Here is a 114,633-nt window from a genome sequence, read left to right on the forward strand (position 1 = left end):
ATCAGAAGGCATTGGTCAGTATTAAAGACAGACCCGATTCTGGGTAAACATCTGTCCGATCAACCCCTGATGACTGCACGGCAGGGTAGCAACATATTTAATATGTTGGTACATAGCCACTATGTGGCTAAAACCCCTGACTTTTTTGGTGCGGGCCAACAAAGAAAAGGTTTTTTCCATGCGGGGGGTGTCTAGCATGCAAAAATCTGGTAAGGGCCACATCCTTCACGTCCTCAGACGGCAAAAAACAGTATCAAATAAGAGAACATATTACGTGCAGCACAACATTTGTAGTATATTATGCTGTATGCACGTGCAACTTGATTTATATTGGGCTAACATCACGGGAATTGCGCGTGCGGGAGAACGTGAAGGATGTGGCTAACCTGAAACCAATACCAAAACACTTCCGTTTACACCATCAATGTAATCCAAAGATCTGGGGTATTGATAAGGTCCGTGCAGGCATCAGGGGAGGTGATTTAAAAGAAAATTAGCACAATCTGAATGTCTTGGATAACCCTGTTAAATACCATCTCCCCACACGGGTTAAACGAACAATTGAGCTTTAGTTCCTTTTTATAGTGAGGCAGTTCTGGATGTTTTTAATGCTTTTTTATTTTTGTGTTTGTTTTTGTGTGTCTATTAATTTGTTTTTTCTCCCCCTGATTATTCTTTTAGTGTTCTTTAAGATGAACCCCATGTTATCCTAAAGATGGGTGCTGATGTTGAGCGATTCCCCTCCCTATGGCCCCGTTTGACGCCATAAAGATGACCATCAGAAGCTTCTACACGTGCACTGTGCACTTTTGTATATTCATATTGTATAGATATATATGGACTTTATTATAGCATATATGTTCACGATGTCTACACTATTTTTGCGTTGATGTATGGAGTAATCCATTCATGTCTGTGCTATGTACTTGTCACTTTATGTCTTTTGATGTAGTAGGTTGTTCCCCTTTTTTTGGGGTCATAGTAACATAGTAACATAGTTAGTAAGGCCGAAAAAAGACATTTGTCCATCCAGTTCAGCCTATATTCCATCATAATAAATCCCTAGATCTACGTCCTTCTACAGAACCTAATTGTATGATACAATATTGTTCTGCTCCAGGAAGACATCCAGGCCTCTCTTGAACCCCTCGACTGAGTTCGCCATCACCACCTCCTCAGGCAAGCAATTCCAGATTCTCACTGCCCTAACAGTAAAGAATCCTCTTCTATGTTGGTGGAAAAACCTTCTCTCCTCCAGACGCAAAGAATGCCCCCTTGTGCCCGTCACCTTCCTTGGTATAAACAGATCCTCAGCAAGATATTTGTATTGTCCCCTTATATACTTATACATGGTTATTAGATTGCCCCTCAGTCGTCTTTTTTCTAGACTAAATAATCCTAATTTCGCTAATCTATCTGGGTATTGTAGTTCTCCCATCCCCTTTATTAATTTTGTTGCCCTCCTTTGTACTCTCTCTAGTTCCATTATATCCTTCCTGAGCACCGGTGACCAAAACTGGACACAGTACTCCATGTGCGGTCTAACTAGGGATTTGTACAGAGGCAGTATCATGCTCTCATCATCTTTATGTTATGTTTTCACTTCAAGTATTTTGATTTATTTTTTGTATGTTGTATGGGTGCGATGTAATATGGACGGTTTGTACGCACCTGTCGCATCCCTTAGGCCTTTTTGGGTTTTAGGATTTGTGGGGTACGATGGTGTCTTTATTATTCTTATTCTCTGACGCGATGTCCTATGGGCGGGGTTTTGGTGGTGTCCACTGTGCGCATGTCCTTTGTGGTCCGAATTCCGGGACATCGCTGGGGGTGCCCGTTAGTGACGTTTGCGTTCCACTGGCGTCGTTACGATGCTTTGGTGGAACGCGGCGTCATGGAGTGCGCCGCTGCGTTGTAATTCCTGGCGCACTGACGTCGGACATGCGCCATGACGAGTGGCACCTCATCTGATGGGCGGGGATTTGGTGGGTTCCGCGGTGCGCATGTCTTGTGTGGTCCGAATTCCGGGACTTTGCTGGGGGCGCCCAGTAGTGACGTTTGCGCTCCACTGGCGTCGTTACGGCGCTTGAATGGAACGCAGTGTCATGGAGTGCGCCGCAGCGTTGTATTTCCTGGCGCACTGACGTCGGACATGCGCCGTGATAAGTGGCACCTGATGGGGTTTACTGACCGCTTAAATACCGGGTTGACACAATACAGCACTGCCCCCTGACGATTCCGACGCGAAATGCGCGTTGGGGCTCCGGTGGAAACTCCTGGTGGTCCGGCAAATGTGTAAGATCTTGACAGGGATTGTGGGCATTGAGTGCACTGTATCGGATGGTAACCCCTGATTTGGGTCATATTATTTAGCGCAGTATGCTGATTTTCTCCAAGTAAGTTCTTGCTTACCCATTTTTGTGATATGCACTAGTGGCACTTTATTTGATAATACGGACATTTCCAGGGGCTTCTCCCTGGGTGTTTTTTCAGTGTTGTTCCAGTCTTTCCCTCATGATCACTATGTAGTACTGGTTTTGTTATGTGACGTGTTTTGTATATATTTGATGTAATAAAATTTGAAGATAATTTTATATGCAAAAATCTTGGACGTATACTCCTATTTTATCTTCTAGTTCCTAGTCAGAATGTGGTCAGAAGTATACAAATCGCATGCTTGTGCTGACATGACTGTTCAACAGCAAGGGAGAATCCTAAAAGTGTGCAGTGCATTAGTTGTGAAAATTCAGAAGCTGCAATGTCAGGATTCAGCTCTACAGGTTCCAGTAGTCGTCACATGGACACTTCACTCATGTGATTTTCATACTTATGGTCCTGTGACAACGAGCTTCTCTTCCTTCTTCTCTCAGTTTTTCACTGAATATTGATAGCATTAGGGAGAGGAGCTCGTCAGTACATGACTAAGTGTGCAAATCGCATGTGTGCTGGGGGGAGGTGGGGGCGCCAAAATGAATTCTTGCCCCGGGTGCCAGAAACCCTAGATACGCCTCTGTTAAGTGGGCTTTCATTACTAAATAAATGCCAAACATGGAGACGCTACAGCGCCTTGCGAAAATATTCGGCCCCCTGGAACTTTTCAACCTTTTCCCACATATCTTGCTTAAAAAGAAAAGAATCAACAAGTGGAACACAATTGTGAAGTTGAACGAAATTTATTGGTTATAATAAACTTTTGTGGAAAATCAAAGACTGAAAAGTGGGGCGTGCAATATTATTTGCCCCCTTTACTTTCAGTGCAGCAAACTCACTCCAGAAGTTCATTGGGGATCTCTGAAAGATTCAAGGTTGTCCGAAATGCCTAATGATGATAAATATAATCCACCTGTGTGTAATCAAGTCTCCGTATAAATGCACCTGCTCTGTGACAGTCTCAGGGTTCTGTTTGAAGCACAGAGAGCATCATGAAGACCAGGGAACACAACAGGCAGGTCCATGATACTGTTGGGTTGAAGTTTAAAGCCAGATTTGGATACAAAATGATTTCCAAAATGTTAAACATCCCAAGGAGCACTGTGCAAGTGATCATATTGAAATGGAAGGAGTATCATACCACTGCAAATCTACCAAGACCCGGTCGTCCCTCTAAACTTTCATCTCAAACAAGGAGAAGACTGATCAGAGATGCAGCCAAGAGGCCCTTGATCACTCTGGATGAACTGCAGAGATCTATAGCTGAGGTGGGACACTGTCAATAGGACAACAATCAGTCGTACACTGCACAAATCTGGCCTTTACGGAAGAGTGGCAAGAAGAAAGCAATTTCTTGAAGATATCCATAAAAAGTGTATTTTAAAGTTTGCAACAAGCCACCTGGGAGACACACCAAATATGTGGAAGAAGGTGCTCTGGTCACATGAAACCAAAATCGAACTTTTTTGCAACAATGCCAAACAATATGTTTGGCGTAAAGGCAACACAGCTCATCACCCTGAACACACCATCCCCACTGTCAAACATGGTGGTGGCAGAATCATGGTTTGGGCCTGCTTTTCTTCAACAGGTACAGGGAAGATAGTTAAAATTGATGGGAAGATGGATGGAGCCAAATACAGGACCATTCTTGAAGAAAACCTGTTGGAATCTGCAAAAGACCTGAGACTGGGACAAGACAATGATCCCAAACATAAAGCAAAATCTACAATGCAATGAAATGGTTCACAAAGAAACGTATCCAGGTGTTTGAATGGCCAAGTCAAAGTGCAGACCTCAATCCAATGGAGAATCTGTGGAAAGAGCTGAAAACTCCTGTTCACAAACGATCTCCATCAAATCTTACTGAGCTCGAGCTGTTTGCCAAGGAAACATCTCTCGATGTACAAAACTGAAAGAGACATACCCAAAGCGACTTGCAGCTGTAATCGCAGCAAAAGGTGGCGCAACAAAGTATTAAGTTAAAGGGGCCGAATAATATTGCACACCCCACTTTTCAGTTTTTGAATTTCCACAAAAATGTAAAATAACCAATAAATTCCGTTCAAATTCACAAAGCGTGAATGTTTTGTTGATTCTTCACCAAAAATGTACATTTGTTATCTTTATTTTTGAAGCATGATATGTGGGAAAAGGTTGAAAAGTTCCAGGGGCCAAATGCTTTCGCAAGGCACTGTAAATGTGGTTTAGGAACACTGTGGGGCTAAGAAGGGAGGTGGTGCACTTAGGTTTTGGAGTACAGAATTCGGTGAATTTCTTTTGCAGGTGAGGATCCATAGTGCTTTTTCAGAGCCTTTGTACTAACAGGAACATGGAAGCACACTATATTTCCGATAACAGATGACGGAACTGAGTGGGGACATGCTTTTTTTTTGTGGATTGAGTTGAAGCTCTTATTGGAAACATTTTGCACAACATTTTGGATCACATTTAACTGGTGGTCTACCCTGAGAACTTTCTTCAGGGTTTCCATCTAAATCTCATAATGATGTGATTCAGATGAAACCACTGAGGGATCCATTTACTATAATGAGGCAGCAGTTACTCTGGACTCTGTCTGGCCTTTTTTTTTATGTACGTCTAAAAAGACAAACACAGCCGGAGCATAGGCCAGACGGCATCCAGTGTCTCCATCTGCCTCATAGGGAATCTTCCACCGGGGGTTCTGTCTGAATTACGTATTTCATAGATTTACATGGAAACCCCGATGCAAGTGCTCAGCAGATTGTTCTGGCACCCTCAACTTTGTGCTTAAGAAAAGCGAGTTGACAGACAGCTAAACTCTTTCCTATCGATGCATTGAGGTAGACGCAGGGGGTCCTTTACAACTTTTATTAATAGGATAGTGTAAAACTATAAGAAAAAATGAAAGTACTCAGTACAAGGCATACAACATATCTAAATACATAGCATTATGTATGGTACAGGACATTCACAGCGTAATTGCACAACATGGTGGTAATATAAACATCTGTAATATCAAAAGACTACTTTGAGCTAAAACATATGGAACAGAGTAGCTATATAATATAACATGGTGAGCTCTAACAAGGGGAAAATAAGGCTACTTTCACACTAGCGTCGGAATCTCCCCTTCGCAATGCGTCGGGGAGAGATTCCGATGCTAGCGTTTAGCGCATTGCACAATGGAGGCAGCGGATGCATTTCTCCGGCGCATCCGCTGCCCCATTGTAAGGTGCGGGGAGGTGGGGGCGGAGTTCCGGCCGCGCATGCGCGGTCGGAAAAAGCGGTCCGTCAGGAGCAAAAAACGTTACATGTAGCGTTTTTTGCTCCCGACGGTCCGCAGAAGCATGACGCATCCATCGCTCGATGGATGCGACGTGTGGCAATCCGTCGCAAATGCATCAATACAAGTCTATGGGGAAAAAACGCATCCTGCAAGCACTTTTGCAGGATGCGTTTTTTCTGCAAAACGACGCATTGTGACGGATTGCAGAAAACTCTAGTGTGAAAGTAGCCTAACTCACTGACTGTGCTGTGTAGAGGTAAACAACCAGATGAGCTGAAAATCAGGGAGAAATAATCAGCATGTCAGTATCCATGAGGCCAAAATGGCTGCTGGAGAAGAAGGGGGCAATACTAATGCAGAGACTGATGGGAAACTACGGACGACTTGATGAGCCTTAAGGTACCGTCACACTTAGCGACGCTGCAGCGATACCGACAACGATCCGGATCGCTGCAGCGTCGCTGTTTGGTCGCTGGAGAGCTGTCACACAGACAGCTCTCCAGCGACCAACGATCCCGAGGTCCCCGGTAACCAGGGTAAACATCGGGTAACTAAGCGCAGGGCCGCGCTTAGTAACCCGATGTTTACCCTGGTTACCAGCGTAAAAAAACAAACAGTACATACTTACATTCAGCTGTCTGTCCCTTGCCGTCTGGTTCCTGCACTGACTGCTGGCCGTAAAGTGAAAGTGAAAGCACAGCACAGCGGTGAGTCACACAGCGGTGACTCACCGCTGTGGTTGTGCTCTGCTTTCACTTTACGGCCAGCAGTCAGTGCAGGAACCAGACGGCAAGGGACAGACAGCTGAATGTAAGTATGTACTGTTTGTTTTTTTACGCTGGTAACCAGGGTAAACATCGGGTTACTAAGCGCGGCCCTGCGCTTAGTTACCCGATGTTTACCCTGGTTACCAGTGAAGACATCGCTGAATCGGTGTCACACACGCCGATTCAGCGATGTCTGCGGGGAGTCCAGCGACGAAATAAAGTTCTGGACTTTCTTCCCCGACCAGCGATCTCCCAGCAGGGGCCTGATCGCTGCTGCCTGTCACACTGGACGATATCGCTAGCGAGGACGCTGCAACGTCACGGATCGCTAGCGATATCGTCTAGTGTGACAGTACCTTTAAAGATTAAATTGCACAGTAAGCAATGAAACAGAAAGTAAACTGTAATGAGAACATTGTCAATAGATGGCATTGTTGGATAAGTTATCACAATACACCACAGTTCAATACAAAGCATAGCAAAAAAGATTATATGCATTTGCATAAAGGCACGACAGATAACAGGATAAATGTGAGCCAAGCCTTACTTTGGGTGAGAAAATGAACAAATCAACAGCTGGTGAAGAATTGGTTTTATTTATTTTTTTACTTCATTCCTAGTGTGCTATAAGTAATTAGACAACTTTATTCTTTAAGTCAGTGCGATAATAACAGCGATACCAGATTTATATTGGGTTTTTATGCTAGGCAGCCGTCACACCCTAAAACTAGTTTTTGCATCGCCATATTTTGAGAGCTATAATTTTTTCATATTTCTGTCAACTCAGTCATGTTGCAGGTTTTTTTTTTTTTTTTTTCAGGACGAGTTAATGTTTTTATTGGTACCATCTTCCGGCACATGACTTTTTGATTTTTGAATGATTCTGGAATTGTGTTTTTTGCGTTTTTTTTTTGCCGTTCCACATGTGGTAAAATTGATAAGGCAACTTTATTCTTTGGGTCAGTACGATTACAGTGATACCTCATTTATATCGTTTGCTATGTTTTGGCGCTTTTACACAATAAAAACTATTTTATAGAAAAAATATTTTTTTGCATTGCTTTATTCTGAGAGCTATAACTTTCGTATTTTTCTGCTGATGGAGCTGTATGGCAGCTTGTTTTTTTTGCAGGACAAGAGGACATTTTCAGCTATATTTTTATTTATATTTGTCTTTTTCGTTGCATTTTACTCCACTTTTTGATAGGAAGTATGATAAAAAAAGCATTGTTTTTTTCAGTATGGCTTTATGAGCCATCACAGGTCAATTTCGTCAGCAGAGACAAGAAAATACCGGATTTAACGTGATTGCGTGATTAGAAAACATCATTTTAGAGACATTGAAAATACTATTCCTGATCATGGGCACGAAGCGTTAATCTAACATTTAGGTTCTAGGCCGGAGTATTAGGTCTGTTTTCTTTTAATACCGAAAAGTTTTCAAAGAGACCAAAATAAATTAAAAAGAAAAGACGACCTGAATGGATTTGTTAATGTGAATAGAATATTGTTCCAATCTATTTTACAAAGTTACGGCCCATGCAAAATGAAAGCCATAAGCATGATGTTGCATAACAGCACCAATCAACTGATATTAAAAAGCCATTGAGAGTTTATAATTGCTTTGAGCATTAGGAGAAGCAATTGTTTAGTATAAATAATATTAGACTGTATCCTCCATTGACTCATAAGGGAGTGAGTGGAGAGCTGAAGCATCACTTGTAGCTGCCAAATAATTTACATTATACCTGTTAGAGGTTTATAATTACCCAAATGTTTATATGCTGAGTTCAAAGATTATTGTAACATGTGGCACCCATCATACATATTATTTAGTCTATATTGGCAGCAGTAATTTTCAATAATCTTTGCCAAATCCATTCTGATGCTTAAGATAATTGCTAAAATATTCAAAAGTAATTACAGAATAGCCCTCCACTGCTTCTACCAGCATCGTATAACGGGAAAGAGCCTTCATAGTGATAACATTGTGGCTTTCTCGGAGTCCAGGTGTAATCCACCATTTTATGATATTATATGTTTCACAGCACTTAGGATGTTTTGCAGAAAAGCTCGTAAGAGTTTGGACATATTTTTCTATTGATACATTTGGGTGTTTTGGTCAATAGAATCAACAGTTCTAAGTGTGCTCAAAAGTGTTTAGCATTCATCTGGATCTTATAAGTTCCACAAAATACTATAAAATTAAGTAAATGTTGACATATAACATTTTGCCGGTGGTTTCACACATTTTTGCGTCACCTTTCTCATTTATTTACTAGCTGAAGAGCACAGCGTTGCCCGGGCATAGTAACTAACTGGTTAGTTATAACAAATTATAATGATTATCCTCCATCCCATAGTCCCTTACCCACATACCCATCATATACATCCTCCATCCCATAGTCTCGTGCTTCAAAGTTCTTCCTCTAAGTTTTTTCATGGCCAGAATGTCCTTAACCTCAAAGACATCATCCGCGGAAATAGGCGAAGGAGAACCGAGAGTGGAAGCATTAAACTGATTAAAAACCATAGGCTTAAGGAGAGACACATGAAAAGAACTGGGGATACGAAGAGAGACGGGTAACTTAAGCTTGTAGGAGACATCATTAATGCGAGTCAAAACCTCAAAAGGACTTATATAGCGGGGACCCAGCTTATGCAAAGGGATTATAAGATGGATACATTTTGAAGACACCCAGACCTTATCCCCAGGATGAAATATGGGAGAATCGAGACGACTTTTATCCGCATGTCTCTTCATCCTAAGTTGAGCAAGTTCGAGAGTGGACTTGGTCTCCTGCCAGACCCTGGAGAACTCTCTAGACAGAAGATCAGTCACTGGTACAGTAGAGACAAGAGGAACCGGTAGAGGAAGACCAGGATGCTGACCATAGACGTAAAAAATGGAGACTTGATAGAAGCTTTGCTGGAATGGTTATTATAAAAAAATTCGGCCCAAGGTAGTAAATCAGTCCAAATCATTCTGAAGGGCATTGGAGCAATGACTAAGATAGGTCACCAAAGTCTGATTAGTACGTTCCACTTAGCCGTTGGACTGTGGATGGTAGGCCGAAGAAAAGTCAAGCAACTTTCATCGACTTACAGAGGGATCTCCAGAATCGGGCGGTGAACTGGACTCCTCGGTCAGAAACAATATGTTGGGGTAGACCATGGAGACAAAAAATATGGTGGACAAAAATTTTCGCCAATTCAGGAGCTGAAGGTAAACCAGGAAGAGCAATGAAATGAGCCATTTTAGAAAAAGGGTCCATGACTACAAAGATAACGGTGCAACCAGAAGAACGAGGCAGGTAAGTGATGAAATCCATTGCCAAATGCTGCCACGAAATAGAAGGTACCGGAAGAGGATGTAGAAGCCCAGAAGGTAAGTGCCTAGGAATTTTATACTTAGCCCAGGAAGGACAAGAGGCGACAAAACCTCGGACATCTTTAGACAGAGTTGACCACCAGTAGTAGCGAGAGATTAGAATAGTTTTCTTGAAACTGACATGTCCCGCTAGTTTGGAGGCATGACCCCAAAGTAGGACACGTCTCCTGTTCCCTTCAGAAACAAAAGTCTTACCCGATGGCAAAGACGTGATAGAGACTGGAGCAACCGTGATGACTCTGGCAGGATCAATGATGTGTGTAGGCTCCTCCTCAATTTCCACCAACTGGAATGACCTGGACATAGCGTCGGCTTTGAAGTTTTTATTACCAGGCTGAAAGCGATGCTCGAAGTCGAACCGGGCGAAGAACAAGGCCCACCTGGCCTGCCGGGGATTTAGTCTATGCGCAGAACAATTATAAGCCAAATTCTTGTGATCCGTGTAGATTACAAAACGATGTAAGGTTCCCTCTAACATATACGGCCACTCTTCCAGTGCCAACTTGATGGCCAAAAGTTCCTTGTCTCCGATGGAATAATTCTTTTCGGAAGAAGAGAAGATCTTGGAGAAAAAGCCAGAGGGCACAAGTCAACCAGAAGAGGACTTTTGAGAAAGCACAGCTCCGATAGCAGAAGCATCAACTTCAAGGACGAAGGGTTTATTGACTTCAGGACGGTGAAGTATTGGAGCAGAGGCAAAAGCCTCTTTGGCCTCTGCAGGCCAATGGTGAGGGTTAGCACCCTTATGTATCATAGAGGAGATGGGAGCAGATAAAAGAGGAAAAGTGAGTAATAAACTGCCGATAATAATTTGCGAATCCCAGAAATCGCTGAATTGCTTTAACACCAAGTGGACCCGGCCAGTTGAGCACAGCAGAGACTTTTCCTGGATCCATACGCAGGCCAGCATCGGAAATGATGAAACCCAAGAAAGTTAGAGAGGATTGTTCAAAAATGCAGTTTTCAAGTTTTGCGTACAGCCGATTCTCTCTCAAACGCAGAAGTACTTGCCGAACATCTCTTCTATGAGAAGACAGGTCTGGTGAAAAACACAAGACTATCATCCAAGTACACTACCACACAGATGTAAAGTAGATCCTGGAAAGCATCATTCACTAACTCCTGGAAGATTGCAGGTGTATAGCATAAGCCAAAGGGCATAACCAAATATTCATAATGGCCATCTCTGGTGTTAAACGCAGTCTTCCACTCGTCTCCTGAGCAGATAAGGATCAAATTATAAGCTTCTCTGAGATCCAGTTTAGTGAAGATTCGTGCTCCACACAGGCGATCAAAGAGTTCCGAAATGAGAGGAACTGGGTACTTGTTTTTAATCGTGATACTATTGAGACCCCGGTAGTCAATGCAGGGACGAAGAGAACCAGCCTTCTTCTTAACGAAGAAAAAAAAACAGCTCCTGCAGGAGAGGAAGACTTCCGAATAAAGCCCCTTGCCAGATTCTCTTGGACATATTCGGACATGGCTTGAGACTCGGTAGGAGACCGAGGATAAATACGACCTCTGGGAGGAGTAGAACCAGAAACTAGGTTTCCCGTCCTGCCAGCTCATCCTTAGACTGGGAAGACAAACCTCGCCAAAACGCAACAACCAAAGCTTCATTGTTCCAACCTAAATCTGAGGACAGCGTCCGGAAATGGATGGCGTACTGGGCTACGGAAAGAGTACCCTGGTGAAGGTTGAAGAGGGACTCAGTGGTAGAGACCAGATGACCAGGTTCATCAAATACCTTGCGTAAGGTATCCAAGAAGGGAATGAGTTGGGTGACCAGAGCGTCGTCTCGCTCCCACGCCAAAGCCTCAACTTCCAAATGGGAAACTACAAAAGCTACCTTAGCTCGGTCAGTGGCAACTGCCAGTAGCGGTGGCAACTCGAAATGTAGTTGACACTGATTAAGAAAACCGCGATATAACTTAGGATCCCCACCATACCAAGGAGGCCTGGCCAGACGGGGCAAGGGTTGTGGAGCGGAGGCCTGGACCGGAACAGAAGCGACATTTTGGAGAGAGAGAAGCCGATTATCCACAGAGGCCATAAAATTCAAAATATGGCACTGAGTGTCCCGTTGTTGGCTAAGCTCTTGCTGAAGAGTAGCAAATTGTGATGCATTACCAGGATCAGAGGACTGTAAGGCCGCTAGGCGAGACTCCATATTCTTTAAAAAAGACATGATCATAGTCTGTTCTCCTGCAAAAAAGTAATTCTTTATGAGTGGCAAAAACACCAATGGGGTCCATGGCCTGATGCTACTGTGATGATTATGTAGTAGAAAAAAGTGGACCCACTGGACCGTGACGACGATCCCCTCACAGACGAGTTGACCAGATAGACCAACTCCCTATACAGGGAGAGTTAGGGGCAGGCCAGTGAGGAACTGGCCCGTGAGGGACTATCGCCACGGAAGCTGGGGGACCTGGACGGGAGAAAAGGAGAGATCAGCGGAGACTCAGGATCAGAGAGGCGGAGGAGACACTATACTGGCGGGAGCGACCAGGACTAGAGACAGAAAGATACTGCAGAGACACAGAGCTGCAGAAACAAACAGAGACTGCAGAGACACTGGACCTGACGAGGGTGCTGCAGGGACAGGCGAGGGTACTGCAGAGATGAACAGAGACTGACGAGACACAGGAACTGACGAGACACAGGAACTGATGAGACACAGGAACTGACGAGACACAGGAACTGACGAGAGTGCTGCTGAATCACAGGACTGCAACTAGGAGAAACAAAAGAGACCCAAAATCAGAGAGCAAAGGAATGCGCAGAGATCACGGACGGCCTAGAGCACTCGGATACACAAATGAGCATCAGGCGCAGGAGGTAAGAAGAGGAAGGTAAATAGTAGCGCTGCGCATTACTTCCGGGTAAGAGTCCTCCAAGATGATAGAGAGGACCGGATAGGAAGTGCAAGCAGAGAGAGATTAGAAATGCACGTGCGCAGAATGGAACCTGGCGTGCGCGCGCACCCAACGAGAAAGAAATGGGTTTGGTTAGGGGGGATGGTTAGGAATGTGACCAAAAATTTGCAATTGAGTTTGTTCTCTTCTGTAAAACTTTTCAGGTATGTATTAAAGGGCCTATTATAATTTGTTTTGAGCCTACACTTCTATAATATAATGTAATGAATGATATTTTCATATTAAAGGGGACCCGACAGGTCCACTATGCCCCTTAAATCAGCAGAATTTCTATATTCATTTATAAATTCCCTGTCTAACAGTGCCTTTATAGTGTTTGACACTAACAGATATTAAGAAAATGTATTTCTAAAGTCTGTATTTAATATGCAAATTAACCTTTTGACTTATCAATGGAGCATTGAATCCCCCAGACTAGTCGTCCCCAGCTGGATGCCATAGTTATAGCAATATGCATCCTCTGCTGGAAGCCATGGTTATAGCAATATGTGCCCTCTGCTGGACACTCTGGTTATAGTAACGTGCGCCCTCAGCTGGACGCCATAATTATAGCAATATATGCCCTCTGCTGAATGCTGTAGGTATAGCAATATGTGCCATCTGCTGGACACGGTGGTTATAGCAATATGTGCCCTCTGCTGGACACCGTGGTTATAGGAATATGTGCCATCTGCTAGACACCGTAGTCCCAGCAATATGCATCCTCTGCTGGGAGCCATAGTTCTAGCAATATTCATCCTCTGCTGGATGCTGTGGTTACAGTAACATACGCCCTAAGGCTACTTTCACACTTCCGTTTTCTGGGGTCCGTCGTGGTGCAGCAAAATCACGTATCGACGGATGTCATGAAAATAGGTAAAAACGTGTCCGACGGATCCGTCGTATAGAAATTCCGGGAAAGAAAGAAAGAAAGAGAAAAAGAAAAGAAAAGAAAGAAAAAAAGAAGAAAAGAAAGAAAGAAAAAAAAAAGAAAAGGAAAGAAAAAAAAGAAAAAAGAAAACTTTTTCCCGGACTAGAAAATCCTTCTGGGCATGCTCAGCAGGGAAAAACTGGATCCGTCGCTGGATTCCAGTGTGTGACGGTCAGCAACGGATCCTGCGTCCATAGGCTTCCATTGTAGCCGATGACGGGCAGCGCAGGATGTGCTGACCGATTTTCCGATGTACACAAAAAACGTTACAATGAACGTTTTCTCTGTACGACGGACCACTATTTTACAATGGTCTATGGGAAAATGCAGGATCCTGCAAATTTTTTTTTCAGGATCCTGCATTCTCAAAAAAAAAAAAACGACGGATTGTGACAGATCTGAAAAGACGGAAGTGTGAAAGTAGCCTAAGCTGGATGCTGTGGTTATAGCAATAAGTGCCCTCTACTGGACACCATGGTTATAGCAATAAGTGCCCTCTACTGGACACCATGGTTATAGCAATAGGCGCCCTCTACTGGACACCATAGTTATAGCAATATACAAGCTCTGCTGGGAGCCATGGTTGGGCCAGAGTCACACATGAATCGGTCCGAGTCTCCCTAACGAGAGTCACACGGGTGTCATGCGAGTACGAGTTTTCACACCTAGCATTTCATTTACATTCTACTGCCATGCGATTTTAACATGAGCTTTACATACAGCAGTTCTCTATGTATTTACACATCGTTTTCAAAGGAAATATTTGTCAAAACACACACACATATATAAATGCTTCTGCAGTCAGGTGCCGGCCGTGGCTCCTGCTCTGCAGCATCATCACCTTTAGTGTCGCAATAATACATTTTCTTGATGTTATCCAGTTAGGGAAAAAAACTATTTGAAAATGGCGCCCGCGCAGTAGCAGCTATAAGTGTTTAGCTGTGATTCCATAGCTGCTACTGCTCATTCGCTGGCGGCGGCATCTTACTGGAGAAGAAAAAAAAAATCCTCCATGAATGCGCAGCTGGCACATGCACAGGAGCAACTGTCGGACCACAGCTAAACACCGATAAACACCGATAGCTGCTACTGCACAGATGCGGTGGGCACAATTTTCTATTTTTTTCCCCTAGCTGGATAACATCGAAAAATGTATTCTTGCCACACTATGTGACTATGCTGCAGAGCAGGAGCCACGGCCAGCACCTGACTGCAGGAGTGTTTTCTGTCTCTTTCTTCAGTATGTTAGGTATTCATTATGTAAACTTATCGGGCGAGACCAGCGTCGGACTGGAGCACCTTGGGCCCACCAGAGAAAATCATTCTTGGGGCCCACTATGTAGTTACATAGAAATAGATACAAGACCACCAATTGTGCAGTAAAAAGCGCTAATATCAGGGTACAATATAAGGTAGTTCACGTCTTAATAATGTAGCAAGGGTTGTGGTAGCCCCCTCACAGAATATAATTTAGCCCCCTCACAGAATATAATGTAGCCCCCTCACAGAATATAATGCGGTCCCCTCTCATAGAATATAATGCAGCACCCCACCAGGGGTGGATTAAGGGTAGCCAGGGCCCCGGGCTGTTCACACACTGTGGGCCCCCCCGGTCATGTGACGGAGGTCATGTGACGGGGGTCATGTGACGGGGGTCATGATATACCCGAACCAGATTATTCCAGAAAAAGGGCCGGGCCCTACTCTACTGTAACCTATTAAATATTTGTTAAAATCTGCAATACAATTTAGGTATATCTTGACCAATAAGATCACATACAAGGAACAAATACCACCGCACCGTGACCAGACTACAAATTACAACCACAGTGATCGAATAATATCACATACAAGGAACAAATACCACCGCACCATGACCAGACCACAAATTACAACCACAGTGATCGAATAATATCACATACAAGGAACAAATACCACCGCACCGTGTCAAGACCACATATTACCACTTGGTGACCAAATAGCACATACAAGGGACAAATACCACAACACCATTTCCAGACCACATATTACCACCACATAGTGACTGAATACTACAATACTGATCAGTAATAAAAACAAAACAAAACACAATACTATCACCATAAGTGCCAGTATTCACAGGAGATCTGTACTTAGTATGCAGTGTCTGTGTAGAGGTAATACAGTGATCACTGGTGACATTGTACACAGGACCTCTGTATATAGTATACAGTGTATAGTGTCAGTGTATAAGTAACACTGACTCACCAGTGACGTCTCTAGGTGAAGTCCTTCATCTTTCATCCAGCACAGACCGCCATCATTTCTTCCAGCCAGGACTCGTTTCTGCAGGAAATAACACAGTTATCTCGAGCTCCGCTGCAGAACACATTACTTAATTTTTCACAACTTCTAAATTACACCACATGAAGAAAAAAAGGCGATATAGTGTCACTCTGCACAGCAACAGGACCGCCCCCCATTTAAAACAGTATACTCAAAAAATAAAATAAATACATCACTGCAGTAATAATATCCCTTAATTAGCCCCTATGGTAATAATATTCCCCATCCTGGCCCCGTGTGTCTCATTCCTGGCTCCAACCATATGTTCTCCCATCCTGCCCTCATGAGTATCCATTCTACACCATATGATCTCCCCATCCTGCCCCATCTGTCTCCATCGTATCCATCCTGCCCAATGATCCAATCCTGCCCCATGTCTTTCATTCTACCCCGTGTCTCCATTCTGCCCATGCCTCCAGTCCTGCCCCCAGTGTGTCCAGCATATTACCCCCAGTGTGTCCAGCATATTGCCCCCAGTGTGTCCAGCAATCTGCCCCAGTATGTCCAGCATATTGCCCCCAGTGTCCAGCAATCTGCCCCAGTGTGTCCAGCATATTACCCCCAGTGTCTCCAGCAATCTGCCCCAGTGTCTCCAGCAATCTGCCCCAGTGTCTCCAGCATTGCCCCCAGTGTGTCCTCCAGCAATCTGCCCCAGTGTCTCCAGCATTGCCCCCCAGTGTGTCCTCCAGCATTGCCCCCCAGTGTGTCCTCCAGCAATCTGCACCACTGTCTCCAGCATTGCCCCACTGTCTCCAGCAATCTGCCCCACTGTCTCCAGCAATCTGCCCCACTGTCTTCAGCAATCTGCCCCACTGTCTCCAGCAATCTGCCCCACTGTCTCCAGCAATCTGCCCCACTGTCTCCAGCATTGCCCCCAGTGTCTTCCAGCAATCTGCCCCACTGTCTCCAGCATTGCCCCAGTGTGTCCTCCAGCATTGCCCCACTGTCTCCAGCATTGCCCCACTGTCTCCAGCATTGCCCCACTGTCTCCAGCATTGCCCCACTGTCTCCAGCAATCTGCCCCAGTGTCTCCAGCAATCTGCCCCAGTGTCTCCAGCATTGCCCCCAGTGTGTCCTCCAGCAATCTGCCCCACTGTCTCCAGCATTGCCCCACTGTCTCCAGCAATCTGCCCCACTGTCTCCAGCAATCTGCCCCACTGTCTCCAGCATTGCCCCCAGTGTGTCCTCCAGCAATCTGCCCCACTGTCTCCAGCATTGCCCCACTGTCTCCAGCAATCTGCCCCACTGTCTCCAGCATTGCCCCACTGTCTCCAGCAATCTGCCCCAGTGTCTCCAGCAATCTGCCCCAGTGTCTCCAGCATTGCCCCCAGTGTGTCCTCCAGCAATCTGCCCCACTGTCTCCAGCATTGCCCCACTGTCTCCAGCATTGCCCCACTGTCTCCAGCAATCTGCCCCACTGTCTCCAGCAATCTGCCCCACTGTCTCCAGCAATCTGCCCCACTGTCTCCAGCAATCTGCCCCACTGTCTCCAGCAATCTGCCCCCAGTGTGTCCTCCAGCAATCTGCCCCACAGTCTCCAGCATTGCCCCACTGTCTCCAGCATTGCCCCACTGTCTCCAGCAATCTGCCCCACTGTCTCCAGCATTGCCCCACTGTCTCCAGCAATCTGCCCCAGTGTCTCCAGCATTGCCCCCAGTGTGTCCTCCAGCAATCTGCCCCAGTGTCTCCAGCATTGCCCCCCAGTGTGTCCTCCAGCAATCTGCCCGTGTCTCCAGCATTGCCCCCAGTGTGTCCTCCAGCAATCTGCCCCACTGTCTCCAGCATTGCCCCACTGTCTCCAGCATTGCCCCACTGTCTCCAACAATCTGCCCCTGTCTCCAGCATTGCCCCAGTGTGTCCTCCAGCATTGCCCACCAGTATGTCCTCCAGCATTCCCCCCAGTGTGTCCACCGTTAACTGATAAAAAAACCAAAAAAAAACAACAGTCTCCTCACCTGTCCGCGCTCCAGGCGGTGAGCTCCCTTCAGCAGCGCACACTCCCCGGCGACTGACAATGACGTCAGACGCCGGCGACGTGTGCGCTGCGCCGACTTCAGCTGCCAGCCTCCAATTGGCTGGCAGCTGTTGTTGTTAACTATTGATGTGCGGGCGCGCGCGTGCCCGCACGTCAATAGGAAAACGCCGCAGCGCCGGAAAGGTTCCGGTGAGCAGATGAGAAGGGGCCCAATCCGGGCCCCCTCTCTCTGCCCACCGGGTCCGGTAGGGCACACAAATGCCGGCGGGCATTCAGACAATTAGCGGAGGGTCAATCTGTGCGGTAGCCCAGGGCCCCCCCAGACCACTGGGCCCTGGGCTACCGCCCATATTGACCCTCTGATAATCCGCCCCTGCACCCCATAAAATATAATGCAACCCCTTCAGGTATGACACAGTCCCCACCATAGAATATAATGTAGCACCCCCATAGGGTATAATGCAGCCCCCCTCATATACTATAATGCAACCCACCACAGAATATAATGTAGTCCCCTGAGAATGCAGTTCCACCACAGATAATGCAGCCCCCCCATAGAGTATACTGTAGCCCCCTCATATAGTATGATGTAGCCCCCCATAATATAATGTAGTCCCGAGAGAATAGTGCAGCCCCACAACAGAATATAATGCAGCCCCCATAGAGTATACTGTAACCCCTCATATAGTATGATGTAGCCCCCCATAATATAATGTAGTACCCTGAGTATAATGCAGTCCCCCCACAGAATATAATGTAGCCCCCAAGGGCCGTATTTAGAGTTTCTGCTGCCCTAGGCACTTTTAGTGCTGCCTCCCCCTTTGGTGAGTATGACACTATCGGCAGTGACTTTGGCAAGAATCGCTGATGTGAAAGTCGCCTTTTGCAGCAGATCTGGCAGTTTTTCTGCATCTGCCGCATACCGGATCACTTACAGCAACACTGCGTTCGGCCTCATTCATTCCCTATGGGATTTGCGGCACTTGCCATGATCTGGCAAATGCGGTACAATACCTCCCAACTTTTGAAGAAGAGAAGGAGGTATAAAGTTTGCGGCACGAATAGCGGCAAATTTTAGGCCACGCCTCTGACCACACCCATTTCACAACTAGTCACACCCATATCCACGTCCCAACCACAGCCATTTAGCACTGCTGATCACACTGTTTTATATACAATAATTATAAACAAAAAAAAAAAACATGGCCACACATAATGCTCAATACTGTATAATGGCCACACACATGATGCTCCATACTGTATAATGGCCACCCATGATGCTCAATACTGTATAATGGCCACACATGCTCCATAATGTATAATGGCCACACATAGCGCTCCATACTGTATAATGGCCACACATAGCGCTCCATACTGTATAATGGCCACACATAGCGCTCCATACTGTATAATGGCCACACATAGCGCTCCATACTGTATAACGGCCACACACAGTTCTCCATATTGTATAATGATCCCACATGATGCTCAATACTGTATAATGGCCACAAATGATGCTCCATACTGTATAATGGCCACAAATGATGCTCCATACTGTATTACGGCCACACATGATGCTCCATACTGTATAACGGCCACACATGATGCTCCATACTGTATAATGTCCATTGGCCACACATGATGCTCAATACTGTATAATGGCCACACATGATGCTCATTACTGTATAATGGCCACACATGATGCTCAATACTGTATAATGGCCACACACCGTTCTCCATACTGTATAATGATCCCACATGATGCTCAATACTGTATAATGACCCCCCCCCTCCTCTATGCATGGCTCATATCCCCTCCTGTATGCATGGCTCATATTCCCCCCCCCCAGAATGCATGGCTCATATTCCCCCTCCCCCCTGAATGCATGGCTCATATTCCCCCCTCTATGCTTGGCTCATATTCCCCCCCTGAATGCATGGATCTTATCCCCCACTGTATGCATGGCTTATCTCTCCACCCCCCCGCTCCCATCTTGCATGGCGCGCCGGCTTATGTCCTCCTTCAGACCCCCCGTGTGTGACAGCACCCCCTCCTTCCCCACAGACCCCCCCATGTGTGTGACAGCACCCCCTCCTTCCCCACAGACCCCCACATGACAGCACTCCCTCCTTCCCCAGACTGCCACGTGACAGCACCCCCTCCCTCCCCACAGACCCCCACGTGACAGCACCCCCTCCTTCCCCAAAGACCCCAACGTGACAGCACCCCCTCCCTCCCCACAGACCCCCACGTGACAGCACCCCCTCCCCCCACATTCAAAAGTCACCCTGCTCTCTGTACAGCCCCCATGTAGGAACGTCCGCTTATCTGTGCCCCCACAACCCTCAGATCAGCCCCATGGAGTACTCCTGTGTACAGAGCCCCCACCATTGCGCCGCTCCTCAGCCTCTCTCCACAGCACAGGAGGTCTCCTGCTGCCATCAGCGCTGCACTGGAGGACGCCCCGCCCCCGTCCCTCATTCTCACCTGACCTGACCCGTCCCTCAGACTCACCTGTCCTAGCCCCATACACCGCGCGGCCGCGTCGACATGGCTCCAGGCTCTGTCCCGACTTCTGGCGCAGCACCTTCTACCTGCTTGAGCGGTCATGTGATACCGCTAATTAAGGTCATGAATATGCGCATATTCATTACCTTAATAAGCGGTACCACGTGACCGCTCTTTCAGGAGCTGAGCTGCAGACGCCGAGACCAGCCATCGCTGGAGCAGGGTATCGTCTTCAAGGAGGGAGGGAGGGAGGCGGGGGGGCCCTGGAGCAGTGGGGGCCCACACAGCAGGTGTCAGTGCCTGGGCCCACCAGAGAATCCTCCGGTGGGCCAGTCCGAGCCTGGGCGAGACAGTGAGGGATCAGCAACCTGTCAGCAGGTTGCATTATGGATAACTAATCAGAGCATCACATACACCAGCCCCGCCTCAGGACACGAGCTTATCAGTACCACAAAACCAAAAATAAGGATTAAAGGGACACTGTCACCTGAATTTGGAGGGAACAATCTTCAGCCATGGAGGCGGGGTTTTTCATTCACCCTTTCCTTACCCCCTGGCTGCATGCTGGCTGCAATATTGGATTGAAGTTCATTCTCTGTCCTCCATAGGACACGCCTGTGCAAGGCAAGATTGCCTTGTGCAGGCATGTACTACGGAGGACAGAGAATGAACTTCAATCCAATATTACAGCCAGCATGCAGCCAGCGGGTAAGGAAAGGGTGAATCAAACACCCAAAAACCCTGCCTCCATGGCTGAAGATTGTTCCCTCCAAATTCAGGTGACAGTGTCCCTTTAAGAAACAATTGCAAGATGGATTTAATCACCAGGTATCATTGTAATCAGTATAACAGCACCGACCTGACACTGTCTGTAGGTTACTGGGCACAATCCTGCTGAAAGGTTCCCTTTAAAGGGGCTGTGCAATGAAATACTCAAGCTACTTACCGGTAGCGGTGTTTTTCAGGAGCCATGACAGCACAGACAAGAGAAACCTACAGACATAAAAGAGCGGTACCTCTCTCCCGCCTCAGTTGGATTACAGAGCATGAGGGGCCCACCCCGGTTAGTTAGCACATAAATAATTTATACATTTCACCCATGTGACTAAACTAAAGAAAAATTTCTATATAAACAAGTGGAGATAAGCCATATTAGCATAAAGGGAGGGAATATAAAAGGTGCTGTCATGGCTCCTGAAAATCACCGCTACCGGTAAGTAGCTTGAGTATTTATTCAGTCGCCATGACAGCACAGACGAGAGATTTACAGAGAAAGAGACTCTTGGGGGGGGGACTACTGCTTCCAGCACCCTTCTACCAAACGTGAGATCGGAGGAGCCTTTCAGGTCTAGTCTATAATGCTTAAAGAAAGTAGATGGAGATGACCATGTGGCCGCCTTACATATGTCCTCAATCGACACCTCCGACCTTTCCGCCCAGGATGTCACCATGGCTCAAGTTGAATGAGCTCTTATACCTTCCGGAACCTCTAGGCCACCTGCTGAATAAGCCAAAGATATCCCTTCCCTAATCCATCTACCTAAGGTGTTTTTAGACACCCTAAATCCTTTTCGGACTCCCTGAAAAGACAAGAATAAAGAACTATCCTTTTTCCAAGGGTCTGTTAATGTAATATATCTAAGCAGACATCTTTTAACATCTAATGAAGTTTAAGTTATTTCTGATTTGTGGGATTAGGACAAAAGGTGGGGAGATTTATCTCCTGCAGCCTGTGGAATTTCGACGCTATCTTTGGAAGATACAGGGGATCAGTCTTTAACCCCTTAGCGACCGCCGATACGCCTTTTAATGGAGGCCGCTAAGGGTACTTAAACCACAGCGCCGTTAATTATTTAATTATTATTATTATTAATTATTGTTTTGCGATCGCCGGTAATTAACTGTTTACCGGCGACCGCAAAAAAAAATAAAAAAATAAAAGTAAAGTGTAATTCTCTGTCCTCTGATGTGATTGCACATCAGAGGACAGAGAAATAGGGGGATTCGGGGACCCTAGCATACTCACCTAGGTCCCTAGATCCTCTTGCTGCTCCTCCTGGCCGCCGGCAGAAGAAAATGGCGGGCACATGCCCAGTGAGCCCGCCATCTGTCTCCATCTGCCGGCCGGCAGGAGAACAGCAGTTGGGGCTAAAATTAGGGTTAGGGGTAGGGTTAGGGGTAGGGTTAGGGCTAAATTTAGGGTTAGGGTTGGGGCTAAATTTAGGGTTAGGCTTCTTTCACACTTACGTCGGTACGGGGCAGTCGCAATGCGTCAGCCCGACATACCGACGCACGTTGTGAAAATTGTGCACAACGTGGGCAGCAGCTGTAGTTTTTCAAAGCATCCGCTGCCCAATCTATGTCCTGGGGAGGAGGGGGCGGAGTTACGGCCACGCATGCGCGGTCAGAAATGGCCGATGCGACGTACAAAAAACCGTTTCATTGAACGTTTTTTTGTGCCGACGCTCCGCCAAAACACAACTGATCCAGTGCACGACGGACGCGACGTGTGGCCATCCGTCACGATCCATCGGCAATACAAGTCTATGGGCAAAAAACGCATCCTGCGGGCACATTTGCAGGATCCGTTTCTTGTCCAAAACGACGGATTGCGACGGAATGCCAAACGACGCAAGTGTGAAAGTAGCCTTAGGGCTAGGGTTAGGGTTGGGGCTAAAGTTAGGGCTAGGGTTGGGGCTAAAGTTAGGGTTAGAGCTGGGATTAGGGTTAGGGTTTGGATTAGGGTTGGTATTAGGGTTAGGGTTGGCATTAGGGTTACGCTTGGGATTAGGGTTAGGTTTGGGATTAGGGTTAAGGTTAGGGTTGTGATTAGGGGTGTATTGGGATTAGGGTTAGGTTTGAGGTTAGGGTTGAGATTAGGATTAGGGGTGTGTTGGATTTAGGGTTTTGATTAGGGTTATGGTTAGGGTTGACATTAGGGTTGTTTTGGGGTAAGGGTTGTGATTATGGTTAGGGTTAGTGATTAGGATTATGGATCAGGTTGGGATTAGGGTTAGGGGTGTGTTGGGGTTAGGGTTGGAGCTAGAATTGGGGGGTTTCCACTGTTTAGTTACATCAGGGGGTCTCCAAACACGACAGCCAATTTTGCGCTCAAAAAGTCAAATGGTGCTCCCTCCCTTCTGAGCTCTGCCGTGCGCCCAAATTTCTCTTGTTACCCTTGTGAAAATAAAAACTTGGGGGCTACAATATCTTTTTTGTGGAAAAAAAAATATTTTTTATTTTCACGACTCTGCATTCTAAACTTCTGTGAAGCACTTGGGCATTCAAAGTTCTCACCACACATCTAGATAAGTTCCTTGGGGGGTCTAGTTTCCAAAATGGGGTCACTTGTGGGGGGTTACTACAGTTTAGGTACATCAGGGGCTCTGCAATCGCAACATAATGCCCACAGACCATTCTATCAAAGTCTGCATTCCAAAAAGGCGCTCCTTCCCTTCCGAGCTCTGCCGTGCGCCCAAACAGTGGTTTACCCCCACATATGGGGTACCAGCATACTCAGGACAAATTGGACAACAACTTCTGGGGTCCAATTTCTCTTGTTACCCTTGTGAAAATAAAAACTTGGGGGCTAAAAAATCTTTTTTGTGGAAAAAAAAAATATTTTTTATTTTCACGGCTCTGCATTATAAACTTCTGTGAAGCACTTGGGCATTCAAGGTTCTCACCACACATCTAGATAAGTTCCATGGGGGGTCTAGTTTCCAAAATGGGGTCACTTGTGGGGGATTTCTACTGTTTAGGCACATCAGGGGCTCTCCAAACGCGACATGGCGTCCGATCTCAATTCCAGCCAATTCTACATTGAAAAAGTAAAACGGCACTCTTTCTCTTCCAAGCTCTGCGGTGCGCCCAAACAGTGGTTTACCCCCACATATTGGGTATCGACGTACTCAGGAGAAATTGCACAACAACTTTAGTGGTCTAATTTCTCCTGTTACCCTTGTGAAAATAAAAGTTTGTGGGCAAAATGATCATTTTTGTAGAAAAACTGCAATTTTTTTTTTTCACGGCTCTACGTTATAAACTTCTGTGAAGCACATGGGGGCTCAAAGTGCTCGCCACACATCTAGATAAGTTCCTTAAGGGGTCTAGTTTCCAAAATGGTGTCACTTGTGGGGGGTTTCCACTGTTTAGGCACATCAGGGGCTCTCCAAACGCGACATGGTGTCCAATCTCAATTCCAGCCAATTCTACATAGAAAAAGTAAAACGGCACTCCTTCACTTCCAAGCTCTGCGGTGCGCCCAAACAGTAGTTTACCCCCACATATGGGGTATTGGCGTATTCAGGAGAAATTGCATAACAAAATTTATAAATTTATGGTTACATTTCTGTTTTTACACTTGTGAAAATAAAAAAAATGGTTCTGAATTAATAGGTTTGCAAAAAAAAGTTAAAAGTTCATTTTTTCCTTCCACATTGTTTCAGTTCCTGTGAAGCACGTAAAGGGTTAATAAACTTCTTGAATGTGGTTTTGAGAACATTGAGGGGTGCAGCTTTTAGAATGGTGTCACACTTCATTATTTTCTATCATATAGACCCCTCAAAATGACTTCAAATGTGATGTGGTCCCTAAAAAAAAAATGGTGTTGTAAAAATGAGAAATTGCTGGTCAACTTTTAACCCTTATAACTCCCTAACAAAAAAAAATTTTGTTTCCAAAATTGTGCTGATGTAAAGTAGACATGTGGGAAATGTTATTTATTAACTATTTTTCGTGACATATCTCTCAGATTTAAGGGCATAAAAATACAAAGTTTGAAAATTGCAAAATTTTAAAAATTTTCGCCATATTTCCGTTTTTTTCATAAATAATCGCAAGTAATATCGAAGAAATGTTACCACTAACATGAAGTACAATATGTCACGAAAAAATCTCAGAATCAGCGGGATCCGTTGAAGCGTTCCAGAGTTATAACCTCATAAAGTGACAGTGGTCAGAATTGCAAAAATTGGCCTGGTCATTAAGTACCAAATTGGCTCTGTCACTAAGGGGTTAATACTACTCTATCGTCTCTAAACTGAATGTATGGAGGTTGTCTGTTTTAAAGGACAGGACTTTCATAGGAGCCGAGTCCATCGGCTCAAATGGGGCTTCAGTTAAAGCCGTAAGTACCAAGTTTAAATCCCACGGGGCTAGTTTTTTCCTAACCATGGGTCTCGACCTAGCCACTGCCTTGATGAATCTAGCGATCCAATAATTGCTAAATTACGATTGTATAGCGCCCCCAAGGCCGACAAATGGACCTTAAGGGTGCTTGTAGCAAGACCCATTTCTAGACCTCTCTGCAGGAACTCCAGAATCTTAGTAATACAGATTTTTTTGACCAATCTCTGATCCTGAAATTGTCAAGAATCTTTTCCATATTTTAACATAAATCTTTGTTGTAGAAGCCTTCCTGCTTTTCAGTAAGGTATTAAGCAGTTCATGTGAAAAAACTCTCCTTTTTAGTAATGCCCCTTCAAATTCCACGCCACCAGATGCAAATTGGGCACTCGTGGATGGAGGATTGGACCTTGGGAGAGAAGGTCTGGAAGTTCTGGGAGAATCCAAGGCTGAGAAATGGACATCTTCCTCAGGCAAGGAAACCACGGCCTTCTGGGCCAGAATGGCGCTATCAAGACTACCCGAGCTTTGTCCTCCCGTATCTTCCTCAGAACTAACGGGATCAAGTTCAATGGAGGAAACGCATAGGCTAGATTGAAATGCTATGGGATTAAGAGTGCGTCCACTGCATATGGGTTTTCTCTGGGGTTTAGGGAGCAAAACCGGTGAGTCTTGTTTTCTTTGCTGGCGAAGAGGTCTATGTCTGGACACCCCCATAGAAGTCTGATCTAATTGAAGACTGTCTGATTGATAACCCAATCCCGTTGTCTGAGCTTTCTGTAACTTAGATAATCGGCCATGACGTTGTGTTTTCCTTTTATATGAAGAGATGTGAGTGACAGTAGATGAGTCTCTGCTATCTGAAAGATACAACCCGCCACTTCCATTAACCCCTATCTGACCTCGGACGGGATAGTACGTCCGAGGTCAGATCCCCTGCTTTGATGCAGGGCTCCGCGGTGAGCCCGCATCAAAGCCGGGACACGTCAGCTGTTTTGAACAGCTGACATGTGCCCGTAATAGGCGCGGGCAGAATCGCGATCTGCCCGCACCTATTAACTAGTTAAATGCCGCAGTTAAACGCAGACAGCGGCATTTAACTACCGCTTCCGGCCGGGCGGCCGGAAATTACGTCATCGCCGACCCCCGTCACATGATCGGGGGTCGGCGATGCGTCAGGATGGTAACCATAGAGGTCCTAGAGACCTCTATGGTTACTGATCACCGGTGGCTGTGAGCGCCACCCTGTGGGCGGCGCTCACAGCACACCTCCATTTCTGCTACATAGCAGTGATCAGCAGATCGCTGCTATGTAGCAGAGGCGATCGAGTTGTGCCTGCTTCTAGCCTCCCATGGAGGCTATTAAAGCATGGCAAAAGTAAAAGTAAAAAAAAATGTGAAAAAAATAAAAAAATATAAAAGTTTAAATCACCCCCCTTTCGCCCCAAATCAATAAAAAAAAAAAATCAAATCTACACATATTTGGTATCGCCGCGCTCAGAATCGCCCGATCTATCAATTAAAAAAAAGCATTAACCTGATCGCTAAACGGCGTAGCGAGAAAAAAATTTGAAACGCCAGAATTACGTTTTTTAGGTCGCCGCGACATTGCATTAAAATGCAATAACGAGCGATCAAAAAAACGTATCTGCACCAAAATGCTATCATTAAAAACGCCAGCTCGGCAGGCAAAAAATAAGCCCTCAACCGACCCCAGATCACGAAAAATGGAGACGCTACGAGTATCAGAAAATGGCGCAATTTTTTTTTTCTTTAGCAAAGTTTGGAATTTTTTTTCACCACTTAGATAAAAAATAACCTAGACATGTTAGGTGTCTATGAACTCGTACTGACCTGGAGAATCATAATGACAAGTCAGTTTTAGCATTTAGTGAACCTAGCAAAAAAGCCAAACAAAAAAAAAGTGTGGGATTGCACTTTTTTTGCAATTTCACCGCACTTGGAATTTTTTTCCCGTTTTCTAGTACACGACATGCTAAAACCAATGATGTCGTTCAAAAGTACAACTCATCCCGCAAAAAATAAGCCCTCACATGGCCAAATTGACGGAAAAATAAAAAAGTTATGGCTCTGGGAAGGAGGGGAGTGAAAAACGAACACGGAAAAACGAAAAATCCCAAGGTCATGAAGGGGTTAAATACCTGGACCGAGTTCCCCCCTGATGATTAATGTAAGCTACCGTTACCTGGTTGTCTGAAAATAGCGTGCCATGTCGGCCCTGTAAGGACATGAGGAACTGACTTAGAGCTCGTTCTACCGCTAATATCTCCTTAAGGTTGGAAGATAAGTTTTGCTCGGAATGTGACCAAACCCCCTGGACCCACATATCACCCATATGTGCCCCCCAGCCCTTAGGGCTGGCATCTGTCGTCACTACTCGAGATATATGATTTATCCAGGGGACACCTGTACGCAGGTTTGGTATGTGTAACCACCAACGTAGGTGTTGTATGGAAGTCTCAGACAGGAAAAATTTATCATCAAGGTGGCCTTCTAACCGACGAGTATTGTACAGTATATCCCACTGTAGGACTCTGGTGTGGTACTGGGCCCAAAGCACCGCTGGGATGCAAGACGTGAGTGAGCACGTGTCAAGGGTATACCATGATAGAGTGGGGTCAGGCGATCTCAGCAGCTGGTGACACATACACCTGTGGTAGTTAGAACAGCTCCATCATCCTATTAGTAGTTCTGGCTTTCTTTGCTCTGGAGCTGCAAGGGTTAAAGTGAACCTGTCACCAGATTTGACCGATATGAGCTATGGCCACCGCCTTTCAGGCCAGATATCCAATAAGATTTGCGTAAATGGTGGCGCAAAATGTTAATAACTATCAATCCTTGCTGCGATACCAAACCAACTTCCACACCCAGTTGGTAAACGGATATATAACACAGTAAAATTATGTACCTAAATACATATGGGTACGCGCTTGATAATAGCCAGTAAAATCTTTACAGTAGAAAAAGGAGTGGAATGACCAATATAGATAATGAATGATAGTGCAGCTTCTCAACATATTCGCCAATATCTCCCCTTTTAACACCAATGATCGGTAGGATAAATGGTATTCGTGAGTTTTCCTACCTCCAGTGACAAGTCCTCGGTGAATAGGGGAGCTGCGATGCTGCCGCTGTATTTCCAAGGGATTCCAAGTAAAAGATGCTGGTAAAAATCCAAACTGGTGGCTGCCCTGGCCGGTAGCAGCCACCTAAAACTAACCTTCGGGTTGGAACAGGGTCCTGTGGTGCCGGACGCCGCGTGGAGTGAGGGCGGTAAGTCCGGGTGAAGCGCAGGACGTGTGTGACGTCACTGGTCACGTGACCGTTACCGGGACCCGGGAGTGAGTACGGAACGCAATGAGGGTCAATCAACCGACGCGTTTCGGAGACTGCTGTCTCCTTCCTCAGGGTCACGAATACCATTTATCCTACCGCTCATTGGTGTTAAAAGGGGAGATATTGGCGAATATATTGAGAAGCTGCACTATCATTCATTATCTATATTGGTCATTCCACTCCTTTTCCTACTGTAAAGATTTTACTGGCTATTATCAAGCGCGTACCCATATGTACTTAGGTACATAATTTTACAGAATTCTGTATATATCTGTCCACAAACCAACCTGTAAGACAAGAAAAATACCTTTTATTATTCTCACCTGCAGGACGGTCTGCGGGATGACATTGGTCTTGCTCCTATGCTTCCCTTCTTCTTTCAATGCCGTTCTCCTTCTTGCTTCATGTGGATGATGCGTCCTTATGTCACCCAGAGTCCCCGACATCGTGCTCCAAGTACTACAGTGTGCGTGCACCAGGATTCTTTCTCCCACCTCCTGCGCACTGCGGTACTTTACTAAAACTAAGTATTTTTAGTATACATCGGAGGGGAAAATAGAAAGGTATTTTTGATAGTATACAGGGGGAGTTAGGAGATGATGTACACATTTATGTAATGTGTACGGCGCTCAGAAAGGTGGTGGCATTGGATCACACACTAAACAACTGGTCACAGGTTCCCTTTAATAAAAATTCATAAAACTTTGTTTTGTTCCTTAAGACTTCTACAACAGATCAAGCTGTATGGGCCTCAGGGAATGATAAGTGGCCACAGAAGGCACCGAGAGGCACGGCTCGGACCTAATAAATGGTCAAGTGAGGATGAGAGAGGAGTGAAAGGGGTTGTCCACTACTTTTAATTAACCCCCCAATATATCCCCCGGGCCCCTAATAAATTGTGCAAATACCTTATGTTGCCGTTTTCGCCTGTGAGCGGCGCTATTCCGGCAACTGAGTCCGGGTCACGTGACCCCCCAGGCTGCAGCCGCCGCTCATTTCCGCCGACGTCACGTCAATTTCCAGACTCTGGAAATTGACGTGACGTCAGGAGCAGGCGTGACCAGCCCCCACAGACAGCAGTCACTCATCAAGAGTGACTGGGCTGTGGGCGGGGACGGGCACTTGGGATGATCGTTGTGCGGACGCCAGGGGTCTGCGAGCCGGCGCCGGTGTGTGCAGGCATCGTCCGATGGGACTACAAGTCCCATCGGGCTCTGCCTGCTACACTGACAGTGAGTGACACATTAGCCAATGATGGGAGAGTAGTAGTCCCATCATCTGGCTAATGTGTTGAATGTAAAAAAAAAAAAAAAAAAAAAAAAATACACAGTACATACATACAACACACACCATGCGACGACATGCACCATGCGACGACGTGCACCATGCGACATGTGACATGCACCATGCAACGACATGCACCATGCGACAACATGCGACATGCACCATGCGACGACATGCAGTACTAACATACGACATACATAGACATACACTACATATAACAGAGTACATACTCACCATCACTTGTCACTTTGTTCCCCGAAGCCATTGTCACCTGTAAAAAAATATTAAAATAATAAACAAACACTAAAGTCCCTGATCCGCAGAAATCCAATTAAAACGAGTGTCCCACGACGATCTCCCGTGGAGAGCAGGAGCATCAGCTGATGCGACCGCTCTCCAGGAACACAATGATGGAAGGTATCCTTCCATAATGTATTCAGAAAATTTTTTTGGGATTGAACACTCAAGGCTCAAAATCAAGAAAACCAAACCAAAAAACCTTGTACTTAATCGATACTGGATAAAACTACATTTTTATTTCTTCACTTACAATACTGAACACACTCACCATACAGACAACCGTGCTTAGCTAAAACATAACCCTCACACTATAAATGTTCTAAATTTCCCTGCCTATGCAGCGGAGGTTGGCACCCTAAGATTATTCGAGATTGGCGCCCCCGCTCAACGGTAGCTGTCCCTCTTACTCCTGTCCAGCCCCTAATAATAATGTGACACAGTTGAACTCCAATCTAACATGACAGGAAAAATTGAGAAAGGGACAGTAATTGCCTTTAAACATTGGTCATCTATGGCAATCATATAGACAGTGTGAGGTAGAGTGAATGACAAACTTAATTAAGGTGTAAAACAAGTGCATAACATACATAGAGTACCTCTCTATAACTGTTCCCTGCTCTGGCAGCCTACCTAACTGTGGAGGTTGGCACCCTACTGTACAGCGGAAACGGCACCCCCACTCCTCGACGGCTCACCCTGACAGTGGCCCTATAGATAAACTGTATGTTAGATAACCAGATGCAGCATCTGGTTATCTAAGCCTCCTGATGATCCAATCGGTGAAACGCGATGAGGCATGAGGAACTCATCCTCAGAATATCACAAAACGATGAGTACCCTATTTGGTTTAACTGGCATCTTTTTTATGATATAATATGAGTGCACAGTGCATTGGAGTTCAACTGTGTCACATTATTATTAGGGGCTGGACAGGAGTAAGAGGGACAGCCACCGTTGAGCGGGGGCGCCAATCTCGAATAATCTTAGGGTGCCAACCTCCGCTGCATAGGCAGGGAAATTTAGAACATTTATAGTGTGAGGGTTATGTTTTAGCTAAGCACGGTTGTCTGTATGGTGAGTGTGTTCAGTATTTTAAGTGAAGAAATAAAAATGTAGTTTTATCCAGTATCGATTAAGTACAAGGTTTTTTGGTTTGGTTTCTATAATGTATTCCTCACAATGTATTCTTACGCCCCTGTGAGAAAATAGTCCCTAGTCTCACTTGTGGCATTGCTGGGTGAGACATTTTCCCACGCAGCAAATACCATAAAGTGAGACCAGTGAACTATAGTAACCTCAGTGATGCACTGCAGGAGCCATTGTCTCCTGTCAGTGTGTCACTGAGGGTCCTATAGAGCAGTGACATCACCCGATGTCACTGTTCTATAGGGGAGATCGTCGTGGGACACTCGTTATTAATTGGACTACGGCGGACAGGTAGTATACGGCTTATTATTTTACGTTTTTTTTGCAGGCGCTGAAGTATGGCAAGTATGGTTAAATGAAGAATATTAAAATTTTTTTCCGAATGTGTGCGTGTTTTATTAACCCTTTCTTACTATTGGATTAATGGATATGCGTCTTATTGACGCCACTCCATTATTAACCCGGCTTAATGTCACCTTACAATAGCAAGGTGACATTATCCCCTTATTACCCCATATCCCACTGCTACACGGGAGTGGGAAGAGAGGGGCTAAGTGCCGGAATTGGCGCATCTTACAGATCCGCCATTTCTGGGGCGGCTGCGGACTGCTATTTGTAGCCGGGGAAGGGGGGCAATATCCATGGCCCCTCTCTAGGCTATGAATATCAGCCCGCAGCTGTCTGCGTAGCCTTTCTGGATATAAAATATAGGGGGACCCCACGTCATTTTTTTTTGGGGGGGTCCCCCTTTTTTAATAGCCAGTAAAGGCTACGCAGACACCTGCGGGCTGATATTCATAGCAGGCTACAAATATTGGCCCCCGGCCGTCGGCTTTCCCCCTCTGGCGCAGAAAATTGCGCGGGAGCCCACGCCGTTTTTTTTCGGGTTAATAACGGAGAGGCGTCAATAAGACGCCTATCCATTACTAATCCAATAGTAATAAAGGGTTAATTAAAAAAAAACACATTAGGAAAAAAGTATTTTAATATTCTTCATTTAACCATACTTCAGCGCCTGCAAAAAAACGTAAAATAAACTGTATACTACCTGTCCGCCGTAGTCCAATTAATAACGAGTGTCCCCTATAGAACAGTGACATCGGGTGATGTCACTGCTCTATAGGACCCTCAGTGACACACTGACAGGAGACAATGGCTCCTGCAGTGCATCACTGAGGTTACTAAAGTTCAAGTCTTACTTTATGGCAATTGCTGCGTGGGAAAATTTCTCATGCAGCAATGCCATAAGTGAGGCTAGGGACTATTTTTTTTCACAGCGGCAGAGGAATCCCTTCCTCCTGTCATTGTGTTTCTGCGGCCCCTGGAGAGCGGTTGCAACACTCGTGGATTTCTGCAGACTGGGAGTATATTGGTTGTTTGTTATTTTCATATTTTTTTTTTTTCTTTACAGAGGACACTGGCTTCGGGGATCAAAATGACAAGTAATGGTGAGTATGAACTCTATGTTTAATGTACTGTATGTCATGTATGTACTGTATGGAGTACGTATGGAGTATTTTTTTCATTCAACACATTAGCCGGATGATGAGACTACTACTGTCCCATCATTAGCTAATGTGTCAATCACTGTCAGTGTAGTAGGCATCGTCCGATGGGACTTGTAGTCCCATCGGACGATGCCCGCACTGAGACACCCCGCACAGAGACACGCCGCACAGACCCCGCCCGCCGCACAGAGACCACGCCCACCGCAGAGACACCCTGCCTGCCGCAAAGAGACCACGCCCACCGCACAAAGACCACACCCGCCGCACAGAGACCCCGCACGCCGGATAGAGCACTGCAGAGCCCCCGCCTGCCACACAGATCACGCCCACCGCACAGAGACCATGCCCGCCGCAGAGACACCCCGCAAGCCGCACAGAGACGCCGCACGCCGCATAGAGCCCCAGCACACACGCAGAGAGCCCCACGGTCACGCACAGACACCGCCCGCACACACACACCCAGTCTCCGCCCACACTTCATTATACTGCATAATTGCACTATAGGAACTTCTGATTTCCGATATCGCAAAAATATCGGAACTCGGTATTGGAATTCCGATACAGCGAATATCGGCCGATATTTGCAGTATCGGAATGCTCAACACTAGTGATGACACAACAATCTGAAGCAGCAGTACACAAGTCTCACAAAGAAGCAAATATTGCGAAACGTGCGTTGGAGCTACGTACTCAGCGGGTACCATACCCACATGAGTAAGCACTATATGTATCACCTTATTAGCACTATGCACTTTATCACAGCGTTAACACGTTTCTGCCTAGTATTTTGCCATTTTGTTTTCAACTGAGAAACGCTGCTTGAATAAGATTTACTAGATGTTGGCCAGATTGTAATGCAACGAGTACTCTAGAATATGTATGTAGTATATAATACAGCCCATGTAGTATATTGCAATGTGGGCACCATATCCCTGTTAAAAAAAAAGATATAAAATAAAAAAGTTATATACTCACCTTCCTGCGTCCCCCGCATCCAGGCCATGTCGTGACGTTCTGTTGCCAGTAATGCCTTGCGGCCATAGCACGTAATGATGTAGCGGTCTCGCGAGAACGCTACGTCATGTTCGGGCATTGCCGCCATGCATTATTTGGACCGGATCGTCGCGAGTAGTGTGAAAGGCTGGCGCGGAAGGTGAGAATATAATGTAATTTTTTTTTTGTATTACTTTTAACATCATATGTTTTTATTATTGACTAGATGGTGGCTCGATTCTAACGCATCGGGTATTCTAGAATATGCATGTCCACATAGTATATTTCCCAGCCACGTAGTATATTGCCCAGCCACGTAGTATATTGCGCAGCCACGTAGTATATTGCAGTGACGTAGTATACAGCACAGAGCCACGTAGTATATTGCCCAGTTACGTAGTATATTGCCTAGTGATGTAGTATATTGCGCAGCCACGTAGTATATTGCACAGTGACGTAGTATACAGCACAGAGCCACGTAATATATTGCCCAGTGACGTAGTATACAGCAAAGAGCCACGTAGTATATTGCACAGCGTAGTATACAGCACAGAGCCACGTAGTATATTGCTCAGCTACGTAGTATATTGCCCAGCCAGGTTTGTCACAGATGAAAAAATAAACTATACTCACCTTTCCGAAGACCCCTTGTAGTCCACAGCAGCTTCCGGTCCCAGGGTTGGTATTAGCGCAGGACCTGTGATGACGTCGCGGTCACATGACCGTGACGTCATGGCAGGTTTTTGTAGCGCAGGGCCTGTGATGACGTCGCGGTCACATGACCGTGACGTCATGGCAGGTCCTTCTGCCACCAGAACCTGCAACGGAAGATGCCGGGCGGCACGAGCTGCTACGGAGGGTGAGTATAGCAGGTTTTTTTTTTGTTATTATTATTATTTTTAACATTACATTTTATACTAGTGATGCCGCATAGGCAGTGTCAATAGTAAAAAGTTGGGGACACACAGGGTTAATAGCGGTGGTAACGGAGTGCGTTACCCGCGGCATAACGCGGTCCGTTACCGCCAGCATTAACCCTGTGTTAGCGGTGACCGGAGGGGAGTATGCGGGCGACAGGCACTGACTGCGGGGAGTAAGGAGCGGTCATTTTATCCGGACTGTGCCCGTCGCTGATTGGTCGCGGCAGCCATGACAGGCAGCTGGCAAGACCAATCAGCGAATAAATAACCGTGACAGAAGGACAGACAGACGGAAGTGACCCTTAAACAATTATATATATAGATGCTGCATAGACAGCATCAATAGTAAAAAATTGGACACACTTAGACGATTAATGACAGCGTTAAAGGACTGCGTTACACCACGTTATGCCGCGGAGAAACACAGTCCTAAAACGCTATGTGGGAGCTGACTGGAGGGGAGTATGGAGGGGGTAGTGACTGGACGGAAGTAGTGACTGGACGGAAGAAGTGAGGGGCCAATTTGCGGCTGGACTGTGCCTGTATATGAGCACAAATAGTGTAAAATAAGAACACACATACTATACACATGCACACAAGTGTATGTAGATGGACATATATACCCACACATGTACTGTGTAATTTACATATCTAAGACATATACGCAGTGAGATCTCTTTACAGTATATCATATATGTATATTAAACTATGCTATGAAATAGATGAGAAAAAAAAACGCTCAAAGCTTGATCACCATGGTTGTGCAGTTTTTGGTGCTGCTTTCAGCTTGTGACCAAGATGTGACCCCTCCTCATCAGCCTGAACAGAGAGGAGGGAGGGGTTTGGGTGTGCCAGGTGCAGAGTTAGGCTTCTTTCACACTTGCGTAGTGTGACGTCCGTCGCAATGCGTCATTTTGGGGGAAAAAACGGATCCTACAAATGTGCCCGCAGGATGCATTTTTTGCCCATACACTTGTATTGCCGATGGATCGCGACATATGGCCATACGTCGCGTCCTTCGTGCACTGGATGGTGTCATGTTTTGGCGGACCGTCGGCACGAAAAAATGTTCAAGGGAACGTTTTTTTGTACGTCGCGTCCATTTTCTACCGCGCATGCGTGGCCGGAACTCCGCCCCCTCCTCCCCGGACTTTAGAATGGGCAGTGGATGTGTTGAAAAACTGCATCCGCTGCCCACGTCGTGCCAAATTTTCACAACGTGCGTTGGTACGTCGCGCCGACGCTTAGCGACGGACCCGTACCAACGCAAGTGTGAAAGAAGCCTTACAGGTGAGTGCAATGCATCATGGAACTTGTAGTATTAGACCACAGTAACTCAGGAGAAAGGAAGTTGTTGATTAACCCCATGAGAGCTGGATCCAGCACTAAAGATGTGCTGCTACAGCATGATAACAGGTAACTTCTTGAATTTGCTCGGGTTCCCTCTTATTCGACAAGCTAGAGCGCTTGCCGAATAAGCTGCAGAGAAAACCCGGCTTCCTGGATCACGCAGGCCGATCAGCGCCGCAGCTGCATATGTCCCAGCTGTGTGAGTCATGACACATGCATGGAGAGCCCCTCTTCTCCGCACAGCCCCATAATAATTATCATCCCCCTACGCAAAGCCCATCATCATCTCACCTTCTTCTCACAGCCCCTCATCATCTCCCCATCATTTTCATACCCCTCTACACAGCCACTCATTATCATCCCTTTTCCGTACAGCCCCTAACCATTATCATGCCCCCATCATGATCATCCATCCTCCTCACAGCCCCTCAGCATCACCTCTTCTCCACACAGCCCGAAATCATTATCTCACCTTCTCCGCACAGCCCCTCATAATTATCATCCCCCTCCACAGTCTCTCATCCCCACCTCTGCACATCTCATTATCATCCTCCCTTCTCCGCACAGCTCCTCATTATCATCCTCCCTTTCTGCACAGCCCCTCATTATAATCTCCCAGCACAGCCACTCATCATCCCACCTTCTCAGCACAGTCCCTCATCATCATACCTCCTTCTCCGCACAGCCCTTCAACATTATTATCCCCCATCACCCCCTTGTCCGCACAGCCCCTCATTATCACCCCCTTGTCCGCACAGCGCCTCCTCTATCACCCCCTTGTCCGCACAGCCCCTCATCATTATCACCCCCTTGTCCGCACAGCCCCTCATTATCACCCCCTTGTCCGCACAGCCCCTCCTCATCATCACCCCCTTGTCCGCACAGCGCCTCATTATCACCCCCTTGTCCGCACAGCCCCTCCTCATTATCACCCCCTTGTCCGCACAGCCCCTCATTATCACCCTTGTCCGCACAGCCCCTCCTCATTATCACCCCCTTGTCCGCACAGCCCCTCCTCATCATCACCCCCTTGTCCGCACAGCCCCTCCTCATTATCACCCCCTTGTCCGCACAGCCCCTCCTCATTATCACCCCCTTGTCCGCACAGCCCCTCCTCATTATCACCCCCTTGTCCGCACAGCCCCTCCTCATCATCACCCCCTTGTCCGCACAGCCCCTCCTCATTATCACCCCCTTGTCCGCACAGCCCCTCCTCATTATCACCCCCTTGTCCGCACAGCCCCTCCTCATCATCACCCCCTTGTCCGCACAGCCCCTCCTCATCATCACCCCCTTGTCCGCACAGCCCCTCCTCATTATCACCCCCTTGTCCGCACAGCCCCTCCTCATCATCACCCCCTTGTCCTCACAGAGCTACGTGATGTTGAGCTCAGTTCTCGCCACTCCAGCAGCCTCAGCACAAAGCTTCTTCCTGCTCTCAGGTTGGCCCCGGAATGGCGGAGGTCCCGCACCTTGCAGAGACTGTGGCATCATCCCCTCACACGGGGAGCCTAAAGGAATGCCTGTGGGGTGGCGTATACTAGGCGCTACCGTACACTACACACACACGCCTTAAACAGGCCGAACTGATGAGCAGTTTCTTCGACCAATCAATCGCGATGTCTGCAGAGGTTACCCAATGGAAAGTTTGTATACACGTTCCACTTCCTCACTCTGCGCCAATCAGGAGAGTGTGGGGCGGTGGTCTGCGCCAATCAGGAGAGTGTGGGGCGGTGCTTGCGATCCCGGCTGCCGCCGCCGCCACATTTTGAATACCTGGAGGGTGAGGTGACAGCTGTCCTGAGTGTCCTCGCCATGGTGGAGGGTCCGGGCTGCACGCTGAACGGGGAGAAGATCCGGGCTCGGGTGGCTCGGGGGCAGCGTGTGCAGGCCGTGCGGGGCAGTGCGGCAGGCACGGTAACGGCCATGTAGTATGTGTGCGGCTGCGGCGCACGGGGCGGCAGAGGAGCCGGGTGGGACATGTCCGGGCACAGTCTATGGTGCCACAGCCCCCGCACCGTGCTGGGCCGGGTGGGCTCGTATTTGGGGCTGAAGTTGGTTTTTTGTTTCTTTTTCTCTGAAACTTCCAGGTTTAACCACAAGAATCCATTAATGAGCCACAGAACAGCGAGGAGCAGCTACAGCTATAAACCTGGCGCAGACACGGGCATCAGAGTGGGCACTGAGGGGCGGTGTGGACTGTGGGCCACTGAGCTCCCACCATTCCTCGCCCGAGTTTAACCCCTTAATGACCAGGCCAGTTTTTACAATTCTGACCACTGTCACTAATTGCGTTTTTTAACTCTGGAACAGTGGATCCCGGTGATTCTGAGATTGTTTTTTTCGTGACATATTGTACTTCATGTTAGTGGTAAACCTCCTATATAACTTGCGTTTATTTATGAAATAAAAAAATTTGGCTAACATTTTGCAATTTTCAAACTTTTAATATTTTTGCCCTTAAAGGGAATCTGTCACCCCATTTTTCGCCTATAAGCCGGGGCCACCGTCATCAGGGGCTTATCTACAGCATTCTGTAATACTGTAGATAAGCCCCCCAGCGTAACCTGAAAGATGAGAAAAACAGGTTATATTATGCTCACCCAGGGGTGGTCCCGCTGCGGTCCTGACCAGCGCCTCCCATCTTCATACAATGTCGTCCTCTTCTTTGCTTCCTGTCGCGGCGCAGGCGTACTGATTTGCCCTGTTGAGGGCAGAGCAAAGTACTACAGTGCGCAGGCATCGGGCCTCTCTGACCTTACTTTATCATTTTTATCTAAAGGGGTGACAAAGGTTTTTTTATCACTGTGAGGGGGTCTATCACTGAGATGAAAATGAAACAATAGAAAAAATCTATTGTTGGGTACCGGCCAGCAGACCTCGATGGGCGCACTGCGCATGTGCCCTTCATTTTCTTACAGGAAGATGACGTGGAGAGCCCAGGGGACAGAGTAGGAGGATTTGGGTATGGCAGGGGTCTCGGGGGGACCCCATTTTTCTCTCCTGGTATGCTTGATCATATCAGAGAGAAATAAATGGAAAATCAGACTTTTTTTTTTTGTGATCGCCGTTATTCAGTGAATTAACAGTGATCGCAATACTTGGGACTGTAAAAACCAACCCGAATCATGTTCTCCGGGGTCCCAACTACCTCCAGTAGCCATGACTTCTGGAGATTTTCCGACGCTGGGGGGAGATATACACTTATTTCTCAGCATCATTAAAAATCAGCACTGAGGAATAAGGCCCCTTAACTGCTGCTATTAAAAGGCGTATCAACAGTTGTTAAGGAGTTAAAGAATCAGTCAAGATACTCAAATCAATAAACAATAGTCATTGCCCATTTTGATGCCAGGAGCTCACTTTTATATATCACATCGTTATCTGTTTGTTGGCAAAGTTAGATCAGTAACCCAAAGTCATTGCCAGTAACCCAAAGTCATTGTCTGCAGTCAGGGGCGTAGCGACAGTATTCACAGCTGCGACAGAGCTCGGACGCACATCCAGTTGAAGTGTATTGCGGTGCACAGACCAGTTGGGTACGTGTGCGACAATATAGGAGGAGCTGGGTAAAACCGATGAGGAAACAAAAAAACTCCAAAAGGCACAACATTTTCACTCAACAAGTTGCTGAAAAATTTAGTGAGTTATCAAAATGGCTTACACCCGAATTCTGACTAAGACACTTGGAGGAGAAGATATTCAAATCAATAAATAATAATGGTCGCTGTAGTTTATAACCTTTTCACTTAGCGATTTAGGGGTGATCCAGGCATCATTAGGAGGTGGATAAAGCGCTCCTCAGACCTACAGGTGCATCTCATGTCAGGCCCCCGCTAACATGTAACATAGGGTCTGACAGGTAATGGCGCCTCCATATGTCGTACTGCTCGATGGCTGTATTGTCACCCATTGCTATACGATGATGGCAGTGAGGGATCTATGGCCACATTGGAGAGCGGATCACCGGGGGAGGCATCTGTGCCATGTATGGGGCATCCAGGAGACAAGATATTTCAGCTTCTCCGTAATATTAATGCTGTTTTAATAGTGCAGACTTTCTTTGCCTTTTCTACAACGCCTCTGTTTCCTTCACAGTCATTTCCCTTTTTAAATTGTATTTAAAGAGATGTCGACTTCATCTTTTAATTACAGATTTGTGCTCGGCCCTGAAACGAAGTAATTGACCATGGAGTGTACGGGAGCATATGCCAATGGTGGCGGTATAATTACCTGGCCGCAGATGAGCGCTGCCGTCCATTAGTGTCACCGGCAGCTCCTTTGCACTTATTATCCTTTTCTTATTTGCGGTCCGGGGTTTTTTCCTCTGTCTCGTCCAGACGCTGATTGCGATTTAGACTTTTACATGTCACAACGCCGACGTTCAGCCTGTGCCGTTATTCATCGATGTCGTTGTACCCCTCCTGGAGATTTGGGGAACATTTTGTTCTATGGCAGCGAGATGTTGTTTTTAAGAGATTTTGTTACATTAAATTGTTAAAATAAATATTCCGGTGATCTGTTCTCAGATAGAACGGTGTCGGCTAAAAGGGGTCATTTCACTGTGAAAGTGCTCTTGGGGACAATCTAGGGGCTATCAATATGGTGGAGGGGATGATACGACGTGGCTATACATCCTGACTGCGCTGCTTATTAGGGTTCCTGTCATGGCCGCAGGGAGAGCTTAGAGACCTTGTTATCCTACGCGGAAAAAATCTGCATTTCCACCACACTGTATCTTCTAGTATATAGAATATTAACAAGGTGACCCATCTGGTTGGATAAATGGCTGTGGCTGCTGCCATGTTCTTCCCTAAATCACGCCGGCTGAGCGTTCCCATATGTTTCTATCAGTGAACTTTGCAGAAACACAAGCTTTTTTTTTTTTCTCAATTCCTAAAAGACTTAAAGGGTCTAGTGAAATGGCATAAATAAGGCCGTGCGCTTAATGAGCTGTGCGGCTCCTCCGGCTGCTGTGCCTCAGTGGAGGCTGCGCTGGTCCGATTTATGGGGTTCCTGTCTGGTACCAAATCACTTGGAAAGTAACATCCTCTTCAGATCGGTCACAAAAGATTTGTGGCTCTGGGGGGATATTCATTTCTATACAAACACCCGCTATTTATTCAGAAACTGGATCGCTGATTTAAAGGGAATGTACAGCTGGTGAAAGCAAAACCATATATATGTGCACGCTAAAATACTTGCACTAACAAAGGTACCCCAATGTTAAAATATCGAATCCGGCCACAGCAGCGGTACTTCCCGTGGAATTTTTTTCCCTTGGCCTGCTAATGCGAAGATCTGGCTTATCTATGGAAATAAGCAGTCAGCCCCATTCACACACAGCCCCGGCCATGTGCTGCCAATGGAAACGCTCCTGGGTAAAATCCATGCCAGAAGGGGAGTACTTTGAATCTGCACTAATATCTGGGGATCGGGGCACCTCTGTTAAAGGGTCCCCCCCTGATCCAGGTCAGAAAACTGTGGCCTCTAACATTATTTAATGGCAGCTACTGGGTTCTGCACCATGTCTCCATTCACTTGTATGGGAATGTACGGCTGCCGGGTTCTGACCCAAACTCTGCTTATATCTGGCAATCATAAGAGCAGATTTCCATTGATTTCTTGTTGATGACCTATCCTTTGCATAAGGTCATTAGTTGTTTTTTTTAAGTCCACGACATCCCATTTTAATTAATCTTTGAGTAGATATGATTTGTTTTTTTTCAAGCTGGACGTCCCTTTTAAGCCCCTGATCTACCCACTTCTCCATAAGATAGAGCATGCTAGAGATCCGGTCACCCATGTTAATTGAACTATAGGAATAAATGATAGATCTTTATATTTTGAACACACAAGATGTTGTTTTTCAACTGGACCCCCCCCCTTCCCCTCAAAAAACACTGGTACGTAAAATAAAAAAAAAAAAATGGAGGTCCAGATTGTGGATATCTTGGTCTGGTCCACTCTTATTGAATTGCGTTCCATCAAACAGGAAAATATTTATATAAAAAAAAAAGTTCCATAGCCTACAATGTGGGTCCGTGAACATAGAAGATGTGAGCTGGGCCCAGACACAGCTCTATAACAATGTAGTTTATGAAGGCATGAGTCAGCCCTGGGTACCCTAGCTGGTCCTCCACAAAGGGGAACACGTCTATATAGAACTGACAGGTCCTCTAAAGTGTGATGTGGCTTTCTGTCAGGTCTTTATATAGTAAACGTGCAGTAACTCTTCAGAAAAACACTAACCATGCAAACGGGTCAATCGAGAGGGAGGGCACCAGATCAGTGGCAAAAACATACGGTTCCTGCTGCTTCTATACTTGTAACTTTATGGAAGACAGAATCTCAATTGGGAGATCTCACTTGCTCTGCTACAGATTCAATGTTCTGTTTTTAGAAGAGGCACAAAATTAACTGTTTTATTTGGATTTCCAAAATACTATTTTTAATTTTTAAATTTTTTTATTTCTTCACTGTCTTTTTACTGACAGAAATCAGCCACCAATGCGGCCCCTGACGCAAATAGCAGTGTCCTCCAGTCTTTGGTTTCGTGCAACTTTACTGGGGTGGAAACTTTAGGAAAAGAACTCTTTATGTACTTTGGACTGAAGGCCCTACGGTAAGATATTTAATGTTTTCATCTGTTTATAAAGCCTTCTAATGTGATTATGAATTCACGTGCATCCCAACCCTTAGGCTGTGTGCCCACGTTGCGTTTTTTGTTTTTTTTGCCACCGCAGAAACACTTAAAAAACACTTAAAAACCGCATTCCCATGCAATCCTATGGGATTCCACAGTTGCTTTGCCCATGCTGCGGATTTTCCCGCTGCGGAATTGCATAGTGGTAAAATCCGCAGCATGTTCATTATTTCTGCGGAATCGCAAAAGGCAAAAAAAACAATGCTTTTTTTTTTTTTTTTTATAAAATAGCTTTCCTTGTGTGACAGTGCCAAAACATAAAAAAAAATATAAATAGAATATCCGTGTAATCATACTGACCTGAAGAATAAATTTGTTTTAGCAGTTTTACCGCACACAGAATGGTATATATATTAAAAAAAAAAAAAAAAAAAACCTCAAAAACAATTCCTGAATTGCTGGTTTTTGTTCATTCTACCTCCCAAAAATCGGAATAGAAAGTGATAAAAAAAAAACAGCTGACAGCAGCAAAACATAAAAAAAAAAACCCCAATATAAATCCGATATAGCTGTAATCGTACCGACCCGAAGAATAGTCGTCTTATCAATTACACCACACGAGGAGCGGCGTAAAAAATAAATAAACCCTGCTGTTGATTTATTCATTCTGCCTCCCAAAGATCACAGTAAGGCTTAGTTGACATGTATCCTGCGCTCTTCGCTGAGTGCTTACACCAGACTTACCTTGTAAATGTCTGAAATTCGTGAAAAGATTCCCTATATTTAGGCCGATGGATGCTTTCTGGCCTACGATCCATCGATCACATGGAGTGACTGCAGACTAGTATTCTTAGGCCAAACAACCCAATTAAGTGTGTCCCAATACTTTTGTCCATATAGTACATGTTTGAATGTATCTTTCACCTAGCCAGCAATGTGGGGTGCCCCCAAAGTCCTAATGAGTGCCCTTTACTGCCAGATGTCATGTAGCTGTGTGTCCGGTGGACACTTGTCATGTTTGCCTTTGCTGTGCTTTTCCCTCTTCTGAGCAGATATATTCTGTTAGAACAGGGCATGCTGTAGTGGCAGAACATCCAGCTTATTTTTCTCTCTGAGTGATGACCTGTTGAGTTGCTTGGTAAGTGCATAAGTTTCCAGCGGAGGCGGCTAGTAACAAATACATTATCCAGCACCCCGATCACCTCCACTCCATGTAATATATTGCTTCTTGCGGCAGAGCAGCCTTCAGTTCCATCTTTATTTTGTAAAACAAACAAGTCTTCGGGAGGCTCCATGTATCCGAGCGTCTGCACAGTCACCTTGGATAAATATTTAAAGATCGAGAAAACAAGATAATTTAATTGTAAATAATTCAATGTTTTCAGCAAACACAACCATCAATACCCTGTTGTCTTCAGTACGAGTATACAAGGCTGGGCGCAATGCCTTTTTAATGTTGTTGTTTTTTTGTTTTGTTTTTTAAGTGCCTTTTAACTTCCCCTCTGCCGACTTGCTGAACTTCTGGAATCAGAACTGCAATGACCCATACATTCAACTTACATGGAAGTAATAGACTCTGTCGCTTTCTAGAAGAGACCTATATAAAATGTTTTGTAACTTAACCTGCATACCTCATGCCAAGAAAATGACCCGCTAATGAGCTGGCCGGTTTTATCTACTGCTCGTACGCTTTTCCCAAGTCGCTTGCAGCAATAATCACACTTAACCCTCCGTCACATACAATATTCGGACTAACGAGTTCACATACAATGTGCCTGTCAGGCGCCTGCTGGAAAAATACCTATAATATCTAATGTTTGCAATTTCAGTGCTCTAAAAGTGATCAGTGACCTTCATAGGGATGTAATAAAAGAGACTACACATAATCAGTTGCAAAAAAAAACATTTACTTAACATAAAACTAATAACTATGAAATACAAACTTTTCAAAACTCCCGCCAAATAGTCCCCAGTTCGACTCTCTCAAAAAAATGTACAAAGAAAATTTTTGAACACAAACTTAATTTTAAGGTACCTTAAGTACTATTAAAAATATATTCAATCAGAAGTAGATGCTGAGGTTTCCCCAGAAAAGTCACACTTGCAGAGCAAATAGCAAGAATTACACACCATTTTTGCATGTGTCAGGCAAATTGCTTTATGACATTTGAGACATTCATAATTTGAAAGCCTTCTGGTTCCGCTTTCCGTTTGGCAGGTGGTGCATCTCCTTCTTTTGTGAGGTGGTGCAGATGGTGACTTTTCACCATCATCTTCTGGGCGGAACCTTTTGAGCTGAACTTGAAGGCGAGAGGGGATACCGATTGTTTTCACGCTTCTCCTGCGTAGCTCTCCAAGTACTAGTTCATGGGCCAATTTTTTCAGATACAATCGTCTACGGAGTGGTTCAAGCTTGTTTTCAAGATAAATTACTTGTGAATTTATACCACCCAAATTCAACATAGCAAAAAAATATGACCATTGGCCAGCGTTTGATGTTTCTGCTGACGTTGAAAGTGGAGCACATCTGATCTGCTGTATCCACACCCCCTTTGGTGGCATTGTAAAATGTAATTATCTCCGGGTTTTTTTCTGCCCCAGTCCCAGGATCGATGGCAGCATCATCATGAAGTGTTGATAGAAGAAGTACGATTTTTTTGGCATGTGGTACATAGGAAACTAAAGCCTTTCCATTATGGAATGCAAACATACTGCTGTACTGTTGTCTCTCTTTCACACTTACAAACTGTGGCGGCAATTCCCTTTTGTTTTTTCTTACAGTTCCCACATATGACAGCTTCTGAATTTTCAGATAATCAATCAGATCACAACTTGTAAACCAATTGTCAGCTGTAATATGCGACCCGATCCAAATAAGGGTTCAGCCAGTCTTTTTACAACATCAATGGGTTTGTTGCTCACACAGTAAGGACCTTCTGGTTGTTTTCCTGCATAAACTTCCAGGTTGTAAGTGTAGGTCTTACTGGCATCAACAAGGGCATACATTTTTATTCCATATTTGTTTGGCTTTGATGGAATATATTGACGAAAGGCACATCTACCACGAAAACCAGGGAGCATTTCGTCAATAGTGAGATTCTCTCCAGGGTAATAACTTTGTTTACAGTTTACAACAAATCTTTGAAATATATCACGAATTGGAGCAAGTCGATCATGTGTTTTGCGTTCGGTTCGGGTAGTTCTGTCGTCAAACCGAAGGCAACGAATTAGAATCTTGAATCTGTTTATGGACATAAGGCTAAATTTTTCAACTCCATCCCCATCTTTACCCCAAAGTTCCTCCAAACTTTGTCTATTTGCTCTATAAGCTCCTGCAAGGTACAGTAATCCAAAAAAAGCACGCAGTTCTATTTCATCTGTGGGCTTGATGGTTCTGTTGCAGATGTACTTGTCCTTTATAATGTCTATATATTGGTTGGTATATGTGACAATAGAGTCCAGAATGTCATCTGTAAATATACTGTTCCAGCATTCAACTGCAGTTTTTGCATTACGTGCAGTTCCTATTACTGCAGGAAGGTGAGTAATAATGTTTAAAGGTTCCCTACGTTTTTTCTGGAATGGCTTCTTGTTCCATTTAGTATTTTTATCTTTTCCAATATAATATGATCCAACTTCTTCATCCTCACCACTGTCACCATCTTGCTCTGTTTCAGAATCCAGGACACATTCTTCCACCTCATCATGAGAATCAATCTCACTTTCCTCTCCTAAATCCTCATTCAGTGTGAGGTCTCTATCATCTAACAGCATGTTTGTTACTTCCTCAACATCAAGTTGTTTGGATAAATTGTACATTTTCCTCTCCATTTCAGCAGATAATCTGAAGCAAGAGAAGGAATATGTTAGGGAACTACTGTATATGCCTGAGCAGCACACTTTCTTTTATAAAATCTCCCTTATTTCTATGAAATATCCTCACATTTTGTGCTATACATTCATAAAACAAGCTAAATAAACTATTGTGATGAATAAAAACATAAAATACCAACCTTACTGAATGTGACGTATTCACATACAATGAGCCTGAGAGATCTGTGCAGCTATATCCTCTCCCCTGAAGCTCTGAAATCCAACTGTGATATCAGGTTTCACAGACCTTCAAGAAACAGGAGACTACCTGGAGGGAGGGGGTTTCCTCACAATCTGGTGAGGAAGGAGAAATGAAAGTAAAAGAGAAGCGCCTGTCAGATCAGTTGTATGTGACGGAGGGTTAATGTCCTGTTGTTCCATTGTAGAATCCATTTTGGAATGAATGGATCAATGCGCATTAATCCAGCAGAGAAGACGGATAGAAGTGGAGCTCCAGCCGCTCTGGAAGTGCAGCTCACCAAGGACTTGATTTGCTTCTTTGACTCCAGAGTAGATGTCAGGTAAATCTGTGGCTCCGTCGACTATTGTAAAATGCTCTGTAATAAGAGGATATAGAAAGAAATGTTGCTAATCCTCTAATGCCTTATTTTTTGTGTTGGATCAGGTAAGTTTGTGGAGCTTCCAGTGTTGTATATGGTGTAATGATGCATCTGATTGCTGGATACTGATTTAGCAGAGCTGCATTTTTCACTCACGGAGAACAGTCGTCATATTAATATCACTGGTGGTAAATGTCTCCGCGCTGCTGCAGTAAAGCTACGTTTACATTCGCGTTGTGCGGTGCAGCGTCGGCGACACAACGCAAATATAAACGCATGCACAACGCAGCGTTTTGTGATGCATGCGTTCACTTTTGCATGATTTTTGGCGCAGAAAAAACTGCATCATGCAGCGTCCTCTGCGCCCTGACCGTTGCGCCACAGTGACGCATTCGTCACAAAACGCAAGAGCAACGCATGTCCATGCGCCCCCCATGTTAAATATAGGGGCGCATGACACATGCGTCGCCGCGGCTGCCCCCAACGCAATGCTAATGTGAATGTAGCATAATAAACCTGTATAAACAGAAATTACTTGAAGGGAACTTGTCAGCGAGATTTAACCCTATAAACCAATTACGCTGCTGCATGTTACTTTCTAAACTGATTGCAGGTGGTTAGAAAAAGTTCCCTACGCTTTATCAAACACGGCCATTTAATATTGTTGTGCCCGACATGGTAATGCCTTTGACTAGTCCAAGAGTCGCACACCCATTTTTTCCCATTCTACCGAAAATTATGGCCACGGATTAGTTTCATGAACGGTATGGACAGTAACACGAACTTTGGGAATAAGCTGTTTGCTCCTGGCTATGAGTGTCTTTGGCTCACTCTGCATGTACCCCGTAAAGGAACATGAATATTTGTGCTTTAAACGAAGAGTAATCCAGTTCGGATTTGAAAACGTGTTATTTTGCAAAAATAAAAAAAAAACCTTGACGTACCACAAGTCTCAAGATTGCTGCTGGTAATGCATATCATGCTCCCCAGCTCCGTCTCCATCCTGTGGTCATTTAATCTTCATATTTGGCACAGCTGACAAGCTGCACACACGGCAGCGACCTATTACTACGCAGCGCAACTAAAATAAGTGAGTGCAGAACTTCACATTATCCACTATTGTTATTCTACCGTATAGACCTGCGCTGTTTTCCTTACAAATCTTTTTTCTTTCTTCTGATCTGACCTTAGCACCTGTAAAAGGACAACCTTGATAAAATCTAATAATACTATAGTTCATTCATTGTACTAAACGGACTTACTCTGCTTTGATCTATCCTGGATCCAGCAGTAGAGTTATTTTTTTTAACCTCAAAAGATAAATCATGCCTAGGTAAGGCAGCTTTGCAAAGAATAAATACATCCGAGAAGAGAAGAAAAAAAAGCTATTGCCTTAAAAATATCAACATTTTATTTCAATCAATTTAAAAATTAGAATATAACAAATAAATAGCAAAAAGTTTAAAAATGTGAAGACACAATGTGCAAAATGCAGTCAGTCCAGCCCGCGCAATAATAGCGCCAAGGGTTATATAATAAGTTGATGATAACGTAGAAGTATATGAAAAATCAATATGCATAAAAAATATGCGTGGAAAATGTGAAAAACTCCTATATGCCTGGCCAAAAAAGGCCTAAACGATCAAAAACTGCGGTAGTTTAGTGTTATAGTATGCTTAGCCTAAATAGCAAAGAAGGGCTAGTATGATAAGGGTACTGTGCTATACGTAGTGGTTAAATGTCTGAATGGGAGTGCAGCCTAATGTGGCAGTAAGGAAGTAACTTAGCCCAGATAAACAAAAGCAGTCATGAATAACCCACTAGTTGTGGCGAAGGCACATTACCTCTCGGGCATGGACCGATTCCCCGATGCGCGTTTCGCGTGCAGCTTTTTTGGAGGGGTATTGATTTTTCATATACTTATACATTATCATCAACTTATTATATAACCCTTGGCGCGATTACTGCACGGGCTGGACTGACTGCATTTTGCACATTGTGTCTTCACATTTTTAAACTTTTTGCTATTTATTTGTTATATTCTAATTTTTAAATTGATATATATAATCATTTTATCTCCTTGTTATCTCTGATAGAAAATGAGTAGAAATGTTCATTAAGATGCAATTTCTAACATCGCTTTCCAAAATCATGAAGATGAATGGAATAATATTAATTCCCCCCCCCACCCCCACCATTTATTCATTTATTTAAGGAATGCATCAGACTGTAAAGAAAAAGTCCGATCTTTTGAGTCGTTGGATGTCTGCTCCTTCAAGTTCAGTTTCTCTAGAGCAAAGAGTGAGATTAAGATGCAGGGCAGCCGTATGCTCTGTGACGTGCTCCTCGATCAGGCCGTGCTGCCCGGAGTTGGGAACATAATTAAAAATGAAGCACTTTTTGACAGTGGCCTCCATCCAGCCTTTCAGGTAAATTGTGATCATCTCAGCTTCTGGCCTGTGGTTTAATTACATTGTGTTCACAATTATTAGACAAGTGAGGATTTTTACCATATCCTCATTTTCATGCAAATTTTCCAACTCTAAGCTTGTGTAAATGTGAATGCTTATTGGGGGAAGCAGATGAGGTGATGTGCAATTTTGTAATGAGGGAGGGGGTTGCGAAAGGATGTCAACTATTTATTTATTTTTTATCACGGTGCAGAATTAGGCAGCTTCTTTTCCCCTGACAAATGGGACAAAAGAGATGGTCAAAAGTAAAAAAATTAAGTCTTTACAGAGAGATGCAGCACTCTTGTAATTGCTAAATATTGGAGCGTAATCACAGAACCATCAAATGTTTTGTTGCAAATTCTCGACAGCGTCACAATAAATCATGTTGAGAAACTAAGCGCACATTGACTGCCAAAGGTTTGAAAAGAATCGGATGTGAAGCGAACAGGAAACCATTATCCTCCAATGCTGTGCAAGGTGTTCAGTGCTCAGAGACCTGGCCAAGGTAAGGAAGGCTGAAACCAGATGATGAGCCTTTGGCTGTATCAGTAACAGGCATAGAGCTCCACATCGACTCAGAAGGTCAAAATGCCAACAAGGTGGAGGTGTGGTACTGCTATGGGCTGTTATTATTAAAAATGGGCTAATTGGTTGAAAGATAGACTCGAAATCAAATCCCAAACCTACTGACCATTTTTAGAAGACACTTTCTTCAAGTCGTGGTGCATTAAAAAGTCTGCATTTTTCAAGGAAACCATGACTTTAATGCAGGACAATGCTCCATCGCATGCACTGTAAAACTCTAATGCTTGGCTGCGAGTAAAGACCTTAAAGGGAATCTGTCACCTCATTTTTCGCCTATAACCTAAGGCCACCGCCTTCAGGGGCTTATCTACAGCATTCTGTAATGCTGTAGATAAGCCCCTGATGTAACCTGAAAGATAAGAAAAGCAAGTTAGATTATTCTCACCCAGGGGCGGTCCCGATGCGGTCTGGTCCGATGGGCGTCACGGTCCGGCGCCTCCCATCTTCATACGATGACGTCCTTCTTTGCTTCCTGTCGCGGCTCCTGCCCTGCGCAGGTGTACTTTGTTTGCCCTTTTGACTGGACCGCGATGCTCATTGGACCAAATCGGGACCGCCCCTGGGTGAGTATAATATAACTTGTTTTTCTTATCTTTCAGGTTACATCGGGGGGCTTATCTACAGCATTACAGAATTCTGTAGATAAGCCCCTGATGGCGGTGGCCTTGGCTTATAGGCAAAAAATGAGGTGACAGATTCCCTTTAAAAATGAAATAATGACATGGACCGTTCCTCACCTTTCCTGAACCCCACTGAGAACTTGTGGGCCCTTGTTAAAACTGGAGATCTACTGTGACGAAAAACAGTCACCTATCCGACTAGTGTCTGGGGGTTGTGGTTGGTGCTGCCCAACACATTGTCAACGCATTAAGAACTGACAGACGCCATGGATAGAAAGCTTGTAGCTGTTATTGAAAAGAGGAGTGCCTATAATGGTCAATGTATACAGTATATATTTTTTAAATGTACACTGACGAACAAAAGGGTAGCAATGTTTTGAACTTTTTGACTTTCAGGCTCTATATCTCATTATCCACTTCTGCTTTGAATGTAAGACTACCATCATTTTATAGACAGTCATCTTGGCTATTTCATACATAAATTTGACTTGCAACTATTTAGCATATGATTAGTTATGCAGATTCTTGTCATGTCACTGTATTGTTACTGGTTTGCTCTCGGTGGGTAAAAAATGTTTTACTTCCTGTATACTACAAAATACAGTCGGTTGTCACATTCCCTAATAGCTCAGTGCGTTATTAGATTGCTTCCCAAGCAAACGGAATCAAGGAGTAGCCAGGAAGATTTCCCAAGAAAACTGAGACTGCATCATCCAGATCTTCGATAGTGGTCTCTTGTCCAAGAAGATTGCCAAACTGAATCAAGTGAGTGCCATGATAGTGGGAAGAATACAAAATGAAAGTCGTCCATCCATTCAAAAGCTAAGAGGTGGATGTCCATGCAAAATATTGGAGTCAACAAGTCTGCTCATCACAAGGTCAATGAGCTCTGATGTGTCAAACATGACAATTTAGGTGACTTGTATGCTTCGTAATAGTGAGATCACTGATGTCCCTGATAACACCGTGCAACGTGTTTGAAGAAACTGTCAAGTTTGGTGGAGGAAGCCTGGTGATATGAGGTTGTATCACAGCAAAATGTGTTGGATAGTTGACCAGGATCGGTGGTGGTCTCAATGCTGAGCTATATGTGAGTATCCTACAAGACAAATTACTCCATACATTCAAGTACTATGGGTATGAAAAGTACAACATAGTGTTCTAGCAGGACAATGACCCAAAGCATACGTCGAGATTGGCAAATAAATGGTTCAACAACAATGAAGCCTAGATGCCGGATTGGCCCCCAGAACTCAACCCAATCGAACACTTGTAGGTAGAGTTGAAGAAAAAACTGTATACATACCCAAGTGAGTCGACCAGTATGCCCCCACTTTGGGAACATGTAATTGATACCTGGCATCAAATCTCGGTCAAGACATGTGGTCACATCTGTACTTAACCCCTTAAGCCCCGAGGGTGGTTTGCACGTTAATGACCGGGCCAATTTTTACAATTCTGACCACTGTCCCTTTATGAGGTTATAACTCTGGAACGCTTCAACGGATCTTGGCGATTCTGACATTGTTTTCTCGTGACATATTGTACTTCATTTTAGTAGTAACATTTATTCGATATAACTTGCGTTTATTTGTGAAAAAAACGGAAATTTGGCGAAAATTTTGAAAATTTCGCAATTTTCCAACTTTAAATTTTTATGCCCTTAAATCACAGAGATATGTCACGCAAAATACTTAATAAGTAACATTTCCCACATGTCTACTTTACATCAGCACAATTTTGGAACCAAAATTTTTTTTTGTTAGGGAGTTATAAGGGTTCAAAGTTGACCAGCAATTTCTCATTTTTACAACACCATTTTTTTTTAGGGACCACATCTCATTTGATGTCATTTTGAGGGGTCTATATGATAGAAAATACCCAAGTGTGACACCATTCTAAAAACTGCACCCCTCAAGGTGCTCAAAACCACATTCAAGAAGTTTATTAACCCTTCAGGGGTTTCACAGGAATTTTTGGAATGTTTAAATAAAAATGAATATTTAACTTTTTTTCACACAAAATTTATTTCAGCTCCAATTTGTTTTATTTTACCAAGGGTAACAGGATAAAATGGATGCCAAACATTGTTGTACAATCTGTACTGAGTACGCTGATACCCCATATGTGGGGGTAAACCACTGTTTGGGCGCATGGCAGAGCTCGGAAGGGAAGGAGCGCCATTTGACTTTTAAATGCAAAATTGACAGGAATTGAGATGGGACACCATGTTGCGTTTGGAGAGCCACTGATGTGCCTAAACATTGAAACCCCCCACAAGTGACACCATTTTGGAAAGTAGACACCCTAAGGAACTTATCTAGATGTGTGGTGACCACTTTGACCCACCAATTGCTTCACAGAAGTTTATAATGCAGAGCCGTAAAAATAAAAAATCATATTTTTTCACAAAAATGATCTTTTCGCCCCCAATTTTTTATTTTCCCAAGAGTAAGAGAAGAAATTGAACCTCAAAAATTGTTGGCCAATTTGTCCTGAGTACGCTGATACCCCGTATATGGGTGTAAACCATTGTTTGGGCGTATGGCAGAGCTCGGAAGGGAAGGAGCGCCATTTTACTTTTCAATGCAAAATTGACTGGAATTGAGATGGGATGCCATGTTGCGTTTGGAGAGCCCCTGATGTGCCTAAACATTGAAATCCCCACAAGTGACACCATTTTGGAAAGTAGACCCCTTAAGGAACTTATCTAGAGGTGTGGTGAGCACTTTGACCCAACAAGTGCTTCACAGAAGTTTATAATGCAGAGCCGTAAAAATAAAAAATCATATTTTTTCACAAAAATAATCTTTTCGCCACCAATTTTTTATTTTCCCAAGGGTAAGAGAAGAAATTAGACCACAAAAGTTGTTGTGCAATTTGTCCTGAGTGCGACGATACCCCATATGTGGGGGTAAACCACTGTTTGGGCGCATGGCAGAGCTCGGAAGGAAAGGAGCGCCATTTGACTTTTCAATGCAAAATTGACTGGAATTGAGATGGGACGCCATGTTGCGTTTGGAGAGCCCCTGATGTGCCTAAACATTGGAACCCCTCACAAGTGACACCATTTTGAAAAGTAGACCCCTTAAGGAACTTATCTAGATGTGTGGTGAGCACTTTGACCCAACAAGTGCTTCACAGAAGTTTATAATGCAGAGCCGTAAAAATAAAAAATCTTATTTTTTCACAAAAATGATCTTTTCGCCCCCAATTTTTTATTTTCCCAAGGGTAAGAGAAGAAATTAGACCACAAAAGTTGTTGTGCAATTTGTCCTGAGTGCGACGATACCCCATATGTGGGGGTAAACCACTTTTTGGGTGCATAGCAGAGCTCGGAAGGGAAGGAGCGCCATTTGACTTTTCAATGCAAAATTGACTGGAATTAAGATGGGACGCCATGTTGGTTTGGAGAGCCCCTGATGTGCCTAAACATTAAAAACCCCCACAAGTGACACCATTTTGGAAACTAGACCCTCTAAGGAACTTATCTAGATGTGTTTTGAGAGCTTTGAACCCCCAAGTGTTTCACTACAGTTTATAACGCAGAGCCGTTAAAATAAATTTATTTTTTTTTCGCAAAAATTTTTTAGCCCCCAGTTTTGTATTTTCACAAGGGTAACATAATAAATTGGACCCCAAAAGTTGTTGTCCAATTTGTCCTGAGTACGCTGATACCCCATATGTGGGGGGGAACCACTGTTTGGGCGCATGGCAGAGCTCGGAAGGGAAGGAGCGCCATTTGGAATGCAGACTTAGATGGATTGGTCTGCAGGAGTCACGTTGCATTTGCAGAGCCCCTGATGTACCCAAACAGTACAAACCCCCCACAAGTGACCCCATATTAGAAACTAGACCTCCCATGGAACTTATCTAGATGTGTTGTGAGAACTTTGAACCCCTAAGTGTTTCACTACAGTTTATAACGCAGACCCGTGAAAATAAAAATTCTTTTTTTTTTCACAAAAATGATTTTTTAGCCCCCAGCTTTGTATTTTTACAAGGGTAACAGAATAAATTGGACCCCAAAAGTTGTTGTTCAATTTGTCCTGAGTACGCTGATACCCCATATGTGGGGGGGAACCACTGTTTGGGCTCATGGCAGAGCTCGGAAGGGAAGGAGCGCCATTTGGAATGCAGACTTAGATGGATTGGTCTGCAGGCGTCACGTTGCATTTGCAGAGCCCCTGATGTACCCAAACAGTAGAAACCACCCACAAGTGACCCCATATTGGAAACTAGACCTCCCATGGAACTTATCTAGATGTGTTGTGAAAACTTTGAACCCCCAAGTGTTTCACTACAGTTTACAACGCAGAGCCGTGAAAATAAAAATCCTTTTTTTTCCCACAAAAATGATTTTTAGCCCCCCAAATTTTTATTTTCCCAAGGATAACAAGAGAACTTGGACCCAAAAAGTTGTTGTCCAATTTGTCTCGAGTACGCTGATACCCCATATGTTGGGGTAAACCCCTGTTTGGGCGCACGGGAGAGCTCGGAAGTGAAGGAGCACTGTTTTACTTTTTCAATGCAGAATTGGCTGGAATTGAGATCGGACGCCATGTCGCGTTTGGAGAGCCCCTGATGTGTCTAAACAGTGGAAACCCCCCAATTATAAATGAAACCCTAATCCAAACGCACCACTAACCCTAATCCCAACTGTAACCCTAACCACACACCTAACCCAGACACACCCCTAATTCTAATCCCAACCCTAATCCCAACCGTAAATGTAATCCAAACCCTAGCCCCAACCCTAGCCCTAACCCTAACCCTAACCGGAAAATGGAAATAAATACATTTTTTTTAATTTTATTATTTTTCCCTAAGGCTAGGTTCACATTGCGTTAGGGAAATCCGTTTAGCACTAGCGGATTGCGCTAACACAATGTCTTTTTAGGTGTCGTGTTTAGTGGTCGCGTTAACGTCCCCGCTCTGGAAGATCGGGGATCGGACCTCGGGCGCGCCGCGGACGCTGCAAGCAGCGTCTGAGGCGCGCCACAAAAGAATGGCACCTTGCTAGCGCGAGCCGAAAATGGCACGCTCTAGCGATGCGCTACACCTGAAAATCACATTGCTGTCAATGGTTGTGCTAACGGACCCGTTGCACGGCGTTAATTGTGACATTTTCGCCGTGCAACGCTGTCCGTTAGCGTTAACCCATTAACGCAATGTGAACCTAGCCTAACTAAGGGGGTGATGAAGGGGGGTTTGATTTACTTTTATAGCGAGTTTTTTAGCGGATTTTTATGATTGGCAGCCGTCACACACTAAAAGACGCTTTTTATAGCAAAAAAGTTTTTGCGTCTCCACATTTTGAGACCTATAATTTTTCCATATTTTGGTCCACAGAGTCATGTGAGGTCTTGTTTTTTGCGGGACGAGTTGACGTTTTTATCGGTTACATTTTCGGACACGTGACAGTTTTTGATCGCTTTTTATTCCGATTTTTTGTGAGGCAGAATGACCAAAAACCAGCTATTCATGAATTTCTTTTGGGGGAGGCGTTTATACCGTTCCGCGTTTGGTAAAATTGATGAAGCAGTTTTATTCTTCGGGTCAGTACGATTACAGCGACACCTCATTTATATCATTTTTTTTATGTTTTGGCGCTTTTATACGATAAAAGCTATTTTATAGAAAAAATAATTATTTTGGCATCGCTTTATTCAGAGGACTATAACTTTTTTATTTTTTTGGTTATGATGCTATATGGCGGCTCGTTTTTTGCGGGACAAGATGACGTTTTCAGAGGTAACATGGTTATTTATATCCGTCTTTTTGATCGCGTGTTATTCCACTCTTTGTTCAGCGTTATGATAATAAAGCGTTGTTTTTTGGCTCGTTTTTTTTTTTTTTTTCTTACGGTGTTCACTGAAGGGGTTAACTAGTGGGCCAGTTTTATAGGTCGGGTCGTTACGGACGCGGCGATACTAAATATGTGTACTTTTATTGTTTTTTTGTTTTTTTTTTATGTAAAGAAATGTATTTATGGGAATAATATTTTTTTTTTTCTGCTTTATTTAGGAATTTTTTTTTTATTTTTTTTTTTACAAGTGTGGAAATTTTTTTTTTTACTTTTTCACTGTCCCAGGGGGGGACATCACAGATCACCGATCTGACAGTGTGCACAGCACTCTGTTAGATCGGTGATCTAACATACAGCCGGGCAGGATTAGAGCTGCAGCTGCAGCCTGATCCTGACCCGGAAGTGCTCCCTGCAGGACCCGGATGCAGCCCGGCGGCCATTTTGGATCCGGGGACTGCAGGGAGAAGATGCTCGGTACACGGTGAGCACATCACCGTGTACCGATCGTCTCAGGGAAGCCCGCAGGGAGCCCCCTCCCTGCGCGATGCTTCCCTGCACCGCCGGCACACCGCGATCATCTTTGATCGCGGTGTGCCGGGGGTTAATGTGCCGGGAGCGGTCCGTGACCGCTCCTGGCACATAGTGCCGGATGTCAGCTGCGATAGGCAGCTGACACCCGGCCGCGATCGGCCGCGCTCCCCCCGTGAGCGCGGCCGATCGCATATGACGTACTATCCCGTCCATGGGAATTAAGTCCCAGGTCACCTGGACGGGATAGTACGTCATATGGGATTAAGGGGTTAATATCCCCTATCCTGGTATAGATGGTCCCCTCATCCCCATCCTGGTATGCATGGCCCTCTCATCCCTATCCTGGTATATATGGTACCCTTATCCTCATCATGGTATGAGCGGCCCCCTCATCCCCTCCCATCCTGGTATGCGCGGCCCCCTCATCCCCCCCCCCCATCCTGGTATGCATGGCCCCCTCATCCCCCATCTTCGTAGGCATGTCTCCCTCATCCCTAGCGTGGTAGGCATGACCCAGTCTTCCTATCCTGGTATCCAGGGCCCCCATCTCTGTCCTGTTATGCATGGCCCATGCTTATCCTGGTATGATTGGCCCCCCTCCCAATCCTGGTTTGCATGGCAATATCCTTATCTTGGTAGGCATGTTCCCCCTCATCTCCCCTTTTCCTCGTAGTTTGTAAGCTTGCGAGCAGGGCCCTCATTCCTCTTGGTATCTATTTTGAACTGTGATTTCTGTTATGCTGTAATGTCTATCTGTACAAGTCCCCTCTATAATTTGTAAAGCGCTGCGGAATATGTTGGCGCTATATAAATAAAATTATTATTTATTATTATCCCTATCCTGGTAGGCATGGTCCCCCTCATCTCTATCCTTGTATGCAGGGCCCCCATCCTCCTGGTATGCATGGCCCCCCTCATCTCCATCCTGGTATGCATGACCCCCCATCAGAGAAACATTAAAAAACTCCACTATACTTACTTTCCCTGAGCGCCCTCGCAGCGTCTTGTTCCGATGCCAGCAGCTGCTTTATGCTTGTGAGCAGCGAATGGCAGTGGCTTCATGCGCTGCTTACAAGCTGAGGACAGCTGCTGCAATACTCACTGCTCTCTGTGCCAGGACTATGTACGTGGAGAGCAGTGAGTATTCATTGCTCTTTAATAGTGATCAGTGTCAGCCGCAGCTGCTGGCTTCCTGTAGCTGCCGGGCCTTCATGTGTGCTGCTACTACAGGGAATGAATATCCACTGCATTCTACGCCTATGGGAGTGGAGAGCAGTGAATATTCATTGCCTTAAGTAGCGGGCACACGCGAATGCCCGGTAGATGCAGGAAGCCTGCGGCTAACAGCGTGTCCACTATTAAAGAGAAATGAATATTCACTGTCCTCCATGCCCATGGGCGTGGAATGCAGTGAATATTCTTTCCTCTTTACCAGCGGGCACAGGAGTTAGCCACAGCCTCCGGCTCCTGTGACCCGCTGCTCCACCGCTGCCCACTTCCCCAACTCGCCACCACAGCCAGAGTAGGTACATCTGGATTATAAGATGCACCCCCATTTTCCTCCACATTTTTGGAGGGAAAAAGTGTTATAGTCCAAAAAATACGGTAACTTTTAAAATTAAAATATGGATCACTATACCTCGCTATGACATGTACAGACATAATGATAAAGGGAAGCGGTGCTCAATTAAAAAATGGTTGGACCTTATCATTAAATGTTTTTGATCAGCAAAAACATCATGCAAGAGGGAGACAAGGGAAATGGGTAAAACTGCATTGCCTGTCATGCCCAATTCAATATCTCCTGTCTTGACAAGGACAGTGCTCGTGTGACCTATCCCTCTAAAAATGTCCTTGTACAAACCCTCCCTGCGAACATTAAAATTCCACATCCTGAATATCACTGAATGAATTAAATATTCCAATTACAAATCTTTATTCATTATGTAGTGGAATGTGTTGCTAACAATAAAGAAAGTACACATGGCACTCAAGGTCCTCGTTGGTGGTGCATAAGTCAGGTTTCCAGCCTGTCAATTAGTACGGTAATTACAAAAAACTTGGCACTCATGGTTTTGAACAAAAACTTGAACATTACTTTTATTGTGCATCCAGTTCCAAGATTTTAAACGTTTTCGGTCTATTCACAAGACCTTCATAAGAATCCTCTTTATCAAAACTGAAATATATACAAAATCACAAACCGATTTAAGAGATAATCTGAATGATGCCCAGTCAGAGGTAACATAAATCACAATGAATTCTATCTGTAACCAAATTCCGTCAAACAGAAGGCTAAAGGTGACAACAGTGGCGGCCGAGATTGAATCCAAGCTAGTGCTCCGTGAGCCGTGGAGGTTCCAATTAGAAAGATCTATAGGCTGTGAGCGTGAATAAGGAAGGAATGAAACGTGATATAGACATTTGCTCATGTACGTTAGCATATAGCATTACTGCAGCTTCGATACCGTGAAGGATACTGAATAGGAAGAATATGAGGAAAACTTCCAAGGTGCTCGGCCGTAGCGCTAGATGTGAATGTGCAGCGGATATCTACAAGGTGAATACCTATAACAGAAATATATACACTATAAGTATCAATATACACTGCGCCTATATAAGATCCTGTGTATCGAGCTGCAAAAAAAAGAACACATAAACGTGACAACATAAAATACAAAGAAAGAACCATAGTATCTAAATAGTGAAGCCAGAGCTAACTACTGAGCCTGTGAGTTGAACTAAGCTACTGTGATACAATGGCAATTTGTGCAAGAGAAAATGCAAAGCATGTAGTATCGGGAATAATGAGCACGATATGTGGGCCTGAAGGCCTGCGTATCAATACGACCCGGGAGAATTAAACCTGGGAAAATATATATATATATATATAGATAGATAGATAGATAATAGCCCGATTCTAACATATCGGGTATTCTAGAATATGTATGTAGTTTATTTATGAAGATTTTAGAATATTACATTGGATACACAGGATTCGGCCGGCCGCGACCAATTCAACTCCTATTCAGTGGCCAGTGTCAGGCAGCTGCTACAAAGGCAAATAAAATAATGGGATGAGGCATTAAAAGAGGCATAGATGCTCATGAGGAGAACATAATTTTACCTCTATACAAGTCACTAGTGCGACCACACCTTAGAATACTGTGCACAGTCCTGGTCTCCGGTGTATAAGAAAGACATAGCTGAACTGGAGCGGGTGCAGAGATGAGTGACCAAGGTTATTAGAGGACTGGGGGGTCTGCAATACCAAGATAGGTTATTACACTTGGGGCTATTTAGTTTGGAAAAACAAAGACTAAGGGGTGATCTTATTTTAATGTATAAATATGAGGGGACAGTACAAAGACCTTTCTGATGATCTTTTTAATCATAGACCTGAGACAGGGACAAGGGGGCATCCTCTACGTCTGGAGGAAAGAAGGTTTAAGCATAATAACAGACGTGGATTCTTTACTGTAAGAGCAGTGAGTTTGATTGCCGTGTGTGGAGTCGGGAAGGAATTTTTTTTCCCCAATGTGAAGCTTACTGTTGCCACATGGTTTTTTTTTTTTTGCCTTCCTCTGGATCAACATGTTAGGGCATGTTAGGTTAGGCTATGGGTTGAACTAGATGGACATATAGTCTTCCTTCAACCTTAATAACTATGTAACTATAACTGGACAGGTTGAATTCACAGAAGAATTATTGTGTTTAAATATTCTTTTTATTTTATCTGATCCTGCTTACCCCTAGTCTCACTTTTGAAGCACTAGTGGATGGTGAGATATGGAGCCTGAAAGAGAAAAGTTCAAACTCTTGCTTCCCTTTTGCTCGCACAGTGTATTTTGATTTGTTTGATTATAACTCTCACTTTAATTAGACACAAATTCTGCACACATAGGTTTTCTCCTAAGAAAGACCAAACCTCATTTTTACTTTCTTAAATATTCAGGTTTATTAACCTTTTGTATTGACCGACAGCATTGTGGTTGTTTAATAATAAAAATTAATCATGAAAAATGCAAATTGGCTAACGATTCTGCACACCATGTATTTAAACTGTTTAATCTCCAACTGAAAAAAGGTTGTTCCATTTAACCCCTTCCCGACCCATGACGCCTATGCGGCGTCATGGAAAGATCGCGTCCCTGCAGGCCGGGTGAAAGGGTTAACTCCCATTTCACCCGATCTGCAGGGACAGGGGGAGTGGTAGTTTAGCCCAGGGGGGGTGGCTTCACCCCCTCGTGGCTACGATCGCTCTGATTGGCTGTTGAAAGTGAAACTGCCAATCAGAGCGATTTGTAATATTTCACCCATTATAACGGGTGAAATATTACAATCCAGCCATGGCCGATGCTGAAATATCATCGGCCATGGCTGGAAATACTAGTGTGCCCCCACCCCACCCCTCCGATCGCCCCCCCACCCCCCCGATCTGGCCGGTACACTGCTCCGGCTCCCCTCCGCCCTGTGCTCCGCTCCCCCCCGTGCTCGTGTCCGCTCGCCCCGTGCTCCAATCACCCCCCCGTGCTCCAATCACCCCCCCTGCACTCCGATCCACCCCCCCCCGTGCTCCGTTCCACCCCCCCGTGCTCCGTTCCAGCCCCCCCGTGCTCCGTTCCACGCCCCCCGCGCTCCGTTCCACCCCTCCCGCGCTCCGATTCCCCCCCCCGTGCTCCGATCCCCCCCCCCGTGGTCCCCCCCCACCCTATCATACTTACCGATCCAGCCGGGGTCCCGTCCGTCTTCTCCCGGGCGCCGCCATCTTCCAAAATGGCGGGCGCATGCGCAGTGCGCCCGCCGAATCTGCCGGCCGGCAGATTCGTTCCAAAGTGCATTTTGATCACTGAGATATAATCTATCTCAGTGATCAAAATAAAAAAAATAATAAATGACCCCCCCCCTTTGTCACCCCCATAGGTAGGGACAATAAAAAAATAAAGAAATTTTTTTTTTCCCACTAATGTTAGAATAGGGTTAGGGTTAGGGTTAGGGGTAGGGGTAGGGTTAGGGTTAGGGGTAGGGTTAGGGGTAGGGTTAGGGGTAGGGGTAGGGTTAGGGTTAGGGGTAGGGTTAGGGGTAGGGCTAGGGTTAGGGCTAGGGTTAGGGTTAGGGTTAGGAATGTGCACACGTATTCTGGTCCTCTGCGGATTTTTCCGCTGCGGATTTGATAAATCCGCAGTGCTAAACCGCTGCGGATTTATGGCGGATTTACCGCGTTTTTTTCTGCGCATTTCACTGCGGTTTTACAATTGCGATTTTCTATTGGAGCAGTTGTAAAACCGCTGCGGAATCCGCACAAAGAAGTGACATGCTGCGGAATGTAAACCGCTGCGTTTCCGTGCAGTTTTTCCGCAGCATGTGTACAGCGATTTTTGTTTCCCGTAGGTTTACATTGAACTGTACACTCATGGGAAACTGCTGCGGATCCGCAGCGTTTTCCGCAGCGTGTGCACATACCTTTAGAATTAGGCTATGTGCACACGGTGCGGATTTGGCTGCGGATTCGCAGCAGTGTTCCATCAGGTTTACAGTACCATGTAAACATATGAAAAACCAAATCCGCTGTGCCCATGGTGCGGAAAATACCGCGCGGGAACGCTGCGTTGTATTTTCCGCAGCATGTCAATTCTTTGTGCGGATTCCGCAGCGTTTTACACCTGTTCCTCAATAGGAATCCGCAGGTGAAATCCGCACAAAAAACACTGGAAATCCGCGGAAAATCCGCAGGTAAAACGCAGTGCCTTTTACCCGCAGATTTTTCAAAAATGGTGCGGAAATATCTCACACGAATCCGCAACGTGGGCACATAGCCTTAGGGTTAGGGTTGGAATTAGGGTTGTGGTTAGGGTTAGGGGTGTGTTGGGGTTAGTGTTGTGGTTAGGGGTGTGTTGGGGTTAGGGTTGTGATTAGGGTTATGGCTACAGTTGGGATTAGGGTTAGGGGTGTGTTGGGGTTAGTGTTGGAGTTAGAATTGAGGGGTTACCACTGTTTAGGCACATCAGGGGTCTCCAAACGCAACATGGCGCCACCATTGATTCCAGCCAATCTCGTATTCAAAAAGTCAAATGGTGCTCCCTCACTTCCGAGCCCTGACGTGTGCCCAAACAGTGGTTTACCCCCACATATGGGGTACCAGCATACTCAGGACAAACTGCGCAACAATTACTGGGGTCCAATTTCTCCTGTTACCCTTGTGAAAATAAAAAAATGCTTGCTAAAACATAATTTTTGAGGAAAGAAAAATGATTTTTTATTTTCACGGCTCTGCGTTGTAAACGTCTGTGAAGCACTTGGAGGTTCAAAGTGCTCACCACATATCTAGATAAGTTCCTTGGGGGGTCTAGTTTCTAAAATGGGGTCACTTGTGGGGGGTTTCTACTGTTTAGGCACACCAGGGGCTCTGCAAACGCAACGTGACACCCGCAGACCATTCCATCAAAGTCTGCATTTCAAAAGTGACTACTTCCCCTCTGAGCCCCGACGTGTGCCCAAACAGTGGTTTACCCCCACATATGGGGTATCAGCGTACTCAGGAGAAACTGGTCAACAACTTTTGGGGTCCAATTTCTCCTGTAACCCTTGGGAAAATAAAATATTCTGGGCTAAATAATTATTTTTGAGGAAAGAAAACGTATTTATTATTTTCACGGCTCTGCATTATAAACTTCTATGAAGCACTTGGGGGTTCAAAGTGCTCATCACACATCTAGATAAGTTCCTTTCAGGGTCTAGTTTCCAAAATGGGGTCACTTGTGGGGGGTTTCTACTGTTTAGGCACATCAGGGGCTCTGCAAACGCAACGTGACGCCCGCAGAGCATTCCATCAAAGTCTGCATTTCAAAACGTCACTACTTCAATTCCAAGCCCCGGCATGTGCCCAAACAGTAGTTTACCCCCACATATGGGGTATCACCGTACTCAGGAGAAACTGGACAACAAATATTGGGGTCAAATTTCTCCTGTTACCCTTGGGAAAATTAAAAAATTCTGGGCTAAATAATTATTTTTGAGGAAAGAAAACGTATTTATTATTTTCACGGCTCTGCATTATAAACTTCTATGAAGCACTTGGGGGTTCAAAGTGCTCACCACACATCTAGATAAGTTCCTTTGGGGGTCTAGTTTCCAAAATGGGGTCACTTGTGGGGGGTTTCTACTGTTAAGCCACATCAGGGGCTCTGCAAACGCAACGTGACGCCCACAGAGCATTCCATCAAAGTCTGCATTTCAAAACGTCACTACTTCACTTCCGAGCCCCGGCATGTGCCCAAACAGTGATTTACCCCCACATATGGGGTATCAGCGTACTCAGGAGAAACTGGAAAACAACTTTTGGGGTCAAATTTCTCCTGTTACCCTTGGGAAAATAAAAAATTGCAGGCTAAAAGATCATTTTTGAGAAAATAATTTTTTTTTTTATTTTCATGGCTCTGCGTTATAAACTTCTGTGAAGCACTTGGGGGTTCAAAGTCCTCACCACACATCTAGATTAGTTCCTTTGGGGGTCTAGTTTCTAAAATGGTGTCATTTCTGGGGGATCTCCAATGTTTAGGCACACAGGGGCTCTCCAAACGTGACATGGTGTCCGCTAATGATTGGAGCTAATTTTCCATTTAAAAAGCCAAATGGCGTGCCATCCCTTCCGAGCCCTGCCGTGCGCCCAAACAGTGGTTTACCCCCACATATGGGGTATCAGCGTACTCAGGACAAACTGGACAACAATATTTGCGGTCCAATTTCTCCTATTATCCTTGGCAAAATAGGAAATTCCAGGCTAAAAAATCATTTTTGAGGAAAGAAAAATTATTTTTTATTTTCATGGCTCTGCGTTATAAACTTCTGTGAAGCACCTGGGGGTTTAAAGTGCTCAATATGCATCTAGATAAGTTCCTTGGGGGGTCTAGTTTCCAAAATGGGGTCACTTGTGCAGGAGCTCCAATGTTTAGGCACACAGGGGCTCTCCAAACGCGACATGGTGTCCGCTAACAATTGGAGCTAATTTTCCATTCAAAAAGTCAAATGGCGCGCCTTCTCTTCCGAGCCCTGCCGAGTGCCCAAACAGTGGTTTACCCCCACATATGAGGTATCGGCGTACTCGGGAGAAATTGCCCAACAAATTTTATGATCCATTTTATCCTACTGCCCATGTGAAAATGAAAAAATTGAGGCGAAAAGAATTTTTTTGTGAAAAAAAATTACTTTTTCATTTTTACAGATCAATTTGTGAAGCACCTGAGGGTTTAAAGTGCTCACTAGGCATCTAAATTAGTTCCTTGGGGGGTCTAGTTTCCAAAATGGGGTCACTTGTGGGGGAGCGCCAATGTTTAGGCACACAGGAGCTATCCAAACGCGACATGGTGTCCGCTAACGATGGAAATAATTTTTCATTCAAAAAGTCAAATGGCGCTCCTTCCCTTCCGAGCCTTACCATGTGCCCAAACAGTGGTTTACCTCCACATGTGAGGTATTGGTGTACTCAGGAGAAATTGCCCAACTCATTTTAGGATCCATTTTATCCTGTTGCCCACGTGAAAATGAAAAAATTGAGGCTAAAAGAATTTTTTTGTGAAAAAAAAAGTACTTTTTCATTTTTACGGATCAATTTGTGAAGCACCTGGGGGTTCAAAGTGCTCACTATGCATCTAGATAAGTTCCTTGGGGCGTCTAGTTTCCAAAATGGGGTCACTTGTGGGGGAGCTCCAATTTTTAGGCACACGGGGGCTCTCCAAACGTGACATGGTGTCCGCTAAAGAGTGGAGCCAATTTTTGATTCAAAAAGTCAAATGGCGCTCCTTCCCTTCCAAGCCCTGCCATGCGCCAAAACAGTGGTTTACCCCCACATATGAGGTATCAGCGTACTCAGGACAAATTGGACAACAACTTTCATGGTTCAGTTTCTCCTTTTACCATTGGGAAAATAAAAAAATTGTTGCTAAAAGATAATTTTTGTGACTAAAAAGTTAAATGTTCATTTTTTCCTTCCATGTTGCTTCTGCTGCTGTGAAGCACCTGAAGGGTTAATAAACTTCTTGAATGTGGTTTTGAGTACCTTGAGGGGTGCAGTTTTTAGAATGGTGTCACTTTTGGGTATTTTCAGCCATATAGACCCCTCAAACTGACTTCAAATGTGAGGTGGTCCCTAAAAAAAATGGTTTTGTAAATTTCGTTGTAAAAATGACAAATCGCTGGTCGAATTTTAACCCTTATAACTTCCTAACAAAAAAAAATTTTGTTTCCAAAATTGTGCTGATGTAAAGTAAACATGTGGGAAATGTTATTTATTAACTATTTTGTGTCACATATCTCTCTGGTTTAACAGAATAAAAATTCAAAATGTGAAAATTGCGAAATTTTCAAAATTTTCGCCAAATTTTCGTGTTTATCACAAATAAACGCAGAATTTATTGACCTAAATTTACCACTAACATGAAGCCCAATATGTCACGAAAAAACAATCTCAGAACCGCTAGGATCCGTTGAAGCGTTCCTGAGTTATTACCTCATAAAGGGACACTGGTCAGAATTGCAAAAAACGGCAAGGTCTTTAAGGTCAAAATAGGCTGGGTCTTGAAGGGGTTAATAGCTGCGGATGGCTTAAATAAAGGTTAATCTTATAATTGTGATCTAGTATGTTGGAACAGTTATTTTTTTCATTCTCAGGTTAAGCGTTGGGAAAAGTTAAAAAAAAACAAAACAAACAAACCTCTCCTTTTGTGTCCTACATCATAGGCTGGTCTACTAACTGACAAGCAAGTGAGCCATCTGGTCAAAATGACACGGGACTTCACCATACTCTTTTATAAGGTAGTTATTGGGGTATATTCAGTGGGGTCATTTAGGCTGTGGCTACATGTGTTTATTTTTCTGTAGAGCTACTATCCGCTGCAATCCATATGAGTTCTTCTTTTCCTCTGGATTGCAGGTCTTGGTTCATTCAGAAAAAATATATCTTGTGTTTTGCAGTGTAGAAAGAATGGCTCTGCGGTCTACCAACATTACAGGGTGTACAAAAAACCTGTCTGTAGCAAGTGTGGGACGAAAATTACAGTGTGTCGTCTGGGAGAAAACAATAGAATGACATACTTTTGCTCAAACTGCCAAAAGGATAAACCTGAACAGGGTGATTTAAGGTACAGAACAGACCTTCTCGACTGTTGTAACCATCAATATTGAATTAGAAGGGAAATTTATTGGTCCAAAAAGGGCTTAAAATACATTTCCAAAACAATTTTCTGACATTTGGTACACATCTGAATCCATAAACAATACTACTCTTGGACAATAATTCCATACTGGTGATTTGTACAACCATCCTCACACAGACATGGTAAATACCACTGCAAAATTACAGGATTTATAGCTTTTATTTTTAAAACTGGATGAAATGGTTCTTCATACGTATGACTGTTATCTGACCGCTAGGACCCCACTGGTCCAGAGATCCATACTTGCAAAACCTCAAAGAAAAACAAAACGAGCAAATACCCTGCAGTAAATAAATAAATAGCAGTAGTACATGGAAATAACATGGGGCTCTTACTTAACATAATTTGACTGAAATAAAAACGTAAAAGCCATCCCATCGTGTCAAGGTGACCCTATTTGGGACGGTCCTAACCTCTAGTATTAAAGCCTTACCATATGTCAAATGACATAACTATGAATAAGGCCCTAGACCCCGACTAATGGACACCCAGCCAAGGGAAGCTTATATAAACGTAAGCTCAAAGAAAAGGGAGTCTATGCAAAAACCTAAGGAGATGAACTGGAAAATAGTTTGGTATGCATGCATCGTGCAGGCACATGTTCACACTGACCACTAAACAGACACAAACTAAGATAAAAACAAAATGAGCAAATACGCAGCTGTAAATAAATAGCTGTTAAATTACTAGGTGCCAAATATTTGATTGCCAATATCTTTGCAGTAGTCAAAAAAAAAAAAAAAGTTTAATCTGCCCTTTGGCCACTGTTACATTGTGGTATCCAGTTCAACATGAAACATTTGGTGAAAGGTTCTTGTGAGAGGGTTCAGAATGTTCAGATAAATACGAGTTAGATGTATTCATAATTTGGAAAGTGAACTCATACTTTAGTACTTATGCGGTGTGTTTTTTCTTATTTATTTATTTTTTTTAATTTTCTTCTACTTTTGTCCATTTTTCCTGACTAAAAGGGAAGAAGAAGATTGGGCATGTGAAGTTTGCACTCTCATTAATAAACCATCAGACAACAATTGTGATGCCTGCCTTACTCCTAGGCCAGAAGGTGTGTAGGTCGTATTGTGTACAGAATGCTTTTTTTCTGCTTTGAAACTTCATAACATCAATTAAATCAGACTTTTAGAAAATTACATAAAAAATCCACCTCTAATACCTTCACTTACTGGGAAATTAAGTTCTTCATCACCCTCATTGCTCAGTTAAATACCTCTTAAAGAGGAAAAATTAAAAATTGCGATCATTCATGGGGCTGCCCCACTGTAGTGTATGGGCGTTGCAAGAATCAGTAGGGAGTGTAGTGGATGGAAGTTTTTTTGAAGGTTGTAGACTTACTTTACACTTGACGTTCCTCCTATTTGTGGGTGGAAGGGACCTTTTCTCCGGATAAATGGTTGTCGTGGAGGTGGGAGCTTTTTCCTAGAAGACATTTTATGGTATATTCTACAAATATACAATAAATTGTCATTGCAGTACCCTTCTAGCAATTTCCGTGAAAATGATTGTATAGTTAAACCACACAGGAGATATGCTAAATGTCTGATTTCTAGTTTCCCCATGTTTCGCAGGAACAGTGTCCTAAGTCCATTTGTGAATGGAGCAGTAGTGTTCATCTGACGTATTGGTTAAACAGGCTCACTATTGCTCCTTTCACATGGCTCTTTGGACCTCCCCACCTTTTAATCTCCCTGTTCCAAGGATTTCTTCAGTCTGACCCTCATTGATCATATATTGTCTGTCCTGAGGATGGGTGATTTGTTGTTGTTTATGGGACAACACCTTTAATAGTTGACAAAATCAAAGTCATTATTGGCATAAGGTTTACATTTTGGATATAAATTACACTAGTCAAGAGGAGATGGCAGTCTCTATTAACCCCTGCACGACATTTGAAGTAAGTTTGTCATGGTCGGGAAGGGGTTCCTGAAAAATGACCTAAATTTACATCATGAGTGCACAGGAGCAGAGTTGTCATGATTGCCGCTGGAAGCTCTGTTTAAGTCTGGTTTCACATTTACGGACGAGGGCTTTGCAGAGGGCTGCGTAGTTCTTCTGTTAAGCCTCACCCACTGCCACGCCTCTTTGGCTGTGCCTACGTCGCTATGCGTCCTGCGTACCCCATCTTTAACATTGGGTCCGCAGGCCATGCAGATTTATGTGGATGCCTCCGCATGTGTCGTTTTGTCAAGGCGCCGACCTGCGTCGAACGCAACATGATGCATTTTGTTGCGGTTGGCGCAGCATCAAGCGACTCATGCGGAGGCATCCGCATACATCCGCATGGCCTGCGTACCCAATGTTAAAGATGGGGTACGCAGGATGCATGCCGACGTAGGCGGAGCTGAAGTAAGAGGTGCAGCAGTGGGCGGGGCTTCACGGAGGAACTACGCTGCCCTCCGCAAAGCCCCCGTCCGCAAATGTGAAACTAGCCTAAGTGAAAGCCATGCTCCAGCTGTCACAGCCAGGAGTCGTGTGAGCACTGTCCCAGGGCATTTAATACCCCAGATGCTGCGATCAGTAGAGAATGCAGCATTTAGAAGGTTGGGAGAGGGAGGTGGCTCCCTCTCCCTTACAAAGGTCCCACTTCCCCATGACATCATTGCGAGGGCCCCATCATTTATATGACTACCTCCTGGCCTACCAGCTACGGCAGCCTGCTTGGACCACACCAGAAGCATGGTCTAAGGAGGCCTTGCAATGCATTATACCAGCAATCAAGATCATAAAAGTTAAAGTCCAGTAGAGGGACTAAGTAAAAAAAAAAATAGATAAATAATTGTAAAAATATTTGTAAAACATATCATAAAATACATATTAAAAATAAACAAAAAAAAATACTGTTATCACCGCATCTAGAGCAACCCGATCTATCACACTGTCACTGTCACTTTTAACCCCTTCAGTAAACACCGTAAAAAAAACACAGCTTTTTCATTATACTGCCAAAAAAAGTGGAATAAAATGCAATTAAAAAAGTCAAACGTAAATAAAAATGGTATTGCTGAAAACATCTGGTATAGCAAAAATCGAGTCACCATACAGCTCCGTTATCGAATAAATAAAAAAAGCTATAGCTCTGAAAATAGAACAATGTAAAAACAATTCTTTTTTTCTATAAACGTTTGTGTAAAAAGTCTTATTACTTACCGAGGGTGGTGGCAGCGGTGAAGCGGGGTCCCAGGGTCGCTGCTGAAGGAGGCAAGAGTGGCACTGCAGATGTTTGGTGGTGCGGTGGCTCCGCCGACATTTTGTGAAAGCCCAGAGCCCCTGCACTGTTTACTATGCATTTACTCCGGGAAAATGGCTGCCTGGGCGGCGCATGCGCAGATGGAGATCTTGGTGCTAAGATCTCCATCTGCGTCGCATCCGCATCCATTTTCCTGGAGACATCACATAGAGGTAGGAGCGGATGGCGATATCGGCTTTCCTCCATCTGCGCTGAGTTAAAAGCCGGACCCCGAAAGAAGAATGGAAGCTGCCATATGCCTCCGCCGCAGGGCTACCGCTTGCCGCCGTACCCCACCACCGCAGGACAACTGCTCACTGCCGCACCACCGCAGGACCTCCGCTCACTGCCGCACCACCACCGCAACACCCCCAGCTCCGGGCACCGCAGCATTGACTCCTCTAAGAACAGTATTCGGTTTATAAGACGCACCCACATTTTCCCCCTAATTTTTGGGATCATAAAAGTGCATCTTATAATCCAAAAAATACGGTATATCTTTCCTGTATCAATTCCCTAAAAGAAATCCAGTTACTTCTGCGCTGCCACATCCAAATGTCCCTCTTCCTTCTGAGCCAAATGTTTGGCATTTTTGTAGGGATAAGAGCCCTCCTTATTTTCAGGTGGGTATCTCCAGATGCTGGAACTGGGAATAATATACTGGGCACTACAATAGCAGATTTGTAATTTTAACTTGGCAACATCCATTGCTCCTCGTTTCTTAAAAATGCCCATGGAGTCGAAAGCATCACTATACCTGTAGATAAATTCTCAGAGGGGTGTAATTTCCAAAATGGGGTCACTTGAGGGGGAATTCTGCTCTTTTGGCACTTTGGGGCTCCATATATGGAGTCCACAAACCGTTCTACAATGATTTGTTCTCCAAGAATCAAATAGCACTCCTTCCCTCCCAAGTCTCACAGTATGACAAAGCCGTACTGTACAGGCACAAATGGGTTAAGAAATTATGCTTATGACATGTAGTAAATGTTATATGTAAATTATTTTGTACAGAATGAGTAACTGGTTTGATGATATAAAAGATGACAGATTCTTCTAAATTTTCACCAAAATTGTTATATTTTCACAAATAAACGCAAAAAAAATCTACCTTAATTTACAACTAACACAATGTACAATGTGTCATGAAAAAAAAACAGAATCAGTGGGATCATTTGAAGCGTTAGTTATTTTCACATATTGACACTGGTCAGAATTGTAAAATTTTGCATGATCAGGAAGGTGAAGACAGGTTTGGGGGTGAAGAGGTTAACACAGGGAAGTTATAGACCTTTCATTGGTGCATACTATGAGGAAGTAAAAAGGTTTTCTTTTACATTACTGATAGACCCTGATGTAATTCAGGAAAAAGTACGGAGAAAACAGTGTTTATTTATTTATTTTTTAATTTACTTAATATAAAACTATTCCTGAAAAACCAAGAGCTGGGATCAATAATGAAAGACATGAGGGCAGGTGATGTGATGTGCTCGGGTGTAATATTGTTTATATAATTCTTCAATGTTTTTTTTCTTTTCAAGCTCCCAGAAACCCAGGCAATGAAGATGACGCCTCTGACTCGGGCTTGATTAAATATCCGTGTAATAATTTTCGAACACCGCTATCTGAAGTGAAGATTAATAGAAAAACAGCTTTTGGATTTACAACATTGGTGTTGAGCGATTTCAGTCCGAAAAGTAACACAATTACAGAACCGCTGAGTACTCCTATGTCTCCAGCAAGCATCTCTTCTAGTACACATCTCAACAAGGTGTCCAGTAAGAGAAGAAGCAGTGGGAATGAAGACTGGACAGTGAACGCTGCAAATTACACCAGTTCATTCACTCAACAAAAGAAGAAACAGAAGACTGAACACCCCTCACCAAGTAGCAATCCAATCTTGTCTGTAAGGTAATGCTCTCCACTCTGGTATGACAATCGTCAATTGTTTCTTATGTCTCTCCCTAGCCTGGAGTGACATAAGTGTTTTTAAATGGAGATGAAGACAGGAAGTGAAAACAAAAAAACCTGCTTTCATGATTTTGTCTTAACATCCCCTCAGCATCTCCTTCTCCTACTGCTATTGAAATCTCACACTGCCCAGTACAAACTGAAGCTGTAAGTCAGGCTGGGTGAGCAGAGATGGGGTTCAGCTCATGAAAAGCATAAGCTGTTTGTTCTGGTAAAATTACTGACGTAATGATGGAAACCCGATGGATCCCTTCACAGTAAATAGGTCCACAAAGCATCACTGCTGTTCAGCTATGTCTTTCTATCCTGTAACTGCAGAAATCAAGAAATACTAATGCAAATGTGTTCTCTCCAAGATACTCACTTACTTTTCAGGATTATATAGCCATTCTAACATGGATTTCCAAATCAAGAAATCTATGTCCTTTCCAATCTCCGTACCCATAAATGGAGCGGGCTCAGGAGCTGAGCCCACATCGTATCGGTCAGTTACTGACTATGTTATATAGCCACCCTGTAACAGCATCAATTGCTGATGGACCGGAAAAATTGGCACATACAAATAATCATCTCCAGTTTCTGTTGAAGAAAGAAACACTCCAGTTTCCATAACTGCGACCACTGATCAGAGCGAATTCATTCCGAAAAGTCAAAGTCGAACCCAGCTGTTCAGATTTCTTGAAGCGCTCTAAAGTAGGCACACTTATAATCAGCCATGCTTGAAGCAGGGAGGTTATCGACTGGTGGAAACTGGCTTCCAAGCTGAGCACTCAGGAGGGCGAGAGCAAAAGAAACGATCATGAGGTAGAGCAGTGAACTCTATTCTGTAACACAAAAAAATGACCTTGCTGACCCAAAGATCGCTGACTGTTCCAGCCACGCCTCCTGAAAAAGGAGGAGGCGGAGACCCACCCGCGAAGAAACCCCAAGAGAAGGCCGCCTGTCAAGCATCGACCCTCCTACCACCCCTGGACCATGAGGGTCATCCGATGGGTGTCTCTGTAAAAGTAGCTCTCCTGGGAGACTAACCTGCCGACCTGACTCAAACGGTGCAGGAAACTAGCAAGAGACGGACCTGCAAGGCCCCATGCCTCCGAAAAGGAAGGCTGGCCCTGGACTAAGGTAGCAGAGTGCTTCCACCTATTGTTGCATCTGAAATGATCTTGTCTAACCTGTTCCCAAATAAGTGAGACCCTTAGAAGGGTAGACGCATTAAAGATTTATTTCGCCCTCGATACTTTCAGCCACAGCATGCGGCGAATTGCAGCGCAATTGCTTGCCTCCTGGGCAGAGAACTGTGCCACATCCAAGGTTGCTGACCAGAGATCCTTCCATGCCTGTGTAATCCCAGATCCTCGGAACTGGCAACAAACTATGTCGCAAATGCCTAGCCCATGCTGTTATCGCCTTGGAAATCCAAGTAGCAGAAAAGGTTGACCAAAGGGCAAAACCTGCTGCCTCAAACTGGACCTCACTACAGACTATACGCCTGTCCGAGAAATCCTTAATTGCTGCAATCTCGGCAAGAAGGAGAGTGGTCAATTTAGATAAACAATTTACCAGAGTATCTACCACCGGTGGAGTGGACCAAGCAGCCACCAGCTCTGCTGGTATACAACACCTCCAGATGGCTAGGCTTCTGAAAGTGTGGAAGGGGAAAAGGAATCTCTGCACCTCCCCTATGACGGTGACCAGGACAAGGAAATATCCCGTGGTTGTTTGGACCGCTTTTGTGACAGGCCATATTAGTATGCAGCTGATCGAATGGTATTAGGTGCTCTGCATGTAGTTTATACCATTTGCAAAAATAAGAGAATAAAGAATGAGGCACTCACCAGTTCGGAAGAATGTGCAATAATCCTTAGATACATCCATACATACAAATTAGGTATGTGGTTGGTGTATTTATGATATGGGCTGGCACAGAAAAACAATTTTTCTGACTTTACAATGGACCTCAATACTATTAATATAGAAAATGTGTTTTGCATCGAAATTTGGAGGTAAAAGTATAGAATGTTTAGATGTCAAAATTAACATACAAGAAGGTAAAATCATTACTGAGTCTTATCGGAAGCCCACTTTCACAAATGTTATTACACTACAGTAGTGCTCACAAAAAAAGAACTACCTTATAGTTAAATGCTGCAATCACGCAAAATTAATAATAAGATATTTGAACAACAAATTGACAAACTAAAATATCATTTTTCTAAGAGTGGCTACCCATCATCTATATTAGATGAAGCGTATAAATGCGCCCGTGAAATTTCTCATGCAGAATTACTTAATAAAACTAAGAGCAAAAAAGAGGAGGAAAGTAGAGCAGATTCAACTAAGAAAAAAAAAAAAAAAAGTTTCATTTTTTATTTAAAACGTAGTCCCATGGATAAAATAATACATTCAGCCATTAGAAAAAATGTTGTGAACATTATTGTTCTATTTCATCAGGAAAAGGCTCTTTAGGGCTTATTAACCACATGCAAAAACCACATGCAAAAACAGGATTGCATCCAGAGACCTTTCATTTTGCAGGGCTTGAAGTGGTTAACCTTCGACAGGCTACATAATTTTACGTTAGCAGGCTGCAGAGGTACAATTGTTCCTTCATATATATTTTATTGAAATTTGGCCAATATATTCTGGACCAAAACTGCAGAGATGTCACGAAATTTCAGCCCTCAACGGATTTTCGAAAAAAAAAGTTATTGCAATTTTAAAACGGAATAGTTACAATTGTCCCTACTCAGCCGGACGAAGGTTAAGTATCCACCGCAAGGTAACCACAACAATATACTCCTTAGACATGAGGCTAAATAGATCTAATAGAACTAAATAGATCATGCAAAATAAAGCACAAGGTCACTTTGGATTAAATGACAAACCGGATCTTTCGGTTTTCCTCTAAAGTTACGATATGTCTGTAAAAATTGTAATTACTTTATAATCTGACACTTATTTCTTTAAAAATAACACTGTATTTTTTCACATTGCACTTTGTGTCCAGCCCTTTTAAATGGGAGTGACTTCAATAGAATTACACACCTGGATCCGTTGAAGCGTTATGCAAAAGGGCCGTTTTCCACACTGCCTCTCCCCGCATGCCTCTGAAAACCTGTACATCATGTCCAAATCCCACAGTATGGAATAAAGGACTATTGCACATTCTTTTGAACTGATAAGTGTTGCATTCTTTTTTTCTTATCTTTGCAATTGGCATAAACCTCCCGCCTGCAAAATGGCTTCACTCCATGGCCATGCCTTGACCACACCCCCGATAACTATGGCCATCCAGACGCCACCTCTGTGATGGGCCCACTCTCGACCAACGGCTAGTCTAACTGTGACCTACTAAAGCCCAGAGAACAGCTGGATGAGTAGGACCCCCAGCAGCATCACCTGCCCCCTACAAAGCTCTTGGTAACCACCACCCTAGGAGGGGAGGGTTGGAAATCAGGCTTACGACAAGGATATACTTGCCTGTCCCGATGCTCTGGATCCCCCTATTTCTGATGTATGCACACAGCTATGTGGGGCGGTGGCAAGAGCTAGTTGGCCTATGGACCTCCTCCCCAGTTACTGCACCGACTTTGTCAAGATACATTGGTCCGGCCACACTGATTCGAGAGGATATGGACTGAAAATTACAGCCTGTACTCTCCGCTACATGGGTGAAACAGAGTGCACAATTACACTCTTACCCTGAGACATCCATCTGAAAAACAAAGTGATTAGGTCATAAGCTAAGATAGGTCTGAGATAGACCTTGCCTCCAACTGACACTAAACTGAGGATGCCTGCTCCAGCAAGCAGGATATAGTCTGCTGGGGAGGATCCCATTTTATTTAATTGCAATAAGTGCCTCCAGGTGACGGCAGACTATCCATGGTAACTAAAAATACCTACCAGAGGCAGCTTCCTGTGATCGAGGAAAACATTGAGACAATGTCCTTCTCGATCATTGAGAATGGCTCTCCTTCTGCCCTACACTGATCTGTCTGATATGTTTTGGGGTTGAGAGAAAGCTTACCTGGACCTGCACAGATTCTGAACATCCTGAGTAACCAAACAGCCTGTCACATGGAAAGGAGAAGGACCTTTTTGAGTCATGTGAGCAGTCACATGCTTGGAAAGAACATTAAAATGTGGCAGTTTATACAGTCCATATGGAGCAGAGCTGATTATGCATGCACTGTTTGCAATTTTTCCCATCTAGAATGTTGAGGTTTGTAATTTATATCATAGGTACACTTCAACTGTGAGAGACAATCGAAAACTAAAAATCAGAAAAACACATTGTATTTGATAAGGCACCTAAGATAGATGTGGCAGTGGCCAAGTTGTCAAAATGATCTACATTACCCTTTGAAGACATGGGAATTCTTATGGACACTTTGGCTAGAAAGGCTAATAGTTACTTGAGACATGACTGAGAATCATCAGCAGGGGCCCTAAAGCCATCTATCTCGGCGACCTGTACAACCAGGTCCATAATGGTCTGGCTACATTAACTGGATAATCAGCTGAGGAATAAAGTGGCAAGAGAAAACATCCTGGCCACTATACTGTTAATGCAGGGAGCAGCAGCATTTCTAATGGATGTATCTGTGGATGCGGTGAGATTGGCAGCCAGGTGATCTGTTCTTTCCAACTCCGCATGGTACATAGATATCCCATATGTGGCGGAAAACTACTGTTTGGATGCAAGACTTGGAAGGAAGCCGCACCCTTCAACTTTTGGAGTGCAAAATTGGATGCAATAGATAGTGGATACCATGTTGCCTTTGCAGAGCCCCTCATGTGCCTAAACAGTAGAACCCACACACACAAGTGACCATATTTTGGAAGCTACACATAGTTACATAGTTATTAAGGTTGAAGGAAGACTATATGTCCATCTAGTTCAACCCATAGCCTAACCTAACATGCCCTAACATGTTGATCCAGAGGAAGGCAAAAAAAACCCATGTGGCAAAGAGTAAGCTCCACATTGGGGAAAAAAATTCCTTCCCGACTCCACATACGGTAATCAGACTAGTTCCCTGGATCAACGCCCTATCAAGGAATCTAGTGTATATACCCTGTAACATTATACTTTTCCAGAAAGGTATCCAGTCCCCTCTTAAATTTAAGTAATGAATCACTCATTACAACATCATACGGCAGAGAGTTCCATAGTCTCACTGCTCTTACAGTAAAGAATCTGCGTCTGTTATTATGCTTAAACCTGTTTTCCTCCAAACGCAGAGGATGCCCCCTTGTCCCTGTTTCAGGTCTATGATTAAAAAGATCATCAGAAAGGTCTTTGTACTGTCCCCTCATATATTTATACATTAAAATAAGATCACCCCTTAGTCTTCGTTTTTCCAAACTAAATAGCCCCAAGTGTAATAACTATCTTGGTATTGCAGACCCCCCAGTCCTCTAATAACCTTGGTCGCTCTTCTTTGCACCCGCTCCAGTTCAGCTATGTCTTTCTTAAACACCGGAGACCAGAACTGTGCACAGTATTCTAAGTGTGGTCGAACTAGTGACTTGTATAGAGGTAAAATTATATTCTCCTCATGAGCATCTATGCCTCTTTTAATGCATCCCATTATTTTATTTGCCTTTGTAGCAGCTGCCTGACACTGGCCACTGAATATGAGTTTGTCATCCACCCATACACCCAGGTCTTTTTCATTGACGGTTTTGCCCAGAGTTTTAGAATTAAGCACATAATTATACATCTTATTACTTCTACCCAAGTGCATGACCTTACATTTATCCCCATTAAAGCTCATGTGCCATTTATCAGCCCAAGCTTCTAGTTTACATAAATCATCCTGTAATATAAAATTGTCCTCCTCTGTATTGATTACCCTGCAGAGTTTAGTGTCATCTGCAAATATTTAAATTCTACTCTGAATGCCCCCTACAAGGTCATTAATAAATGTTAAAAAGAAGAGGGCCCAATACTGACCCCTGTGGTACCCCACTGCTAACCGCTACCCAGTCCGAGTGTGCTCCATTAATAACCACCCTTTGTTTCCTATCCCTGAGCCAGCTCTCAACCCACTTGCACGTATTTTCCCCTATCCCCATTATTCTCATTTTATGTATCAACCTTTTGTGTGGCACCGTATCAAAAGCTTTTGAAAAGTCCATATACACTACATCCACTGGGTTCCCTTGGTCCAATCCGGAACTTACCTCTTCATAGAAACTGATCAAATTAGTCTGACATGAACGGTCTCTAGTAAACCCGTGCTGATACTGGGTCATGAGGTTATTCCTCTTCAGATACTCCAGTATAGCATCCCTTAGAATGCCCTCCAGGATTTTACCCACAGTAGAGGTTAAGCTTACTGGCCTATAATTTCCGAGTTCAGTTTTTGTTCCCTTTTTGAATATTGGCACCACATTTGCTATACGCCAGTCCTGTGGTACAGACCCTGTTATTATGGAGTCTTTAAAGATTAAAAATAATGGTCTATCAATGACTGTACTTAATTCCTGCAGTACTCGAGGGTGTATCCCATCCGGGCCCGGAGATTTGTCAATTTTAGTGATTTTTAGACGTCGCCGCACTTCCTGCTGGGTTAAGCAGGTGACATTTAATTGGGAATTTTTATCACTAGTCATTTTGTCTGCCATCGGATTTTCTTGTGTAAATACTGATGAAAAAAAGTTATTTAGCATATTGGCTTTTTCCTCATCCTCATCCACCATCTCACCCAGACTATTTTTAAGGGGGCCAACACTATCATTTTTTAGTTTCTTACTATTTATGTAGTTAAAGAATATTTTAGGATTATTTTTACTCTCTGGCAATGAGTCTTTCTGTCTCAATCTTTGCTGCCTTGATTTGCTTTTTACAGAATTTATTTAATTTTCTGTATTTATTTAATGCCTCCTCACTACCTACTTCCTTTAATTCTCTAAATGCTTTCTTTTTGTCACTTATTGCGCCCCTTACAGCTCTATTTAGCCATATTGGTTTCCTCCTATTTCTAGTATGTTTATTCCCATACGGTATATACTGTGCACAGGTCCTATCCAGGATGCTAATAAACGTCTCCCATTTTCTTTGTGTATTTTTGTGTCTCAGGATATCGTCCCAGTTAATTGCACCAAGATCCTCTCTCATCCGTTGGAAATTTGCCCTCCTGAAGTTTAGTGTCCTTGTAACCCCTCTATTACACATCTTTTTAAAGGATACATGAAAACTTATTATTTTGTGATCGCTATTTCCCAAGTGACCCCCAACCCTTATATTTGCTATGCGGTCTGGCCTGTTGGTTAATATTAGGTCTAGCAGTGCCCCCCTTCTTGTTGGGTCCTGAACCAGTTGTGAAAGGTAATTGTCTCTCATAGTTGTCAAAAACCGATTACCTTTGCTGGAACTGCAGGTTTCTGTTCCCCAATCTATTTCAGGGTAGTTGAAGTCCCCCATAATAATGACTTCTCCTTGAGTCGCAGCTTCATCTATTTGCTTTACGAGGATATTCTCCATTGCTTCCATTATTTTTGGAGATTTATAACAAACCCCTATCAGTAATTTATTATTTTTTCCCCCTCCCCTTATCTCCACCCACAGGGATTCTACATTTTCATTAAATTCACCTATATTATCGCGCAGGATGGGTTTTAAGGACAATTTTACATATAGACACACCCCTCCCCCTCGCTTATCTGTACGGTCATTTCTGAACAGGCTATAGCCCTGCAAGTTAACAGCCCAGTCATGGCTCTCATCCAGCCACGTTTCAGATATCCCCACCATGTCATAATTATGCTCCAACAACATTAGTTCTAATTCGTCCATTTTGTTGGCGAGGCTTCTGGCATTAGTATACATGCACTTTATGTTCCTCTCTGTACTTCTATTTCTTAAATTATTTACTGTTCTGACCCCACCCCCCATGCCACCGCCACCCCCAACTTCCTTATTTGTGCCCAGGTCTCTGTCTGCACTATCTTCCCCTCCTATAAAATGAATACCCTCCCCCCCAATTCCTAGTTTAAACAATCCTCCAACCTTCTAGCCATTTTCTCCCCCAGCACAGCTGCACCTTCCCCATTAAGGTGCAGCCCGTCCCTAGCGTAGAGCCTGTAGCCAACTGAGAAGTCAGCCCAGTTCTGCAGGAACCCAAACCCCTCTTTCCTACACCAATTCTTGAGCCACTTATTAACCTCCCTAATCTCCCGTTGCCTCTGGCGTGGCACGTGGTACCGGCAGTATTTCGGAAAATACCACGTTGGAGGTCCTTGCTTTCAGCTTGCAGCCTAATTCCCTGAAATCATCTTTAAGGACCTTCCACCTACCTCTAACTTTGTCAGTAGTGCCAATGTGCACCATGACCGCTTGGTCCTCACCAGCCCCTCCCAATAATCTGTCCACCCAATCAGCGATGTGTCGGACTCGAGCGCCAGGTAGGCAGCACACCGTTTGACGATCCCTGTTTTTGTGACAGATTGCCCTATCTGTTCCCCTAATAATTGAGTCGCCCACTACCAGCACCTGTCTGGCCTGCCCTGCTCTCCTATTTCCCTCCTTACTGGAGCAGTCACTCCTCCGGCTTTCAGAAGACATGCCTGGCTGCAGCAGTGCTACCCCTGTACTGGCACCCCCCTCATCTGCCAACTTAGCAAACTTATTGGGGTGTGCCAGGTCAGGACTAGCCTCCCTAGCACTCTTCCCTCTACCCCGCTTCCTAACTGTCACCCAGCTTGCTACTTCATTGTCCTGCAGCTCCATCCCACCATCCCCCCCCTCATCTGTCCCATTGAGCGTCTGCTCCGTGAGCAGAAGACTCCTCTCCATAATGTCTATGGATCTCAGTGTTGCCAGCTGCACATTTAGAGTCAGAATCTGGGTTTCCAAATGCACAACGTGCTCACATCTTGCACAGCAGTATGCACCCTCGATCGGCTGCTCTTCCCTCAAGGAACTTTATCTAGAGGTGTGGTCAGTACTTTGAACCTAAAGGTGCTTCACGAAATTTTATAAGGTTGCGCCGTGCTAAAAAAAAATCACATTCCCACAAAAATGTTGCTTTAGCCCCAGAATTTTACTTTTCGCAATGGTAACAGGAGAAAATGGACCCTTAAATGTTGTGCAATTTCTATTGAGTACACCGATAACTCTATACGTGGTAGGCAACTGCTGTTTGGGTACGAGGCAGGGCTCAGAAGCGAAGGCGCGCCAACTGAATCCTGGAGTGTAATTTTGGCTGGAATTGATTGCAAATGCTATGTCACAACAACAGACACCTCCACATGTGACCCCATTTTGGAAACTAGACCTCTAGAGGAATTCAACTAGGTGAGCATTTTTAAACTTCAAGTGATTCACAGAATGTTGCTTTAGCCCCAAGTTTTCAATTTTCAAAAGGGATAATAGGAGAAAATGAACCACACAATTTCTCCTGAGTATTCCAACACCCCATATGTGGTCGAAAACTACTTTTGATGCACAGTGGAACGCTCAGAATGGAAGGAGTCTTTGTGCAACCTGTAATGTGGAAGCCCCCTATATTTCCATTAACAGGTGATAGACCTGAGTGGCTACTTTCTTTTTTTATGGCTTGAGATGAAGGTTTTGTTGGGAACAATTTACATAATAATTTGGAAAATGTTTATCCTGTGCTTTATGTTGAGTACTTGAAGGAAATGAGGAAACTCGAAGGAAATGAGGATGTCGAGTCCATATGGGTCGAAATTCATGGAGGGAAAAATGGTAACAAAATTCTCATTGGGGTCTGTTACAAACCCCCAAATATAACAGAAACCATGGAAAGTCTACTTCTAAAGCAGATAGATGAAGCTGCAACCCATAATGAGGTCCTGGTTATGGGGGACTTTAACTACCCGGATATTAACTGGGAAACAGAAACCTGTGAAACCCATAAAGGCAACAGGTTTCTGCTAATAACTAAGAAAAATTATCTTTCACAATTGGTGCAGAATCCAACCAGAGGAGCAGCACTTTTAGACCTAATACTATCTAATAGACCTGACAGAATAACAAATCTGCAGGTGGTTGGGCATCTAGGAAATAGCGACCACAATATTGTACAGTTTCACCTGTCTTTCACTAGGGGGACTTGTCAGGGAGTCACAAAAACACTGAACTTTAGGAAGGCAAAGTTTGACCAGCTTAGAGATGCCCTTAATCTGGTAGACTGGGACAATATCCTCAGAACTAATAATACAGATAATAAATGGGAAATGTTTAAGAACATCCTAAATAGGCAGTGTAAGCGGTTTATACCTTGTGGGAATAAAAGGACTAGAAATGGGAAAAACCCAATGTGGCTAAACAAAGAAGTAAGACAGGCAATTAACAGTAAAAAGAAAGCATTTGCACTACTAAAGCAGGATGGCACCATTGAAGCTCTAAAAAACTATAGGGAGAAAAATACTTTATCTAAAAAACTAATTAAAGCTGCCAAAAAGGAAACAGAGAAGCACATTGCTAAGGAGAGTAAAACTAATCCCAAACTGTTCAACTATATCAATAGTAAAAGAATAAAAACTGAAAATGTAGGCCCCTTAAAAAATAGTGAGGAAAGAATGGTTGTAGATGACGAGGAAAAAGCTAACATATTAAACACCTTCTTCTCCACGGTATTCACGGTGGAAAATGAAATGCTAGGTGAAATCCCAAGAAACAATGAAAACCCTATATTAAGGGTCACCAATCTAACCCAAGAAGAGGTGCGAAACCGGCTAAATAAGATTAAAATAGATAAATCTCCGGGTCCGGATGGCATACACCCACGAGTACTAAGAGAACTAAGTAATGTAATAGATAAACCATTATTTCTTATTTTTAGGGACTCTATAGCGACAGGGTCTGTTCCGCAGGATTGGCGCATAGCAAATGTGGTGCCAATATTCAAAAAGGGCTCTAAAAGTGAACCTGGAAATTATAGGCCAGTAAGTCTAACCTCTATTGTTGGTAAAATATTTGAAGGGTTTCTGAGGGATGTTATTCTGGATTATCTCAATGAGAATAACTGTTTAACTCCATATCAGCATGGGTTTATGAGAAATCGCTCCTGTCAAACCAATCTAATCAGTTTTATGAAGAGGTAAGCTATAGGCTGGACCACGGTGAGTCATTGGACGTGGTATATCTCGATTTTTCCAAAGCGTTTGATACCGTGCCGCACAAGAGGTTGGTACAACAAAATGAGAATGCTTGGTCTGGGGGAAATTGTGTGTAAATGGGTTAGTAACTGGCTTAGTGATAGAAAGCAGAGGGTGGTTATAAATGGTATAGTCTCTAACTGGGTCGCTGTGACCAGTGGGGTACCGCAGGGGTCAGTATTGGGACCTGTTCTCTTCAACATATTCATTAATGATCTGGTAGAAGGTTTACACAGTAAAATATCGATATTTGCAGATGATACAAAACTATGTAAAGCAGTTAATACAAGAGAAGATAGTATTCTGCTACAGATGGATCTGGATAAGTTGGAAACTTGGGCTGAAAGGTGGCAGATGAGGTTTAACAATGATAAATGTAAGGTTATACACATGGGAAGAAGGAATCAATGTCACCATTACACACTGAATGGGAAACCACTGGGTAAATCTGACAGGGAGAAGGACTTGGGGATCCTAGTTAATGATAAACTTACCTGGAGCAGCCAGTGCCAGGCAGCAGCTGCCAAGGCAAACAGGATCATGGGGTGCATTAAAAGAGGTCTGGATACACATGATGAGAGCATTATACTGCCTCTGTACAAATCCCTAGTTAGACCGCACATGGAGTACTGTGTCCAGTTTTGGGCACCGGTGCTCAGGAAGGATATAATGGAACTAGAGAGAGTACAAAGGAGGGCAACAAAATTAATAAAGGGGATGGGAGAACTACAATACCCAGATAGATTAGCGAAATTAGGATTATTTAGTCTAGAAAAAAGACGACTGAGGGGCGATCTAATAACCATGTATAAGTATATAAGGGGACAATACAAATATCTCGCTGAGGATCTGTTTATACCAAGGAAGGTGACGGGCACAAGGGGGCATTCTTTGCGTCTGGAGGAGAGAAGGTTTTTCCACCAACATAGAAGAGGATTCTTTACTGTTAGGGCAGTGAGAATCTGGAATTGCTTGCCTGAGGAGGTGGTGATGGCGAACTCAGTCGAGGGGTTCAAGAGAGGCCTGGATGTCTTCCTGGAGCAGAACAATATTGTATCATACAATTAGGTTCTGTAGAAGGACGTAGATCTGGGGATTTATTATGATGGAATATAGGCTGAACTGGATGGACAAATGTCTTTTTTCGGCCTTACTAACTATGTTACTATGTTACTTACATCGGTCTTACTGCGGGCACTGCTCCTCAGTGACAGCTGAGTCTCAAATTTAAGTTAAGCCAAGCTCCCAGCGACGATGGCACTGCCCTGCTCCTGTGCCCCACACGATCGCCATGACTTATCTATACGTCAAAAGTTGTGATGGGGTTAATTCATTTGAAGCAGCAACAGGGTTAATAAACTTCTTGAATATGGATTTAAGCAGTTTGTAGGGAGAAGCTTTTAAATTGTTGTAACTTCTTGGTGTTTTCTGTCACAGAGGCCCCTCACTTCAAATGTGCTGATAAACATTTCTAATAACCTTTTATCCCTTTTAACTTCATAACAATAAAAAAATTATGTTTTAAAAAATTATACTGATGTAAAGTAGACCCGTGACAAAGTGGTATGACTATCTGCTTTAAAGGCACAAAAATTAAAAGTTTGAAAATTGCCAATTCTTCTAAATTTTCATAAAACTTCAAATTCTTTCATAAATAAATGCAAATCACATCAACCTAAATTACATTGTATAAAAAAATATAATAATAATCTCAGAATCATGTCAAGCGTTCCAGAGTTATTACCACATAAATTGATACTGATCAGAATTGAAAAATTTGGCCTAATCAGGAAGGTAAAAAGAGGCTCTGGGGCGAAGAGGTTAAAAAACACTTATGGCCCCGTTTAGTTTTGATGTGATATTGAGGACCTTTTTATATTGGAAAGCCCACAAAAGTGTTAGCATTTTCAAATAATATTTATTTCTTAACCCTGCAGATGCTTTGATGGAAATAATGCAAGCTTGTGCTTCTGGAGACATGAATCCCCCTGTATTAATGCCAAATGTGGATGTTATCTGCATGGCCTGCAAAGTCCATTTGGATTTACGATCGCAGATTTCACTGGACTAGGGGGGAGGGCATGTCGCTTTTCAAGAGGTTTTAGCTACAAGTAACGTGAAAACACCCTTTATTTTTGTTAAAGAAAAAAAAAAGCAGTGTGACTGAGATATTAGAAATCTTGATCATACTGTTGGTAGTGTTTTTTCCCCCCACACAAAAACCAAAGATTGAAAAAAAGAAAGCATCAAAACGCTACATGTGAATAAGTCTTAATATTGACTTCAAGCAACTTTCTAAGGGTTGTCCGGTCCAAATCGATAAATGTGCAGCCACTCGGTGTGTCTACAGACTAATGAATCCCCCCAGTGCTCGCTCTGTGCCCTGCAGGGAGTCACCATTTTCTGAGCTGAACTGGAGGGTGTGTATGAGTTATACATACTCCCGGCCAGTGGACGGCCCCATCACTAGTCGGGGTGCGGCTTTGCTCTCTACGAGTGTATGGAGCGAGGCCACGTCCACTAGACGGGCTCTGGCCGGGAATATGCATGACACATGCACTCCACTCCTGGCTCAGAAACCAGCGAATCCACACATAGTGACTGCAGACTTATCGATTTGGGCAGGAGCTGTCTGCTGTGTTCATGCACTAGACTGGTCCTTAATGCAAACCAGACTAGCGCATGTTGTGGAAAATCGTCTATGGGCACTCGCACATTGGCTACCACTGGGTCAGTGTGCAGTCTGTTGTGTATACAGAACGAAAAAAAAAATTGCTTGTGTGAACGTACCCTAATGCTCCATTTTACAATTTATCATGGTGTCCAAGCATTCCGGTGTTTTTCTGCCTCGACCGTGGCTCGCCGTAGGGAAGCCTGGTGCTCTAATTTATTGACATGGCATTATTCTGGTCTGATTTTTCAGGCTGAATTAAGGCATTTGCGCCAATATGAATTCTGACATTTTTAATACCATAAAAACTGAGAATAATAGAAGTTCTAAAAGTGAAATCTGTTCTCCTGGAAAATGGATATAAATTGTGACAATGAAAAGATTAAAGACTTGTTAATCCTCATATCGTGCGCACTGTGAGGATTCTCCGGCGGCGGGCGAGAGACCACAAGTATGTGATTTGCATACATGTGTTCACGTGCCGACTAGATGGACGGCGCCTCCCTCAGTATAAGTATAGTCGAGCTTTCAGTGTGGCGGCCCAGGAAGCTTTGCAACCTACGGATTAACCCTATATCTGGAAGTTAATAGCATCCCTTTTTAATTTAATTCCCTTTAAAAGTACATTTTTTACCCTTTTTCTTTTCATCTAATGATTTATTTTTTTCCTTCATGTTTTGTTAACTTAAAGAAATAAAAACCGTCGCGTTCGTTCTTTCCCCTATTCCGATCCTTGTTAACTCAGTTTCTCGGCACGAATCTCCTTCGGTGGCATCGGAATAATGTGACTCTGTAATTGCTTTCTAGAAATGTCATTTTGTTTTTCCTGTGACAAAACCTCAGAAAACGATTCAAATATTATTCTGTCAGTGCAAACACTCCCTGTATAGGTATCATTTATTCATGGCACTAGTACGAGCCGCAGCGACATGTTTAAACCATTGTGTGCATTTGTGACCAGCGTTAATGAAAAATAGATGAGTTATTCCTGTGCGTGACACGCTGGGCAGCCTTTGTCATATTTCTAGCAGCCGTACATACTTTACCCTCAGTTCATTAGGATATCCCTTTATGAAAAGCACGGTTTGTTTCTTAATTATGCCCATAGGAGCTCAAGAAAATGTTCACACTCTGAAGATTTTATGGAGACATCTGTGAGAATCGCCAATTTATCTGAATTGGGCTTACAGAAATCAATGCACCTCCTGTAAAAACAACCACATTGAGATGATTGGAAGGGATTATGTTATACTTGATGACATGTTTGCAAAAAATCTTCCTATTCCTTTGGTCCTAAATTATGAAAATGTCGTTTTTTTGTTTTTTTTTTTCTCCAAAACGGCGCCACTCTTTTCCATGGGCTGGGTCTGTTATTGCAGCTTTTCATCCATTCAAGTCAATGGCTCATCTGCAATGTCAGACACATCCCATAATCAAGAATGGTGCTCTTTCTGGAGAGAAAATAAAACCGAGCACTTACATCAGGGTTTCCATGGCGTAAATCCCACAAAAATGATATTCATACGAAACCCCCAACGGAACTACTCACTATAATGAGGTGGATGGAGACACGTTTTACACCTTTTTGCTACTGGTCCATTGGTATAAATCTTATTAGGCATGCACAGAACGTGGGCCGTCCATATTTGTGCACTAAAAAGATGCCTAAAATCACATAACACCACCGGGACAGATACCAGACGGAGTCCAAATGTCTAATGCCTCATAAGTGAGTGCTTCCGTCGGCAGTTTTGTCTGAATTGCGGTTTTTGGGATTTACATAGAGAAACCCAATGTAAGCGCTCAGCGGAGAGCACAGGATAAATATGACCCAAGCCTTATTCTGCTTTTTAGGAGGTAGAATGAATAAATAGACAGCAGTGCAATAATAGTTCTCATGTATTACAGTGCCTGAGACCGGTTAGTGACTTGATGACAGTCTGTAAGGCTATGTGCACACAATGCGGATTTGCTGCGGATCCGCAGCTGATTTTTCCGCGCAGAAATGCTGCAGATCCACACTGTGATGTACAGTACAATGTAAATCAATGGGATTAAAAAAGCTGTGCAGATGGTGCGGAAAAATCAGTGCGGAATTGCTGCGGATTTCAAAGTGCATGTCACTTTTGTGCGGATCTGCAGCGTTTCTCAACCCCTTCATGATGAAAATCCGCAGTGGCAAAAACCACAGAAAATCTGCAGCAATTCCGCATAAAAACCGCAGAAAATCCGCGGCAAATCTGCAGCTGCGGATTCTGCCAGGAGATGCAGATTTTGTGCAGAAAATTCGGCACCACTTTTCCTATGTGTGCACATAGCCTAAGACTCTGCTTATAAATCAGGATCTTACAGGCCACCATACCTTGCGGTCATCACGTGACCTCAGGGTACTTTGGCAACGATAATCACAGGTGGTTGATCTTGTCAAATGGTGTCTTTTTACCACTTGGATACCACTGTAGTGATTGACAGCAGTATTTAATGGGTTAATTGGTGCCGATACCGCAAGGTGTTGGTTGTCACGCACAGCTGTTGCTTGCAGGAATTTCAGACACGGGGTGCACTATTCACTTCCTAACAGTTTTAAAACTTCGATCCAAAATAAGGCCGCCTTAATGACCGCCATTTTAATGGGTACCGGCGATCGTTAAAGGGGTAAATTCTTATATTGTGGGAAAAGAAAAGCAAAAAAACATGCTGACCTTTCGCACCGTTGCCACTCTCACAATGCTGAGACATCCCGTGACATTGGTTGCAGGTCTCACAGGACAAAATAGTGAGTGATTTGGTATTGGGCTACTCCATTTGTCCGGCCGAAAGCGTGAACCTTTCATAATCAGCAGAGGTGATGACACAACAGGCAATTTCATGCGAAACCTAGCGTCAACATCATAAGAACCTGTTCGGGAGGTGTGTGTTTTTATTTTTGTTAGGGCTCATCTCCACTTGTGTGAGAAAAAAATGGTCCGATTTACGGACCGAAAAAACTGATGTAACGTCTGCGAGTGTCATGCGATTTTTTTATCGCAACATCCGTATGACATCCGTATTGCTGTCCGATTTTTACGCACGGGTCTCCTTTGAAAAGCCGGTAATTCAGCGCAGAGTACAGTAAAATCACACTGACAGGTTAGATTAGAGTAGATATATACACATAGAATAGGTATATATACATATATATATGTCAGGGAGACTATATATATATATATATATATATATATATATATTGCAGCGCGAGACAGCTTAAAAGCTGGTAATTCAATTACCGGCTTTTGCTTTCTCCTTCCTAAACCTGACATGATATGAGACCTGGTTTACATACAGTAAACCATCTCATATCACCATTTTTTTTTTGCATATTCCACACTACTAATGTCAGTAGTGTGTATATGCAAAATTTGGGCGTTCTAGCTATTATATTTAAGGGTTAAATGGCGGAAAAAATTGGCGTGGGCTCCCGCGCAATTTTCTCCGCCAGAGTAGTAAAGCCAGTGACTGAGGGCAGATATTAATAGCCTGGAGAGGGTCCATGGTTATTGGCCCCCCCCTGGCTAAAAACACCTGCCCCCAGCCACCCCAGAACAGGCACATCTGGAAGATGCGCCTATTCTGGCACTTGGCCACTCTCTTCCCAATCCCGTGTAGCGGTGGGATATGGGGTAATGAAGGGTTAATGCCATCTTGCTATTGTAAGGTGACATTAAGCCTAATTAATAATGGAGAGGCGTCAATTATGACACCTATCCATTATTAATCCAATTGAATGAAAGGGTTAAAAAAAACACACACACATTATTAAAAATTATTTTAATGAAATAAAATCAAAGGTTGTTGTAATATTTTATTTAACGCCCAATCCAATCACTGAAGACCCTCGTTCTGTAAAAGAAAAAACATAATAAACCAACAATATACTTACCTTCCGCAGATCTGTAAAGTCCAACGATGTAAATCCTTCATTACCCCATATCCCACCGCTACACGGGAATGGGAAGAGAGTGGCCAAGTGCCAGAATAGGCGCATCTTCCAGATGTGCCTGTTCTGGGGTGGCTGGGGGCAGGTATTTAGCCAGGGGGGGCCAATAACCGTGGACCCTCTCCAGGCTATTAATATCTGCCCTCAGTCACTGGCTTTACTACTCTGGCGGAGAAAATTGCGCGGGAGCCAATTTTTTCCGCCATTTAACCCTTAAATATAATAGCTGGAACGGCCAAATTTTGCATATACACACTACTGACAGTAGTGTGGAATATGCAAAAAAAATGGTGATATGAGATGGTTTACTGTATGTAAACCAGGTCTCATATCATGTCGGGTTTAGGAAGGAGAAAGCAAAAGCCGGTAATTGAATTACCAGCTTTAAAGCTCTCACGCTGCATTATATATATATGTGTGTCTCCCTGACATATATATATGTATATATACCTATTCTATGTGTATATATCTACTCTCATCTAACCTGTATGTGTATATATCTACTCTCATCTAACCTGTCAGTGTGATTTAACTGTACTCTGCGCTGAATTGCCGGCTTTTCTAAGGACACGGGTGCGTAAAAATCGGACAGCACTCGCATGGTGCGAGTGCTGTGCGTTTTTTTTCTCGCACCCATTGACTTGCATTGGCGAGTCTCGTCCGAGAATCTCAGCAATACGCAGCATGCTGCGATTTTTTTTTTCTCAGCCGACACAGATTTCTCAGTCCGATTTCGGCTGGGAAAAAAATCGCAAATGGAGTGTCACATATTGATTAACATTGGTCCGAGTGCAATCCGATTTTTTTTTTTATCGGATTGCACTCGTCCGTTTTCCTCACAAGTGGAGATGAGCCCTTAAAGTGAGATTACTTCATTTAAAATGTGGTTGTTCAGGTACTGGACCCCTTAAAGCCCAGCCACAGACCGTGATTTTTACTGTATACTGCAAAACTGTGGTATTGCATTATGTAGAACAATTCATCAAATGGTTGCAGGTTTAAGGTGTTAAATTATAGATCTTTGAAATAATCCTCATCCACAGGAATGCATTAAAGGGAATCTGTCACTGGGTTTTTGCTATTCCATCTGAGAGCAGCATGATGTAGGGGCAGAAATCCTGATTCCAGCGATGTATCGTTTTCATGGTTGCTTGTTGTAAAATCTCTGTTTATCTGCTGCAAATCTACCAGCTCTTTATACCCTCGCCTACCCCACTGATTGGCTGCTTTCTGGCTATGCACATTGTACACAGAAAGCCGCTGGGTGGGGTTGGGGTTATACCCAGCTCATGAATGAAGGGCTAAATAGTCAAGTATTTCTTCAGGGACAATCTGTTGATAAAACAGTAGGTGACACATAATTGGAATCGTTGTGTCTCAGCATTATGCTGGCCTCTGATTAGATGGTGAAAACCTTTTGGCCGATTTCCTTTATCTGCTAACTTTAAAGCTTCATATTTTCGTGTGTATATCCGATTTCTTCATTGTACTGCTATGACTTTCTTGTAGTTCACCACCTGTTAACATGACGGGGGGCTCCTCTCCGCTACATGCAAATGGCCCCCACTGCAGTAAACACAACCGTCCCTCTGCTCTTCGTGTTGTGAGAAAAGATGGCGAGAACAAAGGAAGACAGTTTTATAGTTGTGCTTTACCAAAGGAAAGACAATGTGACTATTTTCAAGTGAGTAATTGTGAGTCTTCACATTCAGCTGTGCCCTGCAGTCCCTCATGTATTAGGGCAAATTCATTATTGCATCTGTGCTTTCATTGTTTTTCAGTTGCTCTTTATTCTTTGAATTTAAGTCTATTTTATGTGTTAGCTAATTTCTTTTATGTTTGTCATTGTGGGTGTAGTTTGGGGGGGGGGGTTATCAGATATTATGGCTGCGCCATCAATTGTGACTTTAAAAAAACAACAAAAAAAGACGTCTTTGTGCAAATGTACTCCAGTCCCCATCCTTCCTTTGTGCGGATTTGATGACCTTTAAGCCAAATTTTTTTTTTTTTTTTTACTAAAAGTCATAAAAAGGTAAAATGACAACAGAAAAGCCTATTGTACTTTGTGCAAAATTCATAAACTACTTGTGTTTTTTTTGTAGAATTTGGCACAAAGAACTTCAACTAACACACGCAGATTCAGTCATAAAAAAAATTATCTGAACTTGCTGATAAAATAAGCTTGGTTCAAAAGCTGTCTTTTTTTCACAGACCACATTCAGACCGAAAATAGTCGTGTGACTGAGCCCTAACATTCATGTTAAATAGTTCTCAGTACACCAATGCCATGTGTTAGTGATTTTGATTATCTGCATAGAAAGCTTAAGGCTGTGTGCACACGATGCAGATTTGGTGCAGAATTTTCTGCATAAAATCTGCACTAAATCTGCATCTCCTGGCAGAATCCGCAGGTGCGTTTTTTGTGCGGTTTTTATGCGTTTTTTACGCGTTTTTTGTGCAGATTTTACCAATGGATTTCTATTATGGAGGGGTGCAGAAATGCTGCAGAACTGCACAAAAGAAGTGACATGCACTTCTTTGAAATCTGCAGTGTTTCTGCGCAGATTTTTCTGTATCATGTGCACAGCTTTTTTTTTTTCACATTGATTTACATTGTACTGTAAATCACAGTGCAGTTCTGCAGCGTTTCTGCTGCAGAAAAATCTGCTGCAGTTCTGCACTAAATCTGCATCGTGTGCACATACCCTAACTGTTCTGGTAGGATTTTCCTGACATTTTCTTGCATTTTACAGCAAAAGCCATAATCAATATACAGCATAAAACACCACAAAAAATTTCATTATTGAATGTTATCAGTTAGAAGGGTACACAAAAAGTCTTAGGCACTAGATATACCATGGAACATTGTGAAGATGCTCATCAAAGTGGCGCAAAATTTGTCACAACATTGACATTAACTAGGACTGGACATGCCTCAAAAATTGATGAAAAAGCAAGAAGAAAATTTAATCCAGGAAGCTGGCAAGAGGCCTACAGCAATGCTAAAGGAGCTGCAGGAATTTCTACTGCATGTGACAACTATCTCCCATATTCTTGATATGTGTAGCCTGTGGACAGAACCCGTTTCTTGCAAAGAAAAATATCCATGCCTGACTCTGCTTTGCTAAAACGTTCATCAAGTCTGCCAAAAGCATGTGGGAAAATGCGCTATAGTTGTCTGATGCCAAGTTTGACATTTTTAACAATAATTCAAAAAATTGTTTAATGCAAAAACAACACTACCCATCTCCAAAAGAACACCACACCCACAGTTAAGGATGGTGGAGGCAGCATTATGCTGTGAGGTTGTTTTTGAGCAGCTGGAACTGGTGGCATTGGTCAAAATTAAGGGAATTATGAACAATTCCAAATATTGGTCAGGCCTGTGCTAAAAAGCTGAAGATGAAAAAGTTTCACTTTTTTTAGCATGAGAACAACCCTGAGCATTCCTCCAAATCAAGAAAAGAATGGCCTCATTAGAAGATGATCAAAGTTTTGGAATGGTTGAGCCAGAGCCCTGACCTAAACCTAATGGAAAATCTGTGCACCTTCTCACCTTATGCTCACTCGTTACTACTTCGATTTGGAGCACTACTGCAAGAAAGAGTGGGCAAAGATTGACAATTCTAGATGTGCAGTGCTGATGGACTCCTCCTACCCAAAAAGACAATGCTGCAAAAAATAAAATCAAAGGACCCTTCAACAAAGTATTTTTTAAGGGTGCGCATATTTATGCAACCACTTTTTTTTTAGTTCTTTAGGGGGGGGGGTTCACCTAAAAAGATTTCAGTTTTACTTTTTATTTGAATTGTACAGATTTCAGGTGACAAAGATGGAAAAAGTCCTGAAATGTTTTTGCTTGGTATGACTTTTTTTTTTTTTTTTCTTTTACGTGACAAAAACATGGCATTTTAGTCGTGGAGCATAGATTTATTTATTTTATTTTTTTTTACGAATACATACTACACAGTTTTGTTAATGTGCAGGCTCGACTAGTAACACTTTATAGAGAAAATATTGATCATACACAAGGAGATTCAATACAGAATTGTAAATGTGTTTTTCGTATCCTAGTTTTTTGTTTAGGAACTTCACTCCAACTTGGAAAAGCAGAATTAAGTTTTCTGCCCATGGCTTTTTAAAAGATCAGTGCTCTACAGATCCATAGTATGGCAGCAGTAGCTGTCCCATGCGCCTCTGCGTTTATAGGAAGGTACAGTATTGAGTAAAATAAAATCATGGAACGCATTGCACAGATCCAGCTGTAGCAACCTTGTAATAGAGAATATCAAGAGCCTACTGTAATGCATACCATTGTCTTTTTAATGGTTACTAAGCCCAAACGACTAAGGGCTGCATAAATATAAACGATATGTTCATCTGTACATGCATATAAAAAATCGTATACCATAATATATAATTTTATTACACATCACTATAGAATGTGCTATGGAGGTGCCTGTTTTCAACAGAAACCTGCACAATTTCAAATGCTGCTCTGAGCTATTAATAATAATAATCATTTGTATTTATATAGCTCAGCGCCTTACAATTAAGCGGGGACATACACAGAACGGAAAAATACAATGTAGCACATTTCAACAGTTACAAGAGGAGTGAGGACCCTGGTTGCAACTTTCCAATCTACAAGGAACTATGGGGAACACAATAGGTAGAATGTGCTAGTCATGTAGAACGTGCTTGTCATGTATGGTCCGGCCATCTTTATACTAAATAAGGGTTTAACAATACATGATGCAAGGCAGGAACTGTCCAAGATCTGTTGCATTCACAAAGTATTGCCACTTTCCTGGAAAATACGGTATACACACATAGGTTGTTGTTCATTAAGGTGCTTACATCAAAAATCTGTCGTAAATGTATTAAGGGGCAATATTTTTGCACAACTTGGCAGGTTTGTAATAATATTGAAACTTTTACCCGCAATCCCCGCATGTGTTGCGGATTACAGCTACAGGGACTCAAACATATTACTCGAACACGCCAGAGATACTCTGATGATATCTGAGCACCTTCGCGCATCACTAACGTCTATCTCTGACCTCCTCTGGTTCTTGTGAAGCCAGAGTTGTCAATCAAGGAAGTTTGATGGATGTCTAACGAGTAGGTGGGAAGGTGCACTTAACTGCTCATCGATGGTTTAAACAATCCTTTTGTGTCGAGAAGACACTATAAAGGCTCATTCATGCAACTATTTTCGGTCCGAATTCTGTCTGTAAAAAATGGACAGCACACTGACCGCAATAGGACCAAAGTTATTCAACGTGGGCCATACAGCTGATCATTTTTTTTTCCCCTTACACATGACCGCACCTGAAAGAGAGAATAAGGGATCTGCCCCATCACTGGACAGGAGGCCAAGAGCACAGTAAAAAGGCATTTCTCACTCCTTCAATATGGTTTCATGTCCCTTGGATGTACAGTAGGAGCATTAGGCACACGGCTGGAGCAGCTGTTGATCATAGAACACCATTGTCTGTTCTAAAGCCACCTCTAGTAAGATTGGCTGTGAGTACCGTTGTTCTCTGAAATGCTAATATCTAGATTTAATGCTTCAGTACCTACCTATGTTTGATGTCTGGCCTGGAGTCTTGTGATTCTCGCATGTCTTGCAGCCTGCCGTTTCTTTGGCCTGTAGCCTAGCCTGCAACCTTGCATTTCTCGTTTTAGGTGTACTGTAGTTTAGTTGGTTAAAGCGCCCACCTTGTCAAGAAGAGATCCAGTGTTCAAATTCTAGTAGTGTCAGTAAATTATTCTAATTTACTGACATAATGATTTTGGGGTTTTCATTGGCTGTAAGCCATAATCATCAACATTAAAGGAAATAAACACTTGAAATAGATCACTCTGTTTGTAATGACTATATAATATGAGTTTCACTTTTTGTATTGAAGAACTGAAATAAATTAACTTTTTGATATTCTAATTTTGTGAGAAGCGCATGTATATTTTAACAAAAATCATAATTATTTCGGTGACTCCTCCTTAACTTCTTGGAAACCACATTGAGTGAGGAAGTGTGAATTGTGTTTTTATTTTATGCTGTTGGCTTCCTGTCCAGTGATAGGGGCAGATCCCACTCTACAGTGCGGTCATGGGTTTCAGGAAAATCAAAAAAATATTTAGAATTGAAAGTCCTCAGTGGTTGAAAATCAAAAAAATTAAATCAATGGTAAGTCACTTACAGACTTAATCTGCTTATGAAAAAAATAGCAGCACGCACTTGTTTTTTTCCTAATTGTAAATTGATGGATGCACAAAAAAAAATCAATGCCATATGGAGCCCCTTGTTTAGTACCCTTTTTTACTGATACATTGCAATTCTTTAATATAGTAAACTGGCAACAAGCGTGTAAAGTAATTGCTGCTTTTAAAAAAAAAAAAAAAGTGAAAAAAGTTTTCTGGTTGAGGCAATGTTCCCACGTTGTATTTTCGCTGAGGTTTTTTTCTTCAAGCAAAACCTGCTCTCCTAGTAATAAAGAAGCTGCTTACAAAAAGCAAGTTTTGCTGCATTTTTTTTTCCGGTGTTTTTGTTGTCTCTTGTGCATGCCGATAATGTTTAGTGTTCCCCCCCTAAAAAAACATGATTCAACTTCAGTTTTTGCACCAAAACCTGATTGTGTGTTTTGCTGCGTTTTTACACTTACTCATTGGGTTCTATGTGTGAAAAAACGCTGACAGAAGTGACATGCAGCAACTTGCAAAAACGCAGCAGTTTTTCAGTTCAGTCAAGAAAATAAAGTGTGTGCATGAGATTTCTGAAATGTCATAGCTTTTGCTGGTACTGTACTACTCAGCTTAAAATTTTCATATAAAAGCCGCAAAAATGCAACGTCTGAACATAGCCTGAAACCATTTTTTTTTTTTCGTGTAAACCTGTCATTGCTAAATACTTAGGATTTCTATTCTCCTCTGAACCAAGACTCCATCCAGTGTAGAAATTGCAGGCACGCATATGGACTAACTCTGACTGTCCAGCGAGGATTCTGTGGACTGCAGTAGCTTCCTGGACTACTTCCAGTCTGTCCAGCACAGATGAGACATATAAAATATCCAGTCACTGGGTGGAATGTATCAAAACTGGGGCAAAGAAAAGGACAACCATACTACTCATATCTTTATGTTTTTAAAGGGCCACTGTCACCCCCCTCCAGCCGTTATAAACTAAAAGAGCCACCTTGTGCAGCAGTAATGCTGCATTCTAACAAGGTGGCTCTTTGTTTTTTGTTCATGTATTCCCAAAATAAAGCGCTTTGAAACTTATCTAAAATACCTATCTTTCGCCAGGGAGGCGGGTCCTCACTCCCCAGCTTGAACCGCTATTCTGTTGTCACTCCAATCTTCAGGGGCTTTCGGCGCCGCCCCCTCCACGCTGTTTTAGCTTCAAAAACGGCGCCTGCGCTGTGTACAACTGTGTGGGGCAGGCGCAGTAAGCTCTGGCCGTCTGACGGCCCAGCCAGGCTTGCAGACTGCGCCTGTGCTGGCAGTGCGGCCACCCACCTTGGGAATCCCAGCCCCGCAGTGTGTTATGCATTATGCACAGTGCGGGGCTAGGATTCCTGGGCATGCGCACTGCGTGTGTCAGCCTGTTACCCAGGTCCCCCGCCTTAAAGCATCTGTCTATTCAGCTGATCGTGCCTCCTCCTCCTAGCAATCGCCAGGAAAGAATTACTAGGAGGAGGCACGATTGCTTCTTAAGATGTCAGCACATGGACTGGCCTAAGATCTCCCAACCCGAGCATGATGGCTTTTCATATATGTCTATGAGGCTGTGACATTCGGGCGATGAGAGCCGCGGCCGGTCCATGCATTGTTGTCTGTGCTCGGAACGATTTGCACCGACGTTTGAAGCAGCCTTAACCCTTTATTCTGTGCATGTAAATTGGTTTTCTCTGACCATATTAACAAGTAATGAACCATTTCTTCTTGATTTTTGTGTGGTAGAAAAAAAATATAGGCACAATAAGTCTAATGCTACTAATTAAAGATGAAAATATACAGTAAATACCGGTAAATGGCAATGGGGTCAATAGTCATCTGTTGAATATGATGTAACCCATGTCAGAAATGAGAGCGGACAGTCTTGGATTTCAGACACAAGTTTACATTGAATTTTAAGCTGACTTGTGTTAAAAGAGTTTAAAGATCCTAAATGATTCTGCTTTTGTTTCAGTGGGCTGATCTGCATTTTCCATTCTGCAACCATGAGAAGAGATGCATCATGAGGACAGTTTTGAAGCTTGGTCCAAACAATGGCAAACATTTTTACGTGTGTCCTTTTGGCAAAGACAAGCAATGCAAATTCTTTGAATGGGCAAAACCCACAGAGTAAAGGCCCCTTCACATTAAGCGACGCTGCAGCGATACCGACAACGATCCGGATCGCTGCAGCGTCACTGTTTGGTCGCTGGAGAGCTGTCACACAGACCGCTCTCCAGCGACCAACGATGCCGGTAACCAGGGTAAACATCGGGTAACTAAGCGCAGAGCCGCGCTTAGTAACCCGATGTTTAACCTGGTTACCATCCTAAAAGTAAAAAAACAAACACTACATACTTACCTAACGCTGTCTGTCCCCGGCGCTCTGCTTCTCTGCACTCCTCCTGTACTGGCTGTGAGCACAGCGGCCGGAAAGCAGAGCGGTGACGTCACCGCTCTGCTTTCCGGCTGACCGACGCTCACAGCCAGTGCAGGAGGAGTGCAGAGCACAGCCAGCGCCGGGGGACAGACAGCGGTAGGTAAGTATGTAGTGTTTGTTTTTTTACTTTTAGGATGGTAACCAGGGTAAACATCGGGTTACTAAGCGCGGCCCTGCGCTTAGTTACCCGATGTTTACCCTGGTTACCAGTGAAGACATCGCTGGATTGGTGTCACACACGCCGATCCAGCGATGTCTGCAGGGAGTCCAGCGACGAAATAAAGTTCTGGACTTTCTTCAGCGACCAACGATCTCCCAGCAGGGGCCTGATCGTTGGTCGCTGTCACACAGAACGATTTCCTTAACGATATCGTTGCTACGTCACAAAATGCAACGATATCGTTAACAATATCGTTATGTGTGAAGGTACCTTAACTGTCTGGCGTGTGTCAATGTCTTGGCACGCTCATATACATTTAAACACAATTCATGAAAACACTTAATGCCTTTTTGTTCTCAAGTTAATGTAGAATAAAATATTTTTTTCTTTAGCAGACATTTTTATTTTGCAGCTTGCTGCAGGACTGCTACAGTGGTCACCTCTTGTTTTAACACCTATATTGTTCTCTTGTACAGTATATCGCACAATAATATAGAAACATACAACCTTTAGCGGTGCTGTACTGTCTGTTAAGTAAAATAACAATGAAGCATCATGTTACCATAAGTGAAGAATAGAGAGGGGCGAACTCAAACAGAAAGTTCAGGCATGGACTTCACCAGGAAGTTTGTGTTACTGTTCGGGTTCCGTACCCCGAACACCAGGTGTTTCTTGTGCTGGCATCTGCATCACAGCATAAGAAATACTGGCGGCTCTGATCGGCGGTAAAATTAATAGCAAAGGTCAGAACGCTGCGGTTCTCACGCCTTCAGATGACAGTGTGAGCCCACAGCTGTGACCAGAGGTAAAAAGTTTACCTCTGGTCACTGGCGTTGGCTGATGGAACTATTACTCCTATCAGCCTATGGCTGTTGTTGCTAATAACAGCAAGAAAAGGCGGTAGCTGATGGGAGTATTAAACAAATGGCATGGCTTCCCTTGTATTTTTGATAACCAGCCAGGCACAACTAACAGCTGCAATCCTCAGCTGCCAAGCCACTTTTATTACTTTATATAGTTAAAAAAAAAAAATGCAGGGTCTCCCGATTTCTGACAACCAGCCAAGCTAAAGCAGACCACCTTTTGGTATTCTCAGGCTGGTAAGGGGCCATTGATATTCCCACCAGCCTAAAAATAAAAAAATAGCAGCCGCTCAGAAAAGTACATAATTAGATGTGTCAATTCTGGCACTAAGCCCAGCTATTCCCACTTGCCATTTGGCGATAGCAAGTGGGGTTCATATTTATGGGGTTGATGTCACCTTTGTATTGTTTGGTGACATCAAAAGCCCATGGCTTAGTAATGGAGAGGCATCTATAAGACTCATTACTAATCCTATAGTTTTATTGTAATAAACACACAGCCAGAATAAAATCTTTTATTTGAAATTAAAAAACTCATTTAAAAATAACGCAGTTGGGAGAGTATAATGCATATTCCACTGATGCCATGGTCTCCTGTAAACAAAAAAAAAACCCAACCATATCCCTCACCTGTCTGTTGTTTTGTCACACGCCATAATCCATGTCTGGGATAAACTGTTTTCAACCTCGACGGTGCAAAGATGCAACCATCCTGGCTGAGAACCCCTGAGGAATGAGTTGCTGTGCAGGCTAATGCAGGCACCTGGTAGTAATCACTCCCATCAGCTGCTGCCTGCTCACACTGTTATAAGCGGCAGCAGGCAGAGGCTGCTGGTAGTAATAGTCCCAGCAGCTGACACCAGTAACCGTAGGTAAACTTTTTACCTCCGGGCTCATGCTATCATTTGATAGTGTGGAAACCACGGCTCTCTGACTAGCAGTAATGATTTTACAGTCGATTAGAGGCAGTGTTTTCCATGTTGTCTTGCACATGACAGCGTGGCAAACAGTGGACGTTCGGGTACTGTTCTGGTTCCGAACAGAACTTATTTTTTAACTGTTGGTCGAACGCAAACATCCAGGGGTTTGTCCTTCACTAGTGATGGGCGATCGTGCTTGGTTAACGTGTTATCCAAGTATCCTGGGCGTGCATGAATACTATGTTCGAGTCCCCCCAGCTGGATGGTTTGCAAATCTTAGACAGCCACCACATATGCGGAGATTGACTAACAGCCGCAGGTACTCAAACAGCTTACAGTGTAAATAATAGATCTTTTTGCACCTATCCATAAACTTGCTAATGTCAAATATTCTGAACACTACAAGACTTGATGGGTCTATTTTGATTGGGTGTGAAGTTAAAAAGTTAATTTGCTACTGATAAAGACAACATATAGTAACATAACATATCAGTTCCTTTGCGGAGAAATGTTAGTGTAATGGAGTCACAGAGATTAGAGACTTAAAGGGGTTTTCCAACAAAGAAAAGTTTATTTTATTCACTAGATCTTGGAATGAAAATAAACTCCACAATAGTGATTAAAAAAATGTTCCTGTGCTTAGATCTTTCCAGATGTAGGGAATGTATATTCACTTATTTTTGGTAGAATCTGTTAGGATTCCCTTTAGTTATTTAGGATATCATTATATGGGTGTATTTTTGTCTATTATATAATCATGTGGTAGGAATAATTATTTTGTCTTGAAGGGAATCTGCCACCCCAAAATTTGAGTATGGGCTGTGGCCACCGGCATCAGGGGCTTATCAACAGCATTCTGTAATGCTGTAGATAAGCCCACGATGTATACCGAAAGATAAGAAGAACAGGTTAGATTATACTCACCCAGGGGTGGTTCGGGTCCGGCGCCTCCCATCTTCATACGATGACGTCCTCTTTTCTTCCCGTTGCGGGTCTGGCGCAAGTGTACTTTATCTGCCCTGTTGAGGGCAGAGCAAAGTACTGCAGTGCGCAGGCGCCGGGAAAGGTCAGAGAGGCCCGGCACCTGCGCACTGCAGTACTTTGCTCTGCCCTCAACAGGGCAGATAAAGTACGCTTGCGCCAGACCCGCAATGGGAAGAAAAGAGGACGTCATCGTATGAAGATGGGAGGCGCCGGACCCGAAACAGGACCACCCCTGGGCGAGTATAATCTAACCTGTTTTTCTTATCTTTCAGTATACATCGGGGGCTTATCTACAGCATTCTGTAAATAAGCCCGATGCCGGTGCCCACAGCTCATACTCGAATTTTGGGGTGACAGATTCCCGTTAATACTTAAACAGTCCTCTAAGAGATATAGCAAAGCATTATAGGTTTTATATCCAAGTATACCCACCTTTTTCCTGTATTTGTACTCCCTGTTTATATTACACTATGTATGCTTTTGCATTATATTGGTTAATGAATTGTTCTAATAAAGATATGTTTATCCTTCTATAAAGCCTCATTTTTATAAGGATTTGATTCTTGTAAGCTCTTTTGGCCTTCATAAATGGGATTCAGGATTTGATGTAATAACTTACCCATCCCAATATATTTAGAACCAATTCCTAACTTTACCAACACCCTCCAGACGCAACTTCACTCCACCCTGTCAAAAGTATTGGTGACAAAAAGTGACATAATGGAACGGTGATCCCCCTGTCCCAACTGCATATTTCCAGAGGCAGCGTACATTCAAAACTCCATTCCCTCCTGGTATGAAATTGTTCTGGCCAGCATGAACCAAATTAGAAATAACTCTTTAATGTCATTGCCAATATTTTTAGGTTAGTGTTGAGTAGCATAATTGGTCTATATGCCTATTCTTACATTATGGTTGTTTTTCCCTTTTAGTATGAGTGCAATTATACCTTTCCTCATCAACTCAGCCAAAGCACCCTCCTCCCAGGAACCATTCAAAACTTCTAATAGGAGGCAATATCTTCTTCCCATACTTCCTGTATATTTCAAAATATAGCAGCCTGGTTATAATAGAAGTGATGTTGTGGCTTTCCCTGATTTCTCATAATCCCAGTCAATATTTTACCAGTCTTAACATTTTCATAGAGAGATTTTTGGACCATATAAATACATTTTTTTTTTTTGTTTAAAACTTCCATAAGCTTAGTCTGTACTTATCACAGTCTCTCTACTTTGCTTTGAGGGGACCAGATTACAATCTGACTCGCGTTCTAGAATGGTGCTTCTGAGTGAGTTTTCTTCCTTTAGGGCTCTTTTCCATTTGCGAGAAACACGTCCGTGTCTCGCATGTGAAAACCAAGCTCTGGCGCCGGCACTCCAGAGCGTGCAGCTCCATGTATTGCTATGCGGCCACACGCTCCGCTCTGGAGTGCCGGCGCCAGAGCTTAGTTTTCACATGCGAGACATGGACGTGTTTCTCGCAAGTGGAAAGGAGCCCTTAATCTGATGTAATAATCCGTGCATGCGCCCTGGGCTTAATTGACCAGGGACAGATCCTTACATCATTTTGATCGTCCGTGCACAGGCGATTGCCATCAGGCATCAGCTGATTCTGACAGCTGACACCCGGCTCTAAGTGCCAGGAGCGGAAATGCACCACTCCCGACACTAACCCCGGAAATGCTGCAATTGCAGCATTCTGGGCATCGGCAGAAGGCTGAAAGCCCCTCTGCCTTTGGAGCGGAGACCCTGCAGCGTGACGCAGGGTCCCGATCGTTGCCATGGTGACCTAATGTCGTAATGACATCCGTGACACCAGAACTGATCATGCGCAGTGCATGATCAGCAACTTTCTCTGTCAGTGCAGAGCTGACAGTTTGTACAGCATGGGGATGCTGCTGCATCTCCATGCTGTAGAAAATCAGCCTGAAAAGAATGATAGTCCCATAGTGGCAAATTGTAAAAAAAAAAAAAATTTGTAAAAATTTTTTTTTAAAAAATCAAGATATTGAATCTATAAATACATTTGTATAAAAAAATTAAGTACACATATTTAGTGTCGTCGCGTCCGCAACAATCCGACCTGTAAAACTGTCTCACTAGTGAAAACCATAAAAAAACAAGAAAAAAACCTTTTATCATCATACCGCCGAATAAAACAAGATTAACAAGACTGATATAAATAAACATGGTACTACTGAAAACGTCATCTTGTCTGGAAAAACACAAGCCAGCTCCATTAGATGAAAAATAAAGTTATAGCTCTCATAATAAAGCAATTCAAAAATTATTTTTTCTATAAGTTTGTGTAAAAGTGCCAAACATAAAAAAAAAAAAAGAATAAAACTGCTGTACCCACAAAAAAAAACCAATTGCTGGTTTTTGTTCATTCTGTCTCTCAAAAATCGGAATAGAAAGCGATCAAAAAAGTCATGGACCTGAAAAATGGTACCAATAAAAACATCAGCTCGTCCCACAAAACACAAGCCCACACATGACTCTGTGGGCCAAAATATGGAAAAATTATAGCTCTCAAAATGCGGTGACGCAAAAAATTTTTTTTTTTAAATAAAGTGTCTTTTAGTGTGACAGCAGCCATACATAAAAATGTAATCGCACTGACCCAAATAATAAAGTCGCCTGATCACTTATACCGCACGAGGAACGTCGTAAAAAAAAGTAAAACCAATTCTTCCCATGCTGTTGACTTTTTTCATTCTGCCTCCCAAAGATCACAGTAAGGCTTGGTGCTCATTTATCCTGCGCTCTGCGTTGAGTGCATTCAAAGGGGATTTTGTGTAAATCTCTGAAATACGTTGGTGCTCATTTATCCTGCGCTCTGCGTTGAGTGCTTTCAAAGGGGTTTTTGTGTAAATCTCTGAAATACGTGATTCAGACGGATCTACTGGCGGAAGATTCCCTATAATTGAGGCACTGTGGACGCCATCTGACCTGTGATCCGGTGGGGGTCCATCTTTTTAGGATTGCATAAAAGTGCTGTCGGCCACAGTTTTATGCACTTCTGAAAAGGACACCGATGAACAGAGTCCAGAGTAAATCTGCTGCCTCATACTGAATGGATCCCTCGGGGTTTCATCTGAATCATGTCACTCAGATTTAGATAGAAATCCCAAAGTAAGCGCCGGATAAATGTGATCCCAATCGTTATGTAAAATGTTCCCAATAAAAGCTTCAACTCAATCCAGAAAAAAAGCAAGTCCCCACTTGGGTCTGTCATCTGTTAATGGAAATATAAGGGGCTCCTACGTTAGGCTATGTGTGTCCACATGCGTGTTAGGCTACTTGTGCCCACGTTCAGGAAAGTGTACAGACTACTTTCGCAGGAAATCCGCACGCGATTGTGCGGATTTTAAGTTTTTTCCGGAGGTTCCCAATGCAATAAAATAGTGAGAAATCTGCGAAAAATCCGCAAAGTTAATGAACATGCTGCGTTTTTTTTCCCGTGATGCATTTTTATCTAGGAAAAAAACGCAACATGTGCACAAATATTGCAGAATGCATTAAAAATGATATGATGCTTAATGTAAGTGTTTAAGCAGCGGAAAACCGCCGAAAAAACCACAAAACCGCAACGTGTGCACATAGTCTTACTGGTTGCACAAAGACTCTAGAAAAGCGAAATGGCTCCTCACCCAGCCAAAAGAAATTCTGCAAATTCTCCGCTCTCAAATCCAAATGCCCCCTCCCTTCTGAGCCCCACAGTGTACCTAAACCACACATTGTGTCTACATTTGGCATTTCTGAAGCGAAAGCCTGCCTAACTTACGGGTGCTTGCCTCCAGAAGCACAGGCTGGGCATAATGTACTGGTGACTACAATTGCAGTTTTAACTCGGGAACATTCATTGCTGCTTGAAAATACCCATGGAGTCAAAATAGTCACTACACCGGTAGATAAATTACCCAAGGAGTATAATTTCCAAAATAGTGTCACTTGAGGGGGGATTCTGCTCTTCTAGCAATTAGGGGCTCTTTATATGGAGTCCGCAAACTGTTCTAGGAAAATCTGCGCTCCAGGAGGCAAATAGCGCTCCGTTCCTCCCGAGTCTCTACGTATGGTTAAGTAGTACTGTGCAGCCACAGATGGGGTATTGCCACGTTCAGTAAAAATTGTGGGACAAATTTTGGAGCAATGTTTAGCCACTTCTTGTGAAAATGTAAAATCTGGGGCTAAAACAAAATTTAGCTGGTAAAAATTTAGTTATTTTTTCTTAACTGCCCAATGGTATCAAATTCTGTGCCACATCCGTAGTGTTAATATGATCACTGCACCCCTAGATGAATTCATTGAGAGGTGTAGTTTGTAATATGGGGTCACTTAAGGGGGGGTGGATTCTTTTGTTCTGGCACCTTATGGGCTCTCACAGTTGGTCATGGCACCTGTAAAATCTGGTGCTCCGTGCCTTCTGAGCTTTGCACTGTGCCTGAAAAATAGTTCCTCATTACATGTAGGGTATTGGCGCACTCGGCAATTTTTTTTTTTTTTTTTTTTTTTTTACAACAAACAGGTCCATTTTTTTTCCTAATAGCCCTTAGAAAAATTAAAAACTTGGGGCTAAAACAACATTTTAGTGGTAAAAATGTAATTTATTCTTTCTTCACCGCTCAGTGGTATAAAATTCAGTGAGGCACATGGTGTCAATATAATCACTGCACCACTAAATGAATTCACTGGGGAGTGTAGTTTGGGGAGTTCACATATAGGGGGTTTCTGTTGTTCTAGCATCTCAGGGGCTCCACCAATGTGACATGGCACCCTCAAACCATTCCAGCAAGATCTGGACTCCAATGTGGCGCCTCTTCCCTTCTGAGTTTTGCACTGTGCTTCAAAAGTAGTATTCTCCCACATATGGGGTATCAGCGTACTCAGGAGAAACTGCACAACTAATTGTAGGGTGCAATTTTTCCTGTTACCCTTATGAAAATGCAAAATTTAAGGATAAGATAACTTGTGGGGAAAATTAGATTTTTTTTTTTTTATTTTTGCGGCCTTCACCCCTCAATGTGCTCACCACACATCTATATCAGTTCCCTGAGTGGTCTAGTTTTCAAAATGGTGTGGCTTATGGGGTATTTTCACTGCTTAGGCAGCTCAAAGGCTCTCCAAACATCTGAGTTGCAGGATTATGCCGGCATATTTCCACGACCATCCATGCCTGTGGACCAATACTATCAAGGATCCCTACTTCATTATTATTGTACAAATTGATTGTTTATATATATTGTTTGAAATTTTGTTGTTATTGGATCTATTGTCAATCTATATTACTGATACCGGGTGTTATGGTGGTGGATTTTGGCTCTGTCCTTTAATTATTATGGCATTTCGTTCCTTTTATAGCTAATCTCCATGACTGCGACCGTGACATTTGTAGGTGTAGGAGTTTTTCCTTCCACCTATTATTCTGGGTGGCGTGATTCTTTCACAATTGGTGCAGAATCCAACCAGAGGAGCAGCACTTTTAGACCTAATACTATCTAATAGACCTGACAGAATAACAAATCTGCAGGTGGTTGGGCATTTAGGAAATAGCGACCACAATATTGTGCAGTTTCACCTATCTTTCACTAGGGGGACTTGTCAGGGAGTCACAAAAACATTGAACTTTAGGAAGGCAAAGTTTGAACAGCTTAGAGATGCCCTTAATCTGGTAGACTGGGACAATATCCTCAGAAATGAGAATACAGATAATAAATGGGAAATGTTTAAGAACATCCTAAATAGGCAGTGTAAGCGGTTTATACCTTGTGGGAATAAAAGGACTAGAAATAGGAAAAACCCAATGTGGCTAAACAAAGAAGTAAGACAGGCAATTAACAGTAAAAAGAAAGCATTTGCACTACTAAAGCAGGATGGCACCATTGAAGCTCTAAAAAACTATAGGGAGAAAAATACTTTATCTAAAAAACTAATTAAAGCTGCCAAAAAGGAAACAGAGAAGCACATTGCTAAGGAGAGTAAAACTAATCCCAAACTGTTCTTCAACTATATCAATAGTAAAAGAATAAAAACTGAAAATGTAGGCCCCTTAAAAAATAGTGAGGAAAGAATGGTTGTAGATGACGAGGAAAAAGCTAACATATTAAACACCTTCTTCTCCACGGTATTCACGGTGGAAAATGAAATGCTAGGTGAAATCCCAAGAAACAATGAAAACCCTATATTAAGGGTCACCAATCTAACCCAAGAAGAGGTGCGAAACCGGCTAAATAAGATTAAAATAGATAAATCTCCGGGTCCGGATGGCATACACCCACGAGTACTAAGAGAACTAAGTAATGTAATAGATAAACCATTATTTCTTATTTTTAGTGACTCTATAGCGACAGGGTCTGTTCCGCAGGACTGGCGCATAGCAAATGTGGTGCCAATATTCAAAAAGGGCTCTAAAAGTGAACCTGGAAATTATAGGCCAGTAAGTCTAACCTCTATTGTTGGTAAAATATTTGAAGGGTTTCTGAGGGATGTTATTCTGGATTATCTCAATGAGAATAACTGTTTAACTCCATATCAGCATGGGTTTATGAGAAATCGCTCCTGTCAAACCAATCTAATCAGTTTTTATGAAGAGGTAAGCTATAGACTGGACCACGGTGAGTCATTGGACGTGGTATATCTCGATTTTTCCAAAGCGTTTGATACCGTGCCGCACAAGAGGTTGGTACACAAAATGAGAATGCTTGGTCTGGGGGAAAATGTGTGTAAATGGGTTAGTAACTGGCTTAGTGATAGAAAGCAGAGGGTGGTTATAAATGGTATAGTCTCTAACTGGGTCGCTGTGACCAGTGGGGTACCGCAGGGGTCAGTATTGGGACCTGTTCTCTTCAACATATTCATTAATGATCTGGTAGAAGGTTTACACAGTAAAATATCGATATTTGCAGATGATACAAAACTATGTAAAGCAGTTAATACAAGAGAAGATAGTATTCTGCTACAGATGGATCTGGATAAGTTGGAAACTTGGGCTGAAAGGTGGCAGATGAGGTTTAACAATGATAAATGTAAGGTTATACACATGGGAAGAGGGAATCAATATCACCATTACACACTGAACGGGAAACCACTGGGTAAATCTGACAGGGAGAAGGACTTGGGGATCCTAGTTAATGATAAACTTACCTGGAGCAGCCAGTGCCAGGCAGCAGCTGCCAAGGCAAACAGGATCATGGGGTGCATTAAAAGAGGTCTGGATACACATGATGAGAGCATTATACTGCCTCTGTACAAATCCCTAGTTAGACCGCACATGGAGTACTGTGTCCAGTTTTGGGCACCGGTGCTCAGGAAGGATATAATGGAACTAGAGAGAGTACAAAGGAGGGCAACAAAATTAATAAAGGGGATGGGAGAACTACAATACCCAGATAGATTAGCGAAATTAGGATTATTTAGTCTAGAAAAAAGACGACTGAGGGGCGATCTAATAACCATGTATAAGTATATAAGGGGACAATACAAATATCTCGCTGAGGATCTGTTTATACCAAGGAAGGTGACGGGCACAAGGGGGCATTCTTTGCGTCTGGAGGAGAGGTTTTTCCACCAACATAGAAGAGGATTCTTTACTGTTAGGGCAGTGAGAATCTGGAATTGCTTGCCTGAGGAGGTGGTGATGGCGAACTCAGTCGAGGGGTTCAAGAGAGGCCTGGATGTCTTCCTGGAGCAGAACAATATTGTATCATACAATTATTAGGTTCTGTAGAAGGACGTAGATCTGGGTATTTATTATGATGGAATATAGGCTGAACTGGATGGACAAATGTCTTTTTTCGGCCTTACTAACTATGTTACTATGTTACTATGTTTTCAATGCCCTCTGATGGTATCACTCACCTGTCACTCAGTTTTTTCCAGCCGCCTCTGGTCTGGCTTTCTGTCTTCATATTCCCGGCACTTGCCCTGTTTACAGCCAGTAACAAAGATGGCGGCCGCGGTACGCGCATGCGCGGTGGGCCCGATCTCTGCGCATGCCTCGGATGGCGTCCTATCAGCACTGAGGGGATCACTGACATCACGGAGAGTTTTCTCTCCTCCCCCTCAGCGCTAGGAAAGACTGACTTGGCGTGTTGCGGCTCGGTACCCGCCCCCCATGCGCGTCATGGAGCGACGCCACTCTTCATCTGGCCTGCTATAAAAAGCCCTCCATTCAGCAACCTCTATACGCCTCCCGAAGAAGCTAATCATAGCGAAATGTACATCAGGGCTCTCAACACGGCGTGTACCATTTTCCACATGGGTAAGCACCTTATGTAATATAGACCTTTGGCACTTAGCACTTTATTATGGGGCAGTAGCACATGGGTTCCCCTGGCAGTTTTTTGCACTTTCTTTGCTCATTGGTGGTAACGCTGGTGTCTCCCTGTGCTCTGTCAGAGGACAATTGTCTATACGACCTGTGGATCAGACCTTCATAGTAGGGTCTGACACTCCCCTGATCTATCTATTCGTTTGGATTGCTTAATATTATTTTATGGTACCGCCATGGTTGTTCATCTTGTCATCACCAACTCTCTGTGATCATATTGTGTCTTTTATTGTGTTGTTGTACTAATAAAATTATATATATTTTTCACTATATTATGTATAGCGTTATATATTTTTTGGGGCGTCATACTCCGCTATTCATTATAGGTTCTATTGCGAATATGAGTTGGCCTGTGGTCTAGTATATATTTGGACATTTTTCCATTTTTGGATACGAGTGAATGTCTGTCGGTTTTTGTTGAAATATCTTTGATTGTGGGCATTCTGCACACAAATAACAAAGAAGCTTTACATTACTATTACTAAAACATGAAGTTTAACTTTTTGAAAACAGTATTTCTAAATCAACAAATGAAAAATCATAAAAACTTCAACCTTTTTAGAAAGAAAAACTGAACATGTTCATGCATTTTTACACTGAACACAATAATAAGACACATGTCCTTTACACAGATATTTTGAACATCCAGCACATGTCAGATTAGTCTTATTGCTCCAATAAGACTTCGACACTATGTTCAATGGAGCACTGTGACCTGCTCCACTGCGTAGGTGCCAGATTCCCAGCCCCGCAGTGTGAATGCATCATAACACCCTGCGGGGCGAGATCTGAGGCCTCTGCAACACGCAGGTGCAATAGCCTGATGTCATTTCCCGGGCGGCGAGCACTGCGCATGCCCGAGAACTGTTGGAACAGCGCAGGTGCCGGGCATGTAACCGCAACACAGGAGGGGCGAACAGATGCAAGAGTGGGATGATGGACAGCTGGGAGGCGGCTGGAACGGGGAAACATCATACCTCTGGGACTCAATGCAGGTATGGGGCGCAATTTATAAAAGTCAATATTTCAGTGTTACTAGAGATCAAAAACAGCCACCTTCACAGAATGCAGCCTTAGTGCTACTAAAGGTGGCTCTTTTACTTAAAAACGCCCGGGGGGGAGGGGGTCGACAAGTTCCCTTTAAAGAATAAGATACTTTTGCTTGGACAGTCTCTTTTTAAAATTGAAATTCATCAGTTTTAATAGTGTCCCTAGTGCTCTGGAAAAATTGCCATCTTACCACCATTGTAGGAGAGGTGGGAAATTTCTTTTTGCTCGTCTATTTGGGCAAAGCACATTCTCAATTATTTCCCGGAGAGGCAAACCTGGCAGTTTTTTTTTTTTAAATTAAGAATACGATGGACACTGACTGTGTCTGTCACTGTGACTGCAGACTTGTGAACCCTCACATTCCATGTAACGTGTACTGTGAGGATTCTCTGTTGCTGCTGTCAAGACAGAGCAGTCACGTGACTACAAGTATGCCATATGCATACTCCCAGCCACATTCCTACTAGATGTGCGCGGCCTCACTCCGTTCATTTGTGTTGAGCGAGGCAGAGCATGTCTAGTCGAAATGCGCCTTGAAGTAGGCATGACCGCTCTGTATCGTCGCCGTCACTGGAGAATTCGCAAAGCGTGTTTATGAGTGATAAGAGGATTTGCATGTCTAGCACTCAGTAACAACATACTTTTGTGATAAGCCTGAACAACCCTTTTAATAATAAGTAGACGACTTAACTTGAAGCTCAGGCCAACCACAAACTCACTTTTTAACTCACTTTCCATCCCCACAGTAGCAAATTAATTTTACCCATTGGATTAGATTAAATATCAAGGCTGAAAATGTCTTCAAATTCTAAACCACTTTTTCAATGATAGTGGATTTAATGAAACGGTAACTTGATGGTGGTCACAGTGTCCAGGAGTTAATCAGTGTTCATTATCCTGAGCCAACACTGCTCAGGTCATTTAAGCAAATACTGCAAAAATGCTGAGAAGTGGAGTACATTAGTCAATATAAGTCATTACAACTGCACAGCTATTATGTACAAAGAGTAACAGCCCAGTATCTCAGAAGAAATATTGCTTTCTACAATTTGATTAATGGCCAAAGTAGTGAGGGTGCAGATTCCCTTGTAGATCACTGAGATGTATGCAAAGACTGAACAAAAAAGCATATCACATCAGGGTCAACTCTTCTCCAAGTCGGCAAACTCCAGTGGGCAGAAGTCAGAAGGAGTCATACGAAGCGCTCGGTGATAAGCACTGTTGCGTTGCAGTGCTGGGGTCCTGGGTTCAAATACCACCAAGGACAACATCTGCAAGGAGTTCGTATGTTCTCCCATGTTTGCGTAGGGTTCCTCCAGGTACACATTGATAGGGAATTTGGATTGTGAAACCCAGTGAGGACAGTGAAAAGGTCTGTGAAGTACTGTGGAAATAACGGTGCTATATAAGTGAGTAAAATAAACACAAAGCCTATAGCCAACATAGTACAACTGTTGACTAGCTAAAACTCTGTAGTCAGTGTTCAGATAAGCTCTAAGACTGGAGCACATCAGCTATAATCAAAGGAGCATCAGCCACTGCATCCATCATTAATCACTTAAGTCTTCGGGTTGTCTGTGCATAAAAGGGATCCACCTTAGCAGTGAGATGAACATTGGATTTGGTGACTCAGTGGAGGACCCAGGCTGAGGCCTTTCAGCAGAAGACATGTGAAGCAGCAGATGACCATGGTACTGCACATCACTACCATCCATGGTCAAGGTATAGCTGCCACCGGTCTATTGATTACACTATGTAACACAATTTTTGTTCTCGGCTTCCAAGTGTAAAATTTCAACTGCTTATGTTTAAAGACTATGGAAAAACGATTACATTCAGCACAAACTTTGATTTTATGACCACAGGCCAGAAAAATTTTGTATTGTGACAAAAAAAGGAAATTAATATTTTTGTTCATGTGGTCTGACAAAATACAACACTTACACGGTAAATAGACAAAGACAGTCAAATCACTCAAAAAGATTCAGAAATGAGTAGTATTTCTAGATTTGCGAGTGTACTGCAAATCGTTTTCTCGAAGATGCCCCCAAATGTAGTCCCTCATCATGTTTTCGTTATACTGTCCTTGGTAACAACGTTCAAAGTTCAATATATCTTGATAAAAGCGCTCTCCCTGCTCCTCTGAGTAAGCTCCCATGTTCTCCTTGAACTTGTCAAGATGAGCATCAAGAATATGGACTTTTGAGACACATTCTGCATCCCATTATGGTGTAATTCTTTATGAGAGTCTGAACAAACTGCACATAGTTTTCAGCCTTGTGATTACCCAGGAAGCCATGAACCACTGCAACGAAACTGTTCCAAGCCCCTTTCTCCATCCTGTTCAGCAGCTTGGCGAACTCGTCACATTCTATGATCTTCTTGATCTGCGGTCCGACGAAGATACCAGCCTTGACCTTTGCCTCTGACAGCTTTGGAAAGAGATCTTGGAGGTACTTGGAAGCTGCAGACTCCTTGTCAAGAGCTGTGACAAATTGCTTGATGAGGCCTAACTTGATGTGCAGTGGTGGCATCAGCTCTTCCCCACAGAGAACTCGGTCCGCTGTGGCCTGTCCTTTCTGTGATAATGCGCCTTAGTGGAGGAGAAATAATGGTATGCACTCGGATCAGAGATTTTCAAGGTGCTGGTAAGACAGACCCGAAGGCCCGAACAGTCATATCAGAAAAAATACCGCACTCAGACTTGGTGTGATGCAAAAAGGTTTTTCAACACATTTATTGTAGCCAAAAAAAAGGAAAAGGTAATCCTAGAAATACATGAACAGATGTGTTCAAATCAGAATGGTCTGATTTGAACACATCTGTTCATGTATTTCTAGGATTACCTTTTCCTTTTTTTTGGCTACAATAAATGTGTTGAAAA

At 43.5% G+C, this 114,633-nt stretch overlaps 1 protein-coding gene across 1 annotated transcript; it reads left to right on the top strand.

Moving 5' to 3' along the window:
• Window positions 1-38,249: 38,249 nt before the first annotated feature.
• On the top strand, window positions 38,250-99,219 carry NEIL3 (nei like DNA glycosylase 3). Its single transcript, XM_069744266.1, has 10 exons — window positions 38,250-38,419; window positions 43,000-43,127; window positions 47,408-47,542; window positions 49,797-50,010; window positions 67,315-67,389; window positions 67,549-67,715; window positions 68,762-68,853; window positions 72,573-72,942; window positions 92,295-92,469; window positions 98,980-99,219. Exons 1-10 carry the CDS (start codon window positions 38,318-38,320, stop codon window positions 99,136-99,138), a joined length of 1,617 nt encoding a protein of 538 aa, XP_069600367.1. The 5' UTR covers window positions 38,250-38,317; the 3' UTR covers window positions 99,139-99,219.
• Window positions 99,220-114,633: the final 15,414 nt, after the last annotated feature.

The sequence above is a fragment of the Ranitomeya imitator genome, chromosome 1 (genome assembly GCF_032444005.1).
Source record: "Ranitomeya imitator isolate aRanImi1 chromosome 1, aRanImi1.pri, whole genome shotgun sequence".
Classification (NCBI taxonomy): domain Eukaryota; kingdom Metazoa; phylum Chordata; class Amphibia; order Anura; family Dendrobatidae; genus Ranitomeya; species Ranitomeya imitator.

What these genes read in the sequence shown, in the direction of transcription:
- NEIL3 (XM_069744266.1), top strand. Translation starts at nt 38,318, where the DNA reads ATGGTGGAGGGTCCGGGCTGCACGCTGAACGGGGAGAAGATCCGGGCT. An exon ending in TTTGGACTGAAGGCCCTACG is followed by an intron (nt 43,128 to 47,407) that starts GTAAGATATTTA and finishes GTTCCATTGTAG; the next exon opens with AATCCATTTTGGAATGAATG. An exon ending in GCCTCCATCCAGCCTTTCAG is followed by an intron (nt 50,011 to 67,314) that starts GTAAATTGTGAT and finishes CCTACATCATAG; the next exon opens with GCTGGTCTACTAACTGACAA.